The sequence below is a fragment of the Melospiza melodia genome, chromosome Z, assembly GCF_035770615.1.
Source record: "Melospiza melodia melodia isolate bMelMel2 chromosome Z, bMelMel2.pri, whole genome shotgun sequence".
NCBI classification, from domain to species: domain Eukaryota; kingdom Metazoa; phylum Chordata; class Aves; order Passeriformes; family Passerellidae; genus Melospiza; species Melospiza melodia.
This window is the reverse complement of record NC_086226.1, coordinates 13,440,957-13,585,135: the sequence shown is the minus strand read 5'-3', so window position 1 is coordinate 13,585,135 and position 144,179 is coordinate 13,440,957. Positions and strand designations below refer to the sequence as shown.

The 144,179-nt window shown below is 41.6% G+C and overlaps 1 protein-coding gene across 2 annotated transcripts; it reads left to right on the top strand.

Moving 5' to 3' along the window:
- The first annotated feature begins 52,217 nt into the window (after positions 1 to 52,217).
- PLCXD3 (phosphatidylinositol specific phospholipase C X domain containing 3) lies at positions 52,218 to 132,249 on the top strand. 2 transcript variants are annotated; one of them, XM_063179851.1, is made up of 4 exons: positions 52,218 to 52,369; positions 99,317 to 100,025; positions 124,853 to 124,989; positions 130,444 to 132,249. In XM_063179851.1, exons 1-4 carry the CDS (start codon positions 52,267 to 52,269, stop codon positions 130,464 to 130,466), a joined length of 972 nt encoding a protein of 323 aa, XP_063035921.1. In that variant the 5' UTR covers positions 52,218 to 52,266; the 3' UTR covers positions 130,467 to 132,249. The 2 variants fall into 2 exon arrangements, with proteins under 2 accessions (XP_063035921.1, XP_063035922.1); XM_063179852.1 differs by having other exon boundaries at positions 124,853 to 132,249.
- The last annotated feature ends 11,930 nt before the right edge of the window (positions 132,250 to 144,179 follow it).

Below are 144,179 nucleotides of genomic sequence, written 5' to 3'. Positions count from 1 at the left end.
TTGGAGACAGGGTTTGGCATCGGTCAGCAGGTGGTAAACAATTTATTGTGCCTCACTGGCTTTCTTCTTCAGTTTTATCTCATTTTATTATTGTTATGTTTTTCTCTTTTTCAGTTATCTCAGCTTACAAATTTTACTTTTGATTCTCCTTCCCATTCCACCGGGGAGGGACTGGGGTGTGGAGGGTAGGGAGTGGCTCTGTGGTGCTTAGTTGCCAGGTGGGCTTAACCCACCACAGGATTTCACACAGACACATATTATCTATCTGTATATGACACATTTCTTGGACACATAGAGATGTTCTAAGACTCACCATGATTTAAGCATGGTAAGAAAGAGAGGGCAGAGGGTTCAGCAGCTGATTAATTCTTCTTGCTGGAGTGAGTTTGTATTAGCAATGTGCCCATCACCTCTGCAGGACTCTAATTTGAACAAGGAGGCAAATGTCTCCAGGGTGCCCTTCCAGGGCACCTCCTCCCAGGTGCTGGTGACCAGTGCCATGTCCCAGGCATAGCTTCATGTCCAGTTAGTTGAGCCACTGACTTCTTGGAGGAGACTGTTTTTTAAATCAGGAATTTTTTTCTGCTGTTCTTTCTTGGAAATTGAGTGTTTGGCATATGGACTGCTGCTGGTTTAACGACAGGCTCCTTCCCCAGGGTGGGGTCAGATTTCCCATTTAATTTTTAGCTGCCGTACAACTTCTGACACTTTAAAGTACAAACATAAGTGTCTTAAAATCACAACTTGCATAAAGAGAAGAACCCGGGGGTTGTTTTTTTAATCTCAAAAAAGATTGTAAAGAGACTCAGCTGGACATAAAGCCAAGTGGGTCTATGTCAGTGGAAAACAAATTCCCTAATGACCTATGAAAAAGTGCTCCTTTTGCTGGCACAGCCAGCATTCTGCCTCTTGTTACAGCTCATGCATGCAATGCCTGTGCCATGGCTGGAGGTGCCTCCTGAGATCCACGCTGGCAAAGACCAGAAGATGTGCAAAGAGCTGTTCCAGCTGGAGGCTGGCTGGATACTGGACACGTTTCATATTGTGAAGTGTAAAGTCAATTATCTTTATCCTTAGTAGAAGATTTGTTCATTTCTGTGTCTCATGGGGAAACACGTATTTGGGAAATTAATGATTGTCTCCAGCTAAAACCTCTAAGGCACCTTCCCATTTTAATTGTTACAACTGCAGTCCCTGACTTTGTAGTCTCTCTAGTCTCTCTTGTTAGCAGAACTGGTAATTGTATTTTAAAATAATTACAACATTTCCTCTGATGAGCTTAGCTCCTTTAGCCAGGTCAAATAAAGGTCAGGGGAGATATAATATCTCATAATAAATATGCTGGGTGGTAAATGCTGAGGAGAGGAGAAAAGCTTTTTGAGCTGAAACATATTATTAGCTGAGGATAAATGTGTTGGTTATGGATAAATTTATACTTTCATATGGAAGACAATTTATGGGCATCTGAAGAGGCAAGTTGTGAAGAGCTCGTTTGGTCACAGAAGTGGATGGTTTGGGTTTGTTTTAAGGTGGAGCATCACAGTCCTGTGTGAGGGGCAGAACAAGTGAAGGGAGGAACTCTCAGAGAAAAAGGATGAGGTTTGTGCCTCTGCAGACACAGGTTTTGTACTGTCATTACTTGTGCTGGAGCTCTCTGGGGTTCTGGGAAGGAGGTTTCTCTTTGGCTTCAGCCAAGACAGTGACTGGTGAACCAGGGCAGTGGTAAACATGCACTGCTGCTGCTGGAGCATTCAAAGGAGTTTCAGTGCATGTGTCCTTGTCTTGCTCTGCTTGAACCTCTGTGGTGGTTTAGACAGCAGCAGGAAATAGTAACAGCTGCAATAACACATCAATTTGCAATTACTGGAGAGCTCCTGATGTCCCCAGTCTCTCCTGTTTTCTTCCTATGGATGAATCTTGGTTTATCATAATATGCTCTGAGTTTGCTGAGTTTATGGCCTGAGAGTGACTTGGCAGAAGGTGGATGTCCTGGGGTCTCTCTAAATTTGACACTTGCTGCCTGGCACTTGGTCATCGTGACAGTCCCCCTGGCTTGGCATTCCTGCCTGAACTGAGTACCACTGTCCATTGCCCTGCCAATACCCCTGAAAAGCAGGAGATGCTACTTTGTAAGGCTTTTATTCCAGGCTGAATCTTCACAAAATTATCATTACTCAAATTACCCTCCTGTATCCATCTGCTGTGCACTTTTTTCCAGCCTTCCTTCTTGAAACCACAAAGTTCTATTTAAGTTAAGTTTTTTTGCTTAGAAAAACTTTCTCTTCAAACTTGCTAACTCTCATCAACAGTACCTGTGATACCCCAAAATATAACATCCACCAAGTGGGAAATTTTTGCAAAAAAGCTTTTTGTTTAACTGTCTGTCTGATGTCCAGCAGTGTGTTGCCTTTGCCTGGAACAGAATTCTGGATTTTAGACTTCTCCCACAGTAGGTCATGGGACCTGCTGGGTGCAGTGGGTGTAGCATTAACTGTGGGAGCTCAGTCCTTGGGAACAGAAAAACTAGTTTTAGCCATCTTCTTCTGTTATATTCTTCAAGGGTAGGCAAATGACACTGAATAAACAATTTTGCTGAAAAAAAAAGAAAAATTGGTAATTTTGACAGAATGGTGTACACACTGAAACAATGTTGGATTTTTTGAGAATTAAGGGTTTCTGGGAGAATGTGATGCAGCATTGCCTAAGAGTATGGTCTGTTCCAAAAGAGCATGTTCTTTTTGTTTGCTTCTGCACTAACTGTTTGAATGTATTCTGAAAACTTCATAAATAACCCACTACAGACTGAGAGCAAAATCTCAACTGGGGTGCAGCACCTACAACTTCCAGGACTATGAAGGAAGGTGAATGAGGCAGCATGTTCATTTCCCTACTACTCATGCTGCTGCTGTGTATGCTTTGCTTGCTCTGCATGGAAAGCAGACACAGGAAAGCTGTGAAGCTTCCCATGTGGCATTGGCAGCATGCAACCCTGCTTTTTGGTTTGGTTTTTTTGGTTTGTTTTGGGTTTCTTTTGTCCATGGTAGGAGGATGAAAAGAAAAGCTTAACTGTGAGGAAAAATATTGTGAAAGCATTGATTCAGTACCAGAATCTCAGGTCAGTCAGTAGGTCTCCAGCTCCTCACTGCCTAGCTCTTTCTTCCTCTGTTGCAGCAGGGTATTCTAGTGATCAGTTTTGGTTAATAGAAGATGAAAGACCAAACTAGTTCATCTGTCAGGGAGATTTCTTTTGGAAATGCCAGCAGGGTCAGACAGAAAGTGAGAGCAATGGCCCAGCAAGGAGACAAGTCTCTGGGCAATTCCAAAGCCTGGAACTGAACAGACATGTCTGTGTACGTGCAGGCAGGTAGATGTGATGTGTCAGGGGCAGCAGTTGTCCTTTTTTTCAGAACAGTACTTCCTACTGACATTTTTATCTTTCAGTAGGGAATTTTTGTTTTTGTTTGAAAAACACAGTTCAGAAATAAATGTATTTACTTTACATTACATTTTTGGTTTTAAGCACTTTACCATGGGTACGCTAGTAAAATAATCATAGCTAACTTAATAAAGAAATCCAAAAGGCCAGTAAATTGTTCATAACTATGGCAAATAATTATCTATAATCACAGATGTCCACAGGACCATTGCTAATGGTAGCCATGACACATTGTTTAGGGATCCTTTACAAAAATCTGCATAGAAATTGTGACCAAGGATTATTAAGAGCTGCCCATTTCACAACCTGCCACCTCCCTAAATGAGAAGCATGTGGATCTGTAATACCAGAATCTTCTGCAGGGATGCACCACACTTCCATGTGTGTGTTGGACTCTTGTGTCTTGAAACAGCAGGAATTGGTGTGTTAAATGAGGTTTTCTGGACAGCTTTGTCATTGTCCATAAGCAAAATCAAACCAGTCTGATTTGTTAGGAACATTTTTGTCACTCTTTCCAGTTTGCAGATATCCTGCGCATTCAGGCCCTGTGAGAGCAATAATTGCCTTGTCCTTGAGGGCAGCTTTTCATTACCCAGGAGCTAAGGTGTGTATGCTTGGAACCCCTAAGGTGTAATTCCCTCTTTCTGCTCAGAACGTGCAGCAGTCATGCTGGTGGTGAGGAACACGATCAGGGCCATCACTCACAGTGAAAAACCAAGGCTTCCCTGACTATCCAGGCAGAAAATGCACCCAATGTTACTTGTTTATTCTACAAAATAATGCATTGTTCATGGATGTTTAGTCTCTCACACACTAGTCATGCATGAATGCATATACTCTCTGCTGCTGATGCTTTTAAGCCCTAGAGACCATGGCTGAGCTTTCTGCCTTGTTACAAAGCCCCAGGTTTTGCTGGTCCCACTGAACACCCCAATTCTTTGTGGACACCAATGCAGCAAAATCCATGTGGTGCCCAGTGCTGGGCCAAAGCAGGCTGTGGGGACAGTGCTATGAGACACCAGCAGGCTCTTCCAGTGATCTGGTTGCAAGGATATTTCAAAAAGCCCTTGAGTCTACCGAGTTGGACTGCTTTGTACAAGAAACAGCGGGCTTGTAAATTATTCTTTTATAATATTAATGACATTAAACAATACTTCCCATATGATCTGAACAGAGATTGGTTTTTCTTTCACCAAATTTAGATTTACACCAAAGAACAGACTTCAGAAGGCGCTACATAAAGCAATTCACAGTGTGCCCCTGCAGAGGCTTTAATGCATAGTATTAACCTCTCACTTCCATGTATGCATTTCTAAACAGAATGGTACAGATTTTATACAGAACAGGGGGTTTTACAGAACCCCCATCAGTGTAGTATTTGAAGGGTTTCCATGGTGCTTCAGCCAGGTATGGATCATTCTGTAGTATGTCAGAGACAAAAATGTAGTTGCAGAAAAGCGTTTTACTTCATTTAGGCTTGAACCATTTTGAGTTTTGAGTTCTATTAATGGCTACAGTTCTGGTGGCCTTAATAAAAAGCTGTGAAACTGAGGCTGAGTCACATGTGATGATGGGAATGAACCTCTTGCAGAGACAAGAAGGATAAAAGCACCATTCTTTCATGCCACCCAGCACCAGCACCATGAAAAACAGATCAAGCTTCAGACGGAACTCTGCCTGCCTGCAGATGCGCAAATAGAAATCAAACCTTCTCGAGCTATCAAATGTGCTCTCCCACTATCCCTGTCTGACACTTCTTGTTTTCCTATTCACATGTCTACCAAGCCCACTTCTGCATGTCATCTTGCCTGTTGTCCAGGCTGAGGGACTTCTCCAAAGACTCTTTTGGCTTTCACCTGTCCTCCCACTTCCAGCCTGACACTATCACTGGCAGTTTGCACCTTTTGCTGTGGTGCCAAACACACACCTTAAAAATTCTTCTTTCTGTTTAGTTTACCCATACGATATTTCAAAAGAACATTCCACTGCCGTTTGCCAATAGTTTCCAATGGCTAAATGCTCCAGGATGTTTCACACTCTCATAGGTGTGTGAGTGTGAGTGTTTTACACTCTCACAGCCACCTATTTTGATGTGTTCTTACTATAATCCACATTAATTCCACACTAATTTGTACTGTGGAGAAATTGCTTTCATTGTAATCAAAACAAATCAAAACAAAACAAAAAAAAAAGAAAAAAAGAAAAGAGAAAAGTTAAATTCAGATTATTTTTCTATTTGTATTAATATTTGTAATTTGTTTTTCTTTTGTAATAATATTGTTTAATGTTAAGCCCTGGAAAAGGTAAGACCATTACCCAGCAGATGTGAGCTCCAATTCACCTTCTCCCCACCCTCAGGAGTATTTCATTATCCTTACAAAGTGGTGTTCCAGGGGAGCCCACAGCTGGTGGCTTGGGCACTCAGGCAGGTGCTGTGTGCTCACACCCTTCTAGGGGAGGTTTCCTGGTGCTATGGGGATCTGGGCAGGCCCTTGGGGTCCACAGGATCCTTACAGCTGACAGCAGGGACACCAAGTGCTGTTGGCAACTGCTGACGCCAAAATACATCAGGTGAGGAGGGAATCTGCATCCTGGAGTGGCGACTGGGAAGTTTTAGAGCTCCAGTGATGCCTTGAGCCATTCCTGGAGCTTGTGGACACCAGGCAAGCCATAGTGACCTGGGCACCATCACCTACCTCTTCTGCAAAGTGGCAGAGTGCAAGGAGCTCAGCCTGTGACTCCCTGACATGGAATGGACAATCTCCAGTTGAAAGGCATGGAAGCCAGGGCAAGGATTTTTGTTGCACCATTGTCATCAGGAGAGGGAATATCACTGAAACAGGATGAGCAAGTGGTTTGATGTTACCTGGAATATTTTTGTAGAAACCATGGAAACAGACTTCCTCAAAATTAACAGCAGATTTGCTGTCTGGGAGCTCATTCTGCACCTGCTTAAGCTGCTACTGGTTGCAAATCCCTTTCCTGTGGTAAGGCTGCCTGAGCAGCTGAAGCCAAGCATCTGAGTACTTCTCTGAGTTTGGTGATTCCACCACTATGGCTTCAGAGGAACAGCAATTTTGTCTGTGAAATCTCTGTGTATACTATGAGTGTGTGTGTAATTTCCAACCAGATAATTTTAATTTATTCATGCATAAAAGCTCTCATAGTTTGCTGTTTGTCCTGCATTGTTCTTACACACGGACAAATCGCTCTTCAGTGCTGTGTCAGAAACAATTATTTATGGCCTGGTGAAGGTCTCATTTTTCATTATATTTTATCATTCTGCTTCATACTAATTACAAACTGGAACTGTTTATTTACTCAAACCACAGGGGCTCAGCAGTATTACTAGGTACTCTGCATGGCAATGTGAAATGCAAAGAAGAGAGTAGCTCTCTGAGTGGGCTTGTTTTCCCCATGCACAGGCTGCCAGCATTACGGATGCACGGCGGAACCCACACTTCACTTATTCTGCCAACTTGTGTGTATTAGTGCTATTTAATATTCACTGTGAGGAGGGTATTTTGGAGGACTTCTAGGGATCAGTTTAGTCTCAGAGCTGTTTTATTTGATGAGGTCTGGTTTGCTGTGTTTTTTTTTTTTGGATGGGTTTGGTAAATAGCATCTTATCAGAAGCTCTTTCAAGAGCTTCTCTTCTTGTACCCCGGGGCTGTTTTGTACCTTGTGGGCTGTGGCAGAACATATGCTGCTGCATGGTGCTGCCAGGCAGATGTGTGGGGGAGCTGGGCAGTGCTGTGACAGCTCCTGTTTTGTCACCCAGCTCACACAGCAGGACCAAGTGCAAGGGGAAGCCACTGGGTGAGAGGCTATGATATTTCTGCCTTCCTTTGCTGCAACTTCCCAGGCAGCTGATCTGCTCTGCTAGCCTGAGGGTGAATAACAGTAATTGCCATAATATGACACTTTTCCCAGAGATTCCTGAACTGTACTATCATAATCAAATGGGAGAATAATTAATAAAAAAAATTAATCTAAGCATTGAAGGCCTATAGTTCTTGATAACTTTTTTATTAACATGAATCACTGAACACAAATAAAAACCATTGTCCTAGCTGTTGCAAACAGAGCCAATGTTTTATGGTGGAAGTTCTTTTAGCTGCAGCTGTGTAGAGTCTGATGCATTTTATTGAGTCAGAGAGAGAAAGAATTTGAACAATACATTAGAGCAAAAAGGAAAATATCATAGTTTTGTGGCTTGATATGGTGATCCATCTGTAATTCAATATCAGCCATATATCAGATGGTAATAAAATCACTGTGAGACATGATCCAAATCTGATGGTTATTTTTTTTCAAACTGGATGGAGGCCTTTTCAGCCTTTTTTAAGGGGCTCTCCCCGCTAAGAGTACAGAAATTGCTTTTACTTGATCCAATTTCACATTACTACAAAAAGTAAATTTCATGCTACATTTCATTTTCAGATGTAGGATATAAAATCATGAGCTACAAAAGAAAGTCGCGTACTGCTCCTATCCTTTGTCTCATAATAAAACAAATAAACAAACAAGAAGCATGGAGAGAAACAGAGAGTTTCCTAAGGAAAAAAGCCCTACCACACAGGGACAAAATTAGGATCCTGTGTACATTACTGTACAATATGTTATGGTTTTATTTATTTAAGGGGCAGAGATTTGCACAGTAGAAGGTGATGAGTTCATATGTCCTGCCGGCCTTGGTTCCTGCCTCTGGCTCTCACTGAATGCATGATCTGTCATTCACTCCTCTGGTCAGCTGATTAATCAATATAAATGCTGGAAGACACCCTTAGTTACTAGTCTGACCCATATGCCACATGTTATAAAGCTTCTCCCTGACCCATTGATCTATGTATGATTTATTTTCCAGAAAAGTACCCAGTGTTGATTTAGCAAGGCAAAGTGATGGCTGAATATCAGTGTCTTGGTGCTTTGTTCCAGCTGCCAGCATCCTCACTTGCCAGACTTGGTGTCCTTGTCTCTGTAAGGCGGAGATGTCAGCCAACCATTCTTGTTCCACTCCTGTCTGTGACAGAGATGGCTTGCCTTCACGGGTGGTTGGGTTTCAGCAGGTGGCAAAGGGAGCCCTTATGCACCTTCTGAGCTCTAAACTTCTGTGAAACCGTACATTGTTTGATCTAGCCCAAAAATACATAGCCATTTTAAAATTATATAATTAATATATTATGCTAAGACAATCTAGCCGTGATCAGCAGTTTGCCCCTTATTTTTGGCTGAAAATTAAACCCCAGTAGCAGATCTATCACCTAGTAAAGGACAAATCAGATAGTTGGCCTTTTACTAGCAAGTCTTGAGACAGCATTTTGCAGGAAAAACATAATCTGAGAGTTTTCAAATAACACAGAAGAAAATTTGCTACCAGAGAGATTAACACGTTGATACACTGAGCAAATACTACCTTACCTGACCATGTCAGATCAAATCCAGCTGCATTTCTTCATGTATTGGTTTTGCACAGCCTTGTTTTGATGGGGAGTGGGGATGGGGAGGAAGGGGGAAGCAGAGAGGTGCCTTCTGTGAGAAGTTGCCAGAAGCTTCCACCATGTCCAGCAGAGCCAACTCGTGGTGGGTCCAAAGATGGACATTCCACTGACCAAGGCCGGGCCAATCACAAAGAGTGGTATAGCAGTAATGATTCTGTGAGATGTATTTAAGAAGAAATCAAACCAAAATGTTGCACAGTTTTAATTTCAGCAAGAGCAGAGCAAGGTGAGAAGATGTGAGGAGAAAAGCCCTGCAGACACAAAGGTCAGTGAAGGAGGAGGGGCAGGAGCTGCTCCAGGCCCAGAGCAGAGATTCCCCTGCAGCCCCTGGTGCAGCCCTGGTGAGGCAGCTGTGCCCCTGCAGCACAGGGAGGTGCACAGGAAGGCAGAGATGCCCCTGCAGCCCCTGGAGGAGCCACAGCAGAGCAGCTGGGTGCCTCAGAGGAGCCTGTGAGGGCCTTGCTCCCAGGAGAAGCGGCCTGTCCCTGAAGGACCACACCCCATGGAATAGTGACCCAGTGCTGCAGCAGTCTGAGGGTTGCTGTTGCCCATGGGAGGGACTCACACTGGAGAAGTTCATGGGAGGGACCCCGTGGTGCAGCAGGGAGTGACTCCTCTCCCTCAGCAGTGAGAGAAGCCCTGGGTGATGAACTGACCGCAACCCCCATTCCCTCTCTTCTTGCACTGCTGGGGTAGGAGATACAGCTGGGAAGGAGGGAGTAGGGTGGGGAAGCTGTTTGTAAGGGTTTATTTTACTTTTCATTATCCTGCTCTGATTTTATTTGTGGAAAATTCACTTCATATCTCTAAGTTGAGCCTATTTTGTGATGGTATTTGATGAATGATCTCTCTTGGTCCTTATCTCAACTCATGAACCCTTTGTTAAATTTTCTTTTCCCTGTCCATCTGCAGTGGGGAGTGAGAGATTGTCTTTGGTGGGGTTCTGGCATCTGCCCAGGTGCCATGATTTGACACTGGCCAAACACCAGGCACCCGTGAAAGCTGCTCACTCACCCTCTCCTGTTACAGCTGGGCAGAGCAAAGAAAGTTTAATGAGGGGTTCATATGTTGAGATAAGGGAGAAAACACCCCAAAGGCAAAACAGGCACGACTTAAGAGATATTAAGTGAATTTATTACTAACAAAATCAGAGCAGAATAATGAGAAGTAAAATAAGTCCTTAAAAACGACCTTTTTCTCCCCAGACCCTCCTTCCATCTCACCAACAGCTTAGGGAGACAGGGGTGGGGATTTTGATCAGTTTGTCACCCAAGCTTTTCTTCCACTCGCAGCCTCCTCCAGTAGGGGCACATCCTCCACGGGCTGCACATGGATCTTTGCAATCCCAGAGCCTCCAAGGGCTGCAGGGGCTCAGCTGCTCACCCTGGTCATTGCCAGCCTCCAGAGGAATCTGGGCTCTAGTGCCTGGAGCACCTCCTCCCCCTACTTCTCCACTAACTTTGGCGTCTCCATGTTGTTCTCCTCAGAAGTTCTCACCTCCTCCTCTTCTCTGGCTTCTAGAATTAAAACTGTGCCACAAAACTTGTTTTGGTTTCTTCTTAAGTATGTTATCACAGAGGTGTAGCCACCATCTCTAATTGGCCCAGCCCTGGCCTGTGGCACATCCATCCTCAGAGCCACCAGGGACTGGCCCTGCCAGACATGGTGGAAGCTTCTGGCAGCTTCTCACAGGAGCCACCTCTGTGGTCCTCCCTCTACCAAAAGCAGGCTGTGCAAAACCAACAACCCACGACAGTTTTCTTGGTGGAGAATGCAGGCAAGCATGAGAATTTAAAGATAAGGGTGCTAACTGGGAGAAGTAACAGACAGAACAAGTACTGAATAGAGTTATAGAGTAAAATGATGGTGGAATTTTTGTTGTTATTATGGTACAGGGTCAAAGGATGGATTTTGTGTAAATAGTTCATTTTTTGTTCTGTGTTGTGATGTTATTTTGGTTTTGGTGTAAGAATTTTTTCCTTTTGTTTAGTTTAATTGTTTTTGTTGTTTAAGTGAAGCTTATGTGATGACTGTGGGTTTTAATAACTCACAGAGGTGAAGGGTGGAATGTATTAGCTTTGCCTGGTTTTGGTAGTGCAGAGGGGATACAGGGGATCACCAGGGTCAACATTCTGTAGGCACTGGAGGGGTTTGATGCTGATGGGGGGTCCATGGTGGTCTCCAGGGATCCTGGGGTCCCCATTCTGTGGCCACAAGAACTCCAGAGGAAGCTGCTGATAAAGACCTGCAAGTACTCTGTCCAAGAGCACTGTGATTTTGGGGCTGTAGTGAAAGGTTGGGGCCACAGTGAAATGCTGGTGGATGGGTGCCATCCTTGTGCTCCTCATTCCCTTCCCACCTTTCCTGCAGTTCCTGACAGCTCCATCCACCTTGACTTTGGCCTCATCCAGGCCCTTGATGATGCCCTGGGCCTTTTCCTGTATCTCCAGTTGCCATATTTTGATCTGCTCCAGGCGCTCAAGGCTGCAGCCCAGTAGGTCCTCAGCCCCACCAGATCTCAGCACTTGGAGCAGATCCTGGATGAACTCTTCAAGCTCCTCTGTTGCTGTTGAGACAGTCACAACACACAGAAGTACACCATGCATTTCAGAAGGGTTCTTTCTGTTTATTTTAACAGCATGCTGTCTTTTTATACCTTCTCACAAAGTTTGTACCTATTCATTGGCTCCAATAAATCAACGTAATGTTCATTGGTGCAGGGCAGTCTCCATCACTGTTTTCCACCAACATCCAACTGCAATCCCCCCATTTATCTTTCCTTCCTCTTGGTTTCTGTGTTGATGGCCTTGGTAGAACTCCTTTCAGGGGCAAAGGTGGCTCTTACCAGCCTCTCTTCTTCAACAAACTCTGTCTGGCTTACAGACCAGCTGTCATCCCCTTCCACATTCCTCCATCCATGGGGAAGTCTTTGCCAGTCCTGGTTCCAGCACCGATCCTGCTGATGGGATGTTGATCCTGGTTCCAGTGGTGACCCAGCTGATGGGATGTTTATCCTGGTTCCAGCACTGATCCAGCTGATGGGATGCTGATCCTGGTTCCAGTGGTGATCCAGCTGATGGGATGCTGATCCTGGTTCCAGCATTGATCCAGCTGATGGGATGCTGATCCTGGTTCCAGTGGTGATCCAGCTGATGGGATGCTGATCCTGGTTCCAGTGGTGATCCAGCTGATGGGATGCTGATCCTGGTTCCAGTGCTGATCCAGCTGCGTTGGTCTGGGTGATGAGATGTTCAGGATCCTGGGGATGCAGAAATCTACCTGCCGGCCTTAGAGGAGACCCACACCAAGCAGGTGGATACCTGGAGGAGGCTGTGAGCCTGTGGGAGACCCGTGGAGAGACAAGCCCAGCTCCCATTTTGGAGCAGGCTGTCCCTGAAGGACTGCACCTATGGAAGAATGACCCAGTGCAGAAGTTTGAGGGAGGTGCTGCCTGTGGGATGGACTCATTGCAGTAGTTTGCAGGGAGCTGTTGCCCATGGGATAGACTCACACTGGAGAAGTTAATGGAGAACCCTAGAGTGCAGCAGGGGAACGACTCACCTTCCTCAGCAGGGAGAGGAGCCCCAGGTGATGAACTGACCACAACCCCCGTTCCCTGTCTTCTCGCACTGCTGGGGTAGGAGGTAGAACTGGGAAGGAGGGAATAGGGTGGGGAAGCTGTTTTTAAGCATTCATTTTACTTCTCACTATCCTGCTCTCATTTTGACTTCACACTCTAAGCTGAGCCTGTTTTGCCTCTGATGGCATTTGGAGAGTGATCTCTCCCAGTCATTATCCCAACCCATGCACCCTTCATTAAATTTTCTCTCCCGTGTCCAGCTGCAGAGGGGGGTGAGTGAGCAGCTTTGGTGGGGGCCTGGCATCTGCCCCAGTTAATCCACTACACCTCAATGGCCCCACAATTCTTCATCAGATCAGCATCCCTGAAGAAAACTCATTCTGACTCAAAATAAGCACAGCTGATAACGCTTTATGTCTTTCTGTGTTGCCATTGCAACAGGTATATAAATAATCTCTTTCTCAGGCACAACTGTATCAGGCAAATCCTAGCTACTCTAACAGCTCTGTGTGGCACACATAGAGTGATTAGTCCTGCCTGACAGTTATGCTGTCAGGTTTCTCCTCTTGTTTCTAAAGTAAAATTATAGTGATTTTTTGCGTAGACCCAACAAACTCAAGAAATGGCCTTACTGAAACTTAGATCTGCCCTCTCCCAACAAAAATGCAGAAGACTGTTCTTGGTCTGCTGAATCTCTGTCCATAGCATGGGAGATAAAGAGTACCTGCATCTCTCTGGAGTGCTGTGCCTGACCCGCCATCTGCCACCCTGTAATACCAAGGTGTGTAACAGACCATAAGTGAGGACTTAAAAATCTCCATGCACAGAGGGAAAACTTTCTTGATCCTGGTTAGACAGACACTTCTGTTTATGTAGGTCTGTATACTATACCCAGGCTCTATTTTCCCCACTTTGTTCCCTCCCTCCCACTGTGCATCCTGAGGGATGGGAAGCAAGACATTTATGCCATGCTTCTGTAGAGATGACAAGTAGTTTTCCATCCTTTCCTTTTGGCAGAAACCAAAGATCTTGGAAATTCAAAACCTATGGGCAGAGACCAGCTGGTGGAGCTTTTACCTTGACAAGACCTACGGAGACATTAGTAGTTTTGTACCAGTGTTAGGAAACACTTAGGGATCGAAATTCATCTTTTTGTCTCACCAGTATTTTAAGCAGCTCAAACCAGGCTAGCAAAGTAAATACAGCATTGTGTTCATGTTTTGGTCAGGAAGTTTTTATTTTGTTTTTCCAGTAAAGGAACATCTCTATTGATCCTTATTTCTGTCATGTCTAGTATAGGTTCTCACAACTCCTTTTTCCTCTGTCTTAATATGAATGCTGTCAGAAGTCTATGCAGCTAACATGTCTCAAAAACAATGACATACAAGTTGAGCAATTAAATTTCATATCAGAATTCAAAAATCCTCATCTTCATTGATAAAGTCACTGCCAGAGTAATCATGGGCTTTCTGCTTGAGGGACTTCTCTATCATCCAGAAAATTCCATGCTCCAGGCAAGATAATGCTTCTGGGACAGGTTCTTGAGGCACACAGGGAATCTTCACTTGAGTACCCCTGTAGAAGAGGGAGGTGTGGGCTGAACATGAGCCTTACTGTGAAGTATATAGCACACTTTTCTTTAAGCCCAAGGATTGGTATTAAAACCAATACCATGGTAGAGGGGCTGGAACTACATCATCTCTACGACTGCTTCCAACCCAAACCATTCTGTGGTTATAGCACATACAAAAAAAAACCCACCAAAAAACCACAAAAAACCAAACCAAAACAACAACAACAACAAAAAACCCCAAAAAAAAAAAAAAAAAAAAAAAAAAAAAACAAAAAACAAAAAAAAAAACCCCAAGAAACAAAAAAAACCCCCAAAACACAAAAAAACAACCAAAACCAAAACCAAGACACCAAGCCTCTTTCTTTGTATGTTCACACCCTGCAGCAGGCAAGGAAACAGGCCAGGCAAGCAGGAAGCAGATCCTGTGATCAAGTTGCTGTCCCCAGGCTCTTCTTGTCCATTTTTTAATTCTTTGTGGACTTTGCTATCTCATTTGTAAAATTACGGCTTGAAATATTGCTTTTGTCTTTTATTCACAGGAAATTAAATTATGTCAATGAATGATTGTTAGGGACTGGGATAACATAATGATGGGAAAAATACTACTAGCTTTTGAATCTACAGTCTACTCAGATAAAATCAAACTTAATGCGTGAATATAAAAGATTGTTTTCGAAAATTACAAATGTTGGACGAGTAAAAAATTCAAGATATATTTAATTAAACCCCTTGGAGCACCTTGGCTGAACGTCACCATAGAATTGTTCATTCTCATATTTCTATGCTAGATTAGGGAGTAGCAGCTTTCCCATTTTTATCATTCTGCCTTTCTCAAGAAGGTGTGTTCAATGCTTTGATACTGTTTCTTTCATAAATGATAAGATGATTGTTTCCAAAAACAGCACAAGTCCAGAGCATATGTTCCACTTGTGTTTGTCTGAAAAGTTATCACAATGGTGTGTGTCCCATTGTGCTGACAAATGTGACCAAGCCATTGCTGCCTGTAGCAGTCTATGTCTTGGTTAAACCTCCAGGAATAACTGCTGCTGAAAAATGCAGAGCTGAAGAAACCACACGCTAAAACTACTTGTCACAAAACAAGTCATTAGCTCTAGTTTTAGATGTAATAGCACTAGCAATGTATTTCAAGTCTGGGAATATGTTCAACTCCTTTTATTTTGTCTTGGAAAACCATGTTGCAAGAAATTACTTAGTCTAGCTGAGATTTAACAAAGCAGTTCTATTATATTTTGTGTTGTGGAAAATCATGTTGAAGGAAAAACATATTCAGCAGGAAAGCTGAATTCAGCTGTGCCCTTCCCTAATGCTTTCTTCCCTCAGGAAAGAGGCTGTTGACTGCAAGGACTTGCCATTCCACAGCTCTCCAGGAACTTTGGGATCATGGTTCTATTTGCTGTTAATTAATGGGAGACACTTCTCTCTGTGAAAGCAAGTCCTGCTGGCAGCAGAAAAAATTCAGTTACTTCCTTTTTTGCTCTTTCTCTCTTCAAAGTTTTTTTAATTTTGTGAATGACTGCAATTACTATTTTGAAATCAGTAAGCACCAGAGATTTCAGGTTTCATATAGACCACTGTTATTAAAAAAAAAAAAGACTGTAATAAGTACAGTGGTGTGAAATGAAATCAGTCGTGTTACTACTGAAAAATCTGTAGTGATTATCAAGCAACTAGCATGTCTGGGGATTATTCTCAATTAATCTGACATACATAACATTTGACATACACAATATTTGACATACAGGGCATTCATTCCCTTTGCTGTACACACAGCTATTTCCACAGTAGCCAATAAAATTAAGTTGCCCATACACCTGCAGGCTCTGCTCTCATCTGCAGTTTAATTTGCCAATAAAAATAATGCAGTTTCCTGAGGATGAATGACTCAGGGCCTGCTGGGTCAAGGTGTGCAGAGACAAAATCACACCCTTCTGGTCATTACTCCCTGGGATCAGCATGTTCTGGTTATTACTGTGTAATTAGTTAATAAGGCCCCTTTCACAGTGGAAGAGAAGTGCTTTCTCTGAGCACAATGTGCACTGCATCTATCATGGGTGTATTCATTCCGGGTGAATCTGATTCTCATTTCAGAAGATGTATTCTGGGAATGTAATATCTCTGTTGTGATGTTTCTGTTGTTTCCAACACGTCAAAAATAAAAGATCGTTACAATTATCAATTACTTTAATCTGAAGTAAATTTTTAAGAAGCAACTTACATTGGGACCAATGTTTTGGCTTGAGCATAAAAAAGGAGAGGTGAAGGAGGAAATTGATATATCAGAGTAAGAGATATGCATGTGGGTCTTGGAGAAAATTATACATATTCCGAACAACGTATTTTCACTTTCTGTTGTCCAGAAATGGAGATCTATTTGATTTAGTATCTACTATAAAATTCCTATTTACTATTAAATATATGTTTGAAACAATTGCTTTGATGAGTAGGTAGTCTTAAAAAGCAATTTTCTTGAGTTGTTTTAATATAATGCATGTCTTGCATGGCATTTAAGTCTAAGTTGCCAGGCCAAGGGTTTTGCATCTCCAAGCACCTTAACATCAGTGCTTTTCTTGTTAGACCACAGAGTAAAAGAATGAATAATAAATTAACAGAGTAGATGAACAGAATACTCACAAATATTGTATTTATGAATACAATGAGACCCCCTTGTGTTCAGGTGAAATTATTGTACAATCTTAGAATAATCACACATAGGCTGGTAGTGGTGGTGGTTGTTTTTGATTGTTTGTTTTGTTTTACTGAGGTTTTCTTCTTCTCAGCAGTACTTGGCCTAGATTAACTGATCAACTTCCCAAATTAGAAAATAAATCTTACTCATTACTCTGAAAAAGTTTGATGAATTTATGTCCTGTCCAGCCAAAACTGCCTCTATCCACAGCTGGTAGCAGCCCAATCTTTTTAATTATAAAAGGGTTTTTTACAAGATACCAAGACCAATAATTGTCAGCGTGCTGAAATGGAAATTATTATTTCCTTACTGATATTGTCTGACCAATGGAGCTGTTACAGGTTTGTGTAAGCAATGAACACGATATCTCTCTCCTAATACCATCAGATCAACAGTAGTCCATTTTAAATTATAAATCTCTGAAATTAATGGGAGAATCTTTTTGGCTTTTTATGGAATAACAAAATCTGAAGAAGAAGTTGAGTAGGTAGAGTGAGCCTGGCAAGGGGAGCCTGACAGAGAGGACTGCTCCTCGCTGGAGAAGGGAGGGCACCTGAGAGCCCCTTTTGCCTCTGGGCAGGTCACTGAGAAGATGGAGCCGTGCTTTCTGCAAGAGTGCAAGGCAGCAGGATGAGAGAGTGCGCGTCTAAGCTGAAACAGAAGGAGTCCACATTATATCCAAAGGGAAAACCTTTTCCCTGTAGGGACAATCCAGAGTAGAGCAGGTTGCTAAGAGAGGCAGTGGGGTCTGTGTTCTTGGAGCTTTCAGGATTGGTTTGGAGAAAAAACCCAAGCCACATGATCTGACCTCCTTGCTGCTGCTGTTTTGAGCAGATGGCTGCACTGGGTATCATCATCTCTTCCAGACTGGGTTACACAAGCTCTTTAGAAAAGAGAACAGGGACACCTCTGTGCCATGACTATTTGCAGTCTCTTCCAGTCCTATCCATGTAAGATTCTTTTTCTACTTATTCACTCTGTTTTTTAAACCAATTTATAGTACGAAAATCCTTGCTAGCCCATTTTCCACTCAATGTCTGACTCATGCTGTGACACACTCATGTCATACTTTTTGGTATCTCAGAACTTCCTGAAGAAACATTTCTTTCTCAAAAGCTAAGAAGCTCAAGATGTTCCATCAGGTCCTGCAAACAGTCTCTTACATAAACATGTACATACACATACACACAGACCCCTCTGACTAACAACATGATGTTCTTTCTTTTATCTGATCAGAATGATTGGTCTTCAAAACTCAACTGGATCCCTGGGTGCCATAAAGCTCATACTGTAAGATTGGTGCAGAATGTATTTGAATTTGTAGTTAGGTCAAAAGAGTGTTTCTTCTATGATTGAATTTTCACAGCTTGGGGATTACCTCAGTGAGGATTATGCTGTGCATTTCTGCTTTCTGCTGATTTCTCAAATGCACTGTGTCTTGTTAACAGTCTTCTGCTGCTATCATGCAAACTTACTCTGTAATTGAGTCTGTTTCATGTTTTAGCTCATTGCTTAGGTTACAAGCAAGCTGCTGTGCACTGGAGCTCTAGCAACTGCAGCTGATGATGACTTTTTAGATGTCAGGTAACATTTTTCCTATAATCTTAGAAGAAATATTCCAACACATAGCCAGCACTTTGAAGATATCTTAGGACACTAATTTTTCACTTGTGACTTTACAAAGAAGAGCCAAGCACAATTTACCACCACCATTCAAGACTTGAAGTTTACCTTCTGCCACTCACTAATTAAATCCACCATCTGGCAAAACTTGTTTTCCAAGTTCAATGGATAAGCTGTTTCTCCAGCTAAATCTAAAGAGCATTGACTCTGGAAAATGGAAGAAAGGGAGAAAGGAACATGGAGAATACAGAAAGCTGGGGGTAACACCACAAAGACCTTAGCCTTTGAGATTAGCTGTATCTCCTTGCCTGCAAAGCAAAAAACCTTCACTGAGCATTTAGGCAGATTAAAGAACAGCAGTGGCAGATGTGTTGCCATGGTAGATGCAAGATGGCTCATTTTCTGTCGGCTGAATCTCCTACAATTGATTATTTGATTTTCCACTATTTTGCCTGAGATTGCTATCAAATTAAGCCACCATCTGTCATTCTGTTTGCTCCGACTCAAGTGTGGACAATGTTACAGATCTTCCAGGCATCAGACATTTTCTCTGGCCTCTGCTAGAACTTATTTTCTGTATAAAATCAACTCTCTAGAACATTCCACAGAAAATTCACTTCATGACTTGGGAAAAAGTTACTTGGCCTTGTTGTCTCAAGTGTGTATCTGCTATAAGATTAGTGTGCTTCTTCTTCTGCCGGCCTTTTCATCTTTGTCAGGAAAATACTGCAAGTACCTCATCTTGCCTTTTTCCAGATACAAAGTAGCAAATTATTTTATAAAGATTGCTCCTAATGGAATAGAAAGAGGCATTCATTAAACAGGTGCCCATCTCGATTTCATTTTTTTTTTTCTTAAAACATTAAATGGAAGTTATTTTGCTCTTTGCCAAGCCTGCCATAAACCTTTATGTAACATATTAACTTCCCTTATTACACCTTCCTATACTCTGAGCTAGACAACATATTAATTGTACCTATTCCCTCTTGTCTATTTTTTGTATACAGAACTTCTATCTGGTCTGTATTTATTTGACAAAAAAAAAATTTCTCTGCCCTAATTGTAGCTTTTTGACCATATAAAACTTTTCTCAAAGAATGACAATACCCATTCTTGTTCCTTCTCTTTTGACTGGTCCTCTCTTTCAAATGAAGCTGCCTAAAACCATCCTCATATGCAATAGAAGAACTGTCTCCCTTTTATCACTGTCACTGTCACTAATCCCTGAACCTTCAGAAAGAATCTTAGGAGTCAGAAAAGAGCTAGAACAATTAAAACTGTTTGACCTTAAAGATTTCCAAGTGGGAATGTATACAATGAAACTTCAGGGAGAAAAAACCCAACTTTTTCTCAGTTACCTTTTAACACAAAATAAAGTGTGTTAACATTTACAGAAAGCTTAACACCACCACCCCCCCCAAAAAAAAACAAACCAAAAAAAAACAAAAACAAAAACAAAAACCCAAACAAACAAAAATAAAACACAACAAAAAAAAAAACCAAAAAAACAACAAAAAAAGAAAAACACCCAAAAAACCAAAAAACCAAAAAAACCCCAAACCAAAACCCAAACAAACCCAGGGAAATACCATTTAGCAGTCTGAAGGGATGAACAGATGGGATAGGAACAGAACAGACAGCATCCAGCAGCATCAGGTAGCATTAAGACTGAAGATGCCAATTTCAGAATAGCAACATAAAACAAGCCTTATTGTCTATATAGGTACTCTTCTTGTTGGTTTACAGCATTCAATTTTCTTGTATGTGTCAAACATGGAAAAAATAGCTAAAAAAGAAAATCAAACCAATTAATAGGTGATATAATTAATGTTCAGTCATTGTGTGTGTGTGTGTGTGTGTGTGCACTCTGGACTGTAGTTTAAAGTGTCTAAGGTGAGCAATGGCTCCTGTGGCACATGCTGTAATTGTTCCACTTGTGTTATACCTGTTTTATTTCTCTTAACCAAGTTAAAAGCAATTGTTTTAACATTCTAGACATGCAATTCCTCCCACTAGTTTTCTGCAATGTCAATTAAGTGTTTTTTCTAAAATAAGATATTTCCAATTATTTTTGCTTCTTTCTGCAATTTCTATCAATTGGAAAGCTATTTCTTTGCACTTTTTCTGTCATTGTAGGTCAAATTTGCTGAGGTAATGTCTGTGTTATATTTGTCTCATTTACATATTCCTATTTTTAAACCACCTCCTTCCTTAGTGCTCCACTTCCCTCCATTCCCAATAATTACTGCTGCAACACAGGAAATACTGTTTATCCAGTCTTTTAAAAAATCCTTCTGTTGGGACTCTGGGAAGACCCATTTCACTCTATTAATATGACTAATGATGTGTCTCCATTATTTCTATCATGTTGCTGTCTTGCTCTTGGGGACAGAAAACATGGAGCCAAGTTTTTTCTCCCATCTGTGCAGTTTGGTTTGATATTGTATCGATCCCAGAGTGGACCATCACTAGCAGTGTTTTTCTGGAAGTCTTCATAATACTGTCTAGTTTCCTGGAGCTCAAGTAAGGGTCAGCATTTGTACTTTTCTCCTCCAAAGAGACTGCAAACACTATGCTATTCTTGAGCCATCAAGAGGAAAGGATGCCCATTAGGTAGTGCCCTGAGTTGTTCACTGAGTTTTATGTCCTCACAGACATGCTTCTTGGCACTTGGCTTACCAACAGCCTGGTAACCACATAATTTCTCCAGGCACATTGAAAATTGGTTCGACTTTTCATCTTTTCTAGAAGCCTCTGGCCTGGACTGTACATGACTACAAGTACTACAAGTACTGGGACATGTCAGAGAAGAGGGTAGTTTTCATCCAGTCTTGTGGAAATTTTTGAATATCACCAGGAACTTGAAGTGACTTTATTCTGACATTTAAATCTGTTGGGTTTTGAAAGGGTTGTTTGGTCTGGACCTACACTGCCTAGCTTTGTAGTGTTAAGGATTCTTTAAGACCAATAAAGGTCTTAGCTGCAGATCCCTTGGTTGTATGGTTGAGGACAAGAAGGTCACAATTTTTTCCTACAGCTTGAGAAACATAAGGTGCCAGCGGGAGTTCCCACATGAAACTGCAGAGAACAATTTTGTTATTTATGCATAAGCAAACACAGAGATGCTAGCAGAGTTAAAAATCAAATCATAAGATGCTATAGTGCTATTTTGTTCTTAAGATTTTATCCCCCTTGACAGGGGATAAACCACTGTAATAAAAGGCATGAGAAATGTTGTGAGTTCCTGTATTTGGACAATGACTGCTAAATAACCTTTAGAGAAATTACTTCCTTCAGATGAAGGGACTTCAATAATTGCTTTTAAGATCCATGCATAGCAATTCTGATTTTACTTAATCTGATGACACCTTCATTGAATTCTGAGCTGCGTCTGAGTTTATGAGGAAAGGTTGGAACCATTATTATTTTGCAAGCAAATGGTAATGTTGCAGAACTATTTGTGAATTGCGGTCTTGAGCAGCAGAGAAGTGAAAGGGACAGAATAGACCATAAATGAGAAAAAAACAGGAAGAGCCAGAAAACTACACCATGAAGTTACATGTCAAATGCGCAAGTCAGTGCTACATATTTTGAGTGATAGGCTGCATCCCCTTTCACACAGGGGACGTACATCTAATGCTGTAACTACTCTAAACCAAACATCACCTTCTTGAGCTACGCTGCTGATCTGCCAACTTCAAAGTTCCCAAAAGTGTTTGGGGAAAATGGAGGAAAGAAGAGAGGAGAGGGACAAGGAGAAGGAAGAGGAGTGGGGAAAGATGCAGGAGCCTGAAGCTCTTGAAGCTTATCCCCAAATGCTGGTGTGAAGATTTCCTCGGGTGTTTGCTTAGGAACAGATTACAAAGCAGCCTTTGCCCAGCCTGGGGTCCCTCCTGGACCTCGAAGCTGCAGTGAGTCACATCCCTGTGCCTCAGGGCACCGAGCAGGCAGAGCTTTCCTACCTGGCAAGCCCTCGATACTGGAGCGGAGATGGGCACCCCAGCGGGACATGGTGGAGCTGTGGCCCAGAGGAGCCCTGACGGCACAGGGACTGCGCAGAGACAGTGCAGGGACCACGCAGGGACAGTGCAGGGACCTGCACAAGCATCGTGGGGCGCAGAACAGCGTGGGTGCCGCTGCCGGAGGGTCACAGGGCCCCGGCACTGGGCTCGGATGGTGGTCCAGCGCTGTTCGAGGAGCTCACACTTGGTTTCCGCTTGTCAAAACTCCACGAATCCAAATCCGTCCATTTTCCAGAAGTCACATCCCCTGTGTTATAAATGATGAATCGTGAGCCAAATTATCAAAAAATTTCGAAAAGATTTATTAATCTTTCTGCGTGACCGAATTATGGTCTCCAAAACCACCACAACCATAGTGGCAGCGTCGAGCCCGGATCGGCGCTGGGTGAACCTGGACCTGACCTACCACGTCAGAATCCCCCTCGTTCACAAATGCCACTTCTTGCTGCGAGGTTTTATACAGTTTATTGTGCCCGAGGCGAAGGAGTTCTTTTGTAACTCTTCACATTCATCGCTGATCTTTTCAGCATGCAGAGCTGGGCAAAGGTCGGCTCCACGTGCGTAGTCAGTGTAGTCAGCGTTGATGGGTTCCTCAGTGTAGTCAGCGTTGATGGGTTCCGGGGAAGCCATGCATTCAGATATACAATTCTGGCGTCGCTGGCTATCTTGACTGATGCAATTGGCAAAGCAATGGTCGCTCTTAGGCAGTTTCCAATGACTTGAGATACCGGTGATCATCGTCCTGGAAGCGTCTATTCTTACACTAAAGCGTAGATCATTATCTTATCTGCGTCCGGGAATTCGTTGGCATCTGAATAGACATCTACTCTCGGGCCGGGGTGGTCAGAGACAGGTTTTTGGATTTTGAAATATTTATATAACATACATTCTTTAATAGCACGAATTACTTCTACCATATATTACCTCTGTGTGCACCAGAAAGGACGGAGCGAGCACCCACGAACGTGCGGGGCTCTGGTCTCGGTGCAGGGAGTGCCAGAGCCTGGCACTGCTCAAAAGAGCAAAAAGTGCCGGAGCCTGCCAGCTGCAGAGACACCAGCCGTGTGAGGTGCGACCAGATGGACCATCTGCTCAGGCTGGTGCCAGAGCTGAGGGGACAAGTAGAAAGGCCAAGAAGTTTTAAAAGGGAGCCTTGAGAAGGAGACTGGCTGGTGGAGCCAGACTGTACCATCCCCTAGACAGGCACACCCACCATCCACACCTCAAGAAGGGATGGATCTCCTACCCTGTCACCACCAAGCTTAAGGAGGGGAACTCAGAGAAATTTATTGTTTCTAAGCTTTTGGAAGACATAATCACCAGGAACAATCTGTTCAGTTCATAGTATTTAATAATAAAATAGTTTTTAATGTGGAATATTGTTTTATAAGCTATTTTTTCTTTTGTGCCCAGCATATTCAAGGTAATTTATCAAACAAAACTAGTCTTAAATTCTTCTACATGTAATTTATCTGATTTCCCATTTCCATTTAAATGTTGCTTTGATGTAAAAAAAAAAAAAAAAGAAGTTTCTTAGAGAGAGGGCAGATGATGTTTACATTTGTGCAGGCAGCTATTGAACTAGCTTAGCACAGTTAAGTGGCCTTATTTAATCTTGTGTAGACATTGTATAGGTCCTTGTGTTATCAAGAATTATAAAATCTAGTGAGGGAACTAGAGAAGTGAGAGACGTATAGCAGATGAAAATCCACGCATAATTATAGCTTCAGAACGTAAGTCAACTTTGCATTAGCAAAACAAAAAGAGAACAAGAATAAAATGCATAACAACACGAATGAATAGTTCTTTTGTGGTGTTGGTATGGTATTTTATATCAATTCATCCTGAACATACCATGTAGATCAGGCTTTTGACTCGGTCTGGTGTAATTTGAGCATTACGGAGTGTTGTATACAATAACACCGGCACGGTGGGGTGTGTCTTTGCCTTCGGCAAGCAGCACTGAAACGCACTTAACCCTCCTAAGCAATCAGAGCGCCGCAGGAGAAACAAACATTGGAAGCTGCGGGAAGAAATGTGCGAATGGGGCTTGAGTACGTGTCTGTTTTGCCCAGGACGTCCCACATGAGGCATCTGCTCCTGCCAGCCGCGGCGCAGCAAGAGCCGCACCCGTGGCCGTGCAGCGCTGGGACGGTGTGCGCAGCTCCTGAGCAGCGCTGGGTCACCGGCTGTGCTGGAAACACTGCAGGAAGGAGCCCACAATGACACCAAACTGCTTGGAACAAGCACTTCTAAAACTGAATAAAGTTTAACCTGCATCTCGGATTAAGCCGGTTCTGAGAAAGTATGAATGTAAAAGTAGCTGTAACCCTGAGGTGGCCAGAGTTGGTGCAACCCCCAAGCAGTGATGCAGGGGATGAGCCAGCAGCGCTCCCCTCACCTGCCTTTGAGTTTTAGCACTGCAGGGCTGACTTGGGCCAGGGAGCAGCGCAGGAATGCTTTAACATAGAGAGCTTGTAATATTTCTATCAGAGAGTATACTCTGACTGCTGTTGTTCCATCTGCGGTGAAATAAATAGGGCAGGAGATCTTTCTCCTTTTTAATGCCTTTATTGAAAATCAGCTCGGGTGGGAAGAACTGGCAGGTTGCGCCCATGCCGCTGCTGCTTCCAGGAGTGGCGTGGAAGAGGAGGAAAAGCGCAGCTGTGTCCGCTGGTCTGCAGGCAGAGCTGGGGCTTCCGTCCTCATGACTGCATCACGAGATTCCCCCCTCCTTTTTGTTTGATGTTCGAGGTGCTCTTTCTAGCCGACATCTTTGAGGTTAGGGTGAAAGATAAAAAGGGTCTTAGCAGATACTGGATTCTGTTCCTCACGTCTAGTCATCACTTAGACCCCTCAATTCCATGTTGGCTCGTTTGTTTTTAGGGGTTTTTGCTAGGTTTGGTGAGGGGCTTCCTAATTTGCATGCCAACCCGATGTCCCCTCCTCTTCACCATCCCGGGTGCCATCCTCCAGGCAGCAGCAGGGTGCCGTTCGACAAAAGGGGGAACTCTTAACCATCAACAACAGGTAGTTAACGAAAATGACAGGTGATTACAATAACAAACAGTTAGAATTCCACCCTAGCAGCAACTAGCCCAACCTGTGAACTCTGCAAGCTTTTAAAAAAATGGGCAACTTTTCCACTCATAAAATGGGGAGTTGGATGTAAGTGGCTTAACTCTGGGGTCTCTGGCACTAAAGCTGTCTCTCAATCCGGGGAGAACTCCTGCTTCCAGAACGGTGCCTTTCTGGCCTTTTCCAACATTACAGCACTGCTCCCATTGCAATGGGATTAGCCTGATTCTGATTAGGTGCCCGTAGTAATATCAGCAGTCATAAAACCAGAACACAATGTAGGGGAGAAAAGGAAAAGAAAGAAAACCTATCAGAGTTCCTACCACTGTATTTTTCCTATCTTTATCCATTTAAAGCACTATGGCTTTCCAGCAAGGTTACCAGGTGAAAGGAGGAGTTTGGCACTCAGTTTTGTTGCTGGCACTGAGGGTTGTGCCATGCTGTAGGGCAGTTCACTGTTGCATCATGACTCTCGTTGTTAGTCCCTGCCGGAGAGTTCAAGAAATGAGGGGAATCATGGGCCACATGCTGGGAGGACGGCAAATGCCTTCACTCAGCCTCTTCAGGTCCTCAGCAGGAGATAATCACAGGTAGGATGTCTACACCTGAATCTTTCAATGAAATGTTGTAGCATTAAAGCATGAGAATATCGCAGTTGAGACCCAACTCTTCTTTAATGACAAAAATCCCCAGTGAATCTGTTCGGACTTAAGTAGGAACATCCAATGAGCAGTGTTTTAAAGTGTTACAGAAACCTATGCAAAATATATTTGCATGCATCTTCTGTCTTCCTTTTCATCCATTTTCCTTTCCAAATCCAGAGTGAAAATATTTCCCCTGTATTGTGAAAGCACAACAGCCCCATGCTGCAAGACAAAGTGTGCTAGGACACTCTTTGAGGTAATTATTTTAGAGAAGCTCTTTGCTTCTGCCTTTGGGTTGATTGCAGAAGGGGTGTTTCAAGGCAGGGATCAGTGCTTGCGTTTAGACAGCTGGTAAAGATTGTAGAGAGGGACAATGTAGAGAGGGGATGTCTTGAGATAAGCTGTGCAGAGAGCAAAGTGGCTCACCTCTTTTTAGTTTCTGTAAAAGAAACACTAAAATAAGTTTCTTAATTATATGAGTAGGGGCATGCATATCCACAAGTAAGTACATAAATAAATAAAAGTCTTAAAACATTCTTAAAAACCTTTCTCAGGGAAGAAGGACTTAACTGGAAGTTACTGGAAATCGAGAGGACGGAAAGTTACCCAGGCTGTCTAAAATCCTAAATCTCATTTATGGCCCCTTTTAAAACAGGCTGATTGAATATGTGAGTTTTCCTCATAATAAATAGATGTATTTTGTTGTGCTGATTATCTCATGGAAAAGATAGCAGAATCTTAAAAGCAATCACAATCTGGTTATCAGTTGCAAACTCTACTGATTTATTTTTTAAATGAAAATGTAACTGGAAAGGTAGAATATTTGCTTTTAAAAGATGACAATTTTACTGTCTTGTGTGCGCTGAGAATAAAGGAGGCAGCTGATGGAAAGTCTGCAGATCTGATTGAAGAATCAAACAGAAAATTATTCCTACATGAGCTGAAGCATAGACAAATAGCCCAGTTTGCTGTGTTTATGATGGCTGTTAGTTGATCTGGGACGAGAGAGGGAGCAGGGATTAATAATGTTTTATTGCTGTTTAGGGAAATTTTAAATGGAGCCATTGTGATCCTTTACTGGTTAAAGCTTCATCAGGGAATGAGAAATTACTCTTTTAGACAGTGAGTAAAGAAGCAAGAGCTTGAAGATTGGTTTTGTGTATCAGCTGGGAATTGGTACCTCTAGGGCTAACGTGTGTTTATGGTGCAGGCACAGAAGACCATTTCATTATGCACTTTTTCAAGTCACATATACTGGAGAAAAATGTTCAGGAAAGAATGTGTCTGTCATTGAGAGAAATTTGCAAATCTACAGCACAGTTCAATAGAAGTTAAAAAAAAAGAAAAAACCAAACCAAACCAATCCCAAATCTTCTCCCCCCTCTCTCCTCCAAACTGCCAGATACACACTTAATGCTGCTACAAGAGCTGGAAACTCATCTCAGAAATATCAAGCACAGACATTTCACAGATGCCATTTCATGTCTATGACAATGGGAAGGGAAGGAAAGGCAAAAAGTGTAGATTTTGGGACATAAAGAGTCCAATTTTGAGCTGCCCGAAGGGTTCAGAAGCAGGGCCTGTTTACTGTTACTTTCCTGGGGGTACTGAGTCACTCTGCGAGAGGGCGTGCTTGTCTGCCATCATCCCATCTGACCTTTTAGGTCAACAAAGAGAGGGGACATACGACAGTGCTCTTCTCTTGACCTCTCCCCCCCATGACAAACCATAGCTTTGTGGATTTACCGGGATAGGAGGTGCCTGGTGGACCTTAAGTATGGGAGAGGAGAGGAGAGGAGAGGAGAGGAGAGGAGAGGAGAGGAGAGGAGAGGAGAGGAGAGGAGAGGAGAGGAGAGGAGAGGAGAGGAGAGGAGAGGAGAGGAGAGGAGAGGAGAGGAGAGGAGAGGAGAGGAGAGGAGAGGAGAGGAGAGGAGAGGAGAGGAATGTGGAGAGGAATGTGGAGAGGAATGTGGAGAGGGATGTGGAGAGGGATGTGGAGAATGTGCATTTTAGAGTGGGCATCCACCAGTCTGGAGTTGCTGGCCGTGCTTGGGTCCCCTGATGCTGCTGTCCAGACTTGTGGGCCACAATTTCCATACAGACCTCGTGGCTGTGTCTGGGTTGCTTTAAACTCATCTTCCTCCCAGGCTTCTCATATTCAGTCATGACTCTTTTGCACCAACTTGCTCCTAGAACTGAGGTGAAACTCCAGCATTCTGATGGAAAAGACTATCTCCAACTCTTCTAAGAGAACTGCAACATGCAGACTTGCTGACAACCTGTTTCAGCTCTAAATTTAATTAGTTCTACAAGGACTGGTATGAGGCAGTGTAGAAATCAGTCTTCTAATATCCCATAGTCAGACTTCTGGATACGAAGCACTAAGCACAGACTGAAAAGCCTCACTAGGTCACTGAAGAAATTGGTATTTATGAACAAATGAAAAGGTAAAAGATTAAGATAAAAACTTAGCTCTAACAATTGTAGGGTACTTATTCTAATTTAAATAATGAACAATTACAAAGATATGCCATTTAAAATGAGCTTCCTATAAGCAAACAAGTGCAGATGAGACATAATAATTAATGAAAAGGACAGCCTGCTGATGAATAATAAAATTTTTGACACTTTTAAGTCATCCTTTAAATACACCTGCAGGAGGGATTATCAAAGCATAAAAAGCCCCAACCATCCAAACTAAAAATCAGATATCTTGAGGCACTTCTAAAATTCTTTTAAGTATAAAACTGCAATTCAGAGAAAGCACAAAAGAGAGTTTTATTTTCATTTTGATACTTTCACACTTCAAAAGTATATAATTTTTTAAAAAAATACATATACAAATAATAAGCAGGTAAGTATTAAAACATTTGAAATGGGTTTGCATTTCCTACAGGTCTGGTTTTCCTTTCAGAGAGGTTTTATACTAAAAAACCTTATTCAATTCCATGTATTTATACATTCAAGAAGGGCATTCACAATTTTGAACTGAAGGACCTAAAGACACTTTGAGGACCATTTGGGAGACCCAGGTAGCATTTCCTTGTGTTTTAGAGAGAATTGGCTTCTCAATCCTTTCACCTTGTGCCATTTTACAATGGGAAGCAGCCTGCCTCACTACAGAGAGTAGGAGACAGGTGTATGCTATAAAAGAGAATCAGAATTTCCATCTCAAATTAAAGAAAAAGTTATTTGAGCTTTCTGACAGCACCAGATATGGAGGTAGTTCCATAGATTTGGTGACAGGAATCATATGATTAAAATTTTTGTAGCTCACAAAAGAAATTAGATTCATGTTTATTAGTTTTTTAGAGATAGGGCCAAGTAGCATTTCTTGAAGCTCCTAGGGATTGCTTCTTTCTGTAAAATTCTAGGTTTGATTACACTGGGTAAAAAAAAGGGAATGGGAGAACAAGCCTGATTTCGGTAGCGCATCATGTCTCAAAGATGTAGTATATTTTCTTTTTAAATATTGAAACTTGCAGCGAGATCTGATCTACAGAAACAGTGTCAATGGGAGTGTGTAAGTGCAGACAGCTAGCAAATCTGTAATGTTTTTTTCATCCAATATTCAGCATAAATCCAGGGTGATATACAATCTATCACTTCAGGTCAAAATGTTATTAAAAAAAAAAAATCAACATTATGCATTACAGCTTTATGCTCTTTTTAAATTAAGGAACAGCTGCCAGATGATGAAAATTTCGGTAGAGTATCATAAAAATGTTTCAGTGAGAGCTCTTCTAGAGAAAGTCTGCAGAAACATGACATTTAAATTCAGGACAAATATTTGAAGTAAAGGGGGATGGTCTAAAAAGTAGGAAATGCTCTAAATGTTCTGCTGTAAGACTGCTGTTCCTCTTCCTAAAGGATGAGGCCCAAAGACAAGTTAAAAAAAAAATAAACACAATCAAAACCAAAGAAAACCACACCAAAAAATGACCAAACCAAAACAAACAAACAAAAAAAAAAAAAAATCAAAAAACCCCCAAACCAAACTAAACCAAACCAAACAAAAAGAAAAAGAAGAGAAAAAAGGAGGAAAAAAACATTTGGCGCAAACATATTGAAAAAAAAAAAAAAACCCAAGCAATTTTCACAAATATAAGGCAAGGTGGCTATTGCCTAATGTGCTATAATTAGGCGGGTTGGCTTCAGAGCACAACTGCTTAGGTAGATGCCCAGGAACTGAAAACTTGAAAGTTTGAAGGATGATGGTAAATTGATTTCTGCCTGGGAAGGGCAGAAACTGCAGTTAATTGGTTACCAGGCTGGGATGAACCCTGACCAGCACTGCCAGAAGCAGTGATACACACCTGGCCTCAGCAATCTGGTTCTTAAGAGATCTTTGTGCCATTTTGAAGCTGGCCCCTAAAAATGAGGGGTGGTCTAGTGGTCTTTACAAATCCTTTCCCCTCTGCATGCTGGTATTGCAAGCCATGGATCCGGTGTTGCAACCAACAACGAGTGGAAGGCCCTGGTCTGTGGATATTTTCCATTTCTCAAAGGCTGAAAGAACACACTAAGTTCACACTGACATGGCAGGGAAACTCCAGGGAGGGGTGATGCCTACTCTTCTTCTGCATTTGGGCTGGCATGGACAGAATGTGCTCAGAGGTGTGAAACATGGGTGCACTGACTCCATCACTGGGGAAATCCCTGGATTTCAGAGGTTTTGTGGATTTCCAGTATGAGTAAGATAGCAGTGGGGATGAAATGTTTACACAAGGGAGGGTTGCTTGCTTTCTTGCTTTCATGTTCAGGTCCTAGCTCTGCACCTGACAAGCATCTAAAAGGTATTGACTTGTGGAGACTGATGCACAAACTGCAGCTTTTGCTCATAAAACCTCAGATTCTAAAGCAAATTTTACCTTAATGAAAACTGTAATTTTTTTTTTCAGGGAAATAGTGTTATCTGTCATGATTGCATTTGGCAAGCCTCACTAGCTTTAAAGTTGCTATTTAGAGACACAGTGTTTGCCAACATTATACAATTGTAGATGCAAGCCTCTTGACTTCAAAGAGGAAACAGCTTTGAAATGGCAAATTAAGTTTGGCAAATTTTGGCAACTACTTTAACAGTGAATTATTACTGATTTTTTCCCATGCAATTACTCTGTTTTTCACAAGAGCTCTTGCTGTGCAGAGACTCTGAGAAGCCTCCTCTGAGCTCAGAGACAAGAAACACAGCGGTACCACTTTCATAAACTAAGTCAAAACCTTGGTAAAGTGTTAAGACACATCTACATCTGTCTCCTAAACACAGACTGGTTTAAAATAGGTTACTCTTTGCATACTGGGCATTTGTCAGGCTGAACTGATATGTTCAGAATATTGGATTGATTTCTTTTTCTAGGAAAACTACATGTCTGTTCAGTCTTGCCTCCTGTTTGATGCCAAGGATGGGTATACAGGCTCCAAAGTTTTCCCTCAGTCCCCTCCATACATTGTGCTTACAAGAGTTGGCATTGCAGTTTGTTTTGTTGCTTGGAGACAGCTGCAGGAACACACAGTGGCATAAATCACACCTGACTCTGTTGCTAAGGAAATAAGACCATCTCTTTTTTTTTTCTTCAAACCTAATAGTAAGTGAAGAAAGAGAAATTTATATTCAGGATATTTAAAATATTGCTTTAATTTAACAAAAGGAAAAAAGGAAACTATGTAATGCAATCTGTAACAGTTTTTCTGGGGAAAAATACAGAATTTTCATTCTTCTGGAGGTGATTACTGGAAGCAAGAATTTGAACAGGTTTTATGATAGAGGAAAATAATTAGACACAATCTGGATTTGGGGCATAAAAACTCCATAAACTTTTTTTGGAAGGCTTTTAAAATTGCAGAGCAGTGCCTGCTGCTCACCCTGATGTTTATGGAATTTCAAAGGAATGAAAAACCAGCTTTTGCTACTCAAAACTTGACTTTGGCAAAAATTGAACTTGAAACAGTTGTAACGAATGGGGTTCACTGACTAGTCCCCCTGGATGGATCTTTGTCTACTGCATCATTTGCCTGCCCCTCAAGTTTCAGAGACCTATACCAATTGTTTTAGTGTACCTGGGAAGACAAGGAAGGCTAGAAGGGATTTGTCTGTCACTCTGTTTCCCCCCAGCACCAGCACAATCCATTAATAAAGTCAATTTCTTTCTTGCTTTGGTGAATGATGGTGCAGTCACCCTCTCACCTCTGTAGTTGTAAACAGAAATATATTAAACTTCAATTATAAACTGAAGGAAAATTTTGATCAGGTTACCAGATTTAATTTTTTTAAGACCTTATGGAACGTGTTAGAACAATATTATGTGAGGAGATGCATGCAATAGTGCTAGTAGGCACACTCTAACATATATAACAATATTTAACAATAAGCTTAACATGTCAGAAAACCACAAAATTATTGATAGTGTGCAACATTAGATTAAGAATTCCTGCTGTTGGTGGTTGTCTTGGTTTGAAAAGACAGGTGTCTGCTAAGGAAGGCAGGAGCCTCTCTTGAAATGGAAAATGTAAACCCCCTCCTCCAAATTACTGTAATTTTGAAATTAAGGGGCTTTCAGGCAAAGATATGGGAGTGGGAATAACAGTTCTTTATTAGGAAATAAATAATAAAAAAGCAGCAATAAAACAACATTAAATGGCGGCTGCAATCTTCCTGGAGTGGGAGGTGTTGAAGGTTCTGTTGAAGCACTGATCCAGTAGAAGGGTGTAGTTTTCCTCTGAAGGTCCAGTGGTGGTATAGATGGGCCTGGTCTTCCTCTGGGAATCCAGTGGGAAAAGGCTGCCTGTGGTGTTCCAAGGCTCAGATTATATCCAGGTGGGAATGCTTGGCTCCTCCCCCTGGGCAGAGCATTTCCCAATGGGATGATGTAATTTCCTCAGTCATCCAGTGAGACTCAATGGCCCATGAACAGAAGATATCTCCCTGAAGGGAGGATTTGTTGTGGAAGAGATAAAGAAAACTGCCCCACCTGGTTTTATCAGGTGGCCCAATTAACAGAGAATGACTGCCCCACCTCTAACAGATGGCAATAAAGTGCACTACCCCGGCCACACCTTGCAACCTAAGACAGTGGTGACTGGCTGTACAAAATGACCCACTAGTGATGTTATCAATCTTTCTTCACTCTTTCCAAGATATGGTGTACCTCTTCTAAACCAGAATAAAGGATGATTAAGTTCTGTGTCCATTGTCCAATGCTTCAGGTGCGTTCCAGTAGCCAACACACGTTGTTGTGCTGCAGTAGTTTTTTTACCAGTGCAAGGTTCATTCCAATGGTTTGTTTTTTGTTTCCCATTTTGCTGGATCTATACTCTATGCAATAACAGATAGGGAATAATTCCATAATTATTTAACCCCACTACAATGATTGTGTATGTGATATATGCTGAAGCACTGCGTATTAGAATAAAATCTTTACTAGCTAGAAGGGTCATAGATGAAATTAACTAGATACCACCAAAAGGGAAATTCTCTTTGAAATTTATTTGCATTATCCCAGATGATTTTATGAATTTCAGTGGGCAAGGTACCTTGCCTTCCCTTTTAATTGCTGCTGTAGGAAGTTGTATCCACAACTGAGTTTGGATACAACTAATAGGTATTGGTACAGGTGGTACCTAGAATAGTCATTAAATAAGCTGGCAATCCTTTCCATCAATCCTTTCCCATTGAGGTAATATACCTGATAAGAGCAATTGGTTTCAATTGATATAAAACACTTGATACTGAGTTTATTTTGTTTATTAGGACTTCAGCCTTCATGCTCTATAATAGTCCTAATGCTGTCCCCAGGATACCAGTCACATCTCTCCTTGATCATTTTGGAGAGGTCAGTACACAGAACAATGAAAATCATCCTGTGTAAGATGTGCTCAGGAATGATGAGTAGGCAGGTTTAATTGCAGATTCTGTGCTAATAATTCCACTTGTTTGAGGGTCCATGAAGGCCTAAATAGCAGATTTTGTTGGTCTATATCTTTGATCCCATGGGGCTCAGTTTGGAAGTGTGTGGAGATAAGGTTTCAACAGTTCTACTGCAAGTTTTGAAAATTTTACTTTCCAGGAAGACTGGTATGAAGAGGAGCTTTGTCAAAAGATAAAGGTGATCCAAACTTTGATTGAATACAAACTGTATTCAAATTTTGTACTGAACTACAGTTGTCCTTGACTCTATACTCTCTTTGTGTCATTCTATGACTAGGACTGTCACAGAGCAGAATGATTAGGATGCTGCCATCAAGTAATTCACATCAGGATCAAGTTGCCCACTTTCTTTCACAGCGCTGACATGCAGCAAATTGAGTTAGTTGTAAACTGTGACTTGACAAGCACCTGGGAAAACTATGGTCATGTGCAATGCACACTATGAAAACATACCAATGCCTTTAACCCTTTACAGCCCTCATGCTTTCAATCTGCTTGTTAGTTTTCTGTGCAGTCACTAATAAAGCCCCTGGAGGTAAAAAAATTGCAGATTCATGAATGATTGACTTTTACGAGGCAAACCTGACTCTTCATGAGCATAAAGAAGCATTGAAATCTTCCCACATCAGGCAACCTCAACAGGCTTTCTTAGCTTGCACAAGCGTGCTTTGATTCACAGAATCACCTCAATATGACTGAGGTGAAAAAGGACCACCAGATGTCAACTGGTCCAAGCTCCCCTGCTCAAGCAGAGCCACTGAAAGATGAAGGCCAGAGACCACAGTCACACAGCTTCTGAGTTTCTCTAAGGAAGGAGATCCCATGAGCACCCTGGGCTAGATCTGTCACTGCTCAGTCACTGTGACAGCAAAAAAAAGGTTTCCTGATGTTCAGAGGGAAGATTTTTTCTTTGCAGTGTTTTGCTTTGTGCCCATTGTCACTGGGCATTCCTTAAAAGAGCCTGGCTCAGTCTTCTCTGCACCTTCCCATCAGGTATGGATATACGTTGAAAAATTACCCTATTCAGAGTCTTCTTCATGTTGAAGAGTTTGTAGGCAGCATTTTCAGCACTTTCTAATGGGGGAGATGCTCTAGTTCCTTCATTATTCTTGAGCAATTTCTCTAGTGCTCTCCTGTATATCCACCCCACTCTCATGAGGGTGAGTCTCACAATGGACACAGTACTCCAGGTGTGGCCTCCTCAGTGCTGAGCATGAGGAGTTGAGTCAGACCTGCAAAGCCAGCAGAGTAAGAAATGCCTCAATATGGTTTATTTCTAACAAAACATAGTGATGGGTATGAATGCTAAAAACTGGACTATATATAAAAAACACAGAAAGAGGATATTGCTTGATAGCGAGGCAGCCTACTGAAGCTGGGAACCTTTAGTTCCCTGAGGCCAGAGCTTGTGAGTTCTGTGTATTAGTTCCTGAAAGCCCTGTGGTGTCACCAGAAGGTCATTGTGACATGTGTGACATCAATCCCTTTTGCAGTGTGCAGCAGCCCTGAAGGGCCAGAATGCCTGCCCTCCTCCACTGGGGAAATCCATACGTGAGAGGGGATTTGTTATGCAGCAATAAGGGCAGGATCTGGGGAGCTGGTCCAACCTGCCACATTCCCAGGCTTCAGCTGCTGTTGCTGAGAGGCCAGAAACTGTTCTTATACCTTCACAATTCCTGCTTGCACATGCCAGAGAGGTCAGTCACTGCCCTGCCCTGAGAGCTGCCACACACAGAGACACCTCTGGTGTCACTTGTCTGACTCAGGATAGTCCCTGGCCCTTGTGGCAGCTCAAGCACAGCCTCAAAGTAGAAGGGGCAGCTAGCTCTTCAGTGCTTGATGTGGACAGCTTGGCTGCTGTCTGCAGGCTGCATCTCTGGATTGTGTCTTCAGAGCAGGCCAGGAGCCTTGTGTCTGTTTGGTTTGCATTGCCAGATGGCGATGGAGGAGGGTTTATCAGAAGGTGATTCCTCTTCCTCTACTACCATCAACAACCAGGAGCTCCTGCCCATCCCTCGAAGAGCTTTTATTTGCCCGATCTGCCTGGACACCATTGAGGATGAAACCTCCGTGAGCTGGTGTAGACATGCTTTCTGCTTTTCTTGCATACTGGAATGGTGCCGCATCAGATCTATTTGCCCAGTCTGCCAGGAGCCCTTCCGATACCTCTTCCGCAAGGTGGGAGACAATTTCTATGAGGTGTACTACGCCAGCTCCATCAGACGTAATCGAGGAAGGAGATATTGGAGGAGGCGTCATTCCGCAGGCCATAGGCGCCGCAGATCTCCCAGCAGAGAGCGCGGCAATAGCCGTGCCACAGACTGGGAAAGGGACCGAAGCAGGTCCCGGAGGTGGAACCCTGATGGCCACAGCAGGGATCAGCAGAGCCAGAGTTTTGACCCCTCAAGCAGCAGGAGATGGCAGCGTAGCAGGGCTCGGGACATGGCTTCTGAAACTCCTCATGGTTGGAACCGAGCTGCAAGGCATGAACAGGATGTCTCAGTGCACTTGGGGAGGAGTGAGCACCGTCAGCAGGAACAATGGGATCCCTTCAGGGCATCCCTGGCAACAAGCAGACGATCTCGGAGGAGGGCTCACCATATTTGGCGACAAATACGAAGAGAAGAGCAAAGGCAGAGGGATCAAAATGAGGGACAACCTGCAAGGCCTGAACAGGATGTCCCCCGCTCCTCAGGGAGGAGTGAGCCCAATCAGCTGGCACAATCGGTTTCCTCCAGTGAACCCCAGGCAACAAGGAGTCAATCCCATCAATCCTGATGGACATCCTACAGCCCTGAGTGGGACAGGAAAAGGTAGCACACCCTACCACAAAGGGTACTGCTGTATGTCCTGCTACTTGTGTCACAAATTGTACCACTTTACACCAAAACTGGTCCTACTAACAATTCCTAAAATAAAGTCAATTCCAACCATCAAGCTTGGAGCATAGAATCTCTCCTCCATCAAAAGCCAGACCCAAAAATCTAGAGACCTATGTAAGGGTGTCCAAGGTTAAGAGGATAATGAGATAGTGTAGGTAGAAGCTAGAAAAAACACCTTAAGCTGGTTTATTCCTAAACCAAAAACATAGTGCTGGGTATGAATGGTAAAACCTGTGACTTTATAAAAAAATACAGAAAGAGGAAACTCCTTGATAGCAAGGCAGCCTAGTGAGACAAAATACTTGGGAAGCTTTTGTTCCCTGAGGTCAGAGCTTGTGTCTTCTGTGTGTAGTTCCTGAAAGCCCTGTGGGTCATCAGAGTCATTGTGACATGTGTGACATCAATCCCTTTTGTAGTGTGCAGCAGCCCTGAAGGGCCAGAATGCCTGCCCTCTTCCAAAGAGGACAGACATTGGCAGGTGGGGGAAGGATGGACCCCCATCCTATTGGCTGCCTTCTGAAGGCATAGAAAGGATTTCCTGTGCAGTAACAGCAGCAGGACCTGGGGAGCTGGTCCAACCTGCCACATTCCCAGGCTTCAGCTGCTGTTGCTGAGAGGCAAGAAACTGCTCTTACACACCTTTACAATTCCTACTTGCACATGCCAGAGAGGTCAGTCACTGCTCTGCCCTGAGAGCTGCCATACGCAGAGACACCTCTGGTGTCACTTGTCTGCCTCAGGATAGTCCCTGGCCCTTGTGGCAGCTCAAGCACAGCCTCAAGGTAGAAGGGGCAGCTAGCTCTTCAGTGCTTGATGTGGACAGCTTGGCTGCTGTCTGCAGACTGCATCTCTGGATTGTGTCTCCAGGGCAGGCCAGGAGCCTTGTGTCTCTTTGGTTTGCATTGCCAGACGGCGATGGAGAAGGGCTTGGCAGAAGATGGCACCTCTTCCTCTCTTGCCAGCGACAACCAGGAGCTCCAGGCTGAGTCTCCACATAACTCTGAGAATCAAATGTGCCCAATCTGCCTGGACATCATTAACAACCCAGTCTCAGTGAGCTGGTGCAGCCATGCTTTCTGCTTTCCTTGCATACTGGAATGGTCCCGCAATAGACCTGTTTGTCCAATTTGCCGGGAGCCTTTCAGATACCTCCTACGCAAAGTGGGAGACAATAGCTATGAGGTGTACTCGATAGGGCACTACACCAGCTCCACCAGATATAATCGAGGAAGGAGATATCGTCGCCACTCTGCAGACAGGAGGAGGCATCATTCTGCAGACCACGGGCACCACAGATCTCCCAGCAGAGAGCGCGGCAATAGACGTGCCACAGACTGGGAAAGGGACCGAAGCAGGTCCCGGAGGTGGAACCCTGATGGCCACAGCAGGGGTCAGCAGAGCCAGAGTTTTGACCCCTCAAGCAGCAGGAGATGGCAGCGTAGCAGGGCTCGGGACATGGCTTCTGAAACTCCTCATGGTTGGAACCGAGCTGCAAGGCATGAACAGGATGTCTCAGTGCGCTTGGGGAGGAGTGAGCACCGTCAGCAGGAACAATGGGATCCCTCCAGGGAATCCCAGGCAACAAGCAGACGATCTCATAGATTCCGGCGGACATTCTACACCTCTGAGCAACACAGGGAAAGGTAGCACACCCTACCAGGAAGGGTACTACTGTACGTCCTGCTACTAGGGTCACAAATTATACTACTTTATGCCAAATTTGGTTCTACTAATAATTCCAAAAATAAAGTTAATTCCAGCCATCAAATCTGGGCTCAGGAATCTAATGTTTGCTACAAAATGCTCTGGAAAATCTAAAGAGAACCTTGCAATGATGCTGAAGGATATGAGGGTAACAGGCTGGAAGTTTGCCTGCTGCTTTTCTCATCCTCTTCTATCTTACACTTACCTATAAGAGCTTATACTGAATATTTCCTATGGCCATGATATTTCTCATTATATTGCATTTCCATATTATGACCAGCTGAAAATAAAAGGAGAGAAATCCTTTCTGCTCTGGTGCCAGCAACACCAATGTCTTACTGGAAAGCATCTTGTCCTTTCACACTACCCATTTTTTATACTTTACTTCAGATGTCACCAAGAATATCTTCTCTTCTTACCAGTTTTCTCACAAGATGGCAGTGAAAACGGAAATGGATTTACAACTACTCTTCTGTATCACAGCAGAGTAATGCATGGTATGCTCTTTGTAGAGCCTTACCTTTAATATCCCTAATGGCAGTACAGGCTACAGACCCCAGCTGACATCCAAAGACTACCAAAATCACTTAAAAACAATGGTGAATACTTTTACTTTCAAGTAAGACAGAGGTGATAAAAAAAATTAATTACTGGGCCAAGACAAACTGTATTCAATTTTTGTATTGAACTACAGTTTTCTTCTACTCTATACACTCCGTGACTAGGACTGCCACAGTGCAGAAGAGTTAGGAATTCAGATCAGGACCACGTTGTCTACTGGCTCACTCACTACACTGATGTGCATCAAATTGTACAGGTTGGGAGCTGTTGACTCTTGCAGTCGCTCCATCATAGAAGGTCAGCAGAGTGGTCAGGCATGATCTGCCTTTTGTAAGGCCATGCTGTTTTGTCTCAGATCACCTCCTTGATCACCTCTCTTCCATGTGATTTAACAGTGCTTCCAGGAAGATCTGCAACATTAAATTACCAGGCACAGAGATCAGACTGAGAGGTTTGTAATTCCCCACACTTTCCTTACTTCCCTTCTTAAAAATGGAGCAATGTTTCCCTTTTTCTCATCACCAGGTACTTGGTGTCGCTGCCATCACTTTTCAAATACAATGTTTGCCAAGATTTCAAATACAAATGTTTGCCAACAGCAGCACTCAGCTCCCCTCAGGAATGGGATTTCCCTGGGACGCATGTTGTCAGATTCCATAGACTTGTGGTTGTTTAGTTTCATCGAGTGGTACAGAACCTGCTCTCTGCTCACAGATTCAGTTCCCAGCTCCCATCTAAAGTTCAAGAACTTGAGAGGTGTGGTAAGCTGACTACAAGCCAGCAAATACTGAGGGGAGGAACTCATTGAGTAATTCAGCTTTCTCTGTATCTGTTGTTACCAGTTCCCCATTCTCACTTATTAGGGACCATTATTTCCTTGGCCTTTCCCTTCTTACCTATATCCTTAATAGAATTCCTTCTTGTTGTTCTTCATATGTCTTGCCGAGCCCAGTTCCATCTGTGCCTTGGCTTTCCTCATGCTGTCCCTATACACCCGAACCATATCCCAGTACTATTCCCAAGTCACCTGTCCCTCCTCCACTGTGCATTTTCTTCTTTTTTCTCAATTTGAGGAGAAGATCTTTGCTCAGCCATGCAATTTTCTTGCCTGCCTGGTAAGATTTTCTACACATCATGATGGTGAGCTCTTGTGCTCTAAGAAAAATGGCCTACGAGTGCTGCCAGCTCGGGTCAGCCCCTGTGTCCTTAAGGACGGTTTCCCAAGGCATCTCATTCACCTACTCCTTAAACAGGTCGAAGTTTTCTCTTCTAACCTTCAGAGTCCTGACCATTCTCCTTGCCAGGCCCATGCTCCATGAGATCACACATTTCACCAGGGCATGGTCACCACAGCCCAGGCTGTGTGCAGACTTAACCCCTAAAATGAGCTCATCCGCATCAGTGAGCACCAGGCCCGGCCACGCTTCTCCTCAGTTGGTCTGGCCGGTACCTGGACCCAAAGTTGTCCTCTGCACACTCCAGGAATGTGCTGGATTGCTTACATCTGGCTGTATTGCTCTGCCAGCAGATGTCTGGGTGGCTGTACCCCCCCATCAGGATGAGAGGGGGTGAGGATGATGTGCCCTGCAGCCAAACCAAGAAGGCCTCATCAACAGGCTCCTCTGGATCAGCGGCCTGTATGTGACCTCGACCACCAGGGGTCCTTTCTTGGTCTCCCGGCCCAACTTCTTCTCCTGTTCAGTCCTGTGTTACCCACCACTGTTACTGCTCCCTTCACCAAAGGAAGATTCCTGTGTCACTGAAATATGTCATGGCTGCCTGTGGCAACACCCTTGACACATCACCCTGCTTGAGTGAGCTGCCTCCAGGTCTCTCATCTCTTCAGTGAACCACAGAATCTCCTGAGTTCAAAGGGACTTATCAGGATCATTGTGTCTATCACACAAGCCCCATCCCAAGAACTGGGCCTGAGAATGTTCAAATGCTTCTTGAACTCTGTCAGGCTTGGTGCTGTGACCACCTCCCTTGGGAACCTGTTCCAGTGCCCAACCACCCTCCAGGTGAAGAACCACTTCTTGACACCCAACCTGAACCTTTCCTGACACAGCTTCCTGCTTTTCCCTTGGGTTCTGTCACTGCCTGCCCCTCTGCTTCTCCTTGTGAGGAATCTGCAGGCAGCTATGAAGTCTCCTCTTGGCCAGGCTGAACAAGCCAAGTGAAAGCAGCTCCTTGTATGACTTCTTTGGGCCCTTGCTTGGATGTCCCTGACTCCAGGAACCCTCTGCCCTGCTCATCCTCATGCTCAGCCCCCAGAACTTACTGTAGCTGCCACTGCTGTCCCTGCTGCTGTTTGTGCCTCACTATTGTACCTAAGCCTTCCTCATAACTTTTGAGATATATTTGACACTTCTCAAGCTTTATCAGATGTAGCACAAGCAACACTTATTCCCTCTTACAAATCCTTTAAAGACATTAAATGGGCACTTAAATGCCCGTTGTTCATCCTTCTGAGAAGTTTTTCTTTCAAAATTCCAGAATAGAGCTGGGCTTCATAGGCTTGACCAGAATATCTTTCTTTGGGCAAAACAATAATGTTAAACAAGACAAATCTTCCCCAGTAACTCCTCCACTCCACTGCAGGGAAAGGTCTTGAGTGGTCAGTCCTGGCAGAAGTTCTGCAAGTTTCCCCCCTACAGAGGACTTTGAAGCTGTGGGAGCCACCAAGTTGAGCTGTAGAGATTGCAAAGCAAAACCCACCAAAGTCTTCACATGCATGTTTACCCACATGAATAGTAGTATGGTAATAATTCCTTCATGCTAATAATTTCTATTGCATTGATGAGTAGAGGTCCCTATTAGCATATCACTATGAACAATACCTGAGCTGAAGAATTCACTACTTTAGAAAAAAAAGTGAATTGCAAGGAAATGAAAAAGTGAGGGAACAGTGAGAGTTCTTCTTTCTGCCAGAGCATCTGCCCAGTCATTGCAAGGTGTTTTGTAGGTGCTGTGCTGTAAGTAAATGGATTACAAGAATAATTTAAAAGAAATTACTGTTCTTTCTCCTTCCTCCTGCCCTCTTATCTCTTACAGACACAGACAGTTTTAGCAGAGATTCATTGCCTTTTCATACTAATGTTGTCAAACATTTTTTTATGTGTGTAAATGAAATGCCAGAATTTCCTTCTGTATTTAGTAAGACTTCCTTTTTTTCAGGTATTGGGTGCACAGTAAAATGGCATTCAGATTATACCAATGTACTTTTGTGAGGATTTTTTTTCCCCAAAGGCATTATACTTCAATCAGCAAACCATTTACCCGCCGCTGGCACACACACAACTTCTGAAATCCTTTGCTCTCATATTTTTTCTAATTATCCTCCTTCTTTGTCCTACAGTTCCTCAACATGCAGCAGAAAGAAGGTGGCGCTTCAAACCAATCTCAACTAAACTTCTTTAATTTATTGAAAGTTGCTCAAACAACTTCTCCCTATAAGGAGAATTTCTAGAATATTTTATAGAAAGAAGTATTGGAAAAAAGAGTTCTGGTGGTGACTAATAGGTGTTTTTCTCTCATAGTGTTAAAACCCCATTAGTGTGAGTGGTGAACTACATTCAGATGGGCTTCAAAATGCATGTATGTGTGCTTGAGCCATGTTTCTCAAAATGCTGTTCCTGGGGGCAGCTTGGTTTCAAAGCTTTTCTTTAGTTTCGTGTCTTAAAGACATCTGTCTCCCCTCAAGATAATTTTCAACCTGAGATCCAAAATCTGGTGCCAGGGAATAAAACTGACGCAGATCAGTGAGTATTTCTGACTGTCATCTGCAATAGGAAAAGTAGCTCCTGCTTTTCCTTCTCCTTCCACAACATTTGGTCTGTTTAGCGAACAAAATTATATACAAAACTCTTGCAACATTGTAGGGAAAGCCAAAACAGCACTTGTGCAGGTTGGCTGTCTCCCATCAACTTCAGAGCGGGGAGGATTTGAACCACTGTGCCTCCTCAGTCTGTGTGTGATTCAAGTTATTTATCATCTAGACCATTCACAAAACTCCCACTGCTACTTCCCTTTCAGCAGTGGAAAATTCTTCCAAAAACTGAATTCTAAAAACAGGACACAGTTTTGGTATTTCTCTCCCTTCATATGGCTTGTGGAATAGCACATCAATGCTCATGTTTCTCAGATAGTATAAGCTTAACACAACAGTGAGGAGACTTCAGCATTCTACCTTTACAATTCAGCTGCTGCTGAATCATTTCCACACAGAGATTTCAAGCAGAATACTTATGCCTAGAATCAATGTACGTTTTCTTCTACTCATAAATATGTGTTTTCTGATTTTGACATGATTACATACGTAATCTGCTCAGAATGATTTTTCTTTAGTCTGCAGAGTAATGAAACTGAACACTGGGCCTTCATCAAAAGCTTCTTCCACTCCTCCAAGTCCATCTAAGCCTTGTTTCACAGAGCCTTTGCAGGCACTGGTGGATTGCAAAGCTTTTAATCACCATGAGGAAAATACCTTGGATCTCCCCCAGGTGAATGAAAACAGCATGTTCACTGGTTGAATTAAGTTTCTGTTTTCCATAGCAGCAGAAATTGGAAATCTGTTGCTTCACACACACAAGAAAAAGTATTTTGGTGAGGTTGGTGTGTCTGTGTGCAGATTTGCGCAGAATTCTTTTGCTTTTCATTGTCTTGTCTGGCTGAGCCCCCACTAATCTCCAAAGGGCCTGGAGCCAACGTGAAGAAGAGCAGACACTGCACATTATAGCACAGTCATGCTCTGACCTGTCCAGCCCTTGCAAAGCACCTGTTAAAGTGGCTGGTTTATGGATAGGACAGGGAATATCTATTTCTATAAAGAATTGCTTTTCTCTATTGCCCTTAAAACTTGTAAATAGAAAGCTGAATATCTGAAAAAACCCCTCACAACTACTCAGACATATATTAAGGTGAAATGATGGTATGCTGAGTTCAGCCTATTTGTCAAGGAAAAGAGTTACCCAGTGCTATTGTGGGAAGCAGTGGGGCTTTGTTTGATCATTGGGGTGATGCTCTGGATCTGCAACTGAGCCTTGGAATTTAGACTCCACTTTTGATGAGTAATCCTCCTCCCTTAAATAAATACAGTGGATGACCCACAATGCTTGCTGTGGTTGTTGTTGGGATAAAGCAGAAACAGCCACACTCCCAGCTCCATACCAGTCCTGTTGGCAAGGGTGCAAGCACTTGTTTCCTCCAGCTGCTCATCTCAAATGGCCTCATTCCTCTCTCTGCTGTGCTGCTGTGATCCATCTTCACTGGGCCCTGTTTGACTTAGTCATGTCCAAAGACTTTTAATTTGACCAATGTGTATATTTCCACAGGACTCGGGACGTCAATAAAACACAACCAGACTTTATCATCTTGAATCCCAAAAAGCAGGTCCTGAAACCCTCTTTGTTAGACTATTACCATAGTATTTGCTTCAGTGGATGAAGGCATTATTCTGATTACTGAGCTACTGCATGAAATGAAAAAGGGTAAAAATGGTTAAATGGGAGAACACTGCTAAAATACTGTCAGGTTGTCAGAGGCAATGTATTAAAGCTGCAACCTTTATGAGCTGCTGGAATCGTGCAGCATATGCAGCATATTGGAGGGTGAACTGCAGGCTCTCCTTCCTGCTGATGAGTAGATGAAGGAGGCCAGCCAGAGCAAGACTGCACCTTCTGTCCTTTGCATTGGTTTATGATGCCTTTTGGTTACCTGGTGAAAAGCCTCTGATCCTATTTAATCCCTCGGCCTATGTAATCTCAAATTTTCCCCCAAGAAAATTGGGAAAATACTTTGTGGCTTAGACACTAAAATGTTTGAGTTTATATTGCAAAGAATAATGAATTTTAGTCTTAAGGGGATTGTACTCATATTAGGAATTCCTGATAGCTTTTATTCACTCAGTGTCATATGGATCATTGCAAACTTAATTATCTTGATAATCCTGAGCTGCGCTGCATTTAATGAAACTGTTTTTAACAAGTAGCAAGTTGCAATGAACAGCAATTAGAGTCCAGTCCTGAAGGCAGAGAATTCTTTCAGAAACTGATGTCTGATTTCTGGTCTCTAACTAGAAATATTTACAGATTTTTGGAATGGTTCACTAGGTACCGTGCAGTCATGAAATTAAAGTGTTAGATGTGTAATTTAATTTGCCATGAAGTCCAACAGTGAGGCAGCAATTCAAAGCAGTGAGACATGGAGATAAAACCAGTAAAACCAAGAGTTAGATGGCAGTGGAACAGACACCCTCTAGATGAAAAGCAAGACCAGCTCCTCCACTCCATTGTCCCTGTGAATGAATGACCAGAGGCAGACATGAATCCAGAACTTGATTTCTAAGCTCTTGGTGATACCACCACCTTTGGATATCAGCTTTCTCCAAGCTTATGGGGGACACCTTTCCTTTCTTTACTATACCCACATTTTCCATTCTGCTGTTCTATCTTCTATTCTCTCTCACCCTATTTTCTTGTGCTACAAAAATAAGACTCCATGGCTTCAGGGAAGAAGTTTTATGTGTTGCCTTGAGTAATGACCACGTAGTGTTCCATCACATCACAAAGTGGAGTGGGGAAGAGCAGACCATGCAAAAGCTTTCTTCTTACATGTAATTGTCACCTCTCTTTCTCTAGCGTTTGTGCCAACCTGTTCCCCTAGAGAAGTGTGATGACTTCAGAACCCTTTTGTTTGGGATTGAGATACTGCCCTGCACCCTGTACTACCCGACCTGCAAATGCCAGGCTGAAAAAACAGCACCACTCACCAATCATGGGATATGTGTAATTACAAAGGAACATGACCTCTCATCCACTCAGCAGGCACCAACTGCAGCCCATGAAATGTGGCTGGCATACTGATTTGAGTCATGTGCTAAAAATCTTACCAGTCCTGCTGACTATTTTCAACACCTTTTGGGAATGCTTCATTACCATGCAGACACCAAGAGCTTGTTTGGAAAGCCTCAGCTGGGATGCAGACATGCATCTTTCATGTAACATGACTCCAGTTGCCAAGAGTAGAAGTGACCACTGTTAACACACTGCAGCTCCTGTTGAAAAGTCTTCCGTGTCATCCATCATCTTTTCTACTTAAAAACAGAAAACACTTTTCATCTCCAGTGGCTTAGGATATAAGTGCAGTAGGTGCATCAGCTATTAACCAAGTGACATTAGTTTTACATGCAGGAGATCCAAATTCAGTGGAGTATTTTCATAATCTCACTGATTTTGGACTGTTCTCCAACAGGCACAGAAATAAAAATACTTAATATTGCTTAAGACTCATTGCTTGAGCAGTCATTATACATTTGTTTGCTTTTGCTATTTTCTCATTTAATGAAGTTCCTGTTTCTTTTAAAATGTTTTAAAAAACACTTACTACAGATCATGAACTGTTTGACAGATGTCTGCTCTTTTAAAAGTAATCATACAGCAACGAGATGGGAACTATGTAATAGTACATATCTGCTGCTAGTCAAATCCAGAATAAATTACAAAATGCCACTCTAAATATCTTGATGGTAAAGAAACAGTTGTAAAATGAGTGTTTCTTTTTATAGCAATTAATTTCCATACCTTGACAAATCAAAAAGTACTTTAATATCTATTCAGAAATACTATTTTCCTCTTTTCTCTCCTTTCTTAATACTGCATGGTAGTTTTGAACTACATCCTAAATGGTTTACACATACAAGCAGATTGCATCACATCCATTTAATTCCTGCAATTTTCAAGGATTTTTCTACGTATGGACTTGTTTTATTTACCACTATGTGATAACACACTATATAGTCCATGAAAATTAATTTTTTATTTCACTTGGTCTGGTCTTACATTTTTAACAGTCTTTACCCTACCTTGAACATTCTTAATTTGCCTGTGCTGGTTACAATGCCCAAGTAGACATAACATCATCCAAACAATCTTCTGGAATGTTTTGTCTATTATTACTTTTTAGTGAAAGTTTTAGTTAAACTGTTCAAAATTTTGTATTCATGCAAAGGGCTGTATTTTCTGACAAAACTAAGTAGAGTCATGGAGTATCTAACTGCCTCAAAAACTTCTCATTTCTTTTTGACAGGGCTGGGAAACATAGCAGAGGAGAGGTTGTTTTGGGTCTTTCAAGCTTTCTTTTTTTAAACTGAAGTTAGATATTTTCATGTTGATAAGGTCTTTTGTGACCATGCCAACACTGCGTTTGGGAGGCTACAAGGATTATGTTCAGTACTGATGCTTCTTTCTGCATTGCCTGTGGTAAGCCCACCACTAAACCATCTCATTTTGCTTTTGTTTTCAATAAAACAACAGTTTTCTACCTAGAGAATGAGCTCACATTCAAATTCTTGAATCAAGCTTTCCCTGCAAATTCCTTACCATGCCAAACGTGGGGCCTTCAAGCTTCAGAAACACTTACTCATGACAAAATGTTCATGAGCTTCTACAGAGGCTTTTAAATATGGTCAAGTTGGTCTAGAAATAAAAACAATCTCTATCTCACCCTTCCCTGCACCAAATTTGCATACTTTCCTGTGATCTGATAGCACTGGCTTTGAGAAAATAGGGGTTTTCATGCTCTGCCACTGCTGTTCTTGATAATGCCATTAGAGTCTTTTCAGTAATGCCAACACAACCAAACCACCTTGATTTTAACCAGGTAAAAAAGTAGCCAGTGGTGTGCTTTGATGCTAGGTGAGACATAGCAGGATTCTGCTTGAAAATGTTAAAAAAGACAAAACAAACCTTCTTCTAGAAACCTGATAAACACTATTCGGAAAGAAGTATCTAAGGTGAAATTGATTTCCACCTGAGGATTGGATACAAAGACTCTAATTTGCCGTTTATCTTCTTTATTTCAAGCTTCAAGAATTTGGTTAACTATAACAAACTGTCTTGTTATACACCTTATTTAATTTTCTGTATATATTTTTAATGTCTTTGCTTTGGTTATAAACTATGCAAGTAAAAACATGTGTTGTACCTTTGTATTAACCCACCACTGTCCCAGTCAGTGTAATTTACCACAAGAGAGTAGGGATAACATTAGCATCATCCTGAAATTTGTCAGCTGCTTGGAACAAATATTGTTTCTTAGATTCATTACTGGCACAAGCAAGGATGCCTCAGTTTTCTCAGTAGAGAATAACGAATCAGAGTACAGAATAAACCACATTTTCTTCTGATTGAAAATCAGAAACAGATTTATTCTTTCAGGCAAAATGAAAAAAATACTATTTTCCTGTTTCTACAAGGTTTCTGACTACTGAGGAATTTTGTAATCTGTTTTGACAAAACAAATACTGCTAAACAGAGATTGCTTAATGAATGCAGGATGAGATTCTCAAAGTAGCCACACAAAGTAAAAAATGACAACAAAATACCTGTAACAACTTCTATTCACCCATATGACTATTGAATAAATTATCTCATTCAATCTACTTTGACTCTTTGAGACTTTAAGTACTTGTCCCACTTGTTATACCTGTTAGCCATGAGAAGTAGCAAAATTGAGGAAATCGTGGATCCACTGCCTTTCCAAGAACAAAAATATAATTAGCAACTCAGCTGCAAACAACTGGAAAGGCTTTGCTGCCCAAGTGTTACTGATAGAGTCACTGAAAGCCATGAGAGATGCAAACATGGGATGGCAGCCAGGATTTGTTCTCAAAACCTTCTAATAATAGAAATGGGTAGTAAGAAGGAGGAAGAAACCAACCTCAGAAGCAGAATCCACTGAAAAAGTTCAACTATTTAAACAATACTAATTCTTCAATTCCAAGACTCATTTTGAATTCATTAACAATATATTTAAAGTAGATAAATAATTTTTCTATATAATAGGATAGTCACAGAAATACAATGCCCAATTAAGTAATTTTTTCTTTTACCTTTCAGAGTGGAATGTACTTTATGTAACTTATACAAAAAGATCCTGTTAGTCCTTTGTTATTCACACAATTAAAACAGATGCCAAGGACATATGAAAAAGCAAACTGTGTGATTGCTAAAATGAAAAAGTGTAACAGTGAATGTATACTGTAAAAATGCTATTTTTTTAGGAGAATAAAAACAACAGGAAGTCTTTTTAAATAGTGTAATTAGTTTTGAATGCTGAAGCAACATTCCTATTGGCTAAATTACTCTATTCCATTCCATGGAAGCAGAGGTGTCTCTATTCATACACACTGCAGACTGGGGAGAACACAGTACATGATGAACAGATAGCACAATTTCAATTTTCCGTCTCTTCATGGCATCTTCAGTGAGCTCAGCATAGCTGTGAATAAAAAAGCAAAGATGGTATTTTCTTGGTTTTTGCTTTTAATTTTCATTTTACCTGGTATTTTCAAGGTTTTAAATAATTTCATTCCTGGAATCTACTTTCTTTAACAGTTCAGACTTGCTATGTGTGAGGATTTCAAAAATACAGTCAAACATGTGATTTTTTTTGGTTTCTTACTGTTTTTAAATAGGAACAAAAGCTTGTTTGGATGTTCTGCCTTTGATTTACAGGCTATCATTGTTTATAAATCAGTGAAAATGAGTCAAATAACAGGTTCAAACTAAACCACAATAAAATGCTCTTTAATCAAGATAAATGGTTTGCCTTTTTTTTATTAAACACCTCCCAAGCAGATAAAAAAATGTTTTTCATACCACTGAAAAGCTAAAAAAATACCTTTTTATTTGATATCAAAGCTTCCAAGTCAGTGTTTCTTAGTTTGCTCTATAAATGTTTCTCACATTCTGTCCCATAAAAGTCTCCTTTCCTATCCCACCTCACTTCAAATTCAGCCTGTGATTTAAGCCTGTGATTCCCAAATCCACAGCGACTCAATGACAGGTTTTAAGCCTGCTATTGTAGCAGTTACATTGCACTAGAAATAGAGGCAGACCTCTTCAAGCATGATTTGTGTGAGACATGTTAGAGTGGGCCAGTTTTCATGAAGCACAATATCCATGGTTTTAAAATCCAGACTATGAGGAATAATATTTTGGGTGTTAAAAAAAAAAAAGAAGATATAAAAGCCCAAATTACTTGCAGAAGCAAATGCCAACAGGTTTCTAGTCAGTACAGAAAGGGATATTTACAGGTCTTCATTAGAGTAGAAAGCACTACTGAAAGGTAGTTTTAGACATGATACATATTAATACATTTTAAAGTGATGAGTTTGCTGGTATTTGTTTTATTTTGCTCTGAGCTATCCCCAAGCTTCAGAGACCATAAGAGATCAACAACAGCATGAACAACATGTTTAATCTTTCAAAAAGATTACTTCAGTTTTGTCTCAGAAAAGGTAGGCTACATAGTGAAATGCATGAAAGTTCATCAGCAATTTTCCAAGTGACCAGTGCAATTCATAAACAATTTTACCCCTTAAATAAAATATCTAATTTGATTTAATCATGTTGTTCAAAATATTAATTGCCTCTTATGAAATGCTCTTTAAAAATCTTGAAATTTTTACTAAAATTTCTTCCATTCTCTGAAGATGATGTAATGTAACACCTTCCACCTTTATGTAAGTAGTATCTTCCATGTTTTTAGTGAGGCTTATGTCTTCATATCCAGAATGTGGATCTGTCTTTTTTTTCATGCTTACTAATACCAGTCATTTTGGAAAGGGCAGATTAGCAGCTTCATACACAGGAAGCAGGACTGCAAAAACTTGACAGGCCTTGGTGGCTGTTTGCTTTCGCCTCTCCCTTTTTCATGTATTGCTCAAATCAGACTCAACATCTCCCCCAAGGTCAACCATATGATCACATTTCCCCAGTCAAATCTCTCCTCAATAGCTATTTCTATTGCAAAAAGTGAGTCAGCAAAATTTCTTTTATTTAAATATCTCAGAAATAGTCACTCACTTTTCACAAAATTGCGGCCAAAGGATGAGTTTCTCATTATACTTGCTCTGGAAACTTTAGACAGAAAGTGAAGGGAGGGCGATTATTAGTTGTTCCCTTAAGTTTTATTTTCAAACTCAGCTGTTATAGAAGGGTTTGAGTAAGAACACAAGCTACAGAACCAGAGCTGACCCTCATAAAAATTCAAGGTGAACTGATAAAGTGAACCTGCCTCAGTCATGGCTCTCTCTAGGCACTGTTTTTGACAGCTCTACCATATGAACTTCTACACACATATAAACAACTTTCACAAAAATGGGTAATGCTGAAGGTGAAAAGGCCACGTTTGTTCTAACAGTTTGAAATGGCTCACAGAGCTTTATAAGGCTCATTCATCCATCCATCCTGAGGCAACCACGCAAATGTTTCCTTACTGCCAACGCTAAGATGTTTCTCCAAAGACAGGCTGGAGATGGTAATAGAAGATACGACTTTGGATCATTAAAAAATTATTGCCAAAAAATTCGATCTGCAGGGCATGTTCAACTAAGGTGCACCGATTTTTTTTTCGTATGAACAACACATTGCAAACAGAGACGTTCGTATCTGGGGCAGATGAAACTGCCCGGGAGCCGCCTGCGAGGGATGCCAGATCCCGGCGCGGGGCGTTCAGCCGAACCATCGCCAAGGTCAGGGAGGTTCTGCTGAGGCCCAGGGCCACCAGCCGCCAGCCGGGGCCCCGACCGCCATCCCAGGCACAGACGGCGCTCCGGGAGCGGGCTCTGCTGCGGCTCCCGGCCCGGGCCGAGCCCCGCGCTCCGGGGGCGGGCTCTGCTGCGGGTTCCCGGCCCGGGCCGGGGCGCTGGGGCCGGGGCGGTGCGGACCCGCCACGACCGGGCCGTGACGCCGCTCGCTCCCCGGACCCCCGCGGTACTTGGGGCGGGATCGCGCACCGAGTGTCCGGGCCGAGCCCGACGGTGCCGTCCGGTCGCGCCACGCTCGGTGCCGGCCCCGAGGGCTCTCACGCCGCGCCGCGGGGAGGTGGCGGGGGCTCGGCGGGGCGGGGGGAGGCGGTGCCAGGCGGGCGGGGCCCGGGCTCGGCGGGGCTGTGGCGGTGGCGGTGGCCGTGGCCGGGACTGGGCGAGTTGGAGCGAGCGGCGGCGGCGGTACAGCTGCGGCGGCAGCATGGCTTCGTCGCAGGGGAAGAACGAACTGCTCTTCGCCGACTGGATGGCAGCGCTGCCGGGCAGCCTCCACAGCACCCCGCTCACCAACCTGGCCATCCCCGGTGGGTGCTCCCGGCTGCCCGCCCCGCGGCCGCCCTGCGCCGGGAAGGCGAAGCGCTCGGCGCGGTTCAGCGCTCCACTCTCTGGGGAGGCGGCGCGCCCCGGCCGTGCTGCCGCGGGGCTCCGCCGAGATCCCTCGCCGCGCTGCCGCGGGGCTCCGTGCCCGTCCCTCGCCGCGCCGCCTTGCACTGCCTGTGGGAGTGGGTGGGAGCCAGCGGGGCAGGTGCGGGCAGAGGCGCCGGCGGGACGCGGCTCCGGCGGCCCCGCGCTGTGAGCGGCTGTGGGGCGGCGGGCGCGGAGTGCGCGGCTGTGCCTGGGGTCGGGGAGGGAAGGGAGCCTGTTCCTGTACCGCCGGACTGGCGTAGCAGCCCGAGCAGTAAACCTCGCCTAGGACCTAAATGCCACATACTGCCCTTTTCCCCGTAAACTTGTGCGGCGAGGTCGGTCGGAGCGGAGACGGACGCAGGGCTGCGGCTGCGGGAGGGGAGGCAGGCTGCGGCAGTGTGCGGCTTCGTGTCATGTCGCTGTCAGAAAACGCTCGATCTCAACGCAATTCTAAATAAGATGAGGGATGGCAGGTGATGGTATTCAGACTACGAACTGTTTGTTTCCTGTCCTGCCTCAGTATTTTTTTTTTTTGTAAGATTTAAAGTGTGGTTGTAGTCTTAGGCAAAATACATGTTGGAATGCAAACCAGTAATTGTTTCAGATGATCTCTGGTTTGAAGGAGCACCTCAAGGTTTTGCAAGACCTCTTTACCAGCATCCTTCCTCTCTAAAGTGTCTAACTGGAATGAGGTTTCTGAGATGTTGAAGCTCTAATGTCTTTTAAGCTTCTTATGAGAAATGTTCACTTCTTGCAAGTTTCGTGTAGTAGGTGCTCGTGTTACACCAGTTGTTACAGTACTAAAGATACTTTAGTACGGTGTAATAGCAGCTGAAATTTGTGATAATGTGTTTTCTATAGTTTCATTTAGACGCAGGTGTGCCCTTCTAGAATTAAATGTCTCTTAGTTTCTTATGGTTTACACAAGCTATATCTAGCATTTCACTAGCTACGCTGAGTGTTGCTGTTGGTTGAATATATCCTGTATAAAATTGTGTCCCTCCAAGGCATAAGAACCCTGCAATCTGCAATTGCTCCACCAAATTCTGTTGGAGCTGTAAAAGTCTTCCAGTGTAATAATTTTTCATTAACCCACAAACTGTGGAATGCTCTTATGGAATATTGGCATGATGAGAAATTATTCTCTTTGGGATGCATGGTGGTTTTTCCAGTTAGATGTATTGTTTTAGAGACTTTTTCCAGGTTTGAGGAGAAACGATGAAACTTAACTTGCTTCCAGATGCAAAAAATTGCCTTTGTTATGCATCACCATTAAGTGACTTCCTTTACCGAAGGAAGCATCATGAGGCTGTTACTGGTACATCTATCTCACCTGCATCTCTCTGTTGCTCTCTTACTGTCCACAATTTTTTGAAGTGGACATTTCTCAGAGCTTTCTCAGTAATAATGCAAGCTTTCACACCTTGTTTAAATTAAAAACAAACAAACCAACCAATTTACAGTGGGCTGTTCTGGTTAATCCCAATATAGCATTTAACAGTGAGCAAGTTCTGCAGGCTGTAAGGGGCAGAGACTGAGCCCTTACATTGGCAGAACTATTTTGTTCATGTAACAGCAATGCACGCAGACTTGCTTTTTGTGAAATTAGCAGAAAAACTTACATGATTTGAGTGGCATAGCGTTAAGACCTTTGAAATTTGTCCTTCTGTTAGTGTAAATTGACACAGACTTTTATCTGCCTGTCTCACTTTTAAAATGCTAGATTTGGCAAATAGAGCCTTATGGGGAGGGTAGCAATATAGTTCATGTGAATTTTCCAACTAGGGAGCATGGCACACAGACTATAGGTATTAGTGTAGTTTAAGCACTATCTTTTAACAGTAGATTTATTATTATATTCAACATACAGTGTGGACATGCACAATAGTGAGGAAAAGGGCTAACATGGGATTGGTTTCATCCTTTTAGAAGAGATAACCTTTTGGACATTCTTAATATTTATATGAAAGTTTTCTCCCATATGTCTACAACTGAGCATTAATAACAGGTGCATAGTAGCTGTTAGCATGTAACTAGTATTCAAGTAGTTAATGCAAGGAATGTGTGTAATCCAAACCTTCATGTGTCAAGGTGGCGTTAACTTGTGAATTTTTCACTGTTTTTGAAGTTAGTGTTTAAGAACTAAAATATTCATAGTATTTTTTTACATTGTCTTTTTTTTTTCCCATACCAAAAGAAGTTAACAGTACATTTTTTTCTGTTTTTTTTCCAGCAGGATTTAAACTTCCCTTGTGCAGTAGGAATACTGATTTTGACCTTATTTCAGCTGGATGAAATTCAGTTCTGGAGCAGAGTCCAACAATGCTAATGTTGAAGAAAACAAACTATTAGCTTGAAAATGTTAGAATGAATTTTCCATTACAAAGGGTGTTCCTCTGTATTAGGGGGGAAGTGTTGTTTTATGAATCATCAGTAATTTCTCATTGTCTAGAAGGAGGGCTTGGAACTGAGGTGATACACTCAGTTGTCTTTGCACAGACATGCTTGTATTATTTTAGCTGTTGCAAAGAGAAGCACAAGTCCCATAATACTCTGTTGTGATTGTATTTAAACTATATTGTTGAAGGAATTTTCCGTTCATAATCTGTTTAAAAATTGTGCTCATACTCTTTTATTGTTCAGTTGCTAAGCTTATGCAGGTACAAATTTATACTATTTACCACCCCTTATACTTTTATAAATAACAAATCTGTGCTGGATTTTTCTCATATTTCAGTAAGTTCTTCTACTCATTCCATTCTCCACAGTTCAAGGTGGGTCCTTTTGTTTTCCCAACTGCAGGAACCCTCTAGATGAGACGGAAATCTCTAATATAGCTTGTGCCAGCTTTATGGATCAGAAACTTTTCTATTTTAATTTCTTCCACATATGAGGATGATGCATTTTCTATGAGGTTTTTGTCTTTGTTTGAGTTGACTATGTCTGTGTTCTCTTATGCTGCAAATGGCAGATTTTCCTCAAGTGATAATGGTAGCAAATAACAGTATACAATCTTTGGAAATTAGATGATCTGTTAGTTTCCAGAAAATGCCACACAAATTTAATCTTCTATTGCTATGACAATTAGAATGATGAAAGGATATATTCTTAGGACTTTGGGTCAAGGTGTACATCTTCTAGTGCTTGCAGACTGCCTCTTGTGTTAAAGGATCTGCCTGGCTGAGCTCTCAACAGTTTGTCTAAGAAAAAGGTGGAGGACTGTGGATTCTGGTCTTTGAGGGAAGGGTGTCTTTCAGTAGTTTATAAAATGTGGCTTTGTCAGTGCCTGTGCTTCTTTGACCAGGATAAGAAGTAGGTTTTTGGAGGCATTGCATGTTTATAGGACTGAAATCATCACGCTCCCAAGCTGAGGCAGAAAGGTGAGGTATGGAGAGCCTGTGTGTTCTGCTGTGTCAATGCACCTGCCTTAATCTGAGCTGATCATATCAGTTACATGCAGTGCAGTAAATAGACATCAGTAGGCAGCATTTTCTTATGAATTGTTCCACTTATTGATCAATAAACTTTCTCACTGACAGTCTTTAAATATGTGTCTAGTTTAATATCAGAGTCTTTGTATGAATAATTTGTGCAATCATTGTTGCCTTTTCTCCTGGTGCTAATATTCCAAGATTCTGAGAAGTCCACGAGAATAATTTGTGATTGAAAAGAATATTTTCTTCCGTAAGTAACTCATCCCTCCACCAAAACTGGTACTAGCCCAAGATTCTGCCATATGAGCAGTCATGATGCATGCTAGGGTCATGTCTGTAAAGTATGGGTAAAATATTTTGAATGAATTTAAGACTCAGAATATCTCTTGAGTGCATAACTTTCTGGAGCTGTGATTATTCAGGCTTTTGTTTCTGATTTCCTTGTGCAGATGAAACCTGTGACCTCAGCATATGTTCTTGTTGCTTGAAAATGCAACATGAACAATACAATTCTCATGAAAAGTATTTTCCCAGGACCTCTTTGGCTTCTGTCATTTTTCAGATGGGATTTTAAATTTTTTTTAATTCTGACATATAACTTTCTTTGTCCATCAACTGGAAAGCAATTGCTAGACACAGCAGAGCTAGCTTGGCTCACCTCAAATAAGAAGCATCAGGTGGAATTTTTTAGTACTACCCATCTTTAGAGAAAGGCTCAGAGACTTGAAATTTCTATTTCCCACTATCATCATACTTTGCAAAGAAAGACCAAGACCTCATAGGGAGTTATTTCACAAAGAGGAGGATGTGTAGTAGAGTCAAATATAAAAGATGTATTAGGATATTGAAGATGGTTGGGGGAGACTTGGGAGAAGAAAGTTAGTGCAACTGGAATCTTCTGGCCTTTTTTGTGAACAATAGTACTGCTGTGTTAACAGAACAGGTCTGTTTCAAATATTTTAACTTCCATTGTAATAACTTGCAAATGTTCAAGTGATATTTTGTTTCTTGGATAGACATTTCCCATTCTCATTCCCTTGGGGAAATTCTTTCACCTTAAAAAAGTCTAGAACTTCTTCCTTTTAGTTACGTAGACACACAGCATTTTCACTGTTTAAATGTTATTAGGAAACTCTTTAATTTTGATCTTGAATAGCCAATGATTTGGATTTGGCTGAAGAATGAAGGGTGATTGTCTTTGAGATGTGGGATCTGTTTCGGCCTTTTCTGTCTGCTCCCGGTCAGCAGAATACCTCTGCTTCACTTACCTGGGTCCAATTTTTTTCTGTACAAAATTAGCTTTGCCTAGAGCTCTAAACTGATGATACAGGTAAACTTATAAATAAAACTATAATGTAAGTCGCCCATTAGCTTTTGACATGTATATGTACCTGGAAGAGTTCTTTCTTTTCCACTGTGCGTTGCACTCAACTTTCAGTGGTTTTCTACCAGAAGTAAGTACCTTATGCTTTCTTTTTTTCTGATCAGAAAATGAGCAAATATCCTTACAACTTTTCTTTAGGATAGCTCTGTTTTAATTTGTTGACAATCTTTTTAAATCAATCACTTTTATCCACAAAACAGTTTCTCACTGGCCTTGCACGTGCTAATGTGTAATTTCCAACCCTTTCAGAAATATTTCTGTGTGATACAGTTTCCTGTGGCATTCACCATTAATTTCTCCTGCTGTGACATGTTTCTAGCACACACAAAATAAAGCTGTTTGTTTACTCACAATGCCGTAAAAATCAAACAGTTCGAACCCTTCCGTTACTTGCCCATCTGCTACCAGAGGTAATTCGAAACTGCCTTTGCTTGGTTTCCCAACAGGGGCTGTTTATTAATCCAGCCATCTCTGTCCACCGTGTCTCCTGCGGCTCAGTTCCAGCAGAACTGCCTTCTCCAACCTGCCTTGCATCCTGCCACCGTGGCAGGTGTGGCAGTGGGAACAGCTTTGTTGCCATCTGGAATTATTTCTGTCTTTCCAACTCAATGAACTGCTGGGGTTTTAAATCTCTTGTCTGAAAATTTCTTGACTGTTCTGTGTATCCAAGCTGCCCTTACCTTCTGACAGTCTTTAACTTTGTGTTTGGTGTGTGTTTTATATTTGGTAATTTCCTATGGTTCTTACTATACTGCAACTTGAACTCTTGTCTTTCATGCAAAATGGATTTTCCTTTGAAGATGCTCAACTGTGACATGCTCTCAACTGTGTAAGTAGTTTAAAATGCAGATCCTAGGTAGACAAAGTTTTGCAGACTGTAACTTTAAACGCCCTAAGAGTGCTGTGCAATCTCTTCTACTGTTCTGTATAGAAATAATAATTAAAATGCACTATACTTTTTAGAAATTAATTGTATGCAATTTATATAGCATTCAAATATAATGTATATAATTTATTTATATAGCATTCAAATATAATGTATAGAATTTAAATAGCATTCAGATTTAGTAGACAGATTTCTGTTTGACTGTTCTGCTCTTCAAAGAGCAGCCAGTTCCAGGGAGAATAACTTTAATTCCCATCTTACCCTTTCTTCAAAGTAGCTTGAAGTTATAGGTGCTTAATTTGTGAACAGATCTCCTTGTGCAATCCCTACAGTATAGCCCTTGGGACACTGCAAAAAATATAATTGGGAAAAAATGTGGTTCAAAATCTGAAGGTTTGGATTTTAATCTAAATTTTTGCAAAGTTGAATGGTTTTTCATTTGACCTACTGTAGCAAACCTTGAATTTAATCTTTTCCATTACTTTGAACAGCTATATAGTGTCAGCTAATAATGATACGTAAAGGCCGAAATATGCAATTTCATTTTAGAAAGTCCTGGTTTCTATTTTTCTGTCTATTTTAAGACCATCTCAGTTTTCACCATAATCTAATTTGAAACAAATTGCTAAAACAGTTTTCAGATGCTTTGCCATTTTTTGAAATGGTGTCTCAATATTGAAAAAAGTTAATCTTTGGCTCATCTAGTCTCTTACCTGGTTAGCTCACATACCTCATGCTTAAATATTTAGTGTTTCAACTATGAAAATAAAATGTTGTAGAGTACTTTTAAAAGATAGAGGATGTAAAGAAGAAACAGATTTCCTTTGTTTTGGTTCCAGGCTTTGCTCCCTTCTGTGTATGTCCCTTAGGATGTGTCAGATGATTGGAGATACATGACATGTGCTGCTGCCATCAAGGCAAACACCTATCTATGAAGTCTACTGCATTATGAATTTTGCTTGTAATTTAAAAAAGCCAGGATAAAGGCCACTGAACTAATCTAGCCTTTAATAAATTCTGTAGCCATTTTTTAAACTGAACAAACTCCAGTGAGATGAATAGTATACTTCATGCTTTACATTGTTGTCATGCTGTCATCCATAGTAGTTTTGTGTTTGAATAGAAATTTTTTTTAAATCCTATTAAACCTTTTTCTTTATATATTGGCAGCTTGGTTTTATAATTATTAAAGGTTTCTAAACCGGGATTTAAGTGAGAGTAAGAAAAATGTAGAAAAGGTGAGTTACATGTAGTGCTGTGGAATCAAATTGATGCTTTAGAGCCTCAAAGGTTATTAGTTTGTTAGCTTTGCTAAATCCTGCTCTAATCTCAAGGAACCCACTGATACTGAGGCTGGCCTTGCTCTTAGGAAGCTGGGTTAGGAAGTCTGCTCAGTGGGTTATGGAAGATTTCACTGACCCCTAGGCTGCACTTTGGAAGTAAAGTTGTTTTGTTTTATACTGCAAAGCTCACAAAAGCTTTTGGTGGAGTTCTGCTTTCCATCCATTGTGCATACTACTGAAAAGTTGCTTTGTCAATGGAGAAGTTTGAGCAGGTGCTCATTCTAGGTGCTAACACAGGAATCCCAAGAGATTGTCTTTTTAGGTTTAGTCTTCTTTCTTTCTGTTGAAACTCTCAGATTTTGCCAGACTGTTCTAATTGTGTAGCTCATGTTCACGAATACTGTATCAGAAGCCATGCAAGCTGGGGTAGTGTATTTCATGTGTGAGGATGATTTTCATGTATTCCTATCATGTGATCAGAAACTGGGAAACACTTGGATGGGTTCCCTGAGACTTGAAGTGCCTGCGTCTCCAAGGGGGCTCATCTGTGTGTGGTGGGCAGATCGGGAGATCACTTTGAAGCTGCTGCAGGAGGCAGTTTCCAGTTACTTTTTCCATTGCTGGAAAGCAATGAAGATTGTGTTGGCACTCAGCATGGCACAATGGTAGGAGTAATTCATTCACTGGGGTGAACAGGCTGGATGAAACTGGTTTTGGACAGAAATTCCCAGTTAACCTAAGCCACAAAAAGGGGGAGGATATTAATTGGAAGAGGCGAAGATCTAGGTTGGACACAGAGTAGCAGATGCTGTATTTGTCTGTATTCATCTGCATCCTCCTTGCACTAATAAAATCACTTTTAAGGGGTTGCATCAGTATTTTTTTTATAGATTGGTATGTATTTGGTATATATTTTGTTATGTTTAAATTCAGGACACTTAGACCATGTGAATCCAAACCTGGAATTGTTTTGGACCATGTTTATGTGTTAGTTTGTTTGTTTGTTTGTTTTGTTTTGTTTTTAATGCTTTAATCTTTCATCCACCTTGTACAGTTATCTCACCATTTCCATGGTTGAAGTGAAACTTTGCCAGTGGTATGGAAATACACAGTTTTGATGAATTGTAGCCTGCAAAGCATTGCTCAGTTGGAGTTCTGCCTTCCTCTGCTTCTGCTGCAAAATTGACAGCTGTTCTTCTTTCCAATAGGAGAGATCACCTCAAAACAGGTGCTGTCCATGATGGGAATGGGGAACACATGTCTAGACATGCTCAAGGCTTATCTAGGAGTGCAGGCACTTGCTGTGAGCGGGAGCTGGACTCCTGCCGTTAGCCAAGTGTTATTTAGTCTGTGTGCCGAGTGAGTGTTTTGAGAAACACTTTATAAGTTGACAATACATAAGGAGAAAACAAGCCAGCTTCAGTAATTTTTGGATGTATAATAGGGGAAACAAGCCAAGGGACACTGTGAAGGACGTGAACTGCACATGTACAAATGAATGCTGTTGCTTCTGGTGTGCATGAGGCAGGATTTCCTTTAGAAATCAGAGTGTGGAATATGGAGAAAACTGGGATTTCTATGATGAATTTTAATGAACTGGCCAGCAATGCTTCAGACTCTCCTTGCTGAAAACAGTGTACAAACCAATAAAACTAACACTGACTTCTTAGAGAGCTTAAGATGATGCCGTTTTTCTGGTGCTGCAGAGAAATGGTTGGCTTTTGTGCCATTATGTATTTGGCCCTGTCACATCCTCCTGCTCTACAGGGGTCAGAACAAGCCACTGTAAGGCTGGGTGATCTGGTCCGTGTTGGGATTTCAGTTCCTAGCTGCTTATTAATATGCTTTGTACACCACAGAATTCTTACTGTTTCCTTTGAGGCCACATCCTTCATGCAACCTAGAGTAATCGATGCTATTGGAAAGTGACTTCAGTTTTGCAGGAGAGCCCTGTTTGTATCTGGATTGAAAAAGGGTTAAAGTGGGTGAAGGTGGAGGTTTAGGACCAGGGAGAAGTGCTGTGTTGAAGGTACATCAAAGGTGCAGTAAGTTCAGTGCCTTGGCTCTGGTATCATCTCTGATCTATATCACAGAAGAGGCTTAACGACCTTAAGAGATATTCCCCTCTATACATATCCCTTTACTCTTCTGGCCTGTGTACTTTTTGAAACTGTATTTTACCTTTTTTCAGCATGGCTCTCTCAGATATGCTAAGAGAGATAATGTTTCTTAATCTTCAAGCCAGGTATCTTAGGCTGTGAATTACCTTGAATTTTCCCATGGAGAAAGATGATGATGGTGTTTTGTTGTAATTTTTAGGGTGTATTAATTGGTTTTTTATTTCAAAAGGTATACAGAAGTGCTGATAAATAAATTAAATTCCCTGAAAGCAGCTTCTCCAAGTCAAGTGAGAGATAATGCCTTTTCATTTTGGGATTGCTATTGTCTACAAGAGCAGTCTGTTCTTGCAGTGCAGAAGCCAAGAAGCAAAATGCAATCCCTTTTACATCTCACTTTCCATCACGTGTTACTTCTGCTCTGCCTTAAGAGTGGGATACAGGGCAGAAATACTTAGACAATATGTAAAACCAATAGAGATATGGAGAAGTATTCTAATTGGAAATGACACTTGAAAGTAAATGGAGATAGGATAACATGCCTGTTTTTCTGCCTGCTAGATTAAAACGGTGCTTAAAAGACACTATATATGACAAAATAATGTGTTTTTAAAATTTGCACCAACTTACAGACATACCAGGAAAGATCCAGGATAAAAGAAGAGAACTACTGTGTTTAAAGTGAACTTTTTTTCATAAGTTCTACTCAGTTCATGGTTCGGATGCCTTTTTTTCCTTCGGATTAATTTTCAGCAGTTTTTTGGATAACAGGATTCACTCACAAGAGGAGAAATTTTAACATGAATCTAACTGAGTATGGTTTTCCACTGCCTTATACCATGTGTAAATGCAGATCTGTATGAAATGTCACTAAATTAGAGCAGTAACTGTATTTTTACTTTGTGCACTATATAGGGTGGAACTGAGTCTGCCTCAGTTAGCTCTTGATGAATAAATTGCTCTGAACAGCTGAAGAAAGCAATGCTGACTAGATGATGAACTTAAATATGGCCCTCTAAAATACCCACTGTAATGCATGTGTCAGAAAGAAAAGTACTAGCTTATGTTGCTTATAGTCTTTAAGTGAACCATTATTAAATAGCTACATTAAAGAAAAAATAATCTATCTTCAGAGTAAAAAAAATAACAAGATTTACAGTTCAGCTTTATCCAAAAATTCCATTGTCTTTGCTTATGACCTAAATATAAATCAGGGAACAGCAAGAGATAAGCAGGTTTGGGGATTTTACATATTGCATGGCAAAATCAGCTGACACATGCACTGTGATGACTAATGGTGCTAGATCAAACCCTTATGTACAGAAAAGGAGGAAATAGCATATAGTCTAATTGATTATTTTGAAGCTGAAATACCACTAAGTAACATTTTGCATTTTATCTCTATTGTAATGGTGTTTGAGGTAGCAGGCCTTTCACAGACTTGCTCCTTTTTACTGTAGAAAATATGGTGCATTAACATTTATTTGTAATAATATGCTTTAATATTTAGACCAAAGTATTTCAAAGACAAGGTAACTTATTTTCAAAGTCTCAACATATCTTTTAAGATGCTGATATAATTGAAGTCTGGAGAACTCTTGGAACTACAGTAAGTAAAGGTTGAAATTTCTGGGTTTTGTCTCCCAAAGATGTAGTGATTTTTTTCCTGGAATTACTATGGAATTGAGATAGGCATTGAAACAGAAAATACTCTTCAAGAAAGGGCTTTAAAATTTGGATTATTTGAGGCTGCATACGGTTCTTTCATAACAGCAGTATTGCTCTGTTTTCTGAAGCCCTGGAACACCAAGGGTCATCATACCTCTTTTGAACAGCTTCTTCCAAAAGACCAATTCCTTTGGTCTCTGATCTAGGCTGGATTTTCATGTTGCATTGCTATGTGATGGCTTGAAAATACATATTTTAAATTATGGTGGGGAGAATAGAAGAGTAGCTGTCAAAAACACTACGTGGATTTCTGTATTGCATTGAAGATAAGGATTTATGGAGTTTTTGATATCTGGGCTGGGCACTGAGAAGAGTAGTAGAGCTGGAGATCCTTGAGACATCACAGTGCAAGTGATCAGGCATGGTGACTTTGACGTTAGTCCTGCCAAGTTGATACAGGTCTATACCAGCATGTGAAAACACCTGTGACTGGTGGTGGGGCTGGTCTGGGACAGGGCTTCTGACTTCTGCCTTTTGCTGATGCTTGAGCCAAAGACATAGGCTTAAAGCTTGTCAGAAAAAAATGGTCAGAACATGGAAAGTGTGTGTATGTTTTATACATCTCCATAGCCTTCGTATTAAACACAAATTATAAAGGACTCATTTTCTCTGTCATGACAGGATGTTTTCTATGTTTTGTTGACAGGAAAACTAAATTACTTGATTAAAATAAGGGATGCTGAGGCAGGAATAGAAAATGAACCTGTGTTTTATAGATCTTAATTTAGTGACTTGACCTTTAAGCCATGCATTTTCCCAAACATAGAGGAGAAAAGCTTCTTTTGACAGCAGATATATCAGGTTTTTTATGTTTTGTACCTGAGATTTGTGTGCTTTGCACTATGTCATACCAGCAAGGAAAGGAAACATTTTTCACAGGAAAGCAACATGTGCATCAGATCTGATGGCATGCAGAGCACTGCATTGCATCACCCACCTCTCAAGTGGTGTCAGAAAAGAGGGACCAGTCAGAGGTGAAACCAGACTGTAAGTGGTTTGGCAGATCTCCATGGATTGGAGGGTGAGCTGCAGGAGATAAGGTTTCTGGCCTCACTTGAGAATCAAATAAAGGGTTACAGCAGCTGCAGCTGAACTGGAGGCTTGCAAGCTCTACAGAGCAAGGGAGGCCAGTTAGCAGCACATTCTGAGTTACATTAGAGGTTGCATGTGCTGTCTTGGAGTTATATGCAAGCACTGCCTCAGCCCTGCACTGGATGTTCCCCAGAGGCATCTGGCAGCACTTCTTCCCCTTTCAGTCTGGGAACCACAGACAGGTGGTTTTATCTGCATCGTGGGGAGTTGTTTCCTGATGTGAAGGTTGTTAAGCAAGTTGCATATTGCTGTAATCTTTAGTGTATTCTAGTGGGTTGAGAGGCAGGGTGTGGGCACTTGGAAACCTCATAAGCATTGCCTGAAGGCATGAAGGCACCAGTATTTTCATCCATGCTCCAAAATGATGCAAGAGAGAAAATAAAGTGAAAAAAAAAAAAAGAAATAAATATTCTGAGGGCTGGAGGGTTGCAGATGAGCTGTTTAGGTTACTACCCTAAATCTTTGCCTGGAGATTAGGGGGTGAGCACTGCCAGATTTAGCTCCATCTCTTTGCAAAGCATTGCTTCAGAAAGCATCTAGAGCATAGCCCAGGAGTCTTTTGTTGGCTGATTTTGCTTTGAAGACTTCAGCAAAAGTTAAGGAAAATTTGTGCTCAGAAAGAGGGACGCAGGTATTAATTACACGACTGTCGGGGAAAATAAGTGAAATTTACAGTAACAAGGCCCACATTTTACTGCTAAATAACAGGATATACCCAGGCATTTCACCAGCTGCTAAGTTTTTTGTGGGATCTGAAAAGACTATTTTACTTCTGCTGTTCTTATGTGTGTTCCAAAAATACACATTGCTGCGATACCCTGTCTAATAAATTTTGTACTCAGGACCCCTGTTTGGAGAAAATGATCTATATACCATTGCAGCCCAGGCCTTATTTAAAAAAAATGTGAGTGTGAGAGAATTTGCTGTGAAGTTTGAGTAAAGTGAATGGTAAACCATGCAGGTGAAAGATTTCTGCAAGCTCACAGCAGAACGGGGCTGTGTTCTGATTATTTGGTGCTGCGATCAAGCAATGTTGCAGTCTTGAAATACTTTATGAATGCCAAGCTTCGATGTATAAAGTGAAAACTGTTGACAAATTTTTTTTATAGCTTTTAATTTTTTATAACTTTAATTTCAATCAGAATATCAAATTACTGAAGCCCTAAAAGGATGTTTGCCAGTAGGCCTTTGCCTACTATTAGACACTTCCTGCTGCTCTTCTTGGCAATGAATTCATGATTTCAGAAAAATAAGCTTCAAGGAATTTCTTTGGGGATGAAGAGCGAGGCTGATTAATGACTTTGTCAAAGCAATAGGTTAAAATTTCTTTACAGTTGTCCTGTTGTGCGTGACACTTCCTAAAATATCCAAAATAAATCTTGGTAGCAGTGTTTACAGTCAATCTGAATGGCTGCTGGTGAAGGCAGCACTGAACTGCCAAAACTGAGTACTGAACATGGCGCTTCTTCATTGCTGCAATGTTTGGGTCCTGTTTTAATTAAATTTTTTTTTCACTAACAACCTAGCTGATAACAAGCTCATTATTGAAGCATACAAGGAATACCAATGTAAAGAAGCACATGAAAAAAGCAGCCTGTCTTGCATCACAGGGAAATGGACTTGAGTTGGATAAAAATAAATGGAGAGTCGGGGTTGTTTTTTTTTTTAAGGGGGATTTTAAGCATGTTAAATTCAGGAAGAGACTTGGAGGGTGGCAAAAGTGGGTATTATGGCAGGTGAGGCAGCTGGGAAGAAATCACCACTGCTGTTATTATCCTCTGTTGGGGTTTGAAAAGACAGGTGTCTGCTAAGGAGGGCAGGAGCCTCTCTTGAAATGGAAAATGTAAACCCCCTCCATCTGAATTATTACAGTTTTGAAATTAGAGCGCTTTCAAGCAAAGATATGGGAGTAGGAATAACAGTTCTTTATTAGGAAAAATAAAAATGTAGTAATATGAAACAACACTGACAGAGTGAGAATACAACATGACACCCTGTGGTAGTAGCCCAATTAAATGGTGGCTGCAGCCCTCCTGCAGTCACAGGTGTGGTTCTGTTGAAGCAGTGATCCTGTAGAAGGGTGTAGCTCTCCTCTGAAGGTCCAGTGGTGGTGTAGATGGGCCTGGTCTTCCTCTGGGAATCCAGTGGGAAAAGGCTGCCTGTGGTGTTCCAAGGTTCAGATTATATCCAGGTGGGAATGCTTGGCTCCTCCCCCTGGGCAGAGCATCTCGCAATGGGATGATGTAATTTTATCAGTCACACAGTGAGACTCAATGGCCCATGAACAAAAGATATATCTGGAGGGAGAATTTGTAGTGGAAGAGATAAAGAAAACTGCCCCACCTGGTTTTAGCAGGTGGCCCAATTAACAGAAGACGACTGCCCCACCTCTAACAGATGGCAATAGAATGCACACCCCTAGGTATATCTTGCATTTGCAACCTAAGACAGCCATGTGCTCAGAACTGTGATGGTTAATGAAGAGGAGGCGGGTCTGGTGTGGTTGCAAATGAGATGTGGCATTCACAGAATGAGCTGAGTTGGGAGGGACTGGCAAGGCCCTGCACAGGACCATCCCTAAGAATCACATGTTACGCTGCATGTGGATAATGTCAGATGGATCCCAGGAGCACTGGCTGTCGTCTGTTGCAGCTGATGCACCTGTCTGCTGCACGTTGGCAGCATGTTAGTGAAGTTTACTCATGAGGGAACTCTCCACCAAACACTTCCAGAAGCTTCTTAAGAGATGAAAAATGTTCATCCATGCTTTGTTGATTTCTCTTGAGTTGGGATTACTTTCTAGCAGGAAGCATTTAGAAGTAGTTTAGAGAGTAGCAATTAAGATGCATTTATATTTCTTTATCAGGGACAGGTTTGGAAGAATATTGTAAATTTAGAGACTTTGCTGCTAATCCAGACTATGGGTGACTTGCCACAGCTGTTGCTGTATATAACTTGATGCTGTGAATGCCTTGGTAAATGGTTTTCCCATACCATATGAGAACTCTGGGCAGGCATTGGAAGACTGAATTTTTGTACATGACGATTTATTCCCTGAGCTCTTCTTTGCAGGGGGCATCTTAAGCTCTATCAAAATGCAGTACTCTTTTATAGTGAAGTTTTGTGATGAGTATCTCTGTCTGATAAAGAGACAACATCTGTGACCATGGAGCCTGTGTCTGGGTTGTTGTGTGTGTGGCAGAATCTGAACCAATTGAATTACAGCCTGATGATTATGCAGAAGTCACTACTTAACAAGCAGCAAATCTTGCATTCTTTTTCTCTTACCAGTGAGGTGTCGTATATGTTTATACTATAACTGGAGGATGACAACCTCCAGTTGGGCCTTAATTAGTCATTGCTGTAACTCAGTGAAAAGTAAATTTATATTTTAGTTATTTGCTGGAGTCAAAGCACATTCTATTCTAGAAGAAAATGTAAAGTAGGGAAGACGCAAGAAAATATATTAACAATTAAAAGTAATGCTACTTTTCAATATGCAGATGTACTTTGAGGTTAGCTGTCCCTGACCCGTGGGACACACCTGACCACATACTGTATCAGGCAGTTCCCTAGCTGTTGTCTGTAGTTCACTTCCCATCAGATCTCAGCTAGGCTGGCTCAACTATTATTTTTGGGTTCTACCTACACTGTTGTTCTCTGGCAGCATCCTTAAGCCCTGCAAGATCCAGACAGAAAATTTGATCTCTCCATGAATTGTTCTGGGGTGCTAGTCATGTCTTGTGTTGCAGAAATACTTCCATAAGATTAACGAAAGATCTGGTGTTGCGGAAAAAATGGCTAGTGTCTCCCTCTCTGAAGCTTTTCTTGTAATATGCACTGAAAAAGAATTCCTGTTACTTTAAATTTGCCCAGTTTCTGAATATGTGCATTAAAATGCTGGGATACATATTGGGGAGTCCACTTGACACCAAATTATCATCTTCTTTTTTAGGCAGTGATGCTGACTTTCTGAGCTGTCCTTGTATCTGCAAATGAAAGAAAGAACCAAGCCAAAACCCCACAATCACCACAGTATTTGTTACTCTGTTCATTCTGCTTGAACAGCCCTTTCACCTTCAATGCAATCCTCTTTTTACTCTCATAAAGGCGTTAGGGCTTTCAAAGTGTGTTTGAGGTCCAGGTATGTGACACTGTAATTCTGTATAAATGTATGTTTTCTGCCTAAGCTGTGCTCCATAATCATAGTTCTCTGGTTGTCTGGAAAGAGGGTATTGCTGTTTAGTATGTCAAAGCTGAATTTGAAAGCCTCAGGAAGAGCAAATGATGAGGAATTGCTTATCTCAGCTAAAGGGAAGAGGAGGAGGCTGGGGATACCAGGAGAAGATGTTGAGATCTTTGCCCTGCCTGTGCATTTCAGTCTGTATCCTTGGGTGCCAGTTGAAGATGATGTCCTGTAAGTTGTTCCATGAGCTGTCCTTTCAAAGCTTTTAATGACACATTTTATTCCGATACTAGAAATTATGAAATCCTGAAGAGACCATTTGCTACATCAAGACCATGAAGAAAGTTGGTGTTAGAGACCCTGTGAGAGTCATATTTTTGATGGAGCTGTCTCTTCCTACAGGGTATGAAAATGTTTCTGAGTCTGATTAAAGAATATGAGCAATGATTTTTCAGAATGGCTTTCTGGTAGGATTATAACTATCACAGCATACTCTGGGGGTAGTCAAGAAGTGAAATATAAATGTCATTTTTCTCCATATATATTCAGCTTGAAATTAAACTGAATGTTTTTACCGATGAGACTGCTAGAACAACTGATAGATTGAGAAGAGAAATCTGTTAAAAGTGAGATAAGAGTTCTTTCCAGAAAAAGCACTCCATCTTAGTATGAGGTTTCAGGGTTGCTGTAGAGTCTATTAAATTGAATTATTCCATGGCTTGAACTGATTTCTTCCATGCAAGGCAACAGTCCAGCATCAATAACCATTACCTCTTGTGGCCTTAGAGGTGAAGCAACCTTGATCTGAAATGCCCTTACTGTTTTTGTCCGTTTTCCAGTAACTGCTGTATTGTGAGGAAAAGAACTTGGAAAGTAACAAATGCGTTTCTTCATCCACAGTTGATGAAAAACTGCAAAAAAGGAATATTCTATTTGGGACGGATTGTAGGCATTCTCTCATTCAAAAATGAAAAATTTCTTGTTGAAAGCTTCCTTTCTGTGATGTCTGAAATTATTTTTTAAATTTTGTTTTTAACTGCTTATGTTTCATACTTCAGTTTTTTATGAGTATGGACTTAGATCAGAAACAGGAGTCATGGGACGGAAACTCCTGGCGAAGAACCAAGATGAGCTGGAAATACTCAATATTCAAGAATTAAAGTGTATTTCAGCCTCCAGTGTTTTAAAGTTACTTCTCTTGTGGAGCTAGCTGTTACAATCTATGTTTGGTGAACAACCTATTCTAATATGATTTTGGTGTGAATCTATTGATTTTGTCTGTTAATCCCCTTGGGTTATTCTGTTCTGTAAACCAACCATGTAAAATTACTTTTCTCTAAAATACTACCTTTCAGGCACTCTTGAACAATAGAATGTGTAAGTGTAGATTGATAGTTGAACACACATAAAAAATTAATGTTATTTCTTAGTGACTTAAATAACACAGGAAATATTTTTTGAAATGGACATGTCGTGTTAATTAGGTATTACAAAAGTAACAAAAGTAAACCTTTTTCTGTTACCTACACGTCCTGGAAAGTGTTGTAGTCTCACCACTTTGCAGAGATTTCTGTTGGAAACCAAACCATTTTCACTACTTTTTATTAAATAAATAAATTTTTTAAAAATTCTTCAAGAGACAGAGGCTACTTCTGGCAGGGTTATGAAAGGATATTTCACCGCAATGCCAATTTTGCTGTCTGCTTCAGGAAGAGTATCACCTAGATGACTAAATAATTGCTTCACCTGTACATGCCCTGAAGCACTGAATCATTTTTTGGCCTTTAGGAGCAGAAATTGGGTTTTTAGGAGCCAGAAGTAGGCAGTGATACCTGAAAATATTCAATTAGACATTATACAGAGAGTATGTAGGCTGGGACGAAATTGCTCTCCAGACTGAACAAGGAATAGTAGCTGTGGAACAGTTAATCAAGGACATTTAATCATGGCTTCAACAATTTCTTATAACCTTTTTTTTCTTACTTTATTTCTTCCCTTCATAGTTATTAGACTTAATTATTTGCTTTGCATAACAGATAGTGTAATCACATTGACTTGCAGAATTTTTGTTTTCTGTAAACTTATTGTCTTTTCACCTTAGTTGTGATATTTTTTCCTCTTCAATATTTTAAAAATGAAACTTTTATTTTATAGCCTTGGAATTAGGTGCTTTATCTTCTAATCCTTTTTTGGAAGAAAAAAGTAATGTTTGTTAAGGGTTTTTCTTTGGATTTTTACATTCCCTGCAGCAGAGTAAGATGTCAAATATGGACTGTTTAGAATGAATTTATAATCATGGACTGCAGTGGGGTAGATGGGGTTAGACAGAACAAGGTATAGCAATAAGGAAACACATTGTTCTCAGCAATACTTTCTATTCAGTTTTTCTGTCTAAAGTATGATCCTTTCGTCATCAGGATTGCTTAGGTTGAGCTTTGTTCTCAAAATGTTTTATAGAAGCTTAATTCTAAGTGCTTACCCATGTGCTCAAAACAGGAAAAGTCAGAATGTGAATAGGGTGCAGTGTGACTGTGACCCTGGTTCAGTAGCTTACAAACATTTGGGAGGTACTAAATTAAAATTACAAAAAGGTCCTTCTTGAATGCACTGACCAAGTGAACTTCCCTGAACACTTGCCTAACATTTCTTATACAAAACAATTGCGTGGGACAACAATTACTGTGAGTTTACTTACCACTGCCCATAGGAGAATAAATTGATGAATCTGACTGATTAATAGGCTGCAAAGTTCAGACAGTACTATTAATCCCAGCCAAATTCACTATTTAAAAGCAAACTGTGGACTAAGATACATAATATGAACAGTGAATCCTATGCCTGGAATGTGAACAGCTGAGCTTTGACATAATGAATAAATACATACAAGCCATATAAAGACAGGGAACATTTTTAGGAGGTGATCAGCCGAAGAGTAAAGTTAATGAAAACATTTTAAATTCCTTGTTTATGACTAGCACTGGTGTCAGAAGAAACAAATATCTATATGCATTTTCAGACTTCCACTTTTTTAATATCAAGTGAAGATTAAAAAAATGCAAATATTTTTCTGTGACACGATGTCTTTAAAAAGTGCTCTTTGGGATTTTGGCTGACTTGCTCAGGTAATATGGATATCTGATTTAACTTTCATGGAACTGGTAAAAGTTCAAATTTGAATTTCTAAATGCATCTGGAATTCATGAAACCATGCTTTCAAGAAGTCAGTTAGGTCGCTGCTGAGGTCCGTGAACATGTTGCCCTAAGCTGACCCACTTGAACCTTAAGCAAATACATGTGGGCTCCCCTGTGGACAGAATTTTTTATGTTTTCAAGACATTTTAAAAGTGACCCCATTTTGTGACCACGTTCAGGGTGTTTCCCTCTTCCTAATGCAGGGCGGACTACAGTCTGTCTCAGTCTGTATGTCTTGCTAATTTCACCATGCATTTTCTAATTCCTGGAAAGGACAGTGAGTGGGATTAGAATGTGACAAATGATTGCAAGGATCCATCCCAGCCTTTTGAAGGTGTCTGTACATGTTGCATGCAGATGTACTCTTTAGGCTCACATTCAAAGGAGTCTTGCAAACTTTTAAATTCATATATATATATGTGTGTGTGTGTGTGTGTGTGTATGTGTGTGTATGTATATATATATACATATGTATGTAGGCAGAATTTTTTTAACAATTTGTGTATATATGTATATATATATCTATATATATATTTATGTGTGTATGTGTATATATCTATCCGTATATATTTGTAGGTAATTCATTCATTCATGGCTTTTTCCCACAGCTGAGTTAGGCTTTCACCTATAGTGATCTGAGCAATTAATTATCCTCTGCATATAGCTCTTTGGGGTACAGAGGTTAAAAGACAGTATGGCTTTTCTTCTCAGAGTTATCACTACTTAATTGATACATTGGAGGTGTCAGTATTTGATGTCCACGCTTTTGTCAGGCACCAATCTGTGCCACTGATTTGAGAGGTGGTTGTTAAAAGTACCTGAAAGATAAACCTTCTCTTCCTTAAGTATTGTAACCAGCTGAACACAGAGCTTTGTAGCTAACTTATCTCCTTGAATCTGAGTGAGAGGACTAATATCAGTCATGCCTGGGCTTCAAGACAACTCACTCACTTTACTACAGAGATGCTTCAGTCCCTGGGGTTTCTTTTTTTGATTATGGAAGTCAGCTCTTTAAAAGACATTGTTAAAAAGGGACTCACAGGACCAACCTGTCCCTCTGCCCCCTCTGCAAACCTGAGTGTTCTCACTTGGGTGTTCTACTTGAGGGCTTGAAGATCAAAGATCTGCACTGGACTTGGGCACAGGCCTTGTGTGCTGAAAGGAGTGCTCTTTTAAGTCTTGCTGAATTTGTGTAGCTGCTTAGAATCGTAGAGTCACAGAATAGTTTCATGTGGAAGGAACCTTGGAAGTTGATCTCATCCAAACCCTCTGCAATAAGCAGGGGTATTTTCATAAGAGAGCACTTGCCAGAGATGAGCATGGTCTTACTTTGAGTCAGGTCCTTGTTAAACCATCCTTTCATGTAGGAGAGCTGAAGAGGGTTCCTCTTCCTGTGTGGGATATAGCAGGCCAAGCCAACATTAACATGAACAGGGATTTGAAATTTCTCTTCATTTTGACTGCCACCAGTAGTTTTCTTTCTCTTCCTCTGCACATTTTTTGTCTGTCCATTTCTTCTCCTTGTAGACTGTAAGATACCCAGAGCAGACTTAGCAAACTTCAGTTCTACACAGGGGTAATTTTAGTAAATTTTAAAATTATTTATAAAAACCCCTCTAAACAACAAAACAGATCAAAACCACAAAAACTTCACAACACAAACAAACAAACAGAAAAGCCCCACTCCAAAACCAAACAGGATAAGGAGCCACAGTTTCTATTGGATTGGCTGCTGGGCTTTTTTGGATTGAGTGAGAGAGAGCAGAGACCTCAGGAACTGAAAAACTATTCCTGGGCCAAATCCTGGTTCTTTCAAAATCTTTGTTTTTGAAGACAAGAGAAAGCTTTTCCTCCCCAAGAACGGAGATTTCCCTGTCAATTTGTAAAGGGTACGGTTTTGCGTGGTGTACAGTAGTCACTTGGTTAGTGGGTACAATAATTTGGGTGTGTTTTAATCATTGCATTGACTCCAATGTGTATGTGTGTATGGGTGTTTGCATATGTGCACATGTATTTTTCTGTGTTTTTTTCCTTCAGGTGACAACTCCCTGTTGGAAGTTTATAAGGGATGAAATTAAACTCTATTTTGCAAGCTGCACAAAGAATATGGGACAAATCAAGTGATAGATGAACAAGTTAGAAAAGGAGGACCTGTTTAGAAACAAGGTTTCCTACAGGAAACCCTGACAATCTCAACAATCCTTTACCAGAGTGAACATTGCCACTGTTTTCACAGTTCTCTGTTCCTCTGTTTTCAGTGTGTGTGGCAGTTGCACGCATGGGTGCCCTGCCCCAGGTAGTGCAGAAGCAGTTGAGCAACAAGAACCCATGTAGAACCTCTCAGAGAACATGGATAAGTTGTGTCTGCTCAGGTACATTATAGTGATGATTCCTGTACTGTTTGCCAGAGAAAAACAGCATTTTAGTCAAGGCAAATTATTTTCTAGGTATTTAATATTTTGACCTCTTTACCACTTGTAAATGCCAGAGAAGTTAATTTAACTCACCAGATCACATAGTGTCTGGACAACTCTCATTTAAAAGATACATTATAGTTGTTTCCTTTCTCTCAACACCTGTACAATACCTGTCTGATTTGGCTGAAGAAATCTGGTAGGGGGGAAAATACTAGATAAGGGAATTGCGTTTTGCTGTGCGTGAGCTTTAATTTCCCAGAAGCCCTTTGTGTGAGAGTTTTCCCACTTTCCTGCTGCAGATAGGTACCGGGCACTTTCAGCATCCCCATACTGTGAATTTACATTTTTGTAAGATTGCATTCAGCTCAGTAACCCTGTCAGAGACATGTTCCCTGTGAGTGACTTGGTGGCTTTGTCTCTTTGTCTCTTTGTCTCCACAGTGATAAAACTGTAGGATTTAGGGCCACAGATCAAATGCCATTTCTCTGCATCCAAGCCTTCTTAGTAGCTAAAATGTGCCTGGGAAGGTGCTGTCTCTGTGTGGTCAGCAAAGCAGGGTGAGCTCCTTCAGGACTTCTGACCAACCTCAAAGGGAACCTTCTATGGAACGCACAGATTTTATCTGTAGATTAACTTGTGTTATCTGAAGCAACGTAACTTTTAGCAATGAAATGGACCATAATTCTGTGTCCTTGTAATTTCTTCAGTTAAATGCTTGTCATCCTCTCCAGCTTTGCTGTGATTGTTTTGTAAGGACATGTGCTAAGGACATTGTCTATTGAATGGAACCTAATAGGGCATTGAAATATTGATGAGTAAAAGGTTAATTTTTAATTCCCCATCAGTCTGAACTGCTAGAAATTCAGTGTGCTTCTGTCCAAGAGACTTGCTGACATTATATGGTTTAATGCATCTGCAAGTTAAATGAGCATGGAGCTACAGGATTTTATTTTGCCAAAGACCAAGGTGCTTTGTGCAATAGAAGAAAATCATAGAATCATTTCAGTTGGAAAAGACCTCTATAATTGTCAAGTCAACCATTAACCTAAAACTACCAGATTCGCTACAAAGCCATGTCCCTTAATGCCACATCTGCCCATCTTTCAAATACCTCCAATGATGGTGACTCTGCTGCTTCCCTGGGTAGCTGGTTCCAATGCTTGCAATCCCTTCAGTGAAGAAGTTCTTTCCAGTACCCAATCTAAACCTTCCCTGGCACAATTCGAGGCCATTTCTCCTTTTCATTTAATTTGTTACTTGGAGGAAGAGGTGGACCCCCACCTGGCTACACCTTCCTTTCAGGGAGTAGTAGAGAGCAATGAAGTTCCCCCTGAGCCTCCTCTTCTCCAAGACAAACCACTCCACTCCCTCAGCCACCTCTGACAAGACCTATGCTCCACACCCTTCACTTTGTTGCCCCTCTCTGGACATGCTCCAGGACATCAAACTCTTTCTTACCCTGTGCTACTATGCGTAGTTGTGCCCATGCCCCAGATGTTTTTCTGCTCTTGCTTACCCTTCGATGGTCGTCACGTAATGCTGCACCCATTGAGCTAAACCAGCCATAAGGTCTTCAAAAGCTCATGCCAGAAATTATATATTAATGCATTATTATTGAGCAAACCTGAAGAATAGTATAATGTAGGCACAGATGCAAAACGTACATAGTTGCACATTCCTTCTTTGTGCTGGATCAATGGCTTCCAGTCTTGAATACTTGCATTTCTGGTAGTGTCTTGGGAGACCTGAGCCAGCTAGAGTGATAGTTGTCTCACTTCTGTCCTCATTTGTGTTTTGGTTGTTTGATGGTTTTGCCTGATTAAAATGCATTCATTTATATTATGTTTGTATTTTGAAATACATGAAGATGGTAACAAATCCTGATTTTTATTTGTGAGATATAACTTAAGAAAATGTAATGGAAAAAAAAATGCTACTACCTGCTTTTCATGGTCAAATGTTGTCTCATTGAAATGCATGACACACAGTTAATGCGTTGGAGCCTCTTCATGCTCCAAGATTAAGCAACAGTTCAAGAAAAAAGGACAAAGAACTTCAGAAGGTAAGGAAATGTTTCCTACTGCCCCAGGAAAATATATTATTCAGTGACCTCCCCTGTGCCTGACTGAGCCAAAATCCATCAGAGTCAGTGCTCAGGTTGCATTTCTGTTTGAGAGAACTTCGATTGCATTTGCATGAATCATGGACTCTCAGTAGGTTTGGCCACAAGGAGAACTGCTAAGGGTAGGTCACCAAAATATCTTCTTCACTGGTGGCTGTCCAAAAGATTGGCTCCATTTACGCGTTTGCCATGAAAGCATTTATGTGAGGCCATCTCTGGCATTGTAAGCTTAGCTTATAAACCTTCACTGCCACAAGAGACAAACTTGGACTGTTTCGCTCTTGCCTCCTTTATGTTTTTTTGTGGTTTTTTTTCTCTGCAAAACTGGAGAGATGATTGCTGGTATATGCACAGTAATAAAGCTTGTCAGACACAGACAGTCAGAATTCTTCTGAATTCACATTTAATTTATTCACAGCACAGCACACAGCAGAGCTGATGGCAAGTTAATGTGCTGCACTTTAATGAGATAACTGTTTCCCTCCCAGGTTTTGAGGTTTATGCTAGTTTTATTTGTCAACCTGGCTAAAGCCATACGGAATCACAGCTCTGTACTAAAATATTTTATTTCCTTAGCTGATGCTTTTGCCAGAGGAGAAAATGGTGAAGTAATTAAATAGCACTGCTTTTATTTTAGAACAGGAATGAGGGATTTTTTTGAGTTTACAATATGTCCTTGTCAGAATTCTGGCTCACAAATACTACCTAGATAAAAATATTCTATTCAAAATTTTCCAGTTTTGGTGGAATTAAATTTCCATCCATCTTTGAATTGATACCCTCTTTTCCTTTAGAAGTATACATTTCTGGGGAGGAGGCGCGGGGAGGAAAGTGTATCTGTAGTATCAAATGCAAATGCAGAAACTTCAGTGTGACAGAGCTGCAAAGTCTTCCATTAAACAACAGATGATATGGCTCCACTCAGATTTTGAAATGTAGTTCATGCCAGTTGGGTTCTTGTGTTACAACTTAGCCTTTCAGCTATGGCAGGTCCTCCTTGTTGACTAATTATTGCGTCTGTAATGGAAAGAAGATAAACCTGGTCAGGAAAAATGAGGTTAGGATGTATCGTTACTGGAAGGGTTTCTGTGGCGCGGAGGGAGCACGCAGGGTTGGGAGGCCCCGGGTGCATCCCCTGCAGGTGCTGTGGGATGCAGGTCCCTCGCAGGGTGGGTGGAGGAGAGCGCCGTGCGTGGCCACAGTGTCCTGCAGCATTCCACCGTCTGAACTGCGTCTGCCGGTGCCGGTGTCCTCTGACACGCTTGCATTAATTTATCTAAAGCCACTTAAAAATGGCACACTTGCTTGTGCTTGTGCCTCTCTTTGGTGGGCTCAGCACCCAGCAGTGTATGTGGTTGGATTCGATGGTCTTGAAAGTATTTTCCAACGCATATGATTCTGTGATGCTATATAGAAACATTGTTTCTGTACACAAAAGAGTGCTTGGAAAAGGGGCTTTGAGACAGAGCTAGCATCTTCTGGGTGTATTAACCTTTAATGTCTAAAACCTGTCAAAGTGAAGGTCAGATTGACCTTTCAAGTCACCATTGTACCTTTGCATTGTGTTTTCTGCCAAGCTACAGCCACCTTTTGCAGGAGGAATGCGGCCAGATTAAGAAACTGTATAGTTATCTGTCCATTTTGTGCACCCTTTGTGATATAAAACATTGTCTATTTGGCTACAAATGCATAAATAAATAATTAATGGGAAATAACCAATAGATTTGTGGAAAAATGCTGTTACAGGCTTCAGTGGAAATGTAGCTGATGTTGGTTATAATTTCCTCTTGTTTCTTTGCTGGAAACAGAAGGTTGAGAGAATTGAGAGGGATGGGGAGGGAGTGTATAGGAGTGGATATGCCACTGAGCATAATCAGTTTTGGGAAGAAGGAAAATCAAATTTTGTCCAGCCCTTTGCTGAGACTGTTCAGAAAAATACATGCAAGATCTATATTTGGAAATACCAAACTGTGTTTGGCATTCAAGTCAGGTAATATAATCCATAGAAATCACAAGATTGAGCCGACCTTCTGTGTGTTTCTTCAAGCAAATTGAGAAAATGTTGATTTCCAGTGCTGTGCAGGTGGGAAGATGCACACAGACGAAATATCAGCACATTTGCCAATGTGTAATGCTTTTTATTTATAGATGTATTTCTTTTCTGTTGGACCATGAGCTGCCTGTTAGGCTGTGTCTCCCCTCAGATGTCAGTAGCATATCAAAGCAAAAAGTCGGAATTGTTAGTAGGGAGGGCTGGTGGAGGTGACTGAGGGAGAAGGGCTCTACCTCCCAAAAAGCGCAACCTCTGTATGCTGACGGTTCACACATCCTCTGTCATTTCTTTCTCATCTGAAAAATGGAGCCTTTGATATCAGATCAGTCTTAGTTCAGAGGTTATTTACTTGGCAGAGGGAAAATGTAAACTTCTAGCACTGACTGCTGGGTGTTGTTACCTGTATTGTTAAAATCTGACAGTTGGGTTTATTGACCAGGCATTACAGGGATTAGCTTAATGAATAATTTAGAGTTAACAAAAAATATTAAAGGTTCAAGAGGTTTGGGTTTTATTAGTCTCCTTCTATTGAAGAAATTTTTTAAGGACTTTAGGTTTGTGTCCAAGGGTGTTGCTTCTTTATGCATTTGAAGGGATTCCAGGTTAATTTGTTGCTGGCAGTGACGTTTTTCCTCTTAATGAGATTTTTTTTCTCTGTTTTGTCTGTTACCAGATTATTTTGGCAGTGTAACAGACTTTGCTATGTAGTGCTTAGTTTTGTTGCATGCATGTTTAAGTGTTTGGGAGCACTCTTCTTGTTTCTTTTATTTCCTGAGGAGTTGAGTTCGCTGAGTGAAATAGATGATTTCACAGTGTTTGAAGTTCTCTACTTAGTTGTATGTAATAGTTAAAAATGAGTAATACTTAGAGGTTTAGATGTATAGATCTTCTGGGCATGGTGTGCAAATTTGAGAATTAAGAGGTAATGTGATTTCATTTTTCTTCATGTTGCGCAATCTCCATTCAGATACTTAATTCAGTATCTTCCCATATTGCAGTGGTTTCCTTATGATGGTGATGGTCCCAGGCACGTAGGAAAGGTAATAACTTTTGACGACCAGCAGCTATAATTGGAAAAAATTGGATAAACTTTTGGATACAGAAAGCTTTCTCGAGGCCTGAAATGGAAGCAGCAGACTTCAAGCTATATATAAAAATACAACCTGACACTAATACTAGTGCTGTCTAAGAATATACGCAGTCTGAATAGCTCTGTCTGTGAAACCTGAAAGTGTTACTGTCTGGATATTGAGTGTATTCCAGCCTGGGTTGTGCTGACTGTGTTCCAAAAAATGCTTTCCCTCAGTACAGCAAGGACTGACCATCTGGGCATTGTTCTGGTGTCATGTTGGGAGAAATACCAAATTGGCTTGTGTAATTTTAGTTTGTCAAGCAGAAAGTGTTATGGTATGCTCTTTCTCCCAATAGGATTTCTGTCTCTCTTGTAGCTTACAGAGAACAGTTGAGGGTTATGGTGGATTTCTCTGGGCTATGTGAAGCTGTGTACATTTGTCCCAACACCACTCACGTACAGCAAATATGCAGAAGTGTTTGTTTCCCTACAGGTGTCTCTGGAGGACCTGTAGCAGCAACTCTGGTCTTGTAGGCTCTCCCTCCTTTTGTCCTTTGCACACTTTCCTGCCCACAACACCCAGCACAGGGTGCTCACATCTGGTTTCAGAGCCCAGCTTGCCTCTGTCCATCTGGTGAGTCCAGGTAGCTGTGGAGAGTTGGTTCTTGCCTGCATCCCTTTAGTAATGGCCTCTGCTCTTGAACCTGAGTCAGCGTTTCCCACAAAACATGATCATCTTTTATCTTTTATGCTTCTGTGTGTTACTGTGGTGGAGTACACTGTACACTGTTTTGTACTGGGAGTCTGTCATCGTTTAGCCTCAGGCAGCCACTAAGTATCACACAGCTGCTTGCTCATTGACCCACTAGCAGAATCAGGGGGAGAATTGGAAGACTAAAAGCTGGAAAATTCAGAGATAAAGACAGTTTGTCAGAGAAAGAAAAACCCACATGTACAAACAAAGCAACACAAAGAACTCACCCACTGCTTCCCATGGACAGTCAGGTGTTCAGCCAACTCCAGGAAAGCAGGGCTTTATCACATGGGATGTTTACTTTGTAAGACAAATGCCATCACTCCAAATATCTCCCCCACTTTCTTTGTCTTTCCCCCTACCTTATATCCTAAGCATGATGTCATATGGTGTGGAACATCCTTTTGGTCAGCTGGGATCATGTGTTCCGCCTGTGTCTGCCTCCAGCCTCCCATGCTGGATCCTTGCTAGCATGGCACTACGAAAAACAGAAAAGCAGAAAAGCCCTTGGCTCTGCATAAGCCCTGCCCAGCAATAACAAAAGCATCCCTGTGTTATGTCTCTGTGGAAGTTTCTCCAGCTCCTGCCCACAGCAAAACAGACATGCTTTTTGTTAAACACTTCTTCAAGCTGCCCTGTACACGTGTAACTGCTATAATGGGACCTCAGTGAGACAGAAAAGAGGTAAGACTTTCTATCCATTACCTGCCACAGAGGGGTTTTCAGGGTTACACTTTTAGACTTTAAACGTCCACATTCAGTGTAGATGGACTTTAAATTCTTTGAAAGTACAATTTACAGCCTCTCAGACCCTAATTTGCCCATTAGTAACAAAGGGATAATATTTCCCTCCCCTTAAAGATTCACTAATTAGTAGCAGAGATATATATGCTGGGATACATCTCACCTAATTTTAGCTGACTGAAGTGAGCTGTTTTTTCCTCATTTGAAGAGGGAGAAAAAGAATCACTTTCACTAATGAAGTGTCCTAACTTACATTAGTCACAGATATGTGAACAAGGTAAATAGACACCAGAGGTCTTTCTCTTTCACCTCAGAAGGAATTTAGATAACCCATATCAGTTTAGACAAGAAGCTTCATTTTTAAGTGTTTGCAACTTGATGAAATAGTTGATGTGATAAGCATGGGTCAGCTACTGTGTGATGAAATTAAATACCCAATAAATTGCTGCTTCTGCACACAGAACTTCTTCATCTGAGGGCAGTTTTAATGCTATAATTTTGTAGTGATTTCTGAGTCCCTAGTTCTTAATGGTGAGGATTCAAATCTATCCTAAAACTCTCTAGGTCTAAATATCATTACAATTGCCAGGGCCAAGTCATAAAAGCATATCTTTCCTTTGGCTTAGTTTCAAACAGGGTGACATAGTTTTTATCAAACTGCCTCTATTAATGCTTTAATTCAGCAGAGATTCCTAAGTAAGGTTCCTTTTCTAGCCAAAATGTCAATCAGAACTGTATGCTCCACAGAGTACTGTACAAATTAACATTTAAACACTGCTAGTGTAGTAATTATTTTGAGCATCTTTTTTATGACACTGAGAAGAAAAGGGATGACTTTTTGGTGAGTTTCCAGACTATAATTTTCTCCCTATATAAGTGTGCTCTGCTGACATGTCTTTCCCCTCTGGCTGTGCTGTATTTCTCTACTGCTGATACCCAGCTGGGAGCTCCCTGTCTTAGTTATTGAGCTGCCACAATAGAGGCAAGAAGGATCCAAACAGCCTTTGTGTATGTGGTTTGAATGTTCAGGGGGTTTGATGAATAGACAAACATATGATCTGAATGCTAGAGAGATGATTTGATGGCAAACAAAAGGTCACATACCAGCAAAACTGTTAAATGGTGCCATGAGGGTGGGAACTGCTGTTCTGCTCACTGTTCCTTTTCCTCCTACACTGAGGGCCAGATTCTGCTTCCATTGCAGCTGCTCTTGCTGCACAGGATGGGGGAGCCTTTTGGGTGATGTGCCTGTGTGCAGCCACTAAAAGGAGCATGCAGCAGGGGTGGGTTTCAGCACAGATTGCCTGCTATCCCTCCTCATGCGCTATTGTGTGTGGCATCATGCACAAACCCATGTCTAGCATTTACATTCACACTTGGCTTGTCATCCTTGAATATGTCATTAACTGTCCAGAGCATAGTGCCCTTTTGTGCCTCTCTTCTGCTTGTCTGGTGAAAATCAGTCAGTGCCATGAAATCTGGCTCTTTGTATGCAAATAATTGAACTGTCTTGTTTCTGGAGTTCTTCAAAGGATGCTGACTTGTGAAAGGAAACAATTAGTGTTTAATGTATATTTGTACCCTGTCAAAGATGGGTAGGGAAGATGAAATAAGGCAAAAGGTAGAATGTGTCTTCTGCTTTCCTGGGTAGCTAAGCTCATGGAGCAAGAAGTTCCTGTGCTTCAAGTGCACTTCAACAAATATAGAAGGCATTGTATTGCCAGTCTCTTCTCAGACAATAGAATTTGCAATCTGAAAGCCTTTTTTCTCAAGATTTTGTGCTGATTATTCCTTTGGCTTGCACTTATCTGCACCATGTTTGGTTTTTGTTATTAGTGCTTCAGGAAGATTACATTTCACCTAGCAGATCCAGCAAATGAATAAAGCTCTGCACTTGAAAACTGAGCTCAAATAAAACTGCCTGGAATAATGCTTGGAAATCAACTCTGAATGTTGAAGAACCGTATGAGACGTGAACTTCAGTAACACCAACAGCTATATCACTATTATAAAGGGTTGAAATCTTTAATTTCAATTTTAAAATTGTGTTTCCTCAATAAGAGTGTTGCTGCATATTTAGTTATACACCAGCAGGCTTAAAACTGTCACATTTGGAAGAACCTAGATGTCATTGACTCACAGCAATAGACAGAATCCCACAAGTCAGGGTCTCAAAGGTCCTTGGGAACAGAAAGAATGATACACGCAAGAGGTTTTTTGTAAAGAACTGATGATTAGTTTCTGTGTCCTCCTGAAATGTATTTGAAAAAGGTACTGGTCCCTGTAGTAAAGGAGTGGGTTTTTTTCCTTCTTGCCAATTATTTCCAATGAACAGAGATTTTCGTGCTTTTAGCTAGTAGTTTGTACAAAACCAGAGTACGAAAGTGGAAGACAGGTATGTCATAATTCGTGGTGGGAAAAGAAACCTTTTTTTGCACTAGTGAATTCTGTAAGAATAAGGTAACAGTTTTTCTAGACAGTGATTATAATTTGTGAATTAGAGCTAATTAAAGTATGGCAGTAACCTAATGCAGAAAATGGCTGGTTGCCAGTTGTAGGAAAGATTGTAGAGCTGCCTACAAATTTTAATTTTGATGAATATATTTAGATCTAAAAACATGCACTCTGATAAGAGGCATGTATTTTTTGTTTATATGTCAGTGATATTGTTAATAACAGAAGATTTACAGACTACGTGCTTTTGTAGATGATAATTGCTGTGCAATTATTTTTATATGTACTTTTTAAAACATGAAACATTTTAACCATACACGAGGTTTACTGTCGTGAGCCCAGGACAAAACTGAACTTTGGCGGAAAGGCCTTCTCTGTTGTATGTGGGATCTGTCTGATGGCTCGTGACGCTTCCCGGGCAGGAGGGGTGGGCAATGTCCTTGCAGCACCATCTGGAGCACCATATGCCTGTAAGGGCAGAGGACAGGCTCTGCAGCTGCCGTGGTGGCTGGTTGTGGCTGGATGAACTGGCAGCAGTGCTGAGGGCTCCTGGCTGCCCTGGTGTGCAGGTTTGCAGGCTCAAGGGTGGCAGTGCAGCTGCTCTCCTGCGGGCAGCGCGGATGTTCTTGTGGTCCGCGATTGGCATAGTGAGAGTGTTGTGAAGACATTCACTGTCTGTCTGCACAAACACTGCCCCAGCTCAAAATCCAGCAATACCCAGTTCCTATGTGGCACTTCTTACTAGGACATTACTGTAATGGGGGAGAGTGTATTTTTAGCTCAGTATTGCAGAAATGACTATTAAGCGATTAAGAGATTTCCACCAAAGCTATATCCTGAATTTATCTTTCACACCTCCCTCTGCATCACAGCTGTGGGTTGGAGGAATGAAAGGTCCTGGGAACTTTGGTTTCACATGCCTCACAGCTTCAGTGATGTCCCAGCAGGAGGGCAGTTCTATATCCAAGAGAGTGCTTAAAGTTGTGGAAAAGCTTTTTACACAGTTACATGTAAGATCTGGGTCTCTTGCCAGTTGGTCCTCTTTAAGGTAACTACAAGTTGCTTGCTGTATTGTTTTTTTACCCAGTAGAGATGATCCCAAAAAGAGTAAACAGGACTTTATTTTTCAAAATATCTCAGTTACTGAAAATTTTTCAAATTGCTGAATTAATGTGTGTGTCTGGAGGAAAGATAGAGAGAGATAACTGGAGAAAAGGTAGAGAGATAAAAAAAAAAGCCACGGATCATGGTGCAACTTTGACAGTCTCCTTGAAAAACAGCACAATGGCACCTGTATCACATTCACATTGTGAAGCATGTGCCATTGTGTTTGGCTATGAGGTGCAACTGTTGAACAGAGATGCTCTCTGCCAGTGTAATTTTATTGAAGAATTACTTAATGATTTAAGGAAAAGGAAAAGGGTCTCCTTCCATCCAGGCCACTCACATTCTCATGCAACTGGGTCAGAAATTAACAAGTCCTTGTAAGTACTTTGAAGATATTCAGGATGACATAGAGCTAAAAAGTGGAGAGAAAGAGGACGTTAAGGATGTATATTCTGTGATATTCCTGACCAAGTAATAAAGGCAATCTCTATCCGGAAGTAAAGGATGACACATAGGTTGTTTGAGAATTTAAAGGAAGCATGGAAGAATATGTGCTGGCATCATCACCACACTGTAAATGTCAGCTTTACTAATACCCTCAACTTTACCAGTATCACCAGCTGTGGAATTGCTGCAGATAACAATATTTTGACTTCTAAGCTGTGTGTCACACTGAAGCCAAAACAATGTCAGTCTGGGTGGACTGCAGTCATTGCTATTATGTTCCGAGGAGACATGGCTTCTTTTTTGAGCATATGCAAGACTGAAAACATTTCATTTTCAGTTTTCAAGTGTTCTTACAATATGTTTACTAATTCTAAATTTTACTGAATTGAAGTTAGTTTTTGAATCCTTGAAAACAGATGAAATTAGTTAAAGGATGACAAAAGTATGCAATTACATGTTAGGAAGATACTATGAAATGATGATATTTTACTTAGTGTTAGTATGAAACAGCTAAACTAATAATTGCTTTTGAAGACACAAGCATATCCAGTGTAAATTAGTTGTATCCTGAGTCTGGAAAAAGGACAGATCATCTGTCTGTTTTTTCAGTTAATCAATACTACCACCTGTGCTCTTTCATTGACTTCTTAATGCTAAAGTCTAACACTAACAGCCAGATCTGCAGCAGTCTAAATTGGCCTAATGGGTCATTAGGGCTATACTGATAAATGCCAACTGGGGATCTGGTGTGGACTGTAGGCTGGAAACTTAGGAAATGAAATAACATCAATACTGTTTTATAACTGGTTTCATTCATTTCTTGCAGCCCTCCATATTGTGTAGTGGCTTATTTGATTTCTGTGTTGAATCAAGCAGGGATAATGTTAGCAGCAAATAATGCAAGAAGAGCTGGTTGAAATTGGATTGCTAGGCGTTACAAGGTGTTTGACAGGAGTCTAGGTTCATTGATCATGCAGACCTTTAAATTGCCTCTTTAGTGATCTTAGAAAAGATGTGTAGAAGACAGGTATTGACAGTTCAAGTTCTCTCTATTCTATGTGTCTTTACTTGTCTTACTTGTCTTTACTTTCTGTTTGCAAAATGAAATTAAAAGCAGTTTTATGTTACTGGGCTGGCAGAGATATAGACCAAGGATGAGGCAGATAGATACATTTTGCAATCCTAGCTAAGATTCTTCCAAGAGTGGCACTTTTAATTCTTTAGTGTATCATAGTGTAGTGGTTTGTTTTGATTGTTTGTTTGTTTTTTATTTAACCTACAGGCTAATATAGCATGCAAGTATGTCCCATTTCCTGTCTGTTGATTGAGATTGATACCTCCGGTGTTTTCTTGTGTTTTCTGTTCTTTTTGATTTATTTTCATGGCTAAAAAATCAGCTCACCTTTACTTATATTTCCATTTAGCAAGGACCAAATTAATAGTTTTGTTGAAAGGTGTTCTTGGGGTCCTTCTTTTCCAAATAGGTACATGTCTCTGCTGCTTCCCTTTCTAAAGTCTCTTGGCTCATTGTCTTCCAGTTTTGGTACCACCACACCAAAGGAGGCTGTTTTCTGGCATGATCCTCTGTTTTACAGGTGTTGTAGTTGGTTTCCACACGTGCTCCTAGAAAGGATAGTCTACAGTGGCTAAACATGACTGGAGAACTTCTGTGAGAATCTGAGCAGCAAAGCACCATGTGGAACAGGACTGAAAGGTGTGAGGGCAGCACTGTCTGAGGAGGATGTGCTCTGACACCTGCCGTGGGCTCTGGGTGCCAGCGAGCTCAGAATGTGTCCCTGCCTGATGGCTCGTGAGGCCTTGCAGCTGGCAAATTAGGAAAGCCTCTACTTGACAGCTCATGTACAAAAACCTTTTCATGAGGCTGTTTTCCTTGTTATGCAATTGGATGTGAAAGACAAATACTGATTACGTGGAGGAGACAGTGAGGCCTCCTAGAAAGGTTTTTTTTTCTCTGTAGTTACTTTCTGAGGCAGGCAAGCAGTGGTGTGTGTAACAAAGCAGAAGCTGTGCTGTTATTTGCAGACCTCTGGGCTTGAGAAGGCCGGTGACACCACGATGTGGTAACTTGGCAGAGAGGTTATATTTATGGCCAGCTGAATGAGCCCATGTGCTTCCTTGTGGTGAGACTGCTCCACTTGCCCATTCCTTTGCCCAGTCGCCTGAATTACAGTTCCTGACTGTGTGGGGACCCCTGGGCTGGAGGGATGCTCCATTTGAGCATGTGTAGCTGGTGAATTCCTAAAGTTTGGGCTTCAAGTGCTTAAGGATGTTTTTCTAGAGTTTGGCAGGAAAAAAAATGCTTTGGCAGAAAGGACATAGTGTTTTCTATCTGTATCTCGGGGTCCTAGGGAAATTGCTTCAGTATTTTCCTCTAGGGTACATGAAATTGAACTTTACAATGTCTTTGCTTATAGTTGAGAGGACCTTGGATGAGAGACTTCTTTTAGAGCACCTGGTCTCAGAGGATGAGTCTTGCATTCTACAGATTGGCTTAGGGAGTAACTTTGTTTAAAGCTCTTCCTCAAATCTGCCAAGCAGTGCACAAAAGTAGAGCAATGTCTAATGTGAACATTTGAGGCAACCGAATGATAAGGAAGGGTGTGTAACAAGGGCAGTGGTCAAAATATAAAACACCTGACAAGCTTCCATCTTAACTCTTCTTACTTTGCAGTATTTTACATCCTTTTGCTGTCTCTCAGGCATGATGTGGTCAGTCAGCTAAATCTTTATGTACAGGTTTTTGAAATGATGCTTTAAGAGTGTTTCTTCGTGAAAGCCGTTGCAAACTGACTCAGAAAAAGGTAAAATATTTCTCCTATCACAAGGTATATATTTTGCAGCTTTTCTCCCTAAGCATCAGGTGAGCTGCTCAGATTTGCCTCAGTTTTTCAAATTCAGTGACTGAGAAAAAGCAAAGAAAGCTAGTCTGGATTTCTTGTGTGGTAATAGAAAACTTTATCCATATTGTCTTTAGGCCGTCCCATTCTAGAGTTCTGGTAAACTGACAGCCAGTGCACTCAATTCAGTGCAGGAAGAGTCTTTTTTCTTTGCATTGCAGAGGTTCTTGCAGCACAGTCTGATATTTGTAAAATTGAAAAATCTTACCTTTTAAATTTCTTGTGGTGATCCATCTCAGATCACAGTGCTTGTCTTGTAGGGATCTTAAAATAAACAGACAACCTAACTGACGTGATCATTTTTTCCACTGGCTTTGCAATGCGGTTTCATTTTGTCCAGACACAGCTCTTGCCGTTTTCTTGACTAAAATTATGGGTAAAGATATGCAGAAACCATATATGCTGTGCAAGTAGCTTCTGTTACCTACAAGATCACTAGAACTGTTTAGAAGGGATGCTTAGATTGAGTCGAAAATGCTGCACCTTTTTCATTTTGTTGGGTTTTTTAAATTACTGTTACTGATTTTTAAATAGAAAGAATAGCTTAGTGAAATAAGAGCTATACTGAGGCTAGTAGATGTGTCAATGCAGTCGTGAGTTAGGAAAAAGCTGCACTGTGTATTTCAGAGATAAAAAAATCAAAGAAGAGGGCATATGCAAGAGGTGAGGGAAAGGCAAAATCAAGTATCCAAAACCTTCTACATAGCCAAAAAGATACAATAGGTGGTAAGACATATATCAGTGTAATCAGAGGCAGTTATTTTAAGGGAAATTTCTCATGTTTCAAGGTACTAAAGAATGTTTTTCATGAAAGTAAATCAAATAAAAGCTCAAGAAGCAGAAGTTGTCTGATTTGATGCTATTTTAGAGTGTGAACATTGAATTACCTGTGCTTTTCGTGTGCATGGAGATATAGAAATATGAGCGTTCTCTCTTTTAGGAGCTTTCTCAGGTGCATGCTGTCCTTCAAGCCTTTTCTGCCAATGCATTTGGATCATGAACCAGAATTATGGTCAGAAGGTGCTCACTGTTGGCAGATGCCATTTTGCAGGCTCAGCGAAGCTGCCTGGGATCATCACAGCCTCTCACTAGTCCCAAAGCTATTGGCTCACAATTCTAGTGCTTCTGATTGCCCCAGGAGATATGACTAGGATGCTGATGACATACTCAGACAGACTGAGCTGGTGCTGGAACAAAATACGCCCCAAACTATTCCTGGCACATTAATTTTATGCTTAGAATCAGATATATCTCTTGCTATTTTTTCCTCCCTTTTTCTTTCCTTCCTTCTTTCACATTCCTGTCTGCTGGTCCCTAAATTAAGATAAAAAATAGCTATTACGGTATTTCTGAGACTAGTCTTTAACTAAAATGTGAGATCTGATAGAGATCTCATACATCAGAGCAGCAGTGAGCTTGCAGAGTGAAAAGAAAACATGTAATACTAGATTTGTTTGCACAGTTCACAGAAAAGCAAAGACTTAAAAGAATTTTCATTTGTGGGGTTTGGGTAATAGATAGCAGCTACAGCTCTGCCCCAATGAATTTGATTTCCCAGGGATTAGGTAGTTAATTTGTATTCAAATTATAGTTGGGCATAAAATACAAGGTTATATGTGATGCTAATTTATGTGATCTAGAATATTCTATACAATCTCCATATATGGAAACAAATAAACAAGAAGACCATGCCACTCTGCATGCTACAGCACTTGACCTGCCCCATGCAAGCTGTGGCGGTGTGTCCAGTCTGCTGCTGAAGTTATAAATTCTGATGACCTTAAACCATATGTTTTAGGTGCTTGGTCATTTCTAATGTAAAGATTATTTTTAGAAACTTAGATTTTTTTTTTCACTCTTGCTCTGCCAAAAATGAGGACCTGATTTACTAATTTTTTAAAGTTTGGGTTGAAGTATTTCCATGAATTCTGCTGTGTTTTAGCCTGATAGGTGAAGGGAACCTTCTTCTATATCAGAATTTGTGCTTTGTGTCTGCTCACAAAACACTGTGAAATCATGTTTGCAGTTTTGCTTGACTGAACAAATAAAAATAACTTTTTTAGTGGCTTGTTGTGGGCAGGTTTTTAAAGTTTAAAGCCTTTTGCACTTTTTAAAATTTTCAATGCAGTGCCCAAATGTTCAACAGGGTGTTTTTTTAATGTGGTATATGCACAAGTAGTATCACTGCCTTCCTCCTTCACCTTTTCTTCTGCGTACAGATAAGATGTTTAGACCACATTTGGAAAAAAAAACAGTGGAGAAGACACACCAGCTGAATCTCTCACCCTCAGCATGATCCTTTCCACTTTTACATGTATAATGCAAAAATGTTCCCCACACTTCTGTTTGTCTTTGAGTGCTGGCAGGAGTTCTGGTGGCCTGACTCGCTCTGGATGAGCAGTGCGGAGTGCTCTGGGCATGGAGAGCAGTCCTGCTGCCCTGAGCTGCCCTGCTGTATTGGAATAGGATCCCAATATTACCAGGTAGATTGTGCCTGGGCTCGTCTGATCCTTGCTGCTGGGCCAAGGGCAACAACTGTGGTATTTCACCTCAGAAACTCTTTTGGCTGGCTGGATATTGCTTCTGGGTGCTGAAGCAAGTCCAGGCTTGTAGAAACGCAGTTTACCTCGGGTGGAAAGGCTTCAGGCTACGGTGAAGAGAAAAAGGAGACGGATTCTGCGGGAGGGTTAATATCCAGAGTTTTATTCCATGGTCACAGATGTCTGAATGTTAGTATCAGCTCCAACAGAATGCCGAGCACATGGTTCTGGCTCAATTTAGGCCCAGAGAAAAGGGGAGGGGAAGGGACAGGTGAGGCACCAACCAGGTAGGAAGAGAGAGGGTTTCAGGGGACGAGGGACACATAGACAGGCCAATGACCCCCAGGCCCAAATGGCGTCCTTTAAACTCAACCAACCACACGATGGCCTTGCTGGAATGTTTAAGACTGACTGACAAACCAGCCGGGGGCGAGGGGGAAGAGAGGTATTGCCACACCTGGGAAGGGACTGGGAAGTTTAAAACAGGAAATTGCAACACACTGCAACACTGCTGCCCCACTCCTGCCTGCTGCCCTGAGCTGCCCTGCTGCTCCTGCAGCCCTGGGCGAGGGCTCTGCCGCACTGGGCAAAAAGGAGAAGGAGCCTTCTCCTCCCTGTGCTGTGTCCTGGCCTCGCTGCCCTTTTTCTGATTCTCAGCTGTGTTAATCTTACATTTGCCGGTGTAATATCTGCCTTGTTTAGATCTGCATTTGATTAACAAGTTATTCACTTAAAGGTGAGCTTTTAGAATACACCATCTAGGACTCTTAGAAAGTCCCTGCTGTCCATGTGATGCTGCACCATGCTGCCTTCTGAGTGCTGGCTGCATGAAACCTCCAAGGAAATCTGTCAGGAGGTGGTTTGCCTGGGAAGAAGTGGGAGGCTATCTGCACTTGGCAGTGTCTCAGGAAAAGTTACTTCATCTCACCCTACACAAACAATTACAGGACAGTAAAGTTAGTAAGTAAGAAGGAAAACTCTCAGGAAGGCAGCATGTGCTAAACTTCTGTTAAAGAACAATTTCTTTAGCAAAACTAAGCTTGTGGTGGCCATGATTGTGAATGTGCTCGCACAGTTTGGAGAGCTAGAAATATAATTACAGCTTGGGTTTTTTTTTCTCTCTACTTTTCAACACAGTATTGAGAATATGAAAAGTGGAGTTGACTGATACAGTGTTCTAAAAGGAATGGGAGCTGGTCTTTGTGTTGGCAGGAGGGAAGTTTTGAGAAATTGCATGTGGGTACTTTTCTATAAACCAAACATTAGTATGAATTGAATAATGAGTAATCTAATCAGATTTGTAGCCAAGCTTGTCTGTCATACTGTGATAATTACTAGCTACCTAGGGCCTTAATACCAAGCAGATCCCTCCCCACCTCCCAACCTGTTTTATTTTTGAGAAGTGAGTTCTTTATGGGAAAGAAGCAGGGCTTAGGCAAGGCACTGATCTTGGCTCAGTCCAGTGACCAGAAACTCTTCCCAGTGCAGGCACTGCCATATTTTATAAGCTGTTTCTTAACAGCTTCAAATGGTAAGTAACAACCTTGGCCTGAGTGAGGAGCAGTTCATCATGGTCATGGGGTACTGGCAATATCAACAGTAGTATTCTCCCCGTGGAAGCAAGTATAGCCATGTTCAAAAGTACAAACCAAAATGATTCTCAACAGTATTTCACAGGTGATAAGGACATGTAAGAGGAACAAGAGCAAGTAATTGTTGAAAATCCTCTCTTGTAGCATGAAAATTTTCTTTTTTTATAGGGAGGACAAAACAAAGTCATTCCAGGTATGAAAGTTGGTCATTAGATATGGAATGCCATTTCTGGACTGATGGCCTACCAGCTCTTCTTTCTTCCTGGCTAAGGAGCTGCTTCGGCAAGGTGTTTTTGAGAAGTCTTCAATGATCTGTGGTCAAGTCTGCATATTTTTCTTTATTTCACTCAGGAGGAGGGAGGATTGGACCAGATGACCTCCAGAGTTTTCTTCCAAACTGAGCTGTTCTTTGAATCCCTGAAAATAAACTCTCTATTCTGTATCACACTGAACAAGAAGCAGATGCTTTGTGCTGGGTTTTGAATCTTTTGTACATGCAGTTCTAGGCTGTGTCCTAGATCGGTCCACTAGCTGGTGAATCTGTTAAAGTTGTGCTTGGACATTTGATATGGACTGAGGGGCTCCAGCTGAGGGGCTTTGGCTGGGTAATGCTGAGTTCCACGCATGGCAGAAATAGCATTAGAAACCCAGGCAGAGGTTGCAAAATACAATACAAAGTAGTTCAGCTCACCCGTGCAAGCAAACCACATTAAAATGGTTGCGCTCCTGCCTAGTTTCTCAGATTGTCCCTTTTGTCTGCAGGACAGTCTCAATAAAGCAGCACAGTCCAGACTCCCAATGATGTATTCCCATGCACAGGACCAGGGTCCAAGTTACCTTTATATGCAGTTCCAGTGGCTGGTCCAGAACTCACCTGGTGGTGGAGAGAATATGCGGGGGGAGGCAGGGGGAGCTGTCACTTCTGGGAAGTTATGGGCAAGAAGGAAGCAAACATTTCCTTTCCTCACTCTTTCACACATTGTAACCAATGTTTTCAAGGCAGAATGGGATACAAGTACCAGAAGATTGCAATTTCTTGGAGGACAGGAGTATATTTATTTATATATGCTGTATACATGTACATGTATGCCAATTTTTAATATCGTACAAGTATTCCTGTTCTTGGGACTTGTTCAGTATCTGGATTTTTGCTTTATCAGAGGTAATGTCTACCTTTCTTCCCACGCCTTTAGATTGTGGACTCTTGAGTGTGAATATGTGACTAAGTTGTGACCTTCAATTGGGGTCAGGGACGCACTGCTGGTGATGAACACTGGAAGAACAGCTGGAAAGTGAGGCAGTTACCTGTGTGGACACTTGGACACTGGGCAATCTATAATCTCTCTGTTTCTTCCAGTTTTGGTTTTGTTTGCCTGTCTAGTGTTTTTATCAAACAAAGCTGATATCACCCAAGCAGTTTGCAAGCTAAAGGGGACTGGACTGCTCTTGGCAGCACCTTTTGACTTCCTGAGATGTGCTGTGGCTTTGATGAAGAGAGCAGCACTCAGCCATCTCAAAAAGAAGGCAGAACACAGTACTGAGGTGCATTAACTGTAGGGTTCATGACTAGGCTTTGCTGTTCCTTGAAGTGGCAGTGCAACTACCTGACAATTCATAGGGCTTCTCCCTTGGCTGATTGATTTTTAAGGTCAAAAAAGACTGGGAGAACAGACCAAATGAGATTGCAAGAACATTTCCATTGAACTCCTGTGTACCAGAGGTCATGGGCTTTGTTCTAGCTATTCTCTACACCATCCAAGAAACATGTTACCAGCTGTCAGTCACTGTAGAGCCCTCTTTGATAAGCATGTCTTTAAAGGAATTATGTGGCACTGCATGTGACATTTCAGCAACAGTCACAAAGGGATGACATCTCCTAAATACAGAAAGACCACAGGTAAAGCTTTTAGTGACACTCAAAGTACTAGTAAAAATTCCACTTCCAAAAGCTATTGGATAACTCCTAGCATAGAGACAAGAGATCCATGGAAGAAGAGGAAGACCAAAACATACTAAAACCTGTGAATTGTTTCTTCTATTTGTTTGTGGGTTTTTTTCTGGTACTTTTTCTGGTGGATCAGGGTGTGATAGCTGCTGTTGGAAGGATATTGCTCATTCAATTCTAGGTGCTGTTCAATTCTAGGTGCTGTTTACAAGGCTGTATTTGCCAAGGGATGGTCAGAGAAGACAGGGAAGCAAGGAAAGGCATGGCAAAGTTCACGTATACTTGTTGGCTTTGTGAATGATATATTTAAGCTTAGCCACCAAAGATAGATTTGCCATGCCTCTATGTAAATCTCCAAGAGACTGAAGAAACTATTCTGAACTAAAATGTATTCTCCCTTAGGGACTTCTTTCAGCACGAAGCCCAATTACTTTTTAAATGAGGGGGTTAGCCCTCCAGGGAAACCATAAATATGTCCATAGTGAGTGGTAGTGGGTTAAATATTCCCAATCGCCCTATTACAGGAATCCAGGAAAGAAAACAGTAGACAGTTCTCCCTAGTAAAAATACTAGCAGGGGATTTCTAGCAATCTAAGTGATACTGCACAATTTATTCTTTAATATCCAGTTTATGAAAATTTAGTGTCTCAGTGGTTGAAACAGACCACTTCTGTTCTTTGAGTCATGGCTGGTGTAGACACTTTAGATGTCTCTTGGTAATTTCTTATGGAATAATGGAATGGTTTGACTTGGAAAGAATCTTAAAGGTCATTTTTTCCAACCCCTTTGCTGAGGTCAGGTAGATGTTTCACTAGACCAGATTACAAATGCTATCCAGCACTTGGCCTTGAATACTTCCAGGGATGGGGTATCCACAACTTCCTTGGGCAACCTGATGCAGTGCCTCACTGCCCTCTGAGTAACACTGCCCTCTTCCTGACATCTAATCTAAATTTCTCCTCTTTAATTTAAAACTGTTCTTCCTAGTCCTGTGGCTGTCCATTTGAAAACTTGCTCTCTCTCTTCTAAATAAGACCCCTTTAGGTACTGGAAAGCTGCTATTCAGCAGCTTCCTGTTTCCCAAGCTTAACAACCCCAGCTTTCTCAAGCTGTCCTCAGAGAAGAAGCCCTTTCATCATCTTTATGATCAAAGGTGCTGCTCTGGGCTCGCTCCAGCCGGTCCCTGTCCCTCCTGTTCAGAGGACCCCAGCTCTGGATGCAGTGCTCCAGGTGGGTCTCAGCAGAGCAGAGCAGAGGGGCAGAATCCCCTCCCTGCCCTGCTGCCCACGGGGCTCTGGGTGCAGCCCAGGACACGTTTGGCTCTCTGGGCTGGGAGTGCCATGGCTGGGCCATGTGCAGCCTCTCACCCACAGCACCCCCAAGCCCTTCTGGGCACGGCTGCTCTGGGGCTGCTCATGCCCAGCCTGGGCTGATAGTGAGGTTGTTCCTACCCAGGTGCAGCACTGCCCAGCACCAGCACTTGGCCTTGTTAAACCTCATTATATTCTCATGGGTTACTTCTCAAACCTGTCCAGATCCCTCTGGATGGCATTCCATCCTTCAGGTCTCCTGCTATGTTCTGTAGTGGACCCGTTTTCTCTGTGCTTTTTTTTGTTGTTGATATATCAGCAGAAGCTGCATTTTGCCTTTCCCATTCCTTGCAGGTTTCCCTTCCCAGCTGTGCCCTTCCTAACTCCCTCTGTGCCTTTGTCCTCTGTTCCTCCCTGGCAATCTGTCCTTGCTAAAACCTTCTGTAGTGGCTTCTTAAGTCTGATGCCACTCAGAAGTTACTCCTCCAGACAAACTTGCCTCCTGCATTACCTCCTTGTTTCTTCACACTCTATTCATATGGTTTAGAGAAGTTGCTTTCCAAGTTCAGCCCTTTCTGCTGAGTCCCTTGGCATTTAAGGTAATTGAGTTCTTCCAGGCTACCACTTACCAATTTCCTGAACAAGCCAAGACAGTTGCTCTGAAATCCAGGATCTTTGTTCTGCTTTTTGCCTTCATTGCTTTCCTGAGTATTTCAAATTCTTATTTCTCCTTGTAGTCACTCAGTCTAAGGCTGTCATCAGCCTTTATGTACCTATCAATTTCTTCCTTAATTCATACAACATCCAGCAGTGCAACTTCACTACTAAAAGGAGTATCTGCAGAAAAAATAAGTTTCTGGCGCTCTCTGAATGTCCTTCACTCTGCTGTTCTGCTCTGCCAGCAAATGTCTCAAAATTCCCCCATGAAAACACGTAGTTATGAAGCTTCTTCCAGTTGTTTAAAGGCTTCATCCACTTTCTTTCCTTGACTGGGCAGTCTATAGTATGTGCACTCCACATTAACCCCTCGTTTGCTATCCCCATCATGCTGATCCATGAGCCTTCATCCTTGACTTCTTGGATAGGCTGGGTTGTTGAAATAGTGGGAAAACAGTGTGCATGGTGACAAACTATGTCTGCACACAAGAGGAATATCTTCTTTTGCTCCTTTGCTCCTTGAATGACATGGGATGAGTAATTTGCCCTCTTTGCTTCTCCAGGTCTCAGACTGTGAAGTCTCTGTGGGACAGACCTGCCATAACAGAGATAGATGATGTGCAAGGGCTGCCACCTTCCAAAGATTGCAGGCATCATAGCATTTGTGTTCCTAAGTGTAACCTGTGTCCTCTCTTCATGGAGGCTGAACTTTGGTGGTAGAGAGAACCTGCAAAAACACTTTCCAGTGAAAATGTAGGAGGGGAATGTCCTTGTGCACAAAAGAAACATTTGGAAGGAAACATGTTTGCCAAAAGCATGTTTTTACAGGATTCCCTCATTACCAGGAATATAGTGATTTTGGGCATGACAGTGGAAAAGATTATACCCTAATTTACTCTGCTAAGTGTAAGGATTTTGAATTTCTGTGAGTTAAACCAGTAAGCTCTCTGAGACAACAAGGCATGATCAAGGCAAAAGGAAATATAGATGAGTGCATGATGAAAATTAATATTTAATTGACCTGTTCCAAGTAGTTATACATATGAAAAGACAAAATATTTGCTGTATGTTTTGTTCAGGAGGAATGTTTACATACTTTTGAACAGCTGACCTCTGCTTCATTTTTCGTCAACCAAGTTAAGCCTTATTTCCTTTTTGTATTATGCTGTAGGGCTTCCTTGTTTGGGTTACAAAACATGAAAATTCACTGAACACTGTGCGGTTTTCTCATTACCATCCACATAGAAACACCTATTTTTAGGCTCAAATATGTGCACAAAGACTTTAATGAGGAAAAAATATTTTTCTGACCTGTCCAACTTGCAGTGTTCAGGTATTTCTAGCTGTGATGTTCACACACACAAACACACACACACACACACACACACACACACACACACACACTTCTCTGTGTTTTGCATCACCAGTAGCTAAAAGGTACCTGTTGACAGGTTGTTCACCTTGGTTTCTGCTGTGAGAATTGGAATTGTGCTGGTTTTCTTGACTAAAGTAGTTTTAAGAAGAATTTTAAACCAATATGTGCCCACTGGCAGTGCTGGGGTCAACTTTAGCTACTGTGTTTTCTGCAACTTCAGGTTGCCCATGTCTGCAGACCAGAAGATCAGAGACAAATGGTTTAATTAGTCTTAATACCATTTTGAGCCTACTGCTCTAATCAGTTGATCAGGTTTACACAGGTACTTAATCTGGCATAAAACTCTACAAAAATAAAATGGGCTTCAATGGACAAAGGGGGGGTTTGCAAAATCCATCCCTTCCTAATATCAGTGGCCGTGCCTTGTTTTAAACAAGACTGGATTTACTTTGATTTCTAGATTAGTGCAGGTTACACTGAGCAGAACATTTAATGCATCTCATTGATTTTCCCTGTAATACTGTTGATACACAGGTCATTGCTCTAATAATTTGTTTTACCATTAGAATTCTGTATGCAGATCTAGTCCCCAAGGATATCAATGTGTAACCAGATACTGCGTGATCTAATCAGGTGCTGCAAGAAATACATTATCACTTCAACACCTAGCAGTAGAAAGCTTCATCAAAATGGAAAAGTTATTTAATATTTAAAGCAAAATGCAGTTCAAAGAGGCAACCAGGAGAAGTAGGTGTGTACAAAATTTCAAGACATTTCTCAATTAAACAAAGCCAAATCCAAGCCAGAGTCTAGGATGATTTGTCATGACTCCATTTATTGTTAAAGAAGAAAATGTTATAGCTGCTGCTTCAGTTTATAGGGTTTATTCCAGTTCAGGTAAAGTAGCATCACTCTCAGAAATGACTGACTGGCAGAATTTCATTACTGTGATACTTGCTACAGCATGCGTGCTTTGGAAAGCAATTTCAAAAAGCACCTGCAAAAGCATTGGTGACAGACAAGACCAGTGCTGTGAACTCATTTTGATGTGGGATTTGGATCTCTGAGCACCTAGTACTGGAGTCCATTTCCAGAATACAAGTCCTGCTGACTTTGAAGGAGTTTTGCAAGCAGTGTGTCTCAGGCTGAGCAGCAGACCTGCTTGCTGCTGCGAGTCTGACCAGAACCATCTATGGCTGGAATGGCAGGAGTGTGGCTCTGCCCGCAGCTGGACAGTGTTTCTGTGCAAACTGCCAGGTGCAAACACCAGGTGTTCAGCAGGGTAATGGTTGACAAAGATGATAAGCATCTCCTAGAGTCAGCTTATAACTCCATATAACTGCTTTCATGTCGATGTCTGAATGCTGAGTTTTTGTCTGAATGCTGAGTCTTTTGTCTGAGTTTCTGAATTTTATCAGTGGAATGCAATGCTGTTCTTCGCTCTACGTCTTGTACTTATTTAGCAAAAGAAAGTAAAGAATTTTAGAAGTAAATTTAAGAAGGAAAACCATTTAGTAACCTTGTGTATGACCAGATGAGACTTGATTTAAGATAGAACATAAAATATTTATGTTCTTTGACGTTTTTCCAACTCCTATTTTATCTGGCTATAAAGGTATGTGTGGAAGGATATTGGTTTGTTTTGGTTTTTTCCTTTGGTTCTACAGACTAAACAGTGCACAATTCAGTGTGCAGGGCCAAACTCTCCTCCTTGGCTCAAGGGATTTATTGTTTTGCTTTTCTACCAGAATTGCTTTGATCTTCAGAGTCCACTGGGTTCATTGATCCTAAAGGCATAAGTAAGAGCTGGAAGAGAGTGACTGAGCATCCAGACAAGCAGTGAAACAGACTTTCTTTCAAGCTCCTACAAAGTGTTGTTGGGGCAAATGCTGCCAGACAAATGAACTTTGTTGAGGGAACGGGTGTGAGGGTTGGTTGGTGGGTATTGGTAGAGGTCAGAAAATTATTTTCATTGAGAAAAACCCACTAAAGGCTTTTAATATATTTTTTATAATTTTTCTCTCTTGTGTTTTAGGGTCTCATGACTCTTTTAGCTTCTACATTGATGAAGCCTCTCCAGTTGGGCCTGAACAGCCAGAGACGGTCCAGAATTTTGTGTCAGTTTTTGGGACTGTGGCTAAAAAGCTGATGAGGAAGTGGCTGGCTACACAGACCATGAACTTCACCAGCCAGCTGGGGGCAGGTATACGGTATTTTGATCTCAGAATTTCCACCAAGCCCAGAGACCCAGACAATGAACTCTACTTCGCCCACGGTTTATTCAGTGCCAAAGTCAAGGAAGGTCTGGAGGAGATCAACGCATTTCTCTCTGAGCACCCAAAGGAAGTGGTCTTCTTGGACTTCAATCATTTCTACGGGATGCAGAAATGCCATCATGAAAAGCTTGTCCAGATGCTCAAGGACACATACGGAAACAAAATGTGTCCTGCTATATTTGCCCATGAAGTCAGCCTCCAGTACCTGTGGGAAAAGGAGCACCAAGTGCTCGTGTTCTACCACAGTCCTGTGGCCGTCGAGGTGGCCTTCCTGTGGCCAGGCCAGATGATGCCAGCTCCATGGGCAAACACAACAGATACGGAAAAGCTGATTCAGTTCCTGCAGGCATCAATCACTGAAAGAAGAAAGAAAGGCTCCTTTTTCATATCTCAAGTAGTGCTGACACCAAAGGCTAGTACGGTGGTGAAAGGGGTTGCAAGTGGTCTCAGAGAAACGATCACAGAGAGGTGAGTTTGTGGCTGGTAAGGTGTGCTGACTGTGCTGAATGTGTGTTGGTAGTGCTGTTCTTCCAATTCCTTTTAAAGGCACTCTAGCAGATGCATTTCTTCCATGCTACTGTGAGCCAGTCAGAACTTGGCATAATCCTAAAATATTTAAAGAGAAACACATTGAAGGACAAACTTTTGCATCTTAAAAGAAAATCTGCCAATAAGCCTTATTGGCTTAACCTTCTCTTTTTTTCTGAATGCAGGTTTTGCTTATTTGCTTTGTTTTCCAAATGTGGTTTCTTACCATAATCACTGAATATCATGTCTAGGATTTCTGTACTGGAAAATCTTATCTGTATGATCTAGACAAATCTGTATGATCTAGGTAATCTTTTGTTTGTGCATCAGGCTTCAGATATTGGATTAAAAAAAAACTTGTCCTGGCTCATCAGCAAAGCCTGATGCTGCAGGATTTGCCATTACGCAAAGATGCATGGTTTCTCTGTCTCTGTACCATCACACATTGTATCAAAGACAGCAGGACACCATTAGAGAGAATTTGACTCCTTAAAGTCTTTCTTCATTTACCACACAGGAAAGAGATGGCAGACTATCATATAGCTTCTGTATATGGAATAGCTTGTTGACAGGCCATTAGTTGTTCTATTATGAAAAAAAAGCCACCTGTGCAAGACATGCATTATTTATACCATTCTGACTTTGATAAATCACAGCCAGTTTTGAGCTTAAAGGCATATATATGTGACTATGTTCTTGACAACTTGGTAGGAAAACTGAAGCTTAATGCCAGGATGCAAGAGCTATTTTCTTTTTCTCCTTGAAAATAAAGAAGGGTTGCAGAGTGTAAAAAAATTACAATGAGGGTCAGTGTCCTGCTAATGTTTTGCTCTCTTCAGGGATGTGCCTGTGACAGGAAGGTCTGTTGGGAGCATAACCCTTCTATGAAAAATGCAGTGTCTGCAAAGAAAACATGCCTCATAATTGGGAAAGGTTGAGCTGTTTTTACGGCAGTTTTCCAAAGCAGCTCTTGACTGGAAAAAATAGGTAAAAACCTCACCTGACATGGTAAAACACTGACTTGGAAGGTTTTACAGGCAGTGGAACGGGATTTAGAAGCACTTGTGTGACTGCACTTGCAGCTGTTGGTATATCCTTCATCTCTGTTTTAGGGGCTCCATCAGGCTGGGGAGTCTCCCTCTCTCCTGAGTCTGAAGAGCACTTCTCTGCACTAAAACACTGCTTTGTTGATGGATTTTACCGATAAACACCTTGTTGTCAGGGAACTTTTTCCTCTGGTAAACATCTTCCTGAGTGTTCTTTAGAACATGAAGTAGGAGAATCAGGAAGCTAACAGGTTGTTCTTAAAGCTTTTTGTATGAATAAAATAGCCATCAAACCTCATTTTCTTCATCTTTGGCTTCTAATGTGCTTCTTAGAAGCTGCTTGTAAAGCAAAGACTTGAAATAGATGCTGAAAATGTTTGACTGAGTTTTGAATATACAGAGCCGTTGAACTCTCAGTGTGCCTTTCCCAACAGCAAATCTTGAAATTATAACTACCTTCAAAAGCCAATAAGTAATTGGGCTGAAAAACCTGGAAATGTTGTTATGCCAGATTTTAACTGATATTTTTCACATGGTCTCCAAGTGTGTAGTCACATTTCTACATGAAAAGTTGTTTCCTTTTTTGTATAATTCTTTTAGCACTTATGAGAGAAATGGATCTTCAAAATAATCTCCAAGGCCGATATTTAGTCTTAAGTATGGCATCTCATTTTTAATTTTTATTTTAAAACAAAAATAGACTGTGAGAAGAAATTTATGATAATATTGGTTTGATATGATAATATGTAGGTTTGAAATTTATGATAATATTGATAGAAACTGAGCCTGTATTTTGAGTTAACTGCTCTAAAAGTAAACATCAAATATATTCAGAAGTGCTCCTCATTTTATGAAGATTCTGTTAAAAATAAATAGGCAAGCAATTAAAAGATGAAGTACTATTTTCACAGTAGAATTTGCACAGTTGTCTTCAGTCTACCCTGCCTTAATGTTTCAGTAGCTTAAAAATATCCACACCAAAGGTAACAAGGCATACGTTCCAGCTGTGCTATGTTTGTCACCTTGAACCATCACTCAGTAAAAATATTTTGTTCTTTTCAAAATAAATACCCAGACCAAATCCCATCTTTGTGTCCAGGTGGGTAACATATGTGCTTTTGTGGCCAGTTACTGCATAGACTTATACATTACACTGTTTTCTCCTTTTTAAGAAATGGTGGTGTAGAGCCTTACATTAAGAATGTAGTTATCTTGGTTTTGGAAGCAGTTTTGTAACCATACTTGGATGGGGTTCTTCCCTCTCATTGAATTTTAAAAGTTCTGAATTCAAATGAATAAGGTTGAATTTTTCAAATAATTCTGATGTGAGGGTTTGTTGTTTGGTTTGGTTTTTTCCCTAAATTAAGTATTGCATTTAAGAAATGTTCCTTTTGCATTTTGAATAAAACATGTAGTAATTTATTTTGTTTTATTTCTCCACCTGCACAGTGGCCTTTTACATATTGACTTTGTTTTGAAAATAGGGCAAAGTGTAGATCGCCTCAGATACAATGAAACATGTCAGGTTTTGATCTCTGAAGTTGTTTTTAATAATTAAATTGTTTATGATTTGAAGAGCAGTGGCTGCCTTAGAGGGAGAGCATGGTTTCCCTCAGTCATAGCATCCATTGGACTAGGGAATCTGTGAGCAGACTCCATACAGCAATCCCATCCGGACTCCATTCTGCTGTTTTGCAGCTTTCTTTGGGAAAGAACACAGTGAAATATTCCTCTCAGCCAAATTTGGCTTAATGGCTTTTCATCGTGATTGCCTGTGATGGTAGAGGTCCACGCTCACACTGTAGTAGAGAAGCTTTCCAAGGCAATATATTTCAGAAGGGGTAGAGATGTTATTCTATAGCCTGTTCCCTAGAGCTCAGGTATGCAAGCTGTGAGGCCCAAAATAACCTCAATTAAAAAAAAATCCAAAGCCCAAAACATTTTCATGCTCATAAGACTCAATTCAGTGAAGATATACCAGGAGTTTTCTACTGATAATGTTTGCTCACAAAGTTTGCTGTCATAACAGGTAGTAAGTATTCTGTGGTATGGTAATTAGAAAGAAGGAGAAATTAAAAGTTTTGAAGCTTTCTGTCCTGCACAAATACGTGAGGGCAAAGCTATTTTTTGTAAGGTCTTCCTAGGACCACAGTTCAGTGTAATAACACTTGGTAGTACAGATTTCACCTTCACTACTTGAATGAGGAGAATTGCTTGCATGTGTGCACATTATGTTTCTTGGATTTGATTAAAAACTTTGAGGACTATCAATGTGTTTCCAAGCTTAACATTCTGTCACACACGCAGTTTAGATGCCAAGAAATGCTCTTTGATTAGCAAACAATATATGCCAAATGAATTACATTTGCTGTGCTCATTGAATTAACTTCATAGTGAGGCAGCTGCCTTCAGTATATCTGAAAGGTGGTTGTGAGACACCCTTTTGATTAGTGTAGAGCTGTTCCTAATAATCTAGTTTGCTTTCTGATTTGCAGTGAAATTGCTAATTTTATCTATGACACTTGAGACAAGTGTGAAACTCTCTTTGTTGTCTCCGTCGTTTATTAATGTCGCAGAAGAATAGATCTCCTTCAGAGGATGCAGAAATCCTGTGGTACTTGTAAAGCTTTCAAAAAATAGAAAGTAAACACATACCCTGCCAATTGTCACTTGATTTCCAAATTAATCTCTAAGGATAATGTTCCCTGTGGCTCACATATGACTAAATCCTTGCCTACCCTGCTAAAGCTTCCTCCTTAGCAACCAAACCAAATTTAAAAAAAAATGTCCTGCACATGAGAATAAAACCTTTTGAAATGGAGGCAAAGCATCCAATTCACAATATTAACAGAAGGGGTGGTAAGTAGGACACAGTAACTGTCAGGAGAAAATTCATCTCTGGGTACAGTCATGAACTAAGGAGAGTCAGATTTAGCTAGGGTATGGATATTAGATGATTAGGTGGATATTGTGTGGAAAATGATTCCTGAAGTTGCCAGAAGTAGGATTTTTTGAGTCAGTTGCTGATGGTGCCACACCTCCGTCAGCTGAATTTTTGAGTTTCTGTGTGACAGGAAGAGTGGGAATTGATCATATTTTAATCTGCACTCCATATTGACTGATGTCATTCTTAAACTATTTTATATGAAAAAGAAAAACAACAGAAATGGCAACTATGTTTTTCTAATTTTCTGCATCCTTCTTGACTGTAACCTTGATGTCTGTCTCCGCTATAGATTTGCAGGAGAGGAGCAGGCTCCAGTGAGCTGGTTCCAATTTTAGGACTCGAAGCTGATGTGTCAGCTCTTTAGCTGGGAGGTGAGGGGAGCCTCAGTCCCTCGCTAATGTGTGTGGTACAAGCACGCCTGACCACACATGTTTGCCTTGGGATGCAGCTGGCTTTTCCTTTATTTCCTTTTTTTTTTTTGGTTATTATTTCCTGACCACAGAAGGCACACAATGGCATTCTGGTATATTAGCGAGCTATTCAAAAGAACTCTGGGCAATCCCGACAAATCCTTAGTATTCCTGTCCTTCCTCAAACTGTGCTTAATTACTTTTCCAGTCTTTCTACACAACAGGCAGTCACTGTGCTTTGCACGCAGAACAGCACAGGGAGATTTCTTTGGAAGAATCTATCCACCACATCTACAGGCCAGCACAATGAAACCCCCAATGGGCTGTGTATGGGTAGTGGCATTTCATCACGGACCATCTGTCTGCATGAGAATTTCAGTACAGCATTCCCACAGGAAGGGCTGTGTAGTTGTGTCTGATGGCTCTGGTCATGAACTTGGAGCAGTATTAAATTGTCACAAAATACAGGAGCACAGGTTTTTAATGGCTTTGCTAAAGTATTTGTCAACATACCCAGTAGTAGCCTGTGGGATTTGGTGGAGGAAGAAGATTGGCGCGGTGACCACCATGGTGACATCTGTGATCAGTGGCTTGGCTTCTGGTTGTTTGTTTGGGGTAGTTGTTCTGATGTTTTCTTGAGGCAGGTACTGGTGTCTCACAGTTTTTCCCTCTGCTTGGTGTGCTTATGAGTTTTATAATGTTGGGCATCAAAACACCTGCTTACAGTTACTGTGTGTGCTGTATGACTACTTGTAAATATATTTATGTTTTCCTGTGGTTGCACTCTGGGTACACTGTGGCCCTGCACATACAGACAGCAGCAAGTACTTTTCATCACAAAAAAGGAAATGTTAATTCTCTCAGCCTCACTGCTGTAAGCTGTCTCTAACATCTACTTGTCTCAAAGATTTCACACTTCACTCTTTATGGCTGCTGTAGTGAAATTGCAAATGTCTCATTAAGTCACTTGGGTTTTCTTTGATCTTTCTGCATTACTCAGATCACTAAGGAAACTCAAAAGCTAATAGATGCTAACAAGTGCTGACCCCAGGGAAAATGCATTTGCTAATGTTGGGCCTGGGTCTGTGTAGCTGCTTCCACCTCATTGTGAAGGAAATGGTTCCTTGATGGGTTGATCCTTCTGCTCTTCAGTTATAAGGGACAAAATGAGCACAGAGATTTACACAAACAAGCTTTTCCAGCTATATTCACAAGGTGGTGTTCAAGTTGGTAATAATTTTGTGTAAAGCAAAGATGTTTCACATAAACACAAGCAAAAACAAACTCAGTAGATAGGGCAACATCCTTGTCTCTGTGTTGTGTTAGCTCTGCATGCTGCAAACCATGCTAGTTTACTTATAGGGTTTTATAAGTAGATCTATATGCACATCCTTGTCACAGTTTAAGCAGAGAACTGGACAGTTCTCCAAGAACTAACATGCTCATTATATGTTTGGATCAAACTTCCAAAAAAACCCCTTCCATTTTTAACCTTCTGTTGCTGCTCCGTGATCCTAGAGGGGTAGGATGTGAATAGAAATGTCAAAACAAAATCCTGTCAGCTTGTAAAACCATGTTGAACACGCTGTATCATTTTTGATTGGTTTGAGCAATTCTCAGCAGCCTCTAAAACCTTAGAGGGCTTTCAAATGCAATCTGGAGAGAATGCATCCACACAGTCTCTGGAGAAGTCACCTGCATGTGCCCAGCTTCTCCAGCGGGTATTTCCACTTGGCTGGTAGGAAAGATTTAAGACAGGAAGGGTGTTAAAGGAGCCTTAGAGACAGAAACCCCTTAAATCCATTTTCAGCAGATACACCAAGCCTGCAATTAATTTACTTACACATTTCCCTGTGCTTACAAGCAAGTAGCCCTTGTGGGCTGAGTGAGCAGTTGGCCATGCAGGCTACAGCCAGAGATGTGTTGGACAAAGCCTGCAGAGGAAGCAGTAGGGATTCTGGCACACTGCTGCCACAATTGTACAAAGAGATCACTGCAACAGGGGGGCTGGAAATAGTGAAGGCAGGCAGGCCAAATGTCTTGTTGATGTACCACCTTCTGTATAATGCAGAATTTGCATAAGCTGTAAAAATGCCCATGCTTTTCTTCTGTTAAAGCAGGGATGATATGGTCTTTTCCCTAGGAATTCGGTAATGTCTGTGGGCTGCAATGCAATTTTTTCTTTAAGTGCCACTGTCACTGTGAAAGATGCTGGTTTCATGAATACAAATCCTTCAAATATCCAGCCTCCTTTTATTGATCTTTTCTTTACAACTTTACTTTTAGGCACATTTTTAATAATTATATTTTTCTCCAGGAATTTTTGTTTTTTTTGGAAGGGGAGGGGAGAGCTAGGTCTAGTACACAAACTTAATGTAGTCAAAGTTTATAATAAGAATTTAACTGTAATTATAATGATATAATTGCATGTATTGTCCTGGGTTGTACAGTTGCCCTAGAGAGCACAGCCTGTTATATTAAAATGTCTTTCAGTATTTATTTCAGACACTAAGAAAAAATAATAAAAGACATATCTATAAGATGCTGAATGATCATACAGTGGGATTTGACCTTTGGCAATATTTTAATACTGTAGCTGTTGATCTGAGGGTTTTTGTAGCTAAGCAACTGTCATCCAGAATGTATTATATCATAAAAGAGTATTAAGATATGAAGGAGACGAAGTAGCTGGAGTGAAATAGGAGCCATGGTGAGATGCAGGCACTTTCCTATTGAACATTTTTTTTTCAGAGGTATAGCACAAAGGATGAACCTTACCATGATTTCTTCCATGGTGGGGTATTGAAACCTGCACCCTGCGCTCTCAGTTCTGTGAGCAGACACTGTTGTGTAGTAAATCAAGTATGAAACTTGATCTTGAGTAATGGACACATTAATTTTGCTGATGAACAGCAAAGAGGGACTGCCATGGATCTTTATTCTCTTCTTACTTGGATTTAGAATCAAAGACTCAAAAAGCTTGGAGGAGATCTCAAAGATCGAGTCCAGCCTTTGACCGAATACCATCATGACAAGTAAACTGTACCATAAAGTGCCATGCCCAGTAGTTTCCTGGACACTTCCAGGGATGGTGATTCCAGCACCCCTTTGGGAAGCCGGTTCCAATCCCTAATCACCCTATCAGTGAAGATGTTCTTCCTGAACCTCCTGATGTCCAACCTGAACCTCCTCTGGTGCACCTTGGGGCCATTTCCTCGTGTCCTGTCACTGGTTGCCTGGTAGAGCAGGTCAACCCCACCATGTTGCAACCTGTACAGCTTTGTAGAGAGCAAAACTTTGCCTGCTGAGGCTCTTTTTCTGCAGGCAAAACAACCCCACTCACTCAGCCACTCCTCACTTGACTTACTCTCTAGACCCTTTCTCAGCTCTGACTCAGTCCAGCATCTCCATGCCTTTTTCCAGGTGAGAGGCCCAAAGCTGGGCACAGGATTCGAGATGCAGCCTCACCAGGGCCCAGCACAGGGAGACAGTCCCTGCCTGGCCCTGCTGGCCACAGCATTGCTGATCCAGGCCAGGATGCCATTGGCCTTCTTGGCCACCTGGGCACAGCCTGGCTCATGTTCAGCTGCTGTCACCAGCACCCCCAGGTCCTTTCCAGCCTCTCTGCCCCCACCTGTGGCACTGCCTGGGGCTGCTGTGACCCAAGGGCAGCGCTCAGGACTCAGCACTTTGCCTTGTTGGACCTCATACCACTGGCCTCAGCCCATCGATCCAGCCTGTCCAAATCCCTCTGCAGAGTCTTCCAGCCCTCCAGCAGATCAACACCCCAACCCAACCTATTTACACTCTCTGATGTCTGAAACTGGCTTCTTTGCTTTTCCAGTGAGACCTGTTCAAATTACAGCTCTGAGGCAAGGCTGTAATCCCAAATGATTCCTGCAGTTGTGGTAGTGCTTAAATAATGGGAAACTGGTAATTTTGTCCAGTGTTCACTGCTGTTTCTCAGGGTTTGAGTGGATATTGAACAGAAACTTGCCTCCTTATGAGCAGGCTTTTTTCTCAGAGCTAAGGTCATTACGATTTGTCTTGGATTTGCATGTTTTACCAGAGAAAACAACTACAGGGCCATTTCTCTGTTTCCTGCTTTTGGCTGAGGAAAATGCTGAAACAGTGAGGACTTGGCTCCTCATGACTTTCCATACTCTCTCAGCTGACCTCCAGCTATGTTGGTCTTGTGCCAACCACCCCGTGTCAGGAGGAGGCTCTGGCTCTGCTAAAGGAGCACTGTTGTCACATCCTTTCCTTAGCCCCTTTCTTCACCTCTCTCCTCTCACATGCTCTTTTTAATTAGATTTGCTTTTTTCCTCTGAACTATTGCAAGCAGTCACCCCAGCAAGCTTAATTTCTACTTCAGCTGCATGTGAGATGCTGGTTAGGGTTTGGGTAATTAGGGTGAAAATATAAGCCTGAAGCCAGAATGTTGACAGCTTTTAAAGATGGTAAAGATTTAGGAAAGGATGTTTCATACCCAGGGGTGCTGTTTCAGGCTGTTGTCAGGTGCCAGGCAGGTGGTCCTGAAGCTCGTTGCTGGAATGTCATCAAGGTGCTTGTGCGTTGTCCAGGACTGGTGCTGTGTCCATGAAGACTACGAGCACATGGCATGGGGAGTGTCTGTGCCCAGTTTGTTAAGCGTCCTTCTGCTAGAGGTAAAGGATAGGACTCAGCTCAGAGATGTCAGCAAGGTCCCTGCAGTGGCGCTGCAAACAAGAGCAGTGCCTTGCCTCTTGCCCTGTTTTCACACCAGGCACAACGAGTTCTTCTGAGCCTGTTGCTAATTGCAGCTCAGAACATTTGGCTGATAATGATCTTTCTTGCCTGGTGGCATTTGCTGCTGGCTTCCTCTCTCCATCAGACAGCGTTTCACTGCTGTTAGTGTCTGGCTGTGCTGGAACAGGAGAGACGTAAATCCAGATGAATGGTTTTCTCTTGGTGGAAAGCACCCTCATTTGAGCTCAGCAGTCTGAGGAACATTTGTGGAAGTATTAATCCATATGATGAACACCTGGTTTTGTTTTTGTTTGTTTTGTTTTTTTTCTTCTAAGCTATTTCTCATAAGAAATACAAGTGGACTGTTTGAAAAATACTTTTCAGCTCTGGAAGGACATTGTTTTTCCTGTAGTAACTGCAAGAATAAGTATCCAAAGGAGAGCTACAAAGATGCTGAAGAGTCTAGAGGAGTTACTATATGAAGAGAGGCTGAGTTCACTTGGCTTGTTCAGCCTGGAGGAGTCTCAGAGGAGACCTCATAGCAGACTGGAGCTTTGTCACAAGGGGAAATGGAGAGGCAGGCACCAGTCTCTTCTCTCTGTTCTCCAGTGACAGGACCATGGGAATGGCATGAGGCTGTGTCAGGGAAGGTTTAGGTTAGATATCAGGACAAGGTTCTTTACCTGGAGGGTGGTCAGACACTGGAACAGCTCCTCAGGGCATTGGTCACAGCACCAAATGTGACAGAGTCCAGGGAAAGTTTGGGCAATGCTCTCAGGCACATGGTGTGACTCTTGTTGTTATCTTGTGCAGGCCAGGAGTTGGATTTCGATGATTCTTGTGGGTTCCTTCCAAGTCAAGATATTCTATGATTCTATGAAATAATGCATTGGATGGACTGACATCCAGGGTCAGTTACTGTAATTTCTTCTCAGTAACTTTCTGTATTCCTCTGCTGCTGATGGCCAGCACTGACCATACCTGCTCCCAGCTCTTGTGAGAAGAGAGGGTGTATCTCTGGAGATACATTCACATCTGCTTGTTGAGGTGATGTGTGTTTTTCTCCAGGCCATGCTTTGTGAACTCGTGTTGTCTCATAAGTAATGTCTCTGTTGACACTCGTTACCCCAGTGCACTGGGTGACAGTGACAGAGGTTGTGCAGATCTACCCCAGTCTGTGCTGAGGCAGAGCTGTGCAAGGTCTGTCTGCTGGTCTTTGATGCAAGGCAAGTGCTTAGGCAACACTGACCACTGTTAGCCTCTGGTGTGAGAGGTTTACTGGAGGAAGAGGAGTGCAGCATCTCTGTGATGGATGTGCAGCCTGGTCTGCAGCCTGCGAGATGAGCGTGAGCCCCTGCACGACTCTCAGGCACCACTCATGGCTGAGGTGGCAGGTCTGCTTTTCCTTGAGCTGATGAAGCAGCATGGCTCAATGCTATGATGATGGAGAAGGGAATGGCTTCTCTTGGCAGCCTTTCTTCCCAGGTGTCTCGAGCGAATTGGCATTAAAGCAGGGAGGAAAATCACTATAAGAGGGAGATCAGATCTGTGTTCTTTTCAGGAACTTGGTAGTATGTAAGTGTATGGGACCTGATGAGATGCATCCTAAAGTCCTGAGGGAATTGGCTGTTGGAGCTGCCAAACTGCTGTCCATGGTGTTTGAAAATTCATGGCTGTCCGGGGAAGTCCCAGGTAATTGGAAAAAGGGAAATATTGTGCCCATTGTTAAGAAGGGTAGAAGGGAGGATCCTGGGAACTCTGTCCTGTCAGCCTCCCATCTGTGCCAGGTAATATGATGAAAGAGTTCCTCGTGGAAGTTACACGAAGTCACTGGGAGGACAGGGAGGTGATTCAAGACAGCCATCACAGCTTCACTGAGGGCAGGTATTGCCTGGCCAGCCTGATAGGCTTCTGTGATGGAATGACCAAAACAGTGGGCAGGGGATGTCATCTGTGTGGGCTTGTGTAAAATCTTTTACATGGTTCCCCACAACATCTTTCTCTCTAAATCAGAGATGGATTTGATGAGTAGACTTTGGTGAATGAGGAATGGCTTGGATAGATATCCAGAGGAGAGTTGTTAACAGCTCAGAGTCCTCCTGATGGACATCAGTGACTTTTAAACATCCATTTTAACCCAAACAGTTCAGTTATTCCATGACCTCTTTGCTGAAGTGTTTCTCAACCAAGTACCTCTCTTTTCTTCTCTCCATGGGGATTTTACTTTATTGCTAATGCATCCTCTGTAGTCCCTTGGTAAATTTTTACAAGATACATAATGTATTTTTTAGTCTACCTTTCCCTGTGGTTGGTAACCATGGTTCATTGCTGTGGAGTTCTTGTTAAATAAAATATGAGATCAATTCAAAAGTTATCAGTATTACTGGAAGCATGAGAGTTCTCACAATGTCTGCCTATTTTTAGTGCTGATCAGAACCAGTAAGAGTGCTCCAAATCAACAAACAATTTTTGTCTTTAATGCTAATTTGAGATCAAATCAGTGGTATATTGTTTAATATTTTATTTCCTTTGTAAAGAATTTGGTCTCCAGTTGTTAGTTTTTAGATGTGACATCAAGTGCACGTTTCTGTGACTTTTTTCAACCCAAAGATTACAAAGGCATTTTTTCTTTTCCCCATCAATGCCACTTTTTATTGACAACTACAGGTATTTAAAAGTCTACTCTTTTTTCTTTTTTTTTGTCCCAAGAATGTTCCTTTCAGTGTTTTTCCCCAGGGAAAAGTCTATTTTAGAAAAACACGTCAAAATATTTCAATTTTCACTCCTATTAGTTCTGTCTTGTCTTTAGATTTATGTTACACTCTTAATTGCAATATTTAATGCTGTTTCTATATTTACAGCTTTTCATTTTTTTATTCAGAAATAGTTCTTGGACATTGTTTTGTGGAAAGGCCAAAATTTTTGTTTTGCTTTCTAATATGAAACAAAATCACATTTTGAAATGCTGGAGTTTCACGGAACAGCAGTTCTTGGTTTCAGAATCTTGGTTTCACATCTCTTTAGTACCACAGTGGACGTCTAGCCCTGAAGCATCCAGCTTTTGCCTGCCCCTTGGTATCACAGTTGATCAAGTGGCAGTCTTTATGTCCCATTCTCCATATCCATTTTAACTTTGCTCATGACTATTAGAACTTACAGTTTTTTCTGCTGTCTGGAAGGTGAATACCACCAGACCAGCAAAGCAGCAGTACTATTCACAATATTAATTAACATGGTGTGCACAATCATAAACAGTGTGGAATGATATAATTCTTCAGGGAGACTTTGTTGTTTAAGTAATACTGTGGCACATTTCAGGATGCTTTACTGTTTTGCGGGAGAAATAAATCAGAATCTGTCCTTAATTTTTCTCTGAGAAAGTTCAACTGCTTTATTTTGGATAGAAGTTAAATTATCCAACTGCTTTATTTTGGATGACCCAACTGCCTTCTCTAAAATTGAAGATTATTTGAACTCAAGGCAGACAGCATATTGGCAGATGTAGTCTAGAGGTAGTGATTCAGGACTATGCAATGTGGAAGAGTCTGACTTAGCTTTTTGACTGACTGCAGTCTGTCATGTTGTGATGCTATTGATGGTAACATCTGACTTTTCAAGACTGGTTGCTATAAGTTTGAGTTAAAAGAAAGGATGAGTATTATTGTTTGATTACAAAATATACCAGTAATGAATGCTAGAAAGGGTTGCTCAGAGGTCAGCAGAATTATCTAACAGAATGAAAGAAGCAGATATTATTTCCTCCAATGCCTCCCCAAAGCCTTCTCTCCTCTAGGCAGAATAACCCCACCTCTCTCATACTGATCATACCAATAGTCTTTGTAGCCTCCTCTGGATCCACTCCAACAGGTACATATCTTTCCTGTGCTGAGGACCTGAGAGCTGGACACAGTGCTCCAGGTGAGGTGTCATGAGGGAGGGCAGAGGGCCATAATTACCTCCCTTGACCTGTTTGTCACCCCTGGGATGGCCTGGTGCAGCTGGTAAATAATGCATAATGCAGTTGGTAAAGTGTAAAGTAGTGTATTATCAACTGAAATGGAGTTTGAAAATCAGAAATTAAGTTGGACTTGTTAGAAGTACCAGACTGTAGAAATGGTAGCTGTCCTCAAAGACCCTGGTTGTGTTTAATTTTGCCAGTAAGGACTTTGAATTCTGCAGTAAATAAGGGAGTTTGCTGCTAACACAAAGTAAGAGTGTGTCATTGTAACTGAGGAAAGATGAGGGGTGACATATAGCAAGACCTGGATGCCTGCAGGAGAAGTGAGATGAAATCCAGTGGTATAAAATGTAATGTCATGATGATGGGACCATGCTCTGTTAAGGCAGGATCTCATCAGCTGGGATTGCCAGGCAAAGTAGCTGCTGTAGTGTCACCCATGGTTGGCTAAATCTTAGCCCTTGGTGGAAACGGTGTAGAAGAAAGGGTGGTATCCTTGTGTTACGCACCTAGACATTTAGAGCATGCACAGAAAGATGCTGAGGTATGATAGGATATCTTTTTGGATGTTCAATGCAATTTTGGTCATCCTTGTTCTGAGTAGATACTGGCACAGCTGCAGAGAGGGACTACAACTAGGATAAGCAGGGACTGAATTGCTGAAGGCATTGAGAAAGCTTGTCTTGTTTATCCTGGCACAGTGAATCCTGAGAGATTCTGTGATTACCTACTCGCTGTAAATATCATGGGAATAAATACCAGTGAGGGAAAACAGTTTAGGCTAAGGGCCAGCATTCTTAGAAGAGCAACACTGACTAAATAAATTTAAGCTGGAAGTGAGAGAAGGGCTCCCTACAGTGAAGTTTTCCAGCTGGAAAAGTGGGAGTGAGAAAAGTGACTGCTTTTAAGATGAGCTTCATCAACTTTTGAAAAAGGAACAGAGATCACTAGTTAACAAGTTCCTCCCGGACACCATTCTACAAGAGAATGTTGTGGCTGCTAACCTGCCTTACCGTGGCACTTACTGGAGATGGGAGAACATCACTCACTGTGCTCTGCTCCCCGCTGGCCTGCTTGTGGGAGCCCTGGGGGAACTCTGGTCTTGAGACAGAGGATGGGGACTCCCCCGTGGGGGTGGGGAAAGAGGTGCTCTTGCAGTATTCTTTCATGATCCCAGTGATTATTGAGAAGTCAGAGAAGTCTGTGTTAGGGGCACAGTTCCCACCTCAGCAGAAAGATAACCTGGTGAGCCTGTCTCCACCAGCTGTATCCAGGACAAACATTTCTCACTGTAAAAGAGCAGTGACCATTTTGTAATATCTCCTGGGTACTATATTTTAGATAATTATAATTGGCATAGTAAAGGGTTTATCATATGAATGCTTTGGGCTTGTTAATTCTAGGTTGTGAGGAAAGTAGAAGGAATGAGGAATAGCTCTGGGAAGGCTGCTCCTGGTAAATGATTCACAGCAATGCCCAGGATGCTGTTTAGGAGGATAGTGCCTCTGGGATCCAGCTGATTAACAAAGATGGTTTAGCTGTGGGAGTCCAGAGCTAGAAGCCAGAAGATGTATAAATTATAATAAGCAGCTTGATCCTTCTCTGTGGTGAGGTGAAGCAGATTTTGTGGAAGAGTTAATAGGTGTGTGCCTGTGGTCCAGGCACCAAGCTGGCAGAAGAAGTGATGCCTCAGGTGTGGAGAGGTACAGCAGAGAGGAGTTTGTGGGCTAAATTAAATGTACTGGGTAAACAGAATTGTGAATGTTGTTGATTCTGTTTGTGAAATGGGAACAAACTTGAAGACTAGTTGTATATGAGAAAAATATGTAAGAAAACATTTACATGTGATGGTTTCAACCTTAGTGTTTTAGAAATATTGAAGTGTTTTGACAATTTTAAGAAACCAAAGAGTGAGAAAAGAATGTTTAATTGGCTGTGCTGAACATGAGCTACACATTTAATATATTTTTAATTAACTGAAAAACTGTGTGTTCCTATGTCATTTTGTTTCCACCATCTAATTTTCTGACTTGTTTTAATCACAACATCATTCAAATCAGAGCTGTAATTATGCCCAATTTCTGTTACTTGGATGTGCTGCCGAAACCCTTACTATATTCTTTGCTTCTTGCTGTCCAAATAGCGCTAGGGATGAAAAACTTCTATTTCCCTTCTTTGTAGGTAATTCTTTCTCTTATAATTTTCCCTTTCAACTTTATTAGGTGGATTGCTTCATCATAACCTGTTTGCTGAATGTTTCATGAACAAAGCACATTTTCACCTTTATTCTAAACAGTAAGAAAGTATTAAACTCCAAGGAACCATAAGGTGCATCTCTTTACTGTAACTTTCTATTATTTGAATATGGTTATTTTCCTTGCGTTTTTCAACTTTGCCTTCCAAATGAATTATTCTCCATATGTCTTTCTGAATAACATATTGTGGAATATACTGAATAAGATACTACGGCAAACAGTCACCTGCACATTTTTCCTTTTTGGTTGTCGCTATATTCAATAGCAAAGAATTAAATATTGGTGAGATTCACTTTCATTTAAGGTATCTGCAGGAAGAAACAGTGTTTCAGGCTACACCATTAGTCTGAAAAAAATGTGTGTTTTATCTATTTACTTAAGTAATTTAGATTTGTTGCAGCAACGATGTCAGTGGAAACTGAAATGATGTATGAAATTCTGTTACAAGTCGTACAGCAGAGAAATAGTGCTGGCAGCCAGAAGTTTCTTACTAAACCTTGCCCTCCATCTAACTGCTCTGCTTTCTCTGCTAGTGTTACATACCTTTTTTACTAACTTTTCCTGTTACTCAAAAATGGGATTTTCATAATCACTCTGCTAATTCTTCTGTGTTTTAAGGTTCTGGGCAGGGCTAAATGCTTGTAAAAATCACTTCTTCTACATTGATGTGGTAGATTTTCTTTCATTGTTCTCCACATTAAATTTCAAAGTATTTCCTCCATGCACTACTTTCTATTTTTTTTCCTCTCTAAATCTCTGTCTTCTTTCTTGAATCATTCAAATTTTACGTTTCCAAGAATGTGAGTTTTGTAACAAGGAGATGAGCCAGCAGTAGCAAGTGAAACTCTAGAATGGGGGGTAGCTGAACAGTTCTATGCCTCGAGTACCCAAATAAGTTCCTCAGCAGGAGAGCTCATTGAAAGATCCCAGATAACACACGGTGGCAGCTCCTGGAGAAAACAAAGCCCTTGGCAGAGTCTGGTGGAGGAAACCTTGGCTGTGAATGGTCTGGTACTAGCTACAACATACATCTGTGTCAAAGGAGTTCCAGCTCTGCTGTTAGATTCTAACACCTGAGTTGGATGCTTTAATGAAGTGATTCAAGTGTAATGGGTGTATGAATAAATCATATCTATTTTTTTAAAGAACTAAAACATGGGGGAGGAAAAAAACCCCAAACCTGTAGCTGTTCCTTTAATTGGTGACAGATATTTTCTTCTGTAAAGCAGCAATTTTCTGTTTCACAGACAGTGGAATAAGTTCCAATTCCAGTTTCCTTATTCCAGGCATATTGTCATTTATGTGAATTTTTTAATGTTTCTTGAACACTCAGATTTCTATGTGGAACTGGGAGCAGGACCAGCTGTCTCACACAGATAAAATATGCCTCATCCACGCACCTGTGTTAATGACTGTTCAGGCTTTGTGTTTGGGCTACAAGAGGTTAAAAGGGGTAATGACTGAACACTGCTCTGACCTCCCTGATCACCACTCTGTGATCTGCAAGAGATAACTGATAAACATAGAATCATAGAATGGTTTGTGTTGTAAGAAACTTTTTAAAGGTCATCCTATGCCAGCTCCTGCCATGGGCAGGGACACCTTCTGCTAGATTTAGTTGCTCAAAGCCCCATCCAAGCTGGACTTGAACACTTCCAGGTATGGGGCAGCTGTGACTTCCCTGCCTCACCACCCTTATGGTAAAAAATTACTTCCTAACATCTAATCTAAACCTGCTCTTTTTCAGTTTGATGCCATTCCTCTTGTCTTGTCACTCCATGCCCTTGTGAAGAATCCCTCTTTAGCTTTCCTGTAGGCCTCATTTAGGTACTGGAATGAGCTCTATGGTCTCCCTAAAGCCTTCTCTTGATGCTGAACTATTCTCTCAGATGTGTTCACAGGAACTTACTCCAAGGTTCCACTTTTTTCTTCTTATTTTGGGGGCTCCAGACCTGGATGCAGCAGCCCAGGTGGGGTTTCACCCCAGTGGAACTGAGGGGGAGAATCCCCTACTCCAGCCTCCTGGCCACAGTGCTCTGGGTGCAGCCCAGCTTGGCTTTCTGGGATGCAGGTGCACCTTGCTGAGCCATGTTGAATTTCTCATCCACCAACACTCCAAAATGCATCCCTGCAGGACTGCTCTCAATCCATCAGTCCCCAGCCTGGAGTTTGCCCTGACCCATGTGCAGAACCTTGCGTTTGACCTTAAACTTCATGAGGTTTGCACAGGCCTGCCTCTCAAGCCTGTCAAGGTCCCCCTGGATGCCATCCCTTCTGTCCCGTGTGTTGATTGCCCCACACAGCTCAGTGTCATCAGCAAACTTGCTGAGGGAATCCTCAATCCCACTGTCCATGTGACCAGCAAAGAGGTTAAACAGCACCAGTCCCAATGCCAGCCCTCGGGGAGCACCACTTGACACAGCTTTCCACGTGGACATTAAGCCACTGACTACAACTCTTTAAGTGTGACTATCCAGCCAATTCCAGTCCACCAAGTCATCCATCCACCAAATCCATGTCTCTTCAATTTAGACACAAGGATGCCATGACCATGTCAAATGCTTTGCACAGCTCCAGGTTAGAGAAGCAGTTGATGAGATTGTCTAATTTGTCTGCTGAATCACTGAGAAAAACCAGCCTTTGAACAGAGACATCCTCATAGCAAGTAGTACTTTTCCTTTAAATCCTTTGGCTAGTGTGTATTTTCCATGCAAGGGTAACTACATGTTTTACAGCCTTTTTCAGTCATAACATAAAAGCCAAACACCATGGTTTGTATGGCAGCAGCTCAAACTTTTAGCTCTGTCTTTGCTGCTTCAGTTCCCTACTGCATTAACCAAGAGTAGCCAAAATGCTAGAGTTGTCTCCTTAAAGAGAGCTCTTGTATTACAGTGTCCAATGAGTCTTTTTCCTCCTGCCTGTATTCCTAATGCTATTAGTTAATGCTCTAGATGCAATGGCTAAAAATGGGGGAAAAGGGAAGAATGGGATGTTGAACATTAATTATCTCCAGAAACCACCATTTGCTGCTATTTACTATCCCATTACATTTTTGTACAAGATGTAGGTTTAACAAATTCATTTTACAAATGAACCCAGAAAGCCAACACCAGTTCAATTTAAGAAGAAAGACATCTGGCCCTTGACAACTCTAAGGAATATGCTGCTAAAATAATTACATTAAAAGATGCATGTGACCCCAGCATGCTTGTCTGTGTCATTTGAATGGATGCATTTCCAAATTGTATAAAGCAATTGAGGATGACTAAATTAAGACAAGTTTTTCAGAAGAATAAATTCAAGGTTGTTAGATAATAATGTAGGTTGTTCTTGCAACATGGCAGCTCACATTGCAAGAACAACCTACATTATATAATGACCAGTCAAGATCCAGGGAAAGCAATTCCCACTCAATGTTGCCCAAATTTTCTGGTTTGAGTCAACCTGACCTTGGTGGTGCCAATTTTATGGCAATGTGACTGCTGCCTAAAGAGGATCCAAGAGTTGTGGAAGTGCATCTGAGGAGTTCCTTTCCAGCCTTTTTGTGCTGGGCTTGTATAAATCTCTGTGCTTCAGTTCATTTGTTCCTTGTTTGTCACATTTCAACAATTAGTGAGAACATGTTACATACCAAAACTTGTCAATGAGTCAGGTACAGAGGGAGAGCAAAACCACTTGTTCTGTTTCTGTTAATTCAGACTATTTCCATGTGCTGTGTTAATTTTGTCTCTACAGGTCTATTAGCATAACTGAGAGAATTGTAAATTTTGATCAGGGAGTGAAAACAAATGGCTAGCATATAAAAGAGGAGGACCTTTTAAAGTAGTTTTGCCACAGAGAAAATTATGGTAGAATAGTGTACTGTGGAATGGTACCTCAGGCTCATCCTTTGCAGGGAATCTTATTTACAGATGCAGAGTAAATCTTCAGCAGGAGCAGAGTGAGGGCATGGTGAACACTCTTGAGCAGCATGCCACATTGCCATTATTTCTGGGTGCTCCAGGTGAAACAAATGAGGATGTATAAGGATTTCTGTATGGGGGTGCTCTGAATACATAGAAAGGTATTCTCCCTCACTGGGGGCTTGTAAATAGATTAAACTGAACCAGGAGTGGTTTGTATCACTGATCTTAGTGTAGCTGATCCTGTTCAAGGTGGGCTACACTTGATGAACTTGGATGACTTTTCAAAGTTCTTTCCAGTTGTGATTTCATGCTTCAGTGACACACAGGAAATCCACTGCTCCCACTGGAGCAATGAATTCTCAGTATCCTTGAAAAGCCAAGGTGACCATATGCTGAATTATGGCTCTAGAATTCAGTATTGCTGCAGACAATAAAACTGAATGGAGAGCAGGGAAGTGCAGCCATAACACCTACTTGCAAACGGCTGCAGGGAGCAGGGTGTGTGCTTCACTGGAGAGGGAAGAAATGCCACATGTCACTTTGCCCTGGGCATGGAGACCTGCTGCAGTTCTCACTGGTGTTACTGGGAATGGACACTTAATGCTCAGCAGCATCACACCACGTGAATGGGACCAATTTCTCACTGCGGATTAGGTTGTACTGACTCCCTGCACTCCAGAAGAAAACGTGTTCTCTGCCTTTAGTGATCAAACTCTCATTAAATAGTGAATGGCCATTCTGTTTTGTGTTTGTGAAGTTGCTTTTCCTTCTCCTCTCCTGGGAAAGCTCTGCAGAGAGGAGCGGCTGTTCCGCCATGGGAGGTCCTGTCTTACAGCACTGCTGTTATTAGTCTTCTGTCACACTGTCGGGCTTTCATGACTCAGGCATTAAAAATACCAAATAACCAACCCTCTTTTGGAACTAAAATAGCCTAAGAACAGTTTTTTAAAAGCAAATCTTAATACAAATAATTAGGTCATATTTTCTTTCTGAAAGCTTTTAATGGGAGTAATGATTTTACTGCTTGAACTGAAGCAACTTGAATGCTTAATTATTATTTTTGAACAAAATTCAATGCCATTGAAGTCACTTGAGAGCTTTGATAGATTAAAAAAAAAGAAGAAAGAGGTCTTGAATATTCAGTAACGTCAAAAAGGGCTATGCCTGTTTTGTAGTTGAGGTCAGTATTTCTCAGCAGATCTCTAATGCATCAGAAAATGGTTCCTGAAAAACTTAAATATGTGCATATTTCTGTTTATACAAGCAAGCAAGCAGAACAGGGAAAATAGAGGTAATAAAATAAGTGTCAAAGCTGAGCCTAGATTTTACTGGATTGTAAGTGAAAACTGCTGTAGCTATGCTGTATGAGAAAGTATATGGCCCTTCAAAAATAACAAAACAGCTGAGAATGGTGATGTAGGGCATGCTTGAAGTCATGGTGTGAACCATCTTGATACCCAGGTCATGCCCAAGTTATGAGTACCTGACTAACCTAGTGAGGTGCCACCTGAGATATAAACTTAGATCTCAGAAGAAATGCAGCCACATCAAGCACCTCTGTGTGGCTTTGATTGTCCAGCACAGATAGGTCCCTACCACCCAGATCTCCTCTACTCTCCCCCTTCTCATGCAGACTTTGGCAGATGGAAATGCTGCTCCAGAGGACTGCTGGGCACCACTGGTGGTGGATCTGTTTGCTTCTGTGGAGGTGCAGTGGTGGTGGCTGGGGCTGGCCCACAGCCCTTGCCATGAGGTCCTTCCACATCAGTCAGTCACTGGCTTCACTCCCACCATCCTGGCAGTGAGGGGCAGCTGTCTGGCACCTCCTCGTTTCCAGTTTGTGAAAGGAAATGAGATAATGCACACATTCATTCAGGCCAGAAAATTTATCACCAAGATTCCTGATCTCCATTCATAGTCAAATCAAGGTAACATGCCATTCACCTCCTTCCCTGCCAGTACTCAAGCCCCCCAGCCTTGTGTCTTTGCCCTCCCTAGACTACCCCTCTGCTTCCACCAGGGATGTGGAAAAACTAATTGACTTCAAATGCTGGTCTGTGGAGCAGTGCTGCACTGGCCTGGCAGGATCAGATCTGGCCAACTCCAGCCCAGGTCAGAGGAACTGCAGCAGAATGAAAACAGGAAGAGAGGTAAGAGGAGAGGACTCCTCTCTTTCTCCTGGCACAGCTCTTGTGGAGGAGCGCGCCTGCTCTCCTCCCTGGCTCTGTGCAAAGACAAGCAGCACCTTCTGTGCATGTGGCTCTGGGTGACACGGTGGCTTTGGAACCCAGAGAGGTTAGAAATTATTCCTTGTGAGAACTGGGAATGGCCATAAGGGCTGGACTGTACCAGCTGTGGGAGGCACACTAAAGACATCCTCCACAGGAGAGCCAGGACCTGCCTAACACAGAGGCAGTGATGCTCCTAGGGTTTGCAGGCTGAGAGGTTTCTGCCTATATGCTCATGCATAAAATAATTTCTTACAGTCCCAGCAGGATGGGTTGAGTTTGAGTAGCATGGTTTTGGTAGAGGGGGATGCTACACGGATGGCTTCTGTGAGAAGCTTCTAGAAGCTTCCCCCATGTCTGACAGAGAACCACATAAGAATATTTATGAGGACTATGGTAGGTACTGGTCTTTTGTGAGCTCAGTCATATAGGTGGTTTGTTCGCCTGAGTAAAACCCTTGGTGAGAACAATCACTAGTTTGAGGCACAATTTGGAAATTACAAGGCAGGGTGAGCAAGGTTTGTACTGCTACCACAAAGGCACCCCGAGGAATATTAAAGCAAGCTTATTCTAATAATTATTGTGAGCATTTCAGATAAACACTGAAACTGAGCAACATGTGGTTTTTAGAGTCATTGGTGTAATCCACTCTCAGGATGGCACATGGGGAAGAGATCATCTGTATGGTTTTTGCATTAACTTTTGTCATAAAGAGAGCTATAGAGCTGACATAAAATCTTTAAGGTCAGTGGAATATTTTCTTCAGCTATCATTTTTTTTTTAATAGGATTGTGTTATTTGGCATTGCTATGCAAATAAGCTTTTTGTTTGATAATGTGATTCATTTCTGACTTATCTTTAAATGCTTTCTAGTCTCATGAACAAAAGATTTCCGTGACTTTATCTAGCAATTTATGTACAAGCAGAGGGTCATGCAACTGTGTCCTGTATGAAATATCAGTAAAACAAAAATAACCCATTCAACTAACAAAGCCAGCTGTGGATGAAATGGCAAGGCAGGCTGACTGTAGGATAAAGCACTGATCAAAAGGAGGCATGACTTTTTGGTGGAGTCTGACTTACTAAGAACACATCAGGAAAAGGAAATCAGTATTTTGGTCGATATGGGTAAGTGTATGGACAGCAAACTGTAAGATGTGAAGAAAGAATGACATTAGAACCAGGTTCAGAACAAGTAAAAGACAACAAAAGGAGTTAATTATGCCTCAATGGGGAGTAAAATAACAAGGTTATGAGGGAGGGAGGGAGGGAGGGAGGGAGGGAGGGAGGGAGGAGGAGGAAGGAAGGAAGGAAGGAAGGAAGGAAGGAAGGAAGGAAGGAAGGAAGGAAGGAAGGAAGGAAGGAAGGAAGGAAGGAAGGAAGGAAGGAAGGAAGGAAGGAAGGAAGGAAGGAAGGAAGGAAGGAAGGAAGGAAGGAAGGAAGGAAGGAAGGAAGGAAGGAAGGAAGGAATGGATACTGCCATTCTCGTAGGTTTGTCCTTGTATCTTTGAGCAGAGTTCAGCAGTACCTTTCACATATGAAGATTCAGTGGAGTTTACAGCTGCTGTGAGCTGTCTTTTGTCACCTTGGTGGTCTGTGCTGTTCCGCTGAGATCTGTCCTGGTTCTGGTTGATTGCAGATCTTTCCAAGTAGTCCAGGCATTGCCAGGTATTTAACACCTGACCTGTGTCCCGTTACAGCTGTGCAGAGTGCAGCTTTTCAGCATTACATAAACTTACATCTGAAGGTGCTGGCTGGGCTCATACGCAGCAGAATGCTTGAGTCTGGTTTCATGAGCTGTGTGCATACATACAAGCGCTTCAGTCATACTGAATCAATGACTGAAATAAAATGTATTGCTGATATGTGGGTCTTACAGTAGATTCAAAAGTACATTTTGGTGAAAGAAAACCTTGGTATTCTTCTGTGAAATCACATAGAGGAATAATTTTAGCTGCTTGGTTTTATTCCGTATTAAATTATTTTTAAAACTGACTGATTCTAGTAGCCACTGACAAGTACAATCTCTGCTAATAGTTCTCTTTTCTTTAGACCAGTTTTCCTAAAGCTTGTGAGAAAAGATATAGATTCAACATGTTCACCTTCATTTAAATTACTCTCAGACCAAAATTTTCCATGTACCTTGTGTCTGTGAAAAAGGCTGCACAACATGCTGCTTTAGGGGAAACCACAGATTTATAGATCTTAGAGCAAAGGGAGAACACAATGTTCATCTAAACTGACTGCAGTCCTGCCCAGACTTTAGGTTCTTTTATTTAACTCAGTAGCTTGGGGTTGACCAAAAGTATAATTTTGGAATGATATCCAGGCTTGATTTAAAGACTGCTGCAGAGTTTGTCACAGTCATTGGGATTTTGTACCAATGGTCAATTACCCTTTCTCTGAAAAATGCCCTTTCTCTGAAAAATACACTTTTTCTGAAAAATGTGTACCTTATTTTTTGGAACTCTGTTAACTTCTTTCTCCTAAATCCTGGATTTTGCTGCTTGACAGCCTCAGCAGGACTAAGGAGCCTTTTATTTTTTTCAGAGATGTTTCTTGTGATTGTTAGTTTGTATTTGCGCAGAAAAATGTCAGAAAAATTTCTTTATATTCAGAAGCACAGTTAGGCAGATATCCTTTAGACCCCAGTATTCCTGTGCTAAGGATCTGACATAATTAAAATCTGCCATCTTAGAAAAGAGTTGATATGACTATGGTGCTTTCTGTTTCAGTTACCAACCACTGGTTTACGATTAAGTCTAATTAATTCATGGCTTGGGTATCAGTACTGGTGAAGAAAGGGGTTTTGGTATATGCTGTACTTATACAGTAGGAATCATGGTTGTTTCTGTGTTCCTCAAAATACTATTTTCAGCATTTCCTTGTGCGTGTCAAACATGCTTTGCAAATGGCTTGAGTTCTCTGTTACTGTTTTTTCCATAAGCAAATCCATTGGAGTCATATTTTGATGATATCAAAAAGTATCTTGTCCATGGTCCAATTTTGCCTTGTGCCTAGGAAAATCAATAATTTCTCTAAGCCTGCATTATCTTCCTTCCATTCTTTTCCACTGAGAAGTTGAAGTGCAGTGAACATATTATTTCCCCAGAGAATGAAAATTAAAAAGAATTTTCAAAAAGCTTGAGCAGTCACCTGTGTCCTGTCTCACTTGGTTTCTTTCCCTTAGGAACCAAGTAAGATTGATGGGAGACACTGTCAGTAGAACCTGCCTTGATGCATTTGTCTCAGTCATTTATGAGTAATTATTGTTCCTCTTTTCTCCTCAGGGCTCTTCCTGCAATGATGGAGTGGGTCCGAACTCAGAAGGCAGGAGAGAGTGGTGTGAATATTATCACTGCAGATTTTGTAGAACTTGGTGACTTTATCAGCACAGTCATAAAGCTCAACTATTCTCTGGATGAAGGTGAAGATGACACTACTTGATAGTACTGTGATATGTGTGTTGTTGTGTTATTCAGAATTTGAAAAAAAAGAAAGATTGTATTCTAAAAGGATTCTATTGTAAAACACTCATCTTCTTGTAACACACTGAGGTGTTTAGGGCTTTAGTGGGTGGGCATAAGGGAAATGTTTTCATCATTTAGTATCATTTTTCATATTTGTGTTTAGTGTGAAGAGCAAAACTAAACATGTTTACAGTGTTTGATAAAAGAAGGCCATTTACTGGTTCTCCATGAGGTACCAAATGTGATTCATGTGTCTTCTGTGGTTATGAACAGTGCCAAGAAATTTGTTGTTTTCAGAGCAAGGGGATGTATATATTGTCCTCTTCCTGCTCACAGCAGGATTCCCAATGGTGTGAGCATTGCACCAGGAGACTGAGGACAGTATATCTGGCACAAAAATTTTCAGCTGCTACATTTCATCTGCTAGGTGGTTTAACTGATCATATTTATCAATGAGCTGCAGGTTTAAACGCCTTTGTGATGTAAATCCAAAGTCATGCTTCTAACACATGCATAATCAGTGACAGTAAACATGACGTGCTATGTACCATAATCAGTGGACAGTAGACATCATGTACTGTGTAGCTTGCACAAAGCACAGATGGAATCCTGCTTGTTTTTCATTCTCAAAAGGGGGTTTTCCAATGTCTCTGCATCAGGTCAAGCCAGCAGGTATGTGATACTGGCCTAACTCTGTAATCACAGAAAGGCCTGGGTTGGAACCTTAAAGATTATTTAGTTCTAACACTCTGGCCATTGGCAGGACAGTTTTCACTAGACCAGGTTGCTCCGAGCTCCATCCAAAGCCTTGCTTTACACATTTTCAGGCATGGGCAACCACAGCTTCTCTTGGCAACATGTTCTAGTGCCTCATCACCCTCACAGCAAAGAATTTTTTCCTAATATCTAATCTAAACCCACTCTCAGTAGCCACTCCCCCTTGTCTGTTGCTACACACCGTTGTAAAAAGTCTCTCTCCACCTTTCTTGTAGACTCCCATCAGGTACTGGATGGCCAAAATTAGGTCACCCCAAAGCCTTCTCTTCTCCAGATGGAACAATCCCAATTCTCTCAGCCTTTCCTCATAGGAGAGTTGTTCCATCCCTCTAATCAACTTCATGGCCTCCTCTGGGCTCACTCCAGCCGGTCCCTGTCCCTCCTGTTCAGAGGACCCCAGCTCTGGATGCAGTGCTCCAGGTGGGTCTCAGCAGAGCAGAGCAGAGGGGCAGAATCCCCTCCCTGCCCTGCTGCCCACGGGGCTCTGGGTGCAGCCCAGGACACGTTTGGCTCTCTGGGCTGGGAGTGCCATGGCTGGGCCATGTGCAGCCTCTCACCCACAGCACCCCCAAGCCCTTCTGGGCACGGCTGCTCTGGGGCTGCTCATGCCCAGCCTGGCTGGCACCAGGGGCTGTCCGTGCACTTGGTTTTGTTAAACCATGTGAAATTCCCATGGACACACTTCTTGAGCTTGTCCACATTCATCTGGATGGTATCCCATCCTGAAGGTGTGTCAATAGCGCCACTCAGCTTAGTGTTACCTGTAAATATGGTGAGGGTGCACTTGAATCCTCATCTGCATCATTAATGAAGATATTAAATAACACTGGTCACAATATGAGCCTCTAAGGGACAGCTGCTGGTCCATATTTTCCCTGGTTCCATCAGGAACACAGGTAGGCCAGCTTTGAGTGCCACTTCTCCCCAGGATTAATCTTATGTAAGAGCCTGATCCCGTGCCCTGAATATGGAAATGACTTTGTTTAGCATGGATTACCAAAAGGTGAGTTGTGCATACTCTAACATGTGCAGTATTTTGTCCTGTGGTGGAAACCTGATTTCTGCAAGACTGAAACTGCCCTTAAAAGTAGATGCAGTCTAAGCTTCTCTTTAAGGCAGCTATGAGCAGAACACTTTTCCACTGATTACAAAAAAATCAGTGCCAGTTTCATCAGTGAAAAGTTCCTGTACTGAAGAATGCAGTAGTTCAATTCTAGCTAATAACAGTACTCTATAGTCCTTAAATTGTCTGTGGGATACAATACTGCCTAACACAAGGTTGAAAATCTACTGAATGGCACTGTTCCAGCAACAAAATCGCTGATCATCCTAGCTTTAAAAAAACATATATAAAAAGTAAATGGAAAATTCAGTAATTTATAAAATGAGAGCAACTGTATGACATTGCAACTGTATGACACCTAACTGGATAAAATACAGGCAGTCTCATCTCCCGGACACATCAATAGACACTCATGCGACTTTGGAAAATAAAACATCTCACCTGTACAAAACAATAGATGCTATAACATCTCACAAGGGAATGTTTGAAACATTGCAAGGATTTATGGGATAGAATTAAGGTCAAATTTCACTTGATATTACTAGAACTTTTGGTTTAGTGAGAAGAGAGAATTGCATCATACAGTCCATTGCTCTTTTATGTCAGATGATAATGACTACTGTCTCCCATCAGAGTTTAGGAATTCAGAAATTGCCATATTGAACAGATAGGCAACAAGCATTATAAGGGGTTTCTTAGCTTTAGTTTACGGAGTGAAATAAAAAGAACACTTCCTGCTGTTTTGTACTTGGAAAAAGAGTATGCACATGTGAATGTAGAATAAAGAATAATTTAGGTTTATATGTAGTATAATGACACTTTTAAATGTGTGTGTATAACACATGCATCCTTGTACACTTGCATAATGATCTTTGGGGTTGTGGACAGGACTACTATAAATTTGTTTGAAAAAAACCATGCAGCTGTTATGAAGTCATGATGGGTCTTTCAGTAGCATTCTCCTCTGTATATGTTAGGACTGTACAAGTCATCCCAAATGAAATCTGTGATCTAAGCTAGTTAGGTTTTTTATGGCATTTAAACTTCATCCAGACCATGTCGAAAATTTACCTAGAGTCACAAGTCATGGTTTTGCTGAACAAAGGGTATGACTTTAATGCTTTCACCCACAACTAAGCAAGTTATTGAGTGGCTTGATAGTCTTTGTTTCTGGTTTCCATAGGCTTTCCCAGTAAAATTTATGTAACAGATATATGAAATAAAACATGAAAATAAATTTTGAGCCCACTTCTCTGTGGATGTCCTACATAAAAATATGAAAATGTTTGCTTATTTAATGACAGTGTAGTGTAAAGTGCTCTGTTTTCCATTTAGCTGGAGTTGGTTGTTTCCAGATTCCTCCTGTGATTCTTCAGCTGCTCAAATATAGCCAAATGAGTTAATCTATAATTTTAATACAGTAAAGTGATCCAAATCATTGGGTGGTGAGTGAAAATTAGATTTCTCTTTTTTTGCCTTTTTTTTTTTTTTTTTTTTTTTTTTTTTTTTTTTTTTTTTTTTTATTCTGGCTGAAATTCTGTTTCATCTGAGAGCACCAGCACCAGGTTTCTGGTGGTACCCCTGCTGAAACACACACCAGACACACCAGGCTTTTCGCTTGCTCAGAGGTGTACTCTAGGCAAATGCTTTGCTGTATTTTAAAAAGTGTATGTGTGTGTGCCTGTATATATGAATAAGTATAGAGCTATCTAGAGTTTGTTAGTATTGTTATGAAATGTTTGCTTAGTGTCAATTTTATTCTAATTCTCATTTGGAAATAAATAAAAAGTAAAAGCAAAGCAAAAAAGAATCCTCTGACAAGAAACAATAACAGACAAAATTTATCATTTGTCCATTAATGGGGAAGGATGCTAGCAAAATCTTAAATTCTGGTCAGAAAAAATGTGTTTTCATTTAGCTGTCAATCTTTCTATTGGAGAAGCACAGCACTTTATGGTAGGAACAGGTAAACAAACTTGCCTTAATAACTAAAAGAAAAAAGTGCATGTGGGGATATACTATCCATGCTCTTCTGAAGATTTCATCTGAGAGGGCCTAAAACTCTAAGTCCTGATAGAGATGCACTCCCTGTTGATGTTGTTTGGGGATCTTGCCAAAAAAGAACAAGCCAGAAAGTACTATGCAGCACAACTGGACCGTTCAAGAGCCCAGTTTTGCCACCCATATGCAGCAAAAATTGTCTTTGATTTCAACCAGAAATGTGCTTGCAGGATTGGGTCAGATGTCTTCTTCTGATCCCATGAACTTGGAAGGTTTCTTCACATGTATTATGAGGAATCTTGCATGGGAAATTAGTTGGCTGTAATCAGCCCATCAAGGAAAAACACCTGTCTACACTATTGATCTGTATAAGCATTTACTTACTCAAACTGTCATGTCATTCACTGCCAAAACATTTTTTTCCTTCTTCTGCTTATTTTCCCCCTCACTATGTTCATCATGTATACATCGAGTGCTCTTGTTTTCTGGCAGTTTCATGTGATTTCTTAATCCTTTCTTTTCACCCATACTTGGAAAATGGCAACTGTGCTGCACAAACAGAATGTCTCAGCTGTGTAAACCCACCTGGCTCCGTTTTTCAGTTTACACATGCTGAGATATCTTTGTTCCATACTGATCCAACCTGCAGAAATCCAGTCCAAACAGGAGGTGGTTCCTGGAGTGCAATTCCTGCCTTGTATGGTGAGGGGAGAATCGGAATCAGACCGCAGGAACATAGTTTTAGAATTAATGGGTTATTTGAATTCTTTTGCTGTTGGATACATTACTGGTTTTGTAGGTCCTGCTATTTCAAAACATTATTTTAAATGTAAGCATGTATATATATACATAAAAATATATATGCATGCATGGCTGAGAGGGAATGTATGACCCTGTTGCTGGGCTCAATCTTTCTGTCATACTCATACAAATCTAGACAGTTTCTACTAACTTCAAAGTAGTTACTAAGCCTTTACCCTGAGATGAGAGTGAGCAGAGAGTCACTGTGTAGTAATGATAGGCTGTGTTGCAAATGAAATTTAAAAATGTGGAGCTTAATTCCACAAAATAAAAAAAGAAAGCAGAGTGCCCTGAAAACACAGTTCCAGTGCTGTTTATCCTCAATTTAGTATATGAAGCACTAGTTATTAGTAACTGATTAGGCCATTTGGTGATTTCAAGAGTTCAGGTAACACCATTTCAAAGTTCTAAATTCCTTTTCAGTGAAGTAAAAGCTAATAGTGTATGATGTATTTGCCATGTCTCAGTGGTAGCTTCTGTGTTACATACAGTCAATGCTGTTCTGAATTGTATATGTTTACCCAATGATGAGGTTAAAATATGCTGTATAGTATGTGTAATGTACTGATTACAAGTATTTGGAGTTCAGTGGTCTATTTAGTTTTTACTGTGCTGCTGTTTCGTAGATATGTGTGTAAATGGGATTATGGATTGTCTACAGTGTACGAGGAAATAATAATTAATCCTAAAGGAAAAGGGCAGTTATGTGACCTGCCTTAATGCATTAGGATAATATTGTTAAATCTCATAATTATCGGTTCTGTTTCAGATGTTACCAAGGGTTGTCCATAGAGCTGACTCCCTCACTTTCTGGCACGAAGGAGTTAAACTTGAAGTTACTTGGAGCTCACTTACAGATTTGTAAATACAGAATAGGATGTTTGCCTGATCAACTGCCTTGACTGTACGAGGTGGCAAAGACATGGTTTCCAGTGTGTTACAGATCAAATCACTTCTGCACATACACAGCCCCTGCTGATGGCAGCAGGAATTGTGATCATGTAATTGAGTGGCCTCAAATTCATCTTCTGGAACATAGTCATGATAGGAGGATGGGGATATCCTGGCTTTAAGGAAGTGCCTGGATGCTATGCAATACTGCTCATGTCCTGTGTTGGAACATAGCTTTAAATTTGCAGGAAGAGCTTTGAACTTTGCTCCAGTGTAGGTTGGACCTATCAAAAAAAAATCCTTATGTAAAAATTGTGAATGCCATAGGCTGATCAGCATGGCCTGGCCTGCCCATGTATACAGCATTCTGCTTTCAGGAATTGTGGCAGCTTTAAATAAAAATACTCTAATAATTCTCTATCCCTGCAGGGCCTACTTAGGAATCTCTACATTGCCTACAGGTACAATTCCTGTACTATTCCCACAGCTAGACCTGGCTTTTTCCCTTCATGATTTATGTTTAGGATGCCTGATGCCAAGAGTAATTAGGATAGAGGAACTAACTAAACACAGCGAGTGCCCACCTTGTGCCTGGCTGGTTGGAGTAGGATGCCTGCCCTCCAGCAGCACGTTTGGTATGAGGTCAGCTTCGGTCAGATCCACCTGAACAGTGACTGAGGGAAGGCACAAGTCTGATTTCAGAGCCTCTTCAGTTGTCCAGTTAAAATGCAGCATCTTCCCACTTCTCTCCTTTGCCTCTGCTCAGTGCTGCTTATCTGGACTTGTGCATGACATCCCGTTACCTGCCAGCTGTAAATATTAGATATTTGTCAACCTCAGTGCATCACAGCAGTCCACATGGTTGTAAAAGATGTTAAATGTGTGGGGCTAAAAGCTGGAAGTGGGCCTCATCTGATGTCCCAGGATGGTTTATCTCCACGTTCCGAGTTATGCACACATATCCCCTTGAAGAGGCATCACCTTGGCCAATGAGTATCTCCTCAGAGGGAGGTGCACTTAGAGGTTTTTTTCTGCAGCAAGATTGCATGTACTAATTTCTCCTTCAGCCTTTGGTCCTACAGAGGTCAGTTTGATTGGAAAAAAATCCTCAAGTAGCTGCAATTAGTTTTGCTGTGAAGCGGGGATCCTTAAAGCAGAATCCTGGAGTTATTTGTAATTACTGTTACTGAAAATAAAAATACGTGGTTAAAACCACAATTTTTAAAAGAAAAAGAAAAATTATATGGGCTTGCCAGGACAGTTAAGTTTTTGACTGCCTCAGTCATCAGTAGTTTAGTATCATCTAGGTGATGATTTTTAGCGTGTTATTGCCACACTGCCTCCTGACACTGTTCAGGGTCTCTGTACAGAAGCCTTATTATTCCCAGTGAGCATTAATGCATTTGAATGACTTGTCTCCGTTTTGGTGGGAAGGATGATTGTGTAACACTGAGAACATGGAGCTCCCTGTGTGTTATGCCCACAAAGGTTCACAGAGCTGCACCTTCTCGTTTTAGGATCTGTTTAATGGTACTTTAATAAATGTTGTGTTAAAAATGCTTACAGTTCTGTATAGCAAATGTGAATTTTTATGACAAGAATGTGCATTTAGAGTAAAAAAAGTAATATAAAATCCAGTTTCTTTGTATCCAGTGAAACATCTAATAAAGCTCTGGTACCTGTATTCTTGTTTTATGGCTTCATTGCTTCATTTAAGGTTTTTCACGCAAGAGGCTTTTTAAGCACAGTTTGGGGTCATGGGGTGGAGCCATATATTAGACACAGGCTGTGCTCTTATGTTAGGGATGTACATGGACTGTCCCATGGGGAATTGCACTGGCAGTCTCCTTTTGACTTGCTTATTGTAGGGACCCTGCAATACCATGGGATGCTGTGAGTGTCCATGGTGTGTCCATGCTGTCCATGGTGTGTCCATGTCCAATACCAGGGGATGCTGTGAGTGTCCATGGTGTGTCCATGCTGTCCATGGTGTGTCCATGTCCAATACCAGGGGATGCTGTGAGTGTCCATGGTGTGTCCATGCTGTGTCCATGCTGTCCATGGTGTGTCCATGCTGTCCATGGTGTGTCCATGGTGTGTCCATGGTGTGTCCATGCCATGAGTGTCCATACTGTCCATGGTGTGTCTCTGCAATGAGTGTCCATGCTGTCCATAGTGTGTCCATGGTGTGTCCATGCTGTCCATGGTGTGTCCATGCTGTCTGTGGTGTGTCCATGCTGTCCATGAGTGTCCATGCTGTCCATGGTGTGTCCATGGTGCGTCCATGCTGTCCATGCTGTCTGTGGTGTGTCCATGCTGTCCATGGTGTGTCCATGGTGTGTCCATGCTGTCCATGGTGTGTCCACGCCATGAGTGTCCATACTGTCCATGGTGTGTCCATGCTGTGTCCATGCTGTCCATGGTGTGTCCATGCTGTGAGTGTCCATGCTGTCCGTGGTGTGTCCATGCTTCCAGGGACACTGTGGGCTCTTGGCTACTCTTTTCCCCAGTGGGGCTGTCCAGCCCCAGTGTGCCCAGGCAGCAAAGCACAAGAGCTGGCAGTGCAGCTCATGCCCCTGGGGTTGCCTGGAATGTGGGAATTGCCCTTGTGGAGTGCCAGCCTGTCTCGCTGTGCCCTGGGCCATCCCACAGTGCTGCCCAGCGCAGCACAGGACAGCCCACCATGGAGCAAACCAAAGCTGGCCTGCAGGAGCAGTGGAGCAGACTGACTGCTGCCCCAAGTCTGGCTCCAGGACACTGCAGTGAGGAGGGGAGTTCCTCCAACTTCTCCCTGGTGTCTCCTGTGGGGTGCAGGGACCCCCCTCAGAACGGGGCGCAGAAAACTTCCCTGCAAGAGTGCTCTGTACACAGGAGCAGCAAGCAGCTCATCTTCCAGCCATAGTTGGGTGTGGTATGTTAAAAGCTTAAAGCCTTTCTGCATGGCACAAGCTTGAAATTTAAGGTTTGGGTTACTTTTTCTTCCTAACAAGGCCAGAAATTTTGTTTTCCAGGACAGCTTCTGTTGCTCAGTTCTCCTACCATGTCACAGGCAAACGAAGCCCCAGTACAGTGCCCTCCTACTCTTTTTGACCTCTCAGTTGGCCCAGGTGAAGGCTGAAGGGTTGCAGTAGAAGAGGCCATGAAAGATGAGCAAGTCTCAGTGTCTCCCTGCAGAAACCCATGAATTAAATTTGCCTGCTGCTTAAAATGTCTCCCTACTTCTTTCTACTCCACAGGTACCATCTTACCAACAGGTCCGTGTTAATTGGTCAGTACACAGACTAAATTTTCACCATTGCTTAAGTGGTTACTAAACAGTAAATGCAGGTGTTACTTTGGATCAGTATCAATCAACAAAACTTCTATCTCTTCTTTAAAATGTTGGAAGTGATACCAAAATTTCATATGGTTATTAAAAGCTAGCCAAAATGCATACAGAGGGATAAAAATCTGGAGCTCTTGACAATGTATTGCTACTGGACTAGAGCATATGGGGGATGGCACACATTGCAGCAGGAGCTGGTCAGCTGGAAGGGGAGTCAAACATGGGGTTGATTTTAGCATGATGGCTCTTAGTGCTTTCCCCCACACATCCAATAGCAAGCGTTCAGTCTGGATGAGCTCTACAGACATCCCTGCTGGCAAGGGGTAGGGGGATGTGGGGTGGGGTTGGCAGAGGAATATCCCCACAGAAGCTGCCTGCAATCTTGGAAGACCCAGTTGTTCCAGACTCCAGCGGCATTTCATACCCTTGATGCCCAAAAGGATAGAAATAAATCCCCACAGACCGATGTCTATAGAGCAGGTATTCATTTATTGCAGCCCTGGTGGTGAGGGGGATTTCTCCTCCTAACTCACCCACCTTTGTCTAGTGCTGTGGTTTGTTTGTACAATAAGTGTTGCTCAGTGTCACTATGTCACTACAACATCATCACATACGTGCCAGAACCAATTTACATAGTATGATCTCCTGGTTGTAAATAGTTCTTTTGCACTGCACTTGTGCCTCCCCACTTAGGGGGTTGTCAGGGGCCTTTGATGAAGGCTTCCAAGGTCATCTTCACATCTGAGCTTTTCAACTTTGTCTTCAGAGCATGTGCAGTTACATTGTTCCTCGGTCTGTCTGGCCCTAACCAAATTCTTAGTTTTGTGGCTAATTGCCTTTGCACTTGCCAATTTCTCATTAGTACCACACTTTTCTATTTCTAAAGCTGTCCACCTGGTGAGTTTTTTTGTTGGTTTTTTTTTTTTTAGTCTATTCAGCATTAAGCAACTATTTAACCTTATACTAGCCAATACATTGCATAAAAAGTTATTTATATCAGGTTAGGTAGGTATGAAAGTCATTATTCAGGTTATATAGGTATAAAAAGTTATGATTCAGGTTATATAAGTATCAGGTTATATAGATATATAAAAAGTCATTATTTAGGTTATACTGATATCAGGTTATGTAGATATATCAGGTTATATTTATATCTTATAACTCAAGCTATATAAGCACCTTGTAAATTTGATCTAAGTTACACAGGCATCGCCCTTCAGCAGGCCAATGTGCACCAAAGTCAATGCAAGTGTCTCAGCTCCCCCATCTCTGGAATATATTGCTTGTGCAGTCACACAGACAATTCCTCCTGCAATACTCACCCTGGTGTTCCCACCTTAGACAAACTACACTGAACATCAGAGGCCTTGGAAAGGGGGAGAGGGGGTTAATTGGAGAGGGGGAAGATGCACTTGAAGACCCAGCCCTCTTTTGTCTCTATCACAATCACACAGATTCATCCCAGCCTGAAAGTATGGCCTGAAAGACCTACCTGAGCACCATCATCTTCAAACAAAAATATTTGAGCCAGATGAAGCCAAGAAAATAAAGAAACTTGAAGACTGAACAGTAATCTGAGGCACATAGGAGTTTGCAGTGCTTCTTGCTAGCCATTGCTCCCTCACAGCATTCTGATTAAAAGGAAGTGAGTTTTTAAAATCTCCTGCTTGATTTACAGGATACACATGCTCCTTTCTCATTAATGTTGTGCCATCTACGCAGATACATTTTGTTTCCTTTTACCTGTACGGTTTCCAGGGTTGCAAACACCATCCTCATTAGCAACACTATTGTCTGAACAAACCACTTCTGTTCCCTGAGTAGCCATCACATTTCTGAAGCTTGTAAAGTTTTCAAGGAAGAATTTGAGGGCGTGAGCTGGGTTGTGTTTTGGATATGTCAAGTGCCACACTGGTGAAACAGCCAGGATAGTAGTTCCTACCTAGGAATACCAAAAAAAAAAAAAAAAAAGCCTGCAGTCTAAGTCCTCTGGCTTTGCTTTTCTAGAAACTCAGAAATGTGGAACCTGTCTCTCAGCTTGCATTCAAATCCAGGAGTAGAGGGAGTCATGCTACTGCGTGATACCTGAATGAATTCCTTGTTCCCAAATTTCCAAGCCCTGCCTGTCCGAGTGAAGATGTGATCTGTTGCGGCCAAGCAGTCAGGGTTTGCCACCTTCACCTTTCTCTAGTGCTCTATCATCAACTTGACAGTCATCTGACACATGCCATCAGAGATCTTGTAAAAGATTTTAGAGTGTTGGTTTCTTAATAAAAAATCACTTAATAAATAATCACATTATTTTCCTGCAGTAATGGGAAGATTTACCCACGTTCATTAAACACTTAACCCAAAATCTGAACAAACCTCTTTTCCATTGTGTCATGCAACTGCAACCCTATAAAATACATCTCTGCTTTTCCTCCAGTTAAAGCACTGAGAAACAGAAAGAGTGAAAGCTGTTGGAAAGAAAACATTCTGAGTGTACTTTTACCTTCTTTAGACCTTGTTGGTCATACAGAGTCACTGCGTGCTCCCAAAGTGGCCAAAACATTTTAATAATCCCATTGGAATTGCTTCAAGAGTGTCTGATTTTATATTTTAACTGAAATGAAATATGCAATTAACAGTGAACACAAAGAGCAAATGTCTGCAGTCTATTTTCCAGGCTATTGAGAAATGTGGATTTGTCATCCCTCTGTCTACCTTTCAATCCTCTATTGACCATTACCATCAGCACTGAAACAGACTTTAAATAATGTTTTAATGTTTTAAATAAAATTCATTTGCTTTGACAGTCAAAAAAGCAAATCACAGTAGGGATCATGGGGAAAGAGATGGGAACAAAGTACAGCACATCATTATGTGTTCATCCAGGCACCACCAATACCAGTGCAGTTTGGTTAGCCAGTATTAAGGAGATGTGGCAGCCTAAGAAGATTCAGTCAGGGCAACAGGGAAGAGCAAAGTTACAGCAAAGTTCCAGCTCAGGAAAGATGAATTCGGGACTCCTTGGACTGGAGATGAGGCTGGCAGGAGGAAGAATCATAGCTGGCTATCAAACCACGAGTGGCACAGTCCCACAAACAATAGGGTGAGACGTCACCTTAATCTTTCCAGAGGAATGTTCAGAGAGGCATAAGGAGAGAATTTCACCAGCTGGGTAGTTACACCACAACACTTCTTACCACGGAATGCTGGGATGGGTGCTGAATGTCTTCATCAGCCCAAAGGAAGATTACGCAGATTCATGAACGGCATATTTGTTGAAGGTTGTTAATACACAAAATGGATTCATCTCACAAAATTCCTATGCTGTGAATAGTTTGGTGCTGAGGGAGTGCTTAGAAGCAGTTTTTTTCCTAACAGAAATAAACAAATACTACTTTTAATGCTAAATAAGGTGATGCACGCAAATCAAAATCTGATAGCACTTGTTTAGTGATGAATAAAAAAAAATTAATTCATACTATTTGCATATGAAGATAAGCTCTGCTTGGATAGTGCCCCCTTGAGCACCCTTTTGATTTGTTATCATAGGGTCACAGAATACTTCAGCTTCACTTATTTCCATATTTAATCCTTCCTAATACCCTTGGCTAGATGGGATTATCAGGTGCTGAAAACACTTCCTGGGAGGAAAAGATTTTGTCGTGTCTTCGTTCATCTGTTTGATGTGCTGGTTTTCATAAGACTGCCTGGATATTTTCCCAGTCCACATTTGGGTGACAATAGTTTTGTGGGATAAATATTTGTGCATATGGTGTAGAGCAGAGTGGAGAGCCAGGAGCACTTCATTAGCTGGAGCTGCAGCTTGTCACAGGGCCTGGTGTCAAACCCGTCCCCACGCCTTGTCCCATGGTCCAATCCAACAAGCTATTGTGTCCTCCTGCTCCATGTTCAAGGAAATAAGGACTATGAAAGCCTTTTCCAGATCAAAAGCAACCTTCCACATGGAATGCTTTGGGGTGATTAACTATGTAGTTATGCAAACAGGTAATCATGTCCACAATTCATGGACTTGCATAAAATAGCAGTGCTGCAATTAATCAAACATTTTGGAGATGAGTTTGTCGCCTACTTGAATTACTGCATCACTAAAACTCTAATATGGTCAGATCAGGTGCTCTTTTGGTAATATGAGGATTATTACTCTGTACATCTGTTTGTGCAGACAACACAGCCTGCAAGAAAATCACATAATCTATATTCTCCTTACTACAACAGCTAAATGAGCAAGCTAAACCTGGCTGGAACTCTTTGTACATCTGCATAATTGGTCTGCGTGTAGTGGGGAAGGCAGGAGGAAGCTTTTGCAAAAATCTTCTTGCAAAAATCTGACAGTACCGCTGTAAGAACTGACCACATAGTCTGAACATTGTGATTGTGAACATTGTAATTTTGAACATTGTGATTTTGAGCCTGCAAGCTGGAAGCTGAGTGGGAGGTGCAGGGTAGGGCCATTAGCTGCCCCTCTTTGGCAGGCAGCAAGGCCAAGCTTGTGGATGTCAAGGCTGCTGAAAGCTAATGGGGGCTGTTATACCACATGTTGCTAGCAAGTGCTGAAGTACACTTGATCTTTCAGCAAGGACTGAGAATAGTTACATTCACTGCAGAAGACGAGCATGAAAAACACAGCCAGCCATTATAGTACTTAAGATACAAGAAATTTAGGCTTTTGGCTTTTATTTGCAATAATTTATTAAGAGCTGGTGCCCTGGGTTACCCATACACTCTGTCCAGTGGAACACACATCAGGCAGGACCTCAAGTTATTAAGAGTTCAGCTAAATGGGTCTGACCTCATAAAATTTGGCTGCAGTTTAGCCTGATTAGGAGGAATTGGTGATTTTAAACCAGAAATAGAAGCAGATAAAGCATGCAAATGCATTTGCATTTCTGGGCTGTTTGCTTGTGAGGGGGGAAACATGGCTGCTGCTGCTGCTGCTGCTGGTGCTGCTCTCAAATGCCTGTGCTTTTCTCTCTGCTTTAGTTTTAATTAAACCTTGAGTCCTCAATTAGGGCTTAAAGGATGTGACAAAGAGAAATGTAAATCAACAATTTGTGATGAAGCTGCTTTTCAGCTTTCAGGGCTATTCTTTCTGTACATTGAAAGCATCAGTTGTGCAAAGGCTGCAGTTAGCAAATATGTATGTGTAAAGTGCTTTAATTTGCCTGTAATCATAATGTTTATCAAAGGAAAGCTTTGAGGAGCTTTTCCTCTGATGTTCTCTTTGTGCAATGAAGATAAGATTTTGGATTAAATAAATACAACTCTTAGAGTAAAAAAAAAGAAGCCTAATTTGAAAAACCAAGTTATTGACATCGAGAACTTACATACACTTTACTAAATTATTCAGTGTACCCCCTGCTACTTTTTTTTTTTTAATTGGTCCTTTTCACAGATGTTCAGAAGAAATCTCTTGACCTTCAAGGAAAATAAAATAAATACTTTGGAGAATTATGTTCACAAATTTTGTAATAACTCTTAGTCACATAGCTCTGAGTAGAATAATATAGAATTGGATTGGAATGTCTCCCTTTTCATATCAAACAAAATGCATGGACCTGCTACTGCTGCAAGGCACTATTTTCTTCTCTTTCTTGGGCCTGATGGACAAAACCAGGACAAAAACCTTATGCTGCTAACCAGTGGTGTGTCATGGCAAGGTCTGGCAGCTCCTATTATGGCATTTTAGCATTGCTTAGATCAGATGAGTGGAAGAAAGTGTTTCAGTGGAATTATATGGGGGCAAAATATCAGCATTAACTTTCACTCTGCTTTATCTGGTGAGACCCAGTGCATGTCCAGAAATTGTTTATTAATAAATATAAATGGGATTTATTCACAGGTTTGTAGAAGTTCCCTCTTACCTAAAGGCAAGTCATAAATACTGTATTATTAATAATCTAAGTGCCATTTTGGTACATTTGGAATTTATCCTGCTGAGTTGCAAGAACTTGGTTCATTTTTTTTGAAAAGCCATGTTAAAGAGCTGCACCAAACTATATTTACAAACATTTTGCAAGTCTATGTATTTTTATTTTTAATATATTTTATTGTCTCAGAAAATAAGAAACCGTGATTGTGCCCCATTAAGTATCATGCATCCACAAGTGTAAGCACTTAAAGGATAGAGACGACCCACTTCAAAGAGGAATTGTCCTGTGTTTTTATAATTTACAAGATTATGTATTAATTTGGGGTTGGTTTTGGGGTTTTTTTCTGTTTTGAAGTTTGTTTCCAGAAGCACACACTATTTCAACACAAAGTTGCCAACATATCTCATGTTAGAGAATTATTTTTGTGATGCCAGATGATCACTGGGCTTTAGCCCCAGGCAACTCCCCATGAGAAGATCTGTGTGCCAACTGGTCTGAAGCTCTTCCATTCTCCCCTCCTGGGGCTCTTTTATGTTGTGTGGAACCCTTAAATACTGATAGATGTGGAAAATAGAATATCTTGATTCTAGTCCATACTCTCCTAAAAACTGGAGATGGCACAAATGTTTGTAATGGCACAAAATGGTCTGGGGACTTTCATGTTGTTATTTTGTGATTACAAAGGGGATAGGTAGCTTCAGATGAGTAAATGGGAAGAGAGGACAAAACACATTGGTCTACTGTTTTTTTCTCATTCATCTTTCCTTGAATTGCTGTACAAAACCTCTGGGGCAGATGGTTCAGAGCACACTGACCTTCCAAATGTAAAACCCTCTGCAAGCAGATGCTGATATGTATTTGCATACCCTGTCTGGGGTCATGTGCAATTTTTTAGTGGGTAGTTGTCTTGTGCTTGCCTCTTACAGCATCTCTGGTGCAGGGTTGTGCCCTGGCTCTCCCCTTTTGTCAAGCAGCTTGCCTCATAGGCATTTATACCTCTGCAAAGTGCATAGATAATACGGCTGTTTTAATTTGCAAACACTTTGTATTCACTTGGAAAAAGCATAAAGCCTCGGGGGTGGGAGCTTTTCTGTGGATTTTCAAACAGCTGGGGACAGCAGTGGTGGAGGCTTGTGGTCCCTCACATGCCCAGCTCCCCAAGGGTGGAAAGAAGAAGTCTCCCCATCTGCTGGCGGAGATTTTGCATCATTTTGCAAAGGATACTATGTACATTTTAAAGTACAAAATGACTGTCAGTTTCTATGCCTTTGAGCTGTTTTCAAAAGCAGCATTTTCCTTGATTCACTGTTGTCTCCAAGCTGTGTTATTTGAGATCCTGTTAATTGCTTATATTTGATGGAGAAGGCTCTTGTATTTCTTCACTGCACCTCAAAGTTTGTCTTCAAAGGAGCAGCTGGCTCTCCTGTCTGGGTAACACCTTCCTGATGGCTCCCAGTCATGTCAGGATATCAGCGTGGCTCCACAGCGCATCCAGGTGCTGCTGCTGTGTGTTCGGATGGCAGAAAGAATACTTCCTTTGAAACACTGACTCCAAGCTACACTGATCCTGTTGCTTTGAAGGTGATGAAGTGTGCAACTCTGAGCGTATTTGTGTGTCGCTGAAAGAGTTTTCAGGAAATTCAGGAGAGATGTCTGACTCTGTAATGAGCTCATTCTTCAGACTAAGCTGGGGCTTGTGCAAATCTCATCCTTTAAGGACCCACTTCATAGTAATTACAAAATCCATGAGGTCCTACTGCTGTTATTGAAGCAGTACATGTATTAGCTTATTGTCTGGGTCTCATCTGTATTTATGTCTCACTTATGTTTAATCAAACTGAATCCATCCCCTTGGGAATCATCAGTGGTTCAAAATACTTCATGTCAGACTGACTTGCATTTCCAATGAAAAGATTGTTTCACTGGTATTGATAGTTTTACAGGAATTTTGCAGTGGCTAATTGTGAACTGAGCCATCCTCAGACATCTCTACTGGTTCTTCTATTTTTTATTTTATTATATTTTGCTAAAGACTAGCATGGACTTTTTTCTTCATGGGAAGGGACAAGAAAACATCTACTTTCAGGACAGTATCCCCTCCTTTTCTGTCCTCTCCCTACACAAAACTGTGCTTGTGAAACCAAAATGCACTCAATTCTGATAGCATTTAGAGGATCTTGGTTGCATCAGTCTGTGATAATTCCTTTCACAGGGTTGCTCAAGGATCAAATCAGGTGAAAAGGGGCTTTTGACAAACAAGGAATGTGTGATGTGAGCAGCTGTGAGGCTGTGGGCACAATTTACCTTAGTGCCACCAGCCAGACATTGAAGCCTGTTTGTGTGGTACTTTGAACAAATCAAGACTTATCTCAAGATGAGTTTCTGCTTTACAGCAGTCAGCAACCCTCAAAATCCTACATTAAGTACCCAAACACCAGACATACTTGTCTTGTCCTGTAGGTCCATAATTTGCTCTACAAGTTCTCACTGCGTTATTTCCAGTGCCACCCACTGTTAAGGGTGGCATGACTTGTTTTGTAAGCTGCTGCTTGATTCAGCCGTGTTGTGACCTAAAAGTAATATTGCCACGTCCTACAAAACACAAGAATGCTTACACTGATCCATACAGTCTGACCATATGTTAGCCCTGGACTCAGCACTGAGTACTAAGGCACTAAATAGCAGTGTTTGCTTCCCCTTAGGGAATCAGGGAGTGGTGGTGGGTCTGCAAATCACACTCCTGAGTGCAGATAACAAGGTTCTGATGTGACTTCTTATAGACCTATCTTTCATGGCTATCCCCGACAACTTGAAAAAGATTGGTTATTGCTCATATTTATAAATTCTTAAGTGAATAGCGCAATGAGACCTCAACTGACATTGAAGAAATGAAATCAATATTATAGCAGCACATGTTCAGCATTCTTGTCCTGTGTTAGGCAGAAAACAGTGAACCTGGCTATAATAAACATGCACGCATGCTCAAGGGTATATTTGTAACAAGAAAGTTGTGATTCCTCTTGGGAGGATATTCAGCACTAGCTCCCTCTTGTACAGCACTGTGCTGAATGTGTCTTACAAATGCAACATATACAGTTTTGGTGATATCTTGCTTTATTTAATCTAGTAGTCCTAAAACTCCTTCTGTATTACATCATCTTTCATTTTAGTCAGACTGTGAGGGTTCTAGAAAGGGCAATCTATATCCACAGCTACTATGAGACATCAACTGGTTCATGTTTAAATAGATAGCTTGTATTTTGGGTAAATGTTTTTTTTTTTTTTTTTTGTAGGCCATAGCTCCTTCCTTTCCTCAACTGTTCTAATTCTCCCACCAGGATTTTATGGTCATCAGAACAGGAAGACAAAATTCCTGACAGTAAAGCTGAATGTCAGCTAGTTTATTCACAAGGAAAATTGAAGCTGAATTAATGTGGTGATACAAAGCCTTTTAATTTATGTATCTTGTTCAAAAATAAATAAAATTCCTTCATGAGCTTGGTCACACAGAATGTGTTCTTCTTTGCTGTCATAAGCTTCTCCAAACTTTCAGTTCCTACTTGCTCTTACTAATCCCTCCTCCTCATAGTTATGTTTTGTTACACTCATTGAGTCTGTCTGACAGAACAGAGAATCTTCTCATTTGATTTGCTCTTATTTTCTTAATAATAATAAAAAAATCCAGCCAGCACTCTCACAAAATTCCAAAACAATTTTAAAATGAAGAGTCCTTTACTGTTCTTCCCAGTGTCATTTTATGGCCTTTCTTGTAAGCCTGTGTGGCAGGTTGACCCTGGCTGGGTGCCAGGTGCCCACTCAGTCGCTCTGTCTCTCCCTCTCTCACTGGGACAGGGGAGAGAAGAGGATGGAGGACAACCAGCAGGGTGAGGTAAGGCAGTTTTATTTCAGCAAAAAGAAAGAAACAAGCGGAGATGTGCAGGTGCAGGAGCTAAAGAGGAAGAAGATCAGTCTCTACTTCCCATCAGCAACAATGTTTGGATACTTCCCGTTGATCAGGGCTTCAGCACATGTTAACAGTTCCTCCAGAAGGCAAACACTGGAAACTCACTAATGCCCCCCTCATTCCTCCTCTCTCCCTTAGCTTAGATATCTGAGCTGTTGTCATATGGTAAGGATGGTCCTTTTGGCTAGCTTGGATCAGCTGGCCTGGTTGTGTCGCCTCCCAGGACCTTGCCCACTCCCATCCCCTCTGGTGGGGAAAGGGATGTCAGAGGGTCAGCTCTGCCCAGCAGCACCCAAAACCCTGATCTCTCATCAACACCCACCCAGCTGCCAATACAAAGCACAGCTCTGTAAGGGCTGTGAACTTTACTTCAGCCAGATCCAATACAGCATGACCTTTCTAATCCTTGTCTGAAAGAACAGCCTGTTTATACCCAGAGATGG

Coding starts and splice junctions, on each gene's coding strand:
- PLCXD3 (XM_063179851.1), top strand. CDS start 52,267: ATGGCTTCGTCGCAGGGGAAGAACGAACTGCTCTTCGCCGACTGGATG. Junction 52,370..99,316: donor CACCAACCTGGCCATCCCCG/GTGGGTGCTCCC, acceptor CTTGTGTTTTAG/GGTCTCATGACTCTTTTAGC. Junction 100,026..124,852: donor AGAGAAACGATCACAGAGAG/GTGAGTTTGTGG, acceptor TTTTCTCCTCAG/GGCTCTTCCTGCAATGATGG.